Genomic DNA, 144179 nt, shown 5'->3' on the forward strand with positions numbered 1-144179 from the left:
GGATGAACACTCACCACATTTATGACATGAAGACTGGCATGTTTGAAGTGTACATATGAACAGATCCAGGAGAGATCCCAAGTGCTGACTGATGAACGATATAATGATTTGGATGAAACTTAAAAAGTGACAATTTATTACTGTCGGTTAAGACCCCCTGAATTCACCAACAAAGAAAATTCCAGAAACCATCCAGTGCCAAGAGCAACACCATAAAACTGCTGCAACATGAAGTTGTACTTTGGGACTCAGAAAATCCAAAGTCACTCCACAGCTTTTTCCCAGCTATAAACTATGCAGCAAATCATCAAATACAAAGTAGTTATGACAATTACCACACCAACATGTTGTCTCTTCTGAGTAGACAGAGCATCCGCATAATGTCATTTATGAAAATCAACATGAAAGTGTTAAGAATTATGAATTTTTTTAATAAATGAATATAAATAGGTCACTTGTAACTTTGTGACAATGGAATTAAAAGACAACAATATCAATAAACATAGATTTTTATATATAAAAGTGTTGTTTATTGTAAGGAAACTTTAAATATAACCAACAATATTGAAAATATCATGACTGGCATTTATGGCCTTGATTGTAGTTTACTGCCGTACAAGTAATTTCTAGCATTTTTCTTAGTCACATCAAGCCAGTGCAAAATATAGGTAGCTTTTAGAGATTAAGCATACAGAATGACAAGAGTGTAGATTTTGGTTACCTGACATTTCCTTCTAGTTTAACAGGCTTCTCTTTTTTTCCATAAATCAAAAGTACAAAGGCAAATTATCATATGTGCAATTATTCACACCAGGTTTCTAGGTAAAAAAAAAATTACATTGGTAAATTTTGCTCAGATTGTACTTTTTTACGAATCTGACTTATAATTTATACCATACTGCATGATATAAATGATATATTATTATATAATCATAATTTCATATATAGGTATGATTATACAAATTGTCAGAACATATCACTAACTGTAGGGTAATGATTGCATCAACATACACAAATGTATGGCATTAGAAAAGTCATTATCTAAGAAGGAAAGATGTTATAATTCAGGTGTCTGAAATGGGCATAAGCAGCCTTCCACCAACTCTTGCAGTGTTATTTTGGCAGAACTACTGCCCATTGCCAGCATGTGCACGAGTTTTCCATGTACATCAACAGACAGGTCAGTAAGCAGTATTAAAATTGGGCTGTCCCTGAAATTTCCAGTCACAGACCCTTGTAAGCAATGAGCCCTGTGCTCCTAATTAAGATGATATTCCCTCTCCTCAGTCTTAGAAGGTATCCCATGCTATTATGGATGAAGACATTACTTCATGATGACCTACACGTTTTTGAAAGCAAGACATGTTAGGTTTAACAGTAATAGATGTGTGCAAAGCTTTGGAAGTACTGATCTTTTAAATTAAGAATACTTTTACACTTCCTGATAAGGATTTTCAAGGACAAGCTTAGTTTAGCATGGCTTTCAATATCAATCACTTCAGTAATTGATTCTGATCTTTGATAGCTAAGATTAGACTGCAAGAAAAGAGATATATAGCGATCATTTCATTTGAAACAGGTAAAAGATTTAACATAAAAAAGGTGAGACCTAAAAAACAATTAACTAGAGAACAAGCATAGATAGAGAAGACAAAATGCATAAATATAAAACAAGGGAGAAGGAAAACAATATAGGTTATGTATGATTAGGTAGAACATGACAATGACCCATGCCTTTGCTTTGAAAGCATTAAGGATAATTTGTCAGCTGTCCTCACTCATGTACAGAATGCGTATAACTAATAAAAAATGCATTTTATTGCAAAGATACACAAGTCCTCTAAATTGCATAAGATATTACAATGTCGTGCTGAAACATGACATATTAAACAAAGAGGACTTTAAAACGAATTACAAAATGTTAAAAATCAGATTTGGGTCATGAGCGTTACACAAAACGCGTTGTCATGCTTTATCTTACGATTAATCTTGTGATTCATTACATCTGTGATAAATGCAACATAAAATCATGACAATTGTAATAGAAAGTAATATCTACTGTATATCTTCTGTATTAATACATATAAACACTTTGTGTGCACTAATACTTTCAACATATCACATTCAAACTAACAGTCTTTCCAGAAAAGTTGTAACGTTTTTGAAGAACAGAAGCTGGTTTAACGAATTCATCGCATGTGAGGTTTTTCTTTTTAAATCTATTCTTTATGGAAATGCTGTGTTAAAGGATTTGATTTCCAAAGGTGCTGTGCTAATACATGTCATCCTAGTAGTAGGTGGAACCATCAACTCTAAGCACTTTTAAAAATCAAGTCCACAATTTAATGAATTGCTATTTTGTTTACTAGTATTCCCACTGTAATAAGTAAAAAAACCAGAACAAAACAAAAACAAACAAACAAAAAAAACCCAACCAAAATCAAACCAAACCAAAGAACCCCAAACCCACTCTTAAAATCACAGAAAATGCTTGGCATCTATAGGAAGAGAGACAATTTCTCAGTGGACTAACCACTACTGTGCTATATTCTCATAACAGATCTTGTTGCTCCACTGTTTAGTTCATGCACTGGTATCGGCAATGTCCATGTTTGTTCCAAACAGAGCAACTAGCTGCTCTTCATAGTTTGCAATGTTTCTTTTCAGAATTTCCATACAAGGTCCCAAAAGCCTTTCAAATGCCTGCACGTCCATAACTAAGATAAAAAGGGAGAGAAAGAATATGATGTGCTCATCAGTTACAGACACTAACCCTGATATTTATGACATTCCAATGTAAAATTTTAAATGACAACAAAACAGATACTACTGTATTAATTAGAAAAAAATAATTAGGAGCTAAACATCAGACCCTGAAAAGCAATGTATGCAAAGGGTTGTCTAGGAGCACAACTCCTATAGTCTTCACTTTTCCTGTGCCTGAGACTACAGTGTGATGGAATGATTAAACTAACAGCTGGTGAAGACAAAGAGTTTGTTAAGAGCTTAAATCATGGTGATAAAATGGGACAGGACTTTTAAGAGTTATTTCTTAGATGAGTCAGTCTACTGAGAAAAGAAGTACTTTACCTTTCTGCAGACTATTAGACATTAATCTGATAGTTATAAATGGTTTGCAGCAATACTACGCACAATTTTTAATTCTGTGCAATAAGAGAAATGTTGGAGAATTTGTGTTTAATAGTATTTATCAATTGCAAATAATTTGTGCAACTAAATAACATAAATAGGAATGCACAGCAGTAGCTGATGTACTTAAACAGCCTTATTTAGGTAAATGTTATTAAATCTTATATTCTGGAGAAAGACAGATAAATACAAATAAAACCAACCACATAGATTATCTATCACTTCATATTATATATAAAATATTACTGAACAATACCTAAACATTTGACAGTGCCAAGAGCAAATGCAGACGCAGCTCGTGGTTTGTTAGTTACAAGAGCAAGTTCTCCAAAATATTGTCCTCTTGAGCATCTAGCTATTTCAACTGCTCCATTCTCTTCTAGATCTTGTTTACCCTGAAATATCACGTAAAAAAATAAAGAAAATTATGAGTATGAGGGAGAGACTTGCTGAACTCAGGATTGAATAAGTGAAGTTAGTGCCAATGGTAGCATCACCATCTAACACTTACAACAAATCAATATTAAAAAAAAAAAAAAAAAGTGCAGTGTTTTCGGGATGTTTACCTTCCTTGTCATTATAATCCTTACTTCTCCAGACTCTACAATGAAGAAAGAATCAGCCAAGTCACCCTGTGCACGACAAAAAATAAAGTGAGCAAAGGAAACATAGTTTCCCTTTTAGTTTCATTAACATTAAAATATTTGCAACCAGTGCCTTGAAGCTCATCTTTCTGATACCTGTTGCAAAAGAAATCACTTTTAATTTGAAAACCATACTCTAGGCACATAATCAAAACATCTACACGGAACTGCCAGCAAGGACTTTTCATGGAATGACATAGCTGACTGTGCCTTACACAAAAACCAGAAAACCAATGTTCTGGAAGATTTTTAGGATCCTTACTACTGTTTCTCCACTCTGTATTTTTTTGAAAATATTTCACTTACTGAGTTTCCAGTATAAAAAGCCTCCAAGGGCTATTTGATATCCAGTATTTATCTGGGGGAAGACAATCTCAGTTGCCCATTCTGAAGAGTTTATTTCTGCATTCTTTTTAAAAATACTATCCTATTTTAACAATAAAAACAAGTTAAGTCCTCAGAGCTCCTCACTGGAAACATGTTTATGTAATTTGAGTTTCTAAGTATACTAAAAGTGTTGTTGACTCCTTTATTATACCAACAAAGAGGGCTGTTTTTCAAAGTACTGTAAGTGAAAAGTTAGCTTTTGAAACAAAATAATCACCTCTCTTAGACACAAGATTCATTGGTTTTGTTTAGGTGAGAAAAAATATAGTTTAGAAGTATGCATTGTCTATAGATAACATGACTACTGTTACCTATTGGAAAAGAAAAACTAAAACTAGAAATAAACTGTACCTGAGCAATGATTTGTTCTCCATCTTTGTACACTTTGGTACCAATCACATCAACCACTTTTAAACGCTCAGACATCTTCATTTAAAAAGAGAAAATGCAGAAATATTTAGTTAACATTATTATACTATATATTTAGAAAACACTTTCATATTTCTTTTCATGAATCTTTGCACAGAATAGTGTATCTTGATTTTCCTGTTTTGCTAACCATTAAAAAAAGAACTGCTGAACAATGTTCCAGAGGGTATATTACAGTTTTAATAGCCAGGTATTTTGATAGAACTTCCATTTTTGTAAGAAGTCTATACATTCCAAGTCTTCAAAAATTATTTTTAAATACAATATTAACAATAATTCTTTATCTCAAATTTAAAAAAACCCAAAAATATGCAAACTTTTATAGTGGAGAAACTTTGAATTCCAAATTTAAACTCTTGAAAACCATAATCTTATCAGACATCTCTGATACAGCCATTAAAATAATTCGATAGAAATCTTACTTCTAAAGATTTAAGGAATGGCAATGACTCAATAAAACTTTCATACATTCTTCTCTTTTTGGCATTATTTTTTACAATGATTCTTCGGAATGTTACCCTGTCCTGAAAACACAAAGAGAAAAAGAGAGTTTATTAACAGAAAATATGTGTGTGCTAGAAAATACTTTCGAAATGGCTGAATATGTTCAAATTACCCCATTTTAGTCACTCAATATAGCTGTCAAACTAGCAGGCCAGGCTCTCCCTACAGTCAGTTGCGAAAGATTCCTCTAGAGGTCAATCAAGAGCTCCTAGAGTTAAGCTCCTGATCTATGTTACGAAAATCTCTGCCCTTTGACAGAGAGTACATGCTAAACTCTCACATACAGAGAGTTTACAATAAACTGCGAACACTGAGTGTGTAATTTAAGAAATCTTCAATATTTAAACGTTTCATTTACAAAGTTTATTCATTATCCTGAGGTCCCGCACATATTGATATGTACCCCATTAGGATTTTATATTATTATATAAACAAAACCAAAATACATGGGTCTGGGTCTTGGGTCACAGTCCACTTTCTGCTATTTCAGCAGAACAAGATTCACTGCTGTCCTAAACAGCCAACTGGACATTCCTTAGTATTTGGCCATGCAAGTGAACCAGACAGATGCAAAAACTACATGAATGCTGTTTTCTTCTCTTGACTTCATATGACTGTATCCTGGTGACAGAGGGGAAATGCACTGCAAGCCTTCACTGATACAGGTGGGACTTACTGGCCAATGCAACCCAATCCCATTCTCACAGTGTCCTTATAAAATCCCAAAAGTCACATGGATTAAGCTGGTGGAAAACCATGTTTCACTTCAATGGCAAAATGTAATCTTGGGATCAGTCATTAGATTGGTATGCATATCTTGAAGAAGATGGCCATTGCAGTTTTACTCTTTAGGTAAATTCTATTACTGTTGTCAAAGATCCAGGTAGTATAACCTCATATTGGGAATTTTACTCTGGAACCAAAGGTGTTTCCAATCAAGATGTGGGAGAAAAAGAAAATTATATGCAATTGCAAATTGGGTAATTATAATTAAAATAAAATTTATTTTTTTTTTTAAAAATCAGTGTTTTCTTAAGCCTCAGATTTGCATCTGCAGATTCTGAAAAAAAAACAGCATTGTGTTGGGAGTTCTCAGAATTTTTAGAATTAAACTTTCTGAAATTATAATTTTTTTTTAAATGCTGATAATAGCATGCCAGTGCAATTTATATAAAATAGTTTTTTTAAAATAGCTTAAAACAAGTATTCCACTTACCAAACCCCAGATGGCACCAGGAGAGGTAGCTATAATTGTAGCTGCTCTGGGTGTATTGTACATTAAGGCCAACTCACCAAAACATCCTCGGTTATCATAGGTTCCAACACACCTCCCAACACCATCGCATTTTACATAAATATCATATGTACCTCTGTTAATAAAATACATAAATACAGTGAGTAGAATCCAACCCTGGTCTTTGCTAAGCAGCCTCTCACTATATTTTTTATACCATGAATTCCAAAGATAAAGCATTTGAAATACACGTTTGTTTGTTTATATGGTGTTAAATACCTTGTAGAGACATCTCAATGACTTTCATAAATAATAAAAGTGGTCTCTTTTTAAAGGGAAGGATAGGGCTACTAGTTTTTACATTAACTCAGTTTAAAGACAGACGGGATGTACAGTGACCTACTGATCATCAGAACTTATTAAAAATTAAGATTTAACTTACTATCTGTTTCTTAATTTCACTTTAACCATACTAAACACAAATGTCACAAGTCCTTGTAAAAATTGTTATGACAGGATCACTGAAATAATAATTCAAGTTATTTATTATTTTAAATATTTTACAGTAGTAATTTATAATGAAATAAATAAAGGAGAAGCAGGAAATAGAAGGAATGTACCTGAAAAGCAACATAAGATTATGAAATAAAGATATACATGTGTCTAATATATTGTGCATTTCTTCTCCCCAGCATTAAATCAGTAACTTTTTTTTTGCTTTGGGAATGCAGTAAAATCTGGTATCTTGTAAAACATGATGTTACCACCCCCATTAGTGCTGAGCCATCATTTTGTTCAGTGCTGAATATTTGTACGCTATGTGTTGATAAATCATGTGAATGTAATGCAAAAATCTATGCAATTATTTCACTGATAAGGGACATAGAGGTGATTCACTGCACCTAAAAATTGCAAGGCTGACAGAATATTGTGAAGTCCCTGCAGCCTTTTGCATAAGAGATGACAAACTGTAATCTCACAAAAGCTGAAAAATACTGTCTTTCCACACAGAATCTTGACACACTTCCAAGATCTCCTTATTTAATATTTCAGGTAAAAGAGTCGTACAACAATCATCTAGTCCAACTACCTGACAGCTTCAGGGCTCCCAAAAGTTAAAGAACATTATTAAAAGAATTGTCCCAATACTTCTTACATACTGACAGGCTTGGAGCATACGACAGCCTCTCGAGGAAGCCTGTTCCAGTGTTTGACCACCCACGTGGTAAAGAAATGCTTCCTAATGTCGAGTCTGAACCTCTTCTGGCACAGCTTTGAACCATTCCCATGAGTCTTACCACTGAATACCAAGAGAAAAGCTCAGCATCTCCCTCTCCACTTCCCCTGCTCAGGAAGCTGCAGAGAGCAATGAGGTCACCCTTCAGCCTCCTTTTCTCCAAACTAGACAAACCCAGAGTTCTCAGCTGCTCCTCACAGGACATTCCTCCCAGCCTTTTCATCAGATTTGTTGCCCTCCTCTGGACACATTCAAGTAACTTCACATCCTTCTAAATTGTGTGGCCTCGAACTGCACATGGTGTTCAAGGTGAGGCTGCATCACCACTGAATATAGTGGGATAATCATGTTTTTTGACCGTCTGGTTGTGCTGATCTACACTGATCAACAGCCTCTGCATTTCTTTTAGAGTTCTAGCATAATCTTCCTATCAAACACTCCCAGAAATCACTGCATTAGCCTAAAACTACAGGTACAATTAAGAAAAGGTGGTTTGGGACAGCCTGGCTGGAACCTGTGCCAACAGACTAGTGAAGTATGCCAAAATAAATGCTCTTCCTAGCTCACTGATTTCAACAGTAATGATTATCTTGGTTACCTGCTTTGTCCGTACAGATCTCCAAATGAAAAGTAAAGACTTAGCTCCTCAAGGTCTAATAGTTTTCTTGCAAGCAAGAAAATCTACAGGTAGTACTGAAAAGCAGTAAGATTTCAAATATTGAGCTGTAAAACTTCTAGCATTGTGTTTTGTTTTAGATCTCTTTCCATGTTAAAAAACAAACCAAACCAACCAAACAAAAAACCAAACCAATCAAACAAACCAAAATAAACCCTCATCTTTGAAATCTAGCAATACATAACAGGAACATATTTCCATATAAAAAAGCTGCCACCTTTTAGAAACTGCCTTTTAGAAACCAGAGCCATACTGGTTCACGTGTGCTCTTTTTTTTTCTCCCATGCAAATATATGTAAGCGGTAAATACAAGTTCACAGAATATAAGTCTTTCTGAATGACTTTTGCATAATACTTTGTGCTATAATGAGACACAGCAATTCACCTATCAATGACGTAGAAGTTGTCACCATCATCTCCTTGATCAATAACATGTTCCCCTCCTTCAACCAGCTTTTCAAACATCGCATCCAACACCTGAGACATCTGTTCCTGTTTAAAAGAACACAAAGACAAGAAATTATCATCTGCTTTTAAACTTTACTCTTCAAATTAACTAATTGGCCAGCTTCCCAATATGCAGATAAAAAATGTTAATGGGTGGAAAATATTCATGCTACAGAAATGTGTGGATCAACAGAAAGACAGTTTCATTTAGTATTCAGTGTTATCTTTTTCCTCTTCCACTGTTCAGAGCGCAGCTTCCCTTCTTGTCCTTGCGAGTAATGAAATAGATCTTCCCTACTCATGACCATCCAGAGAGAATTCTCAACTGAGTAATGTTATACCATTGAAAGAAAAAAGTGTATCTCTTATTGAATATGATAAACTTACCTGATTTTGTCTTCACAATTATCTCACAAAATTTAAAGTTTAAAAATTATTCAAAAATCTAAATTATATAATGCCTGCAGAATGTGGGGCCAGATGTAATAATAAAGGTCAGCAGTGCTTTGGTTAAGTATGTAAATGCTGGACTCATTGGGAAGTAGAAATTTACACACAGTTATAAAACTACTTTGTTAATTTGAATGGAATACAAATGTTTAGAGAGAAATGTTAAAAGACAACAACATGTGATCATCTGAATTATACCTGTCTAATAACAAAACCAAATCACTAATTACATAATCTGTGTTGTTTGGTGTAAATTTGCTAAAACTTGACTATTCACATCTAAAAAAACCAAACACAGCTCATTGCAGATTAACAACGTGGCTTCTAAAAAGATAATTTAAAAATTTAAATTTTATTTTCAGTTTATCCCACAATATACCTAAAATTCTACCAATAACCACAAAATCATACTTTACTTGTTGAAACTTATTAAGTATGTACCATACTGGAAAGAGCAGTTTCTAGCGAAAACCATGGTAAAAGAAAAGCTTGTAGATTTGCAATGCTTCAATTCATAGCCTTTGCAGTCACTGAAAGATGGATGGCATTTCCCTTTCTGGAGACAACCAGCCTAAGCCAGTCCTGTAGAGTCTTTGTGCAGCCCATGGACAGAGATAACCATATAAGATAGTTCAGAATGAATTTCATTCTTGTGCTGTTGAATTTCTTCACTTACTGAAAGCTTTTAAAAATTTTAGCAGTACCATGTTATCCAAGTCTTTTTGAAAAATGGAAGCTAAATAAAATTTTACTTCACAGAGTTCACTGTGTGTGGGCACAAAGAACAATGGAATGGCAGCATCCATCCTTTGTACAGCTGATCATGGTAAAGTACAGTAAGACATCATGCAGCCCTCCTAGGCCAGCAAAGAATCATTTAACTATGTCTCTATTTAGCTGGTACCTTTGTTAGTATAGACAGGTATGTATTTGCAAAAAGAAGGATCATTGTAGGTATCAGTGAATGTGTTATAGTCCATTTCAGAGAAAGAGAAAAAAGTGTGTGTGGGTGCCATTGGGGGAGACTGAAAATTAGGGGCAGGACTTGCCTTTTAAAAACTTTCATGCTTAAATTAATAGGTAATATTACTTCATTTTTTACAGTCCTCCCTATGTGAACTAAAAGAAACTCCTACAGAATCTGCAAAACTGACCTAATCAGTTAGTTGCCTGAAGCATTTGAAGCAGCACCTTCCCTTTCTCTTGCTTTACATCTGAGTTTTCAAAGTGGCTCTCCAACCAACAGCCCTTGGCTGCCATTTGAAAACAAGTAAGAATATACAGAATGCTCCACACTTTATGGAGACTAGAGGTCATATGTAATCCTCTAAATGCAAGCAACGCAAGAAAAATGCATTATATGAGCCTCAATCCTTGGAAATTAAAATACTTTTAAAAAGATGGTTATTTGAGGTACTGGAGGAATAATACATACAGTTAAAATCTTTATGCAGTGTGCTTCATCTCAGATTTCTGATTAAAATATTTTGAATCTCATAATTATGAATAAAGTTCGCTAAACTACAACTTCTCCTGAATGTAGAATTCAGAGTACAGAGTAGAATTCAGCAATACAGCTGCCTTTTAAAAATGTTTTATACACTTGGAGGTATTTAATAAGTTTGAGAACAGTCCATTATCTGCTGAAGCACTGCACATGTATTTTAACTTTCTAAATAAATTCCAACTAACTTAAAGACAAGTGGTCCCTTTTCTAAAACTTTCTATTTAAAACTAAACCAGAGTAGACTGCAATAACCAAACCAGGAACACGGTCTTTGCTTTTACCATGAGAATTACACAACCTGCTTGCCCAGTTTGCTCAATGTGAATCCTCTTGAATCTCTGCCAGACTGAGGCTCAATTTACTGGCACCCTCTGTGATAAAGATGGGCAATTTTAGATTTAAAAAGCAGATTTGTTTCATAAACAGAATTAATTCTGGTATTTTGGAAAACGGTGCAATCTAAACTCTTTTCTTCCTTAAAGAAGTTCTATCTTCAAAAATATATATCAAATGAAAACAAGATGAAGTTTTTTATCAGTGTTTGTAAAGATACTATACGTAATGTTATGGTAATCTGTTAATTTATATTCTAAAGACTGATACTTTAAAAACAGGGTAATTTTTTAAAAAGAAATACAAGAATCTGAAGTATTAAATATGTATGTTGTGCAACCTTTGTGACCTCTGCTAAAATTTCACTATCTTAATACAGCATCAGCCAACATAATATATAACCTCTCACTCACCTAAAGTGGAGATGACATGGTTTTCTTCCCTCTCTTAGATGAAGATGGTACCTACCCTAGTTTTATGCCAACTTAACTATGCATTGAACTGTGCTAGTGAAGTTCTTTTGCATATTTACGTGCACTCCAACTGGTCATTGACAAAGAGATCAACACGGCCTCCTTGTCTCCTCTTCCTGTCCTTCCTCAAGAGCCTGTATCCTTCCATTCCAACACTCCAGTCACAGGAGTTGTCCCATCATGTTTCTGTGATGTCAGTAAGGTCACAGCCCTGCATAAATAAAGTGTGTGCAAGCCTACTGTATTGCCATTCCATAGCTGAAATGTACAGAATTGTGTGCATGTTTACAATCAGTTATAAAAGACATGATGAGATCCAGAAGAACAAAGCCCCAGACAGGAATGACAACTGCTTTACCAAGAACATCCCCCTGGAACAGTGTGTGATCCCATCCCTCCTGCCAGGTCAAGTGAAAAATTGTAACTAAATACTTGCTCTCCTGTCTTTGTATCACACAAAGCACTGTCCTCCAGATGCATGTTGTTTTATCTGAAATAGTACATTAACCTCAATTTCTCTCCAGTCAACAAAACAAACATAACACTCACATCTCAGGATAATTCCTTGAAAAAAATTAGTCAGTGAGATAACGGACATTAAGTATAGTTTAAACTACATTTTATTTAGTATAAAACTTTCACAGATTAAAAATCCAGTCACTTGTATGTCCTTGCAAGATAGATTTTGATTCATTCAGGAGAGCTGGTAGACCATGGCATGTCCTTCCCAAATGTCAAAGGCTCTTTTAACTGCCAAACTATCAAGTGCTTTCCTACTGCTGTGCCAGGTACATGTCTTCTTAATATCAATTTATAAATTTACTGTGAGCTGTTTTGTAAAGGAAAAAGGACAAAGTTCTCCGCACTAAACTCAAACACTGGGGCTTCCAAGAAGCACTGATGTTTAAACTGTTGATATAAACATTTGTTGTTTGACAAAGTGCTACCTGAATCAATGAAGACACTGTAGATAAAATGGAAAGTAGGATATAATCATCACTGGTAGTCATGACAATGACAAATATAGAAAGTAAGTTCTGAAAATTTTCCTTCCCCACTATTTAAGAAAAGGAATTTGAGATATAGAAGGCACAGCTACATTTCTACAATTAAAATGACATGGTGTCTAACAGCAAACCAACACAATCTTAATCTGGCATTTGACAGGAGTCAGTAAAATCCAGATATCAAGATGGGTGCAACAAATCTCTAAAGTAATGGATAGTATGCTGGAATTATATATGCTTGGAAATCCCCAAAAAGAAGGATGAGTGTGCTGCTGGAGTGCTCCTTGGTACACAGGAAATCTCAGTTAATTTCCCTTTTAGATCCAAGACATCCTGCACAATTAAGTGGGCATAAGATTGCCTTGCACTTTAGTAAAACAGTAGCAACAAGACTTGCCTATCTCATATGACTTGTAAAAATTATAATGTTGAGACACAATCATAAAACTACCATGAAAACAAAGTGAATCCACACTTCTATTGTCCCTGAGCTCATAAACCACTTCATGCTTTCCTCCTACAACCATTCTACTAAAATGAGCCCCAGTTAAAATGGCATCCTGCTAGCCACCACATCCTCATTATGTGCAATACAAAATATCAACGAATTAATATTCAACATGATATTAGGAAGTCAATGAAGCAGACAGAATACCAAAATAGGGAGCAAGAGATGGGGAGGGTGAGGGGAGTGGGGGGAAGAGAGAGAGAAAATGTTGGTAAAACAGGCAAGGAAATCATGGGAAGAAAAAGACTTCTTAATCAACAAGTCAGGACCTTGTAGAGGAAGAGTAGATCACAGAATTCATGTCTACAGCTCTCTGCATTTGTTTTTCACAACAAAACCATGTATATACACTCCTCAGAACTCTGATATAAATGTCAGCAGCAATATTGATCCAATTCAAAATATTTAGTTCCCTTGTGTAATATCCACTTGTAAACTAATTAAAAGGCATTTATTTATTCAATATCAAAGAATCTACTTTGTATTTCCATGTATAATCAATATTTTCAAGCGATAATATTTTTCTTGAGACTATACCTTGACTTTTCTCCACATGTGTTAAATTAGTATTCTGCCTCTCAAATATCATGCACATGCCCATCAGTCAGGCTCAGTAACACATTTCATACTTTGTGACTAGCCCTCTGAGCTAACTGACTGATTCTTTTTAGCAGTTGGTTAAAAAAAATTAAAAACAGCAGAAATAATTCAGAGTTGCAAATAGTTTCCAAAATTCTTAAGCCAAATATGAAGGTACCTTACATTGTGCCATTCTTTTGCAGAACATCTTCAACAGCTGATTAGAGAATCACAGAATAAGTTAGGTTGGAAAAGACCTCTAAGATGATTGAGTCTAACCATTACCCAGCACTACCAAGTCCACCACTAAACCATGTCCCCAAGGACTACATCTACATGTCTTTTAAATACCTCCAGGGATGGTGATTCCATCACTTTCCTGGACAGCCTCTTCAAACGCCTTGACAACCCTTTTGGTGAAGATCTTCTGTTAGTAGTTACAAGGAATGCTTTGGCCTTCAGTATAAGAATCCACTAGTCATAAAACAGTTACATTATGCTCTCTTTCATCTTCCTTCAAGTTAATCAATTCTAATTGATTAATCAATATTTGTGCTCTCTTATACTAATTCCCCAGGTATATGAGTGGCAATATGCCCAGAAATTGCTACTGTTTATTTGTGAACAATATGTATAATTTATTACCTTTTGTAAAAGGGTCAAGACCTATTTTAAATATTCTCTACAAGCATTAGCAGGGCAAAGCTCTCCAACATAAAATTTCCCTGAAAGAGAATAGATGATTTAACGTTGCTTCTGAATTTTTGCAAAAGACAGGATTCAAACTTTAAGTGCAAGGGCGTGGCACAGATTTGATGGTACCAGTCCACTGAGCCACGTTGTTACTCTGATAAAAGGCTCCTCGGGTTTTTTAACTGCTGCCCTAGTGGCCATAAAAGCCAAACCAAATAGCCTGTTGGTAATCATCCCAGCAAATTTTCCTCTTCAGAGACAAACCCAACAGAACAACAACTCTGAACTGCATTGTAAAAAGGAAGAGTAGAAGGTTGCCTTGGACACTAGATGAGCTGCTGCTCCTGGTGACAAAACAGTTGTTAGGCTGAACAGAGAGAAATTTCAGTAATAGCGACTTAGGGCTTGTCCTAGTGGCTCAAGACATTTGTTCACCATCTTGTTTTCTCCTTGCTGGCTTACACTAAGTGGAAGTGGAGGGGAAAGTGGGCATGCAGCTTTGCATTCCACTGCTAGTAATCTCCAGCATCTGGAGCACAAAGGAGGTTGTTGGGTAACATGCTCTGTGCATGCAGGCAGAATAAGCAGCCTGGCACACCATGGCAAACGTAGGAAAACAAAAGTAATATGGATTCTGGCAATGGGGTAGCAGGCAACTGAGAAGAACAATAAATAATATTATGGTCTAAGAGAAGGAGGTTTTTCTGGGAAGAAGAACAGGAAGAGATGCTTTAGAAGAGGAATGAGTTAATCTAATATAGGTTACATTAACAGCATGAGGAGAAGAATACAAACATCTGAATAGACCTTCCTCTTCTAATTCACTCATCCACATGGTTCTGCTCCTAGAATTTCTCAATTCTTTTCTGATATGGTCCTCTAAAACTAGCCAAACACCTCTGCACAACCTTTTTCCCCCATCTTGTTGCAAATGCATGTTTCAATCAATATTTTTCTCTTCAAGTAATTTTTTCAATACTGTTATACACTAGCTAAAACTGATACTGAGTAACAGCAACTAGATGGGAAGGCAAAAAGATTGCTAACATTGCTTTAGGGAATTTAAAAGAGCTGGCCTTTAAAATATAAGTGCGGCTCAAGGAAATGTACCAGAACTGCTGTTCCTTTACACTACTATATTTTCAACCAAAGCCAATATGTGAACTATTGATATTTATAAATATTTCTGTGTAAGTTTACCTGTCTGATATTCAAAAAGTGCTATAGGTAAATGCAGGCTCAAGACAGTGTTGTGTGTAGCTGTCTCAAAGTCTGAAGGTTATCTTTTTCTCCTCTCTCTCATTTAGCCTCATGTTCAAACGTTTCTGCTGTTCTTTAATTTTATGTGATGGCTCTTGTCTGTTCAGATAATACCCTTATCTTATCCTTCCATTCAAATTACAATACAGTCTGTGAGGGTGGGATGAAGTTTTAAGAAAATGTGGACTCCAGTGAGCATCATGTACTGAACACAATTCTGATCATGCTGTAGGACATTGTTATTCTGTATTTGAGAATGGTGTTTGACACCCTGCTAAAAGGCCATCAGGGAAAAGCCATTAAGTGCTTTACATTGTCTCTACCTCCATAACTGATCTCTGAAACAATGAATTTGATACACAGAACTATAGCAGAAAGAGGCTGAAGTTCAATGCAAGGAAAAAAAACCGCAACAGTGGGAGTGGGAGATGCTATCAATACAAAGCTTGACTTTTGTTCCAGAGACTTGAGCTTTAGCAGCTGAAGATGTTATCTCTCTCTGAGATGAAGGAGGTTTTTGCTAATACACCACTCTGCAAACTGCAGCAGCTCTCATGCTGCAGGGTGGAGAAGCAGAGGTGAGGAAGAGAGCTGGCATAAGAACATTTAAATTACTGCAACTACAGTGGCAGAGCCCTTGAGTCACTGCATAGAAGGAGAACAAGAAGGAGGAGTGGGAGAAGTCCCCCGAGGACTACAGATCCCGGCTCCACGCCAGACTTAAGAAGGCTATATTTTAATACCCTTGCTGTCTTCAGAGCTCAGTAGTTTTCCAATGTCTTTTATGAGTAAAATTATTATAATGAAAAACTCTTCTACAAAAATTATCTTATTCCACTTCCCAGAATGCTGTCTGTAAAGAATTTCAAGCAGGAGGAAGTGTTCTTAATCCGCTGGACAACCTGAGCCAAGGTGGGTGAACAAGACTTGGGAGATCCCAGGAGCAGATTTCAAGGCTTTGGATTGCAGAGATCCACAGGGGATCTAAGGAAGCTAAGAAGTCTTCTGCTAAACGCCTGGAACAGGCTATGGGAACTCTTAGCAATTACAAGTAACTGATTCAGAAGCAAAACCTAAAAAAAAAATGTTCATAACATCAGTGTTGAGACAGCAAGCACAGTCCCGAGAAGACCCTCCCAAACAGGAAGTAACCCCTCAATATTTCTTGGAAGAATCCATCCCTGGAAAAAGTCCGTCAAGTGCCCACAGTGGACATTGTGTCTACACAATGTTACAATATAGCTGATTTGATGCCAACAGATCCCTATCCTGCAGACCAAGTGGTTGATGACTATTTAGACAGAAGATCTCATTCTTGCTATAAGGGCAAGCAGATCCCATCCAGAGGATAGATACTGTAAGCACTATTAACATCACAGCAGGTTCTAGGAGTACATGATAATCCACTGGGTCACAGGGCTCGTAAGAGAGAGGTGCTCAGAGACTAAGCAAGAGGGGCCATTGGCAGACTAATGTATGATGGTCCAGCCAAGTGGAAGCCAGGACACAGAAACAATAAGGAAAATATATAACAAAGCAATTTCACATCCAGAGCAGACGTCCACAAACAACTTTGTATCCCTGAAGCTATTCAGAAAAATAATTCCGGAGTAGAAGGGGTATCATGCATGACTTCAGCATGAACAAGTATAGTGGAACAGCTGATTAACTACCTATTAAATAGATAGCATGATGGAATTAGGAAATCTTCTGTGTTAGGATCCCTAGTGTCCCAACAATGCACATGTATTATTAGCACCCGTGTTTAGACTTCTGATGCCCTCCTATAATGCTAACTCCAGGGTTCTGCAAAGCTGGGAGTCTGTGGCTCACTGCCCTCCTCAGGGCTTCTCTGGGAAGAGGTACCTAGGGTCAGGGCTCAGCCTTCATGCAGACAGAATCAGGAGCTGGAAACCTGCAGCACAGATTAATGTGATTCTCTGTAAGAGCACCTGATTTCCAAACAGAGTTGCAGATTGGCCTTTCCATTAGCTCCTTCTTGAATCAAATTTTAAACTTTCTGTTCTAATACTTAAAACTCTACATAATTATTTTCATTTCCCCCATGCTCCCTCCCCTGACAGCATCAAATCAATTCCTTTGAGAAAGCATTTGGTGTGCTGTGAGTCATCCCAACCTCAGTATGCATGTTTTGATTGATATAATCACCTTTTCCCTTAAACAATCCTGTGCCTTTTTTTTGGTAGCATTATCACCTTTGTCTGATCCAGATCACACATTCAGTTCATTTAAGCTTTCATAACAGCGCATAGTTATTCTTATAGGCAACAGAAGGAAATTATTTGCATAGAATAATGTTATCTGAAGCTTTTTTATGCTATCTGCATTAAGTGAAATAATAATGTAAACACTTCGCTGTTGCCTTTCTCTTTCCCCCTATTTTATAACTCGCTTGTTCAATTACATCCAGACTTAAACTGTAGGCTTTAGGTGTAATTTTCTGTTTTGAGGGAGCACTCAGCACCTTTTGGATACTAAAAAGTAACTAGCAGAGACAACTTAAACATTCCAGTTAACTGATGCATTTATACACATCAATGTACAGCAAGATTTAAAATAAGAAAATACAACATTTTACAATCATAATAATGCATAGATTCATATTAATGTACTTCAAGATTATCATCTATGGTGGTGAACAGAAGACTATATGATGTATCAATGATAAAAATGTAATTTCTGGAATTTATGAAACAGTCAAGAAAGCATATGTAAGAGCTTATAAAAGTAAAATCTGTAAATTTCTGTTCAAAAGCTCGAGAATTAATTCTTAGCAGCACTGCTAAATGCTGTTCATTACAAAGAATTTCTTACCGGGTCTAGGTTCTTAAAAAGAAGAATGTCCTTGCACGCCTCCTGCAGTCTGTTTCTTTGATCATCTGTTTTGGGGTGAATAATCTGAGGGATGTAAGACAAAAACTCTTAAGGTGGTTATCATATAGCAGCACTAGCTGAAGGATTGAGCTAATTCAGCTATGCATTTTACACAATATTTTGGCCATGCTTCATAACACTTTCATTTCAGAACCTTCAGGATTTGAATAAACACTCAATGATAACATGGTATCACCACACCATCAGCAAATGTGACACTGCTGTATTTAAGTTTACAAGATCTTTACACCTGTAGAATCCATTTCATTTCTGCAAGCCATTCTGGATACTTTTATCTACACTATAGTTACATAAACATTACTCTACTACTCTCCAATCGTATTTGGGACATGTATATTTTATAAAAAGCACCACTGTTATATCATTTGCCATGACTACTTCCTAAAGAGTGTTTTGTGAAATAGTATGTGTGTAAAACTCATATCAGAAATTTCACAGAGTAAACAACAGACTTGACACTATCTGAGCGAGCCAGAGATTTACTAAATTACCAATGAGCAGTTCATGTGAGTATCAATCAAGTTGCTCAACTCATATGCTTCAAAAGATATGCTAAGTATAGCTGTGATAGGGTGGGGTAACCTTTTTGACAGTGTTACAAACCAGAAATTAGGTAGAACATAAACAATTAAACTTCTCTTGAAAGTCATGCTATTTCATCTTAAAAGCTAAATAAATGTGTTTCAAAGGGTGACACAAATAAAAGAAATAAACACAGTTCATTAGTTATTGCATTGTACACCTAAAAATCTTAGCAATTTTATAGTTTACCTTTTTCTGCCTTATGAAAAATACTAGAATATTGAGGAAACTACTGCAAGATTGTGAGGACACCAAATAAGTTTTTTAAGGAGCAGGTGCTCTCTACATAAATATAATTGCACAAAAATGTTTCCTTAACCACATATCACATGTTTGGTAATTTAGAATAATACATCAGGTCCTATATGGGTAACTATAATCAGAATTTTTAAATGTTCCTTTAACACAAAAACCCAAGAGCTTACTAAAGTATACTATAATAAGGATGCTTTTGGAAAGGAATGATAATGCTAGTTGCATTTTTCTTCCTAAATTTGATGCCCAAGACTTGAAAAAGTAAGTATTTGTCTCTAAGCATTAAGTACCCTAGATTCTGCGTCGTCCTCTTCCTCATCAGGATTATAAGCTTCTGCACACACTGAAATAAAAAAAAAGTACAATCTTAATTCAAATTACAATACTGTTTCACAAGATTTACAGAACAGAAAATGCATTGTGTGGCACAGGAATAATATGCAGTAATGTAATACACTCAATAGAGAAGATACAGCCAAGAGGGTCCATAGCAGCTCAACTCCAAACTGCGCGTGAAACAAAGCTACATTTGTATAATTTCTGGACATGTTTTCCCTGGTTTGAAAGACCTCTAATATAAGTTTCTCACCTAACCTCTTCTAAATGATCTTACCTTACTATCAGAATTTTTTTCTGATGTCTAAGTTAATTATTTCATGTTAGAATTCAAGCTATCCATATAGGATGGAGAGATTACATAACTCCATCTGTGTAGGTTCAAGGTGGTTTGGGGTGTGTTTCTTTGATTGGTTGGCTGGCTCAAGTTATTTTACTGGGAGTTTTTTGCATACTTGAAAACTTTTCACTCCTTCCTACCTTTCACTTTTTAGGTTAAATAATTCTGGTTCTTGAGGTTTTTTCCTTACAAGGCACGTTTTTCACCTCTCTAACTCTCCTTATTGCCATTCCCCAAACTCCCTCCAGTTAGCCCTCTTCATTGAAATGTGATGCTCAAATCTAGACCCAGTATTTGAACAGAGCAGAGCACTGAGTATAACACATAAATTACTCTGCGTATTTTGCAGATTGTATGACTATTTCATCCATCACGCCTTCCTTACAACAGGTTGATTACATTTACTTATGTAATATTTATGACATATATAATTTTCAAAACTTAAGCACTGCTTAACCATCTGTCCTGTGCCTGTATAAGGCTGTTCTGTCCAAGTGCAGTACCATGCACTTAGGCTTGTTAAATATTACCTTATTTTCAAAGCCATTTCAAGATCATTTTCAATTCTAATCCTGTTACCTGGCATCCTTCCAATCCCTTCTCAACTTTGTGATAACTGCAACTTTAAAAAGCATATTCTCTAAAACATAATCCAGATTATTACTGAAAAAACAGAATAGTGTCTAAAAAAAACTCTTGCGGAGTATGGACGAGTGAAACAGCAGTAGCTGCTTGGGGTTTACCTTATCCAACCAGTTTTGCAGCTATATCCCATGCAACTTACACTGACACACTGCTTCACATTCCTTAGCTTGTTTATAAGGGCAGTCTTGTAAAACAGCATTCAGAAGTTTCTTAAAATGAAAATGTAGGACACTTGCTCCTTTTCTTTTATCCACAAGTTTTAATCTCTTGTTACAGGGTATTAGATAGTTCCAACAAATCCATGCTGATTGCTATCTGTTAACTTGCTCCAGGCATTTACAAAATGAATATTTGTCTGTAATTTTTCTAGGAACAAAATGATCTGTAAACCTATGATAGGCATATTCTCTCCATAGCTCCCCCATCCTTTTAAAAATGAGGTTTTCTATTTTTCTGGGAGGGTTTTCACATTTATTTTTCTTCTTCAGATTCTTAATGGCTATTGCTAACAGGGTTGAGACTAATTTAGACAATTCTTCCAGTTTCCACGTACAGTGTGTCTGAGGCACAGCTATTATTCCCCATACTTCCTATATTATTATACAAACAACTTATGAAGTAGTGACCTGGTAGATGCATTAACCTCCTCATTACCATACCCAATTAAGATGATTTCATGGTAAAGCATATCATCACATGTATTATACACAGTCCCACAGGAAGTCCTGGTCCTCACTGTATCATGCACTCAGCTAAAATGTCACCTTTATAAAACTTGACATCTTCAAAAACTTGGAGAAATTTGACAGAAGTCCCTCTGGAACTGACTGAAAGATTCTTATGCAGTTTACTAGGAACTGGATTTGGTCCCAAATAATTACAAATGCCCACAAAAGGAAGTCTGCAATCTCTTGAACAACAATAGTACTTCACTTCTACATAAACAAAATTCCTACCAACTATTTAATGGTACTATAGTTACTACAGTCTTGTCAGAAATAAACTTTCGGGGATTTTATTTAAATAGCAACAATAATAACATGCCAAGTAAGCCCCATATAAGCACCAAGTAAGCACCTTTGTTTCAGCTGGTATCAGGCTCTGTGCCCTAGTGCACATATGTGTACATGGGAGCCAACAAATCTGTGTCATAGTACAGTGTGCTGCTGGGTGTATGAATAGTCTGTCTCAACCTGATGTACAGGTACATCCTTACCTCTGATAAAACCTCTACATCAAAAAAGTTATACAAACCAGGAATTTAATTTAGTAGCTTTGATATTGTTATCCCAGAACTGACAGGTTTCAGAAGGCCTGGCTAAACACTTAACAGTCTTACAGACCACACAAAGGAAACCAAATTTAGCCTCATCCATGCCCATCCTGATTCATCTTATCAGGCCCTTTCACATAGCCTGAAGCAGGATCAGTCCAGAAACGGAGTGTGTTCCTGAGCTATTCTGTGGTAGTTTGTGTATCTGCTCTAAGGTCACTCTTCTCTGCTAGCAACTCATTTCAGTCAATCTCATTAGCTACTATCAGCAGGTGCCTTCATTAAATATTTCTTCTCTATCACTGGTTACAGACAATATATTTAAGAACTAATTGCAGTTTCTCATGCTAGTGCCCATATGCCTGAATTCTAAAAGGATTTCTTTTTATCATCTGTGATAAAAAACTTAACACTTCTGGTTACAAATCTGTTTTTAATTTTGCCCTGGCTTATCTTTTTGCAATAATCAGGGATGCATCTTTCATTAGAGTCATAACTTAAAAATTATACCAATGCTGTGGATCTGCTGTTTTACAGCATTTCCTTTCCTTCATTGCTTATTTCAGTAACATTAATTTCTAAGTGCATGCCACTAGATGTCTCATGGAAAAGCTTGATACATTTTATTTTGTTTCTTAAAATACAGCCTCTGACATTATTATGGTGCACTGAATTTCATGACATGAACACTGGGGTTTGGCACACAAGAATCCCACTGACATAAACCATCTAAAGCTAAGTGAGATGCCTCTTAGGTAAACATCCACATCTGCACAAGTCATCTGGATTCCAACTACAATGGAGTCAATGCAGAGAAACAGGCACGTTTACGAACAGATTTATATGATCTGTATTACATGTCTGGATTAGATGAGATTAATTAAAAATGTGACTAATTGGCTGAGATAAATACTATTCCTCTTGAGATGAGTCCTAGTAGTTACAACAAGCTGCAAGACTGGTTTTCCCCACTTCTCCGTTTAGCATATATTTCCTGTAAAACAAAGAATTTCATCATATGATGATGCTGAAAGGTTGTTCATGTGATAGCACACCTTCTGTATTTATTTTGTATATTCTGTGGTCCCCATCTCTTTTGTCTAAGCCTTGACTGGCACCACAGACATTAATGATTCTGAATCATTGCATTGCTGGTGGCTGCAATACTCACTGTGTTCAGTATTTTATTTTTCTACCTCTCTAGCTCATTCCACGCTCCCAACAGTACCTGGTGACTTTATCACACTCAAATGTCCTGCCACATTTTGCTACAAGTCACTGCTGAATGCAATACTCACATCATTGCTCAAAAAGCAGTCCTAATACTGTTCTTCGGAACCTATTTTATCCCATGCAGAATTATGGCATTAACAAATAGTGATACAAACACTGTACATATTTCTCCACTGGTTGCTAAGCTCAACTAAGTGAAATTATTTTTATTTGCTTTTTCCAGGTGAGGGTTACATTTCACATATATCCATCCAAGATGGATATAAACACAAACAAGCCCAAATACATCAACGCAAAGCATTTGTAGGAAAAAATCTGATCTGTCAAAAGGCAGTGCATTATGAAAATACACATGCACTGAAATCTGCACACAGCTCAAGATGGATTGCTTTGTCAGCAAGAAGAGGTAAGCTTTTAGAATTTCTAACTCATCACTCCAAGTGACGAGTGGTTTTCAGCTGGTAAATATGTGTTATATTCAAAATCAGCAACACAGTCACTTCAGACATGAATGAATTCTAAAATGAAAATTAACATGCAGTTAGTAATTGTGAGATCACAAAACATGTTAGTCATGCTCACTCAATTGCCTTGATGCATCAGGAAATAAGGTTATCAATATATAAATGAACGAAAATTCACATATAATTACTGAATATTTTATTATACTCAAAACATGGGAGGAAAAATAGTCAATATGTGTGTACCCTTTCCAAAGTACAGAACCTCTGAGTCGTAAAGCATATTAGAAAGAATTTCTCAAGAGAAGAAGAGCTGTGGAAATATTTTTTCCTCCCATTCAGGGCAAATCAAGACCACAGTTTTGCCAGCATGACTATCAGGGTGGAGCATGAAAATAGACCACCTCTACCTGCTGTAGCTACACCAGCATGTCTTACATCCCTACAAACATCCCTAACTATGACAGCTATGCCCATCCCCTCATACAGCAAAAACGCCACTTCTGTTTAACTCTATGAGAATTGCTAAGGTGACTTAATGGCAGTGTGAGATTTTTTTCTAGTTTGTCAGGATTTACTTCTCCTGTATGAGAAACACGGTGCACAGAGACTCCTTGCACGGCAGATAATAGTTTCAAACTAGACTAGACAAATACTACTGGATCTCCAAAGTTTCTGTGTCAGAAACCCATTTTTTTAACATCTCACCAGTTCCTACCACTACAGGAGGAACTAGGAAGAGAGCCCCAGCCCCCAAAATCCCAATTCCATAATTAGTTTTTAAACAAATTAGTATTTAAACAAAAGCAACCCTCTGGGGTGATGGCAATGAGAAATAACCAGTTGTAGTCTCTGATGATTGCAAGTACCATATTATTTCTATTTTCCTGGTTTTGACTGGACCATATGGAAGATGAAATTGAAGAGCTGTAAGTAAACATAAGGACTGAAGAACATCCCAGAGAAAGGAGATCAACTTTCTCCTCTATCTGAGCATACAATAAGATGAGGTATAATTTATCTGATTCCACATATGATATAATAAGGCAATACCAACTGACTCTGCTGCTGAGACCCACCATTTGTGCAAAACTCCGGACATATTTCAAGAAGTTTACTTTAAATACAAGCTCATTTGGAACAAATCAGGATCGGTGGGGCTATCATTTCCCATGATACTGTCAGAAAGAAGGAGCCTACTCCTGATGGGGTCACTATACTGAAACTTTATCCAGGCATAATTAGGTGAATACACAGAATGCCTAATATTTTGCAATTCTGTGTCATTATTCTTTTAGACATAGAACATTTACATCACAAACATTACCCATATTGGAATAAAAGTATTCATACTCAGAAAAAAAAGGTCTGGCAAACACAGAGACATGCATATTCTAGAGATTTCCTCACATGCAATAAACTAAAATTGAAGAAATTCCCCTCCAATCTACCAGACTTAGGGGGTAACAACTTTTGAGTGGTCGACTACCTAGCACAAATCACTAAGTGCTCAGAACACCAGCCTAAAAATCCAGAGCTGGATAAAATCCAGGCAGCTTGTTTCTTCTTAATTATCAGGAAGGTGGTCTTCAGTTCATTAGGCAGGAATTGATTGAATCAGAGTCTTGGGAGCACTGCCAAGGCAGTCTGTTCCAGGATCGGCTGCTCATGCAGGACAGTTCCACTCTTGCTTTCAGTGCACAGACTCAAATTCTCCAAAGACTGCCTCATAGTCATAGCCATGAACACCCACCAAGCACCAGGCTTGTGCTCAGCGCTATGCAGCTCTGTGGCAAAACCTTTGCCAGACCTGGAAGACCTTGCTCAGGCTGCACTACATGCTTGAAAGAAATCAAAAGACTCACACAACCAACTTTTCTACAGCATTTTCTCTTGGCCATCTGCTACCAATGCTATTTCTAATGAGCAGAACCACAAGCTATTTCCTTCAGCATTTCAAAATAACATGAAGTGTCTAATATAATACGTAGCATCTTGAATGAGGTCCATGCCAATAGTGAGTCACAAAGCCTCCCAAGGATTCTCTGTTCAAAAGTCCACATGGGTTTATTCATATTTCACCAATCCTCTCAACAAAGCAGGAATTCCATCAAGATGGTACTGATCACTATGAAAGCCCATTTGAAGAAACATGACAGCCCACACAAGACATTTTTTGATAACTATCCCTGTTAAGTTATTCTTGTGTGGGCAACCTTTGCACAAGTTCCCTAAAATTATCTGGTATGTAAAAGTGAAAATTCAGATGTATTAGACAACAGTACCTTTTTCTACTTCAGAGTCCAAAGCACTCTGCATCACAGGTAGCACGCTCACTGCTGGGTCAAAGATGCACACTCTGCCCTGAAATCATAGGGGTTTGAATCACTAAACAGGTTCCTTCACAGAAACCGTCTATTCAAACTTCAGCACAAGAAGCTAAAAGACTTTCCTATTTTTAAATAGGGCAGCAGAAAGGACCTTTAACAGAATTTCCCTAAGGACTTGCATAGTACTCAGTCCTCTTTCTAGTACTATTTCAGTTCTTTCCATAATCATGTAATTTGTCAAGATGGAGCTAAAAAAAACCAGCCAGGCTTCTGGCTGATGGTAGGAGACAGTTTCACTTGGCATCTCAGGACGTGCTTGATTTCATCTGTCTGGCTGGTGAAAACCAGCACAAACACACATTACAGTGTCCAGAACACTGCAGGTAGTTATTAAACAATAAAATAATTAGAAAAGTAAGATGTACTTCCACTAGAAAAGTTTGCCAGTATACACCATGGACTATAGTACTTTATAAGCTTTCCCAATATAGCATATGGAGTAGCAAAACATATAGCAACATATTGTACTCCGATGTTGACTCGTATAACCTTCTGTTCCCATTCTCATACAAGTCCCAGCAGTTCACAGTGCTACAGTGTGTTATTTGGGATGCAGCTAAAATATGCATAAATATTTGACAAACTCTGAGCAGACACAGAGCTCTTTGCATACATTTCAACTTTATATTTGCTAATACTACAGAATAGAAACAGAAATGCACCCAGCTCTTCCTGCCATATTTAGCACTTCATAGACATCAATTGCAGGTATTTTTTCTTATTGAACAGTCAGCATTAGAATGATATCAGTGTCTACATTATTTTCCCACCAGAAAAGTCATGCCTTACTTACAATGTGAGCAAATATAAAATGCAGCTATTAAGAAAACATATTCTGAACAATGAAACGTAATCTTTTTGCTATTTTGTAACCCATTTCAAGTGGGTTAAAAATGAAAACTGTGTGCAGAAAGAAACCAATTTACAAACCTAGCAAGGTAAAACATTAAGTTATCAATAGAGCAGAACAAAAGAATAGAAAATGGGGAAAAAAAGTACAAGTAGAGAGAAAAGTCAGAGAAGGAAGTACTCAAATTCTGGCGTTATGAGAAGACATTGATGGACAAATGCAAGAATAAGTAAGACATAGGACATTGTGGGTAGAAAGAACTAGGAATTATTGGGGGAAAAAAAAAATCTAAAATCATAGAAGTAATTTAAATTTATCTGGACAGGTTTTGGTAGTTGGGGGGGCCTGCAGAGGTGGCTTCTGTGAGAAGCTGCCAGAAGCTTTCCCATGTCTGGATGGAGCCAGTGCCAGCTGGCTACAAGATGGACCCACCACCAGCCAAGGCTGAGCCCATAGGCGACAGTGGTACCACCTCTGGGATAATGGATTTAAGAAGGGGAAAGAACCTACTGTGAAACAGCAGCCAGAAGAGAGGAGTGAAAATACATGAGAAAATCTGTGTTACAGATCTGCAAAGAGTTATGAAACAAAAAGGTGGTGGTTGTTTTAAGGAACCACATATTATGGTTTTTATACGGTGTTGTTCAAAGACTAACACAAGATCTTGATATGTGTGGTTGTTTGAAAAACCTTTTCTCTGAGGTAGTAATGAAGAATGGTTTGCCCCACTGATAATATTGGACCAATCAATAGTCCACGTGCGCTCTATGGAAATTACATGCCCACAGAAACGGAAGAGAAGGTGGTGAAGATAGTTTAGTAGGTAGGTAGCCATGATCTGAGGAGGTAGGGGGCCAGTGAGCCCCTCTGGGGGCCAAGGGCCCCCAGCCCTCAGCTGAGGCTACGGGAGACTCGGTATAGTGTCAAAGCTGGACCAGGTCCCGTAATCAGGAGCTGGAAGAGTTTCCTTACTGGCAGCAGCAGCAGAAGACACTGGAAGTTGCAGCGGAGCAGCCCTGAACAGAGACAACGGTGGCTAAAAGGCAAAAGATAGCCAGTAGCAATGACATAACGTGAGGCCGGCTGAAAGACACAGAGATGTTCCTGCAGGAGGGAGAGCTGGCAACAAAACAGAGGTAAACTCAACAGAGCTGGTTTGGGGTAAGACTGTATTATTTTCCCAAAACCAGAGACTTTCTGAAGAGGAGGGGTGGACTTCCAAACCCTTAGGGAGTCCTGAAATACAGCAGCAGCTAGAGAGAGGGAGAAAGGAGCTGAAAACCCGGAGTTTGTCCTGAGAGCTGAGCCAGGACGGAGTGCAAAGGAGGTGGCCGTGCCCTCTGCTGCTGCTGTTGCTGTTTCTATCAAGCTGTCGAGCTGGGACAGAGCAAAAGAGCGTTGGTAAGACTGAACTGAAAGCTGCCTTCAATGTTCTAACCCAAGAGGAGTGAAGATCTACAAGGAAATCCTTGTAGATCTGAAGGCTCGGGCTCGGGGTTGAAATTTCCACAAAGTAAGAACAAAATCCTGACTGCCATACGTAAATCTGCTGCCTCAGGAAAATGAAGGACACTAACCAGTGCCACAAAAACTGAAATGAAGGAACTGTGGCCTGAGAAGTGATAGAAAGACTTTTCTCTTTTCTTCTTGGACTTTTATTGAAGAAGAGGAGAAATTTAATTTAATGTAAATATATATGTGGGTGTAAATAAACCTTTGTAAATATTTTCCCCTTCCCCAATAACGAATGGTTGTATTTTGTCTGAAAACTCTCCACATGGGGTGAAAAAGATACCAAGTCCATACCATCACTAAACCCTCTCACAGGGGCTTGAACTTAAAAATTAGATCCTTGGGAGTTTCAAACTACCACAATATGCTATAGGAAGGATATAGTGAGGGAAAAAAAATTATTAGGAGTGACGCACAAGGAAAATAATTACTGGTGACTGGACATGTAAAGATATGAGAAGATTTATGAAAGTAGAAAAAAATTAGATTAAGGGCAGGCAACAGAAGGTGACTTCTAAGATAAAGACTCATGCAAAGAGGGACTGTAGGGAGAGTAGAGACAAGGTCAAAACTATTGACTCTGACAAGCTTGTCTCAGTGTCCTGCCAGCAGACTGAACTAATTTGACCAAGACAAGGTGAAAAACCTGCCAATAGCAGGTATCACAGTATGATAGTATGGTATATAGCACGATTGATATAGTCTGATCAATCATCCAGCAAAATGGGGAAGGTAGAGATAATACCAAATCTAGAATACTCCTATGAACCTCTGGGATGATATCTAAGGCATAAATGCAAGAGTTCCTCAGAGGCACATGCCAAAGCCTGTGATCCCACATACAGGGTAGACTTGGTTTAGGCAGCTAAGGGAGTGCAAAATTCAATCTCTAACAGGTTTCACAGAATACCCTGCATCTATATGGCATTCAGAACAGCAAGCTGAGAATAGGCATCCAAAAGAGAGGTCGAATTATCCTTTTAAAAGAATGGTTGCTTAGCAAAGTTACCTTTGGTTTTCACAGCTATGGGACCAAGGGAAGGAAGCTTGAATCTACATTTCCCATTTTCCAGAACTGCCCTACATTCTACATTACAAAGTACTCTGTAAGGAGATGCTCCTCAGTCCTCCTTGGCCCAGGCTGCTAGGCAAAATGAAACGAGGGAATAAGCTAATGGAACTTGTCTCCTGGAATTTTATTGTGTTGATTTTAGGTGGCTTTGGTCAAATGGGTAAGTCATGCTCACATAATCCTCTATAAGAAATATGATAAACCAAACTTACTAAACAGGTTCCAGATATAACAGGAAGACAGGTAGACAAAAACATTATGGAAAATATTTCTGCCAAGTTTTGAAATGGTTGATTTTGAACATCTGTTTTCTCAACAATTCCAGAAAATTAATTTAAGACTTTTTGCTGACAGGATTCTTTTCAGAGAGACAAAGGAAGTTCAGAAGACAAATCAAAACTATAAAATAATATATATGCTGGTTTACTTTTTTGTAGTCAAAATATAAACTGTTGTTATGAAGTAACACTAGTAACTACATACTGAGGTAAGAAAGCAAGCACCCACATAGCAATCAGTACATGCTCACCTGCATTTGTAATAATGCAGACAACTATAACAAGCCAAAAGATGGCCTACAAATATTATAATTTCAAGAACAGGGACTGTAATAATCCTGAGAACACAGATTACCACATTTATATTCCTTAATAATACAAGTTGTCCATGACTGTGTGACTACTTATCAATCAGAACAAGAAAGAAGGCATTGAGGTCTCACAGAAGTGATCTTTTCCTAAAAGGTAAGACACCTCAAGCCTCTACTCCTTCAGCTAACAACCTGTCACTACTTGAAACTATATTTCTCTGGAAGTCCTTAGTCAATGGTAAATACAGACAGTGCACTCTAATGACTAAAATGAACTAAATACTACTGTATTCAAAAGACTAAATGGATCTAAACACACACTGATCAATCTTTTTCCTGCATACTGTAAAGCCAGATTTATTTCTTTTTCTATCTATAGAGATTGCAGACATTCACAGTGCTGCTTCATTCCCTTGTTTTCTACTATTACAGGAAGACTCAAAAAGGCTGGCTGAGGTGTCACCAACACACATAGGATGCTCCAAGATATATTATGCTGGTCACCACCACTTAACTCCATTTTCTCAGTACCTATTTAAAACCACATTGCACTTGAAGAAAAGATGAACCCAGGAAAAACTAACATATGTATGTAGGAGTTCACTGACGAACACAATATGACCTCAAACAGCATCAGACTCGCAAGAGACAGTTGGTTTCAATTTCCCAGTCTACTCCATACCTAAATGACTGTGATGACAAAAGCATCCTTGTCCACCTGCAGCTGACCAAGAAAGATAGTGCTTTTTTCAATAGAAGAAGAAAGGACTAAACTGCATGAATGGCCTCCTCACTTCAGCAACAAATCTCTAATAATTACATCACATTATCTTGGAAAAAGCTGACCACATCTCCACAAATACTTTGCTGCTATATTCCCGTCCCTGTTCCAGTATTCTCCACTTTCTGCAGAGTTCCTCGTTTTACACAAACCTCAACCCCTAGTCTCTTGCCTTAATACACAGGATCTCCACTGGGACCAGCTCTTGCATTCCCCTGCACAACCACGGCCTTGCACCGTTTCAGCAGAAAAGGAAACTGTCAGATAACAGAAGAAAGCTCACGAATGCACATACAGGCAAAATTCTCAGCAATTGAATCCACATCAGAACAAAAGTGGACTTGCCATTTTGAAAATGAAACATAAAATTCTAAGCTAGTTTCCTTTGGTCAACCCTGCATGCAAAACAGATCCACACATGAATTATTCTTACTGAATGGAAGGAAGGAAAGATTTTTATTTCTATTTTTACTTCATGAGAGGAGAGATAATAACACATATCTCCTCTGTAAACTAAAATTAATTCCTTTAAATTTGGAGGGGGGGGGATAAAAACCCTAATGTGAGCCAGATACATCACATTTACTGAAACCAATATCCTAGGAAAACATGTATCCCAGGTAACCACTTTTCAGAACAGCTCCTAGAGTTACAGCACAAATTAAACAAAGAGTTAACATCTCACTTTGCCAGGTGCTAGAATTCAGGCTTACAGTGAAGTCTTTTTCTCCCAGAAAATGAAGTACCTACAGCTGCTTTTCAGCAACAACTCTGTTAAATATCAAAGAATAAATGAACCCTTAGGGTGAGACAAAGTGACATCTAGCTTCTTTAGCCAAAACAGTTATTTGTAACAGAATGTTCTTTTAGGGATCAAATTTAGAGGGAATGATCAAGGCCATAGAGAAAGATGAAGGAACCCCAAGGAAATTATATACCTTTATAAATGCCCTGTGTCTAAGTAGCAGTGCTAAAGAACCTCTTGATTTAATTTGTATACAGTCCCTTGAGACTTCTAGAAAGTTCAGGTTTAATGATCAAATAATCATTTCATATAAAAGTTACCAAGATAACAGCACAGCTAGGAGATGACAAAAATATCCTTGTTGAATGAACCAGACTGCTCAGTACGCACTGCTGGTATGCTAAATAAAGCTATTCTAATTCTAAAGAAAGAGAAAACAATAAAAAGCGATAAAAATTAAAAGTGCTGCAAGTAAACAGTTCCAGGTTTGGACTGCTGTAATAAATGAATTTGAAGGTACTACACCTGGTGTAACCATTTACATATCAACATGGGGTTTTTTGCACTCTCAGGGGCCTTTTAGTGCACAACCAGTAAAGCAAAGGTAACATTATTTACAACCAGTTGAAGCTCTCAAAGTTGCACAATACACACAAGCCAGTGTATAGATCACTCAAGTCTGGTGAACAATTTTCATCTTAGATTACACTCAGAAGAAGCACGTGCACCCAAACATCTCTCATTCTCCTCCTGAGCCCTGCAACAGCACAGCCTGGAAATCCCCTGCTCAGGGAGCTGCTCCCCTGGAATGGCCCTGGAGGTCCTGGTGGGCAGCTGCTGACCACGAGCCAGCAGTGCCCCAGCAGCAAGGAGGACCAGCTGCCTCCTGGGCTACAGGAACAGGACAAGTGATCATCCCTCTACTTACTAGACCACATCTGCAATACTGGATCCAATTTGGGGGCCTCCAATAAAGGAAAGACACTAAGAAATTGTAACGAGCTCAGCAGAGGGTCGCCAGGATGGTCAAGCACTTGCTATGCAACCAGAGTCTGAGGGAGATGGGTTTGCTCAGTCTGGAGAAGAGACAACTTTGCAGTGTCTGACAGTAGCCTGGTAGTACCTATGGGGAGGTCTCTAATTCTCTGCACACTGGTGCATAGTGGAAAGATGATTGGCAAAGGCATGAGTTGAAAAAAAGAGAGTTTCAGGCTGGATACATGTGAAATTTTCATCATGAGGCCAGTTTGGTGGTGGAGCTGGTTGCCCAGAGAGGTTGTGCAGTCTCTCTCAGTCCTTGGAAGTTTTCAAGAACCAGCCCTCTTTGACCTGGACTGATTTAAAAACTGGCCTGCTTTGATCTGGAGGTTGGACCAGAGACTTCCTAAGGTCCCTTCCAACCTGAATTATTCTAGCATCCAGAAGAATTTCCATCATTGGGAAATTATCTTTTTTGACTTTGAGTCCACAAGTATTATCTGTAGTTTCAAGTCATTTCCCTGATGCCATCAATTACCTGGCAAAAGCTACCTTAGCAGTTATCCAAACTAGCAACTACAGGAACCACTTTAGAGCATGTCACAGTGAAGCTCAAGGCTCTCTGGTCATCACTAACTGAAGGACACATTTGATGTCACTGTTCTTGAAGACAGGCAAAAAAACTGCACACATTTCCTGTCAGATTTTGGCCTCATCCTGTCACATGGAAAGTGTTGCAGAACCTAGAGAATAGTGACCTGCTTGCTGTGTAGATTTATCAGACTACAGTGAAACCAGAACTGGAAGTAAAATCTAGTGTGAAATATCAGAAAAATTCAGCACACCACTTGTCACAGGAGACATTGAAACTGTGTAGCTGACCAGAAGGTAAACCATAAGATTCCCAGTTACTATAAACAAGAATTTCATGTTCTAAAGTCAACAACTGATGATACAAGGCTTGATTTCCAAATGCTTGCCTTCAGAACCAGATGCACAAAGCAAAATCAATAATGTGAAGAAACTGAAAAGTCTGAATAATAATGGGATGTACAGAAGCATGATCATTAAAATATGGAAATAATATTTCCAAATGTTTAACATGAGCAGCATCTACCTTCAGCATGCTGGTGGAAACTGCAGGAACTGTAGAGAGCCAAATGCATAAAAGACAAAAATGGTATCGATTTTAGCTCAGAGCACATTACTGATGTTTATGTCCCAATGCTCCTAATATTAGAGGGACCAAAGTTCAATACTGTTTTAAGGTAAAGAAACTTCTTTTTCTGTGTAGGTCATTTGGAATTATTATTTTCACAGAATCACAGAATCAATAAGGTTGGAAAAGACTTCTGAGATCAAGTCCAACACTTCACTGATCACCACCACCTTGTCAACTAGACCATGGCACTATTGAACACCTCCAGGGATGGTGACTCCACCTCCCTAGGCAGTCTGTTCCAATGTTTAACAACTCTTTCTGGGAATAAATTCCTCCTGATGTCCAACCTCAACCTTCCCAGCACAGCTTAAGACTATGTCCTCTTGTCCTGTCACTGGCTGCCTGGGAGAAGAGACCCACCCCCACCTGGATACAACCTCCTGTCAGGCAGGTGTAGAAAGTGATAAGGTCACTCCTGAGCCTCCTTTTCTCCAGGCTAAACAACCCCAGCCCCCTCAGCCACTTCTCATAGGATTTACCCTCTAAAACCTTCACCAGCTTTGTTGCCCTTCCCTGGATATGCTCCAGTACCTCAATGTATTTCTTGTAGTGAGGGGCCCAGAACTGAACACAGGAGTCAAGGTGGGTCCTCACCAGTGCTGAGTACAGGGGAATGATCACCTCCCTGGTCCTGCTGGCCACACTATTCCTGATACAGGCCAGCGTGCCACTGGCCTTCTTGGCCACCTGGGCACACTGCTGGCTCATGTTCAGCTGGCTGTTGATCAGCATCCCATTTCCACTGGCCAATTTTCCATAAGCTGCCATCTTTCAGAACAAAGAGTCTGATAAATTGCAAGTTAGAATCACAATGATGAAAAGAAACACACACTTTTTGTTGTTTGTTTTTCAGATGGCCGGGCATTTAACATCAGCAGGAATGAACAAACTATGTCAGAGCACAGAAAGTCCACATTCAAAAAACTATGATTTTTCTTCAGCAATTCTACAGACAGTAAAATGGCAAAAGATGGCATTTCTCCCAAAAAAGTCAACAGATTTCAGAATGACCTTATTACTGGAGAGCAACACCAGACCTGCAGAAAACTGATATAAAATACCCATGGGGTCTCCATATGTTTCAATTACAGAAATCTTAAGCTAACCTTCCACTCACCTGAACATAATCTGACAAGAACATTGGCCAATGTAGTACATTAAACACTCTCCTTTCCAGCATGAGGTGGAGAACACCCAGTCAGAGCCACCGTCTCCAGAGAACACAGGGGGAAAAAAATGGCTGAGGTCACACTCTGAAGTGAGATAGAAATGTCTGCCTACTTAGCAATTCAGCAGTAGACCTGAGGCATCCAATACTAGTGCTGGTTGAATTAAAACCAGAAAAGACTGAGTCCTCAGTATTTGCACCAAGAATGCAAAAATCCAACAGTAAGTGACCATTATGTCCCTCAAAATACCCACAGCTGCTTTTCTCCCTTCTAAAATAAGATGCATTTCCAAATGACCACCACCACCAACCACAGAAATGCCCAAGAGAACATTAATTTACATATCCACATTCACATCCTGAGGACTATCACAGCTCTGAGGTTGTTAAGGTATCAATGTTGAGGCTCAGAGAACCATAGTACTACAACAAGTTAAACTCACTTTCCTGAACTTTATTGAACAAAGTGCTGTGTGTTCCTACTGAGAACAAAGTGTCACTTCCACAGAGGTACCCCCCAAGCAGTACCAAGGGATCTGACAGAGCTGTAAATCACACAGTTGCTGAACTGGAGAAAGATGATATATGCTTAAGGTATAATATTTGGTAAGCCAATATATATATAAATAAGCAAATAAGCCTTTTATATATATATCAGTGCTATGAAGTCAGTGGCAACATGCAAGCTTCATCCATGTCACAAGACTTAGTGGAAACTCCATGGGCCTCACTAGTCTCTTCTTAATCAAGACGAGTCTGGAGAAAGATACCTCCTTGAGGAGTCATCTTAGGAACTGCATCCCAACCAGTTTGGGCCCAGAGGTGCACAAAGCAGCGCTTGTCCCTTGGAGTGACCAAGAGGTTCACCAAAACCTCAGACACCTGAACCAGGTGAGGCCTTTGTGGCTTTCTCAGCTCCACTGCTGTGCAACACAGGTACCAGATCTCTTCCCTAGCTGAATTTAAAAGAACAGCAAATAGAGCACTTATCAGGAACACACCACTTTCTAAGCAATAAAAATACTTCTATGGATCAGAGATGGAATTCAAACCTCTCAAGTTCCACAGCAATAGACAAATTATAAAGACATTACTGCTTTAAACAAAGAGAACAGGATCTACCACGCAGAAGAAAATCTGTCTAAGCAGAAAGCGGTTCATCTCTGCTGTCACCACTGAAAATCTAATGACTTAGAAAAGGCACAGTGTAAGAAGGAAGATAAGATTCAGTGAGCTGTTAATGAAACAAAATTTTAAGATCTTCCTGATCATATAAACCCATTCATAACTTGTCAGTATACTACACTGACCTTTGAAAATTATAAATTTAAAAATATCAGTCAAGCCTTCATAGAAAAATGTATAAATATTACCACAGGTTTCAGTGGGCACAGGAGAAGACTCTCAGAATAATTTTAAGGCCCTCATGAAGTTAAATATCATTAACATAATACACCTGTAAGGATGAAGGTAATGACAGTAGGACTATTAAAGAATTAGAGACACCAAGTAAAAGCACTTTACAGACAGCATGGGTAGCCCATTGTACACAGAGAATGGCACATATACCATGGAGAGAGCCTCTGCTCCCTCATGCTGGTGTGTCTGTCCCCTGTAGTCCCCAGCCATTCCTTATATCTACAATAATATATAAAATGAATAGGCATAATGGGGTCCTTCAAGACCTGAAAGAAGATGGGAGCACATGGTTCTGGGTCTCCACTCCCTTACCCAGGTACCACCCAACAACTCCGTCACCTTAAGTTCTCCATTGTGAAGAACAATCTTCTGAAGTTTAAAGACCATAAAGATGTGGTACAAAATGCTTATGTTTAACAGAGTTTCAAGAAGGTAGGGGATCTTAGCTAAATGGATTACAACTACAGACTTTTGTTCCAATCTGTTTTGTAATGTTTATCACTGTAACAATATATTGCGATACGCACAAAAGAAATAGCGTGAATAAGATTGGATTTCTGAAAGAAGAAAATATCGGAAGACATGAAAGTAAAAAGAATCCTCAAAAGCCTAAAAGTTTTCTAGTGTCTAGTGTGGTTGTGTGCAAAAGGAAATTATAATTCTAACCTATATTTCCCAGTATGCACGTCAGAAGGTAAAGAGATACAGCAGACAGTTCCCAAAATATGTCTGTGTTGTACCAACTAAAGAATCAATGACTCAACTTGAAAACAAAATTGTAAGTCTTCACTGGACACAATCCTCCACAAAAATAAGAGGACAACATGGAGCAAACAGTAATGCCAATCCCATTTCAAAATAAAAACAGAACGCAAAATAAAAACATAGGTTTTTATTTTTAAAAACCCCCAAAGTTCTGATACTAAACATTTGTTTATTAGGGAAAGAAGCGTACATGCATATCCCTGATGGCTGGTAACAATTTGCATCTATTTATCCAGCCAGCCCAGTGTTACATTATTCCCTTCTCTTAAGCCACTTACCTATGCTCTACCCACTTGCCTCAGTGTGCAATTTCATAACCTAATCATTAAAGTGTGTTGATTTTATCTTAGGAAGGAAGGACCATGGTAGTTTTAACTTTGCAGTCAGTAAACCAACACAAGGAAGAAAAATGGAGAGGTTTCATTAAAAAGGAGTATTCATTAAAAATGGCAACATGGGGATGTAAATGCAGAGTTCCTGCTGGCACCACTTGTATGATAAATGCACTAAGAAATCCAGTCGCTGGGTGTGATTGCAACCAGCCTATAAATAGACACAATACTAATTGCTCATATAAATAATGTCTTTGCAAATGATCCCTCAGTCATATAGTGTTCTGATTAAAGAGCCCTGTATGAAAAGTGTGAACTGAATAGAAATGCCCCTGAAATTTGCTTCCTCTTTTGGACAATAAACCACTTGCAACCTCAGCCTCCAGGCAACCGAGTACCTTCATTTTCATTGAAATCAATGGGACATACTTAGCACTTTTTAAAAATAAGGTCTAGTCCTGAATACAAAGGTTTAGTAACTTTTCTGATAGAAAACGTAATTCACAATCAGTCAGTTTTAACTTTTGGTAAACAAGTTTATTTTCTACTGAATAATTCAAACTTAATGCAAAGCTTTTAACGACAGATTTTAAAGCTATTTTGTCACATATGCAGTCATTAAACTAAAAATCACCTAACACTGAAACTGATTTTGCTTCAGCCTTGAAAATGTTGCAAATATTGAAAGAATGACATTATGAGCAGAGGTGAACCACAAAATATTATATCCTAAAAATTATCTCCCAGAAATGTATAGGTATGTCAGATATATGGCTATCATTGGCATTTTTCAGTAACCAAAATTATGTAAGTCCAGTTGCTTAAAGAATCACAGAATTATTAAGGCTGGAAAAGACCTCCAAGATCATCAAGTCCAACCATTGACCGAATTCCACCATGCCCACTAAACACATCACAATGTGCCACGTCTACTCATTTTTTGAACACTTTCAGGGATAGTGACTCAACCACTTCCCTGAGCAGCCTGTTCCAATGCTTAACCACTCTTTCAGTGAAGAAATTTTTCCTAATATCCAATCTAAACCTTCCCACTGCAACCTGAGACCATTTTCTCTTGTCCTGTCACCTGTTACCTGGGAGAAGAGCCCAACCCCCACCGTGCCACAGCCTTCTTTTCTCCAGGCTAAACAACACTAGTTCCCTCAGGTGCTCCAATCCTTCCACCAGCTTTGCTGACTTTCTCTGGACATGCTTCAGCACCTCAATGTCCTTCTTGTAGTGAGGGGACCAAAACTGAACACTGGTGCAGCCTCGTCGATGCTGAGTACAGGAGGAAAGAGCTGTTTAATAGAATAAAAACATTCTGTAACTCGATGAACTTCTACTTTTTGGGAAATCTAAGGCTGGCACATTCACTCTACAAAAAATGCAAGTCAAACCAAGCATTTCAAACAAGCAAAGAAGTGTGCACACACAGCCACAAAAATGGCATGATTTACTATTAAACAGATAGAAGAGAAGCAAAAGCTGTGTGTGAGCCCATGGATTTGAGCATGCACACACGTATTAGTCCTCTCTCTTCTTCATACACTCTCTTCCATCCCCAGACACATTCTATAGTATTTAGAGACTGCCATGGGCTGACCATCAACCCAGACCAAGACCTCTCTGCTCCATGTATGCTCTGATGCTAGATGGGCAGAAGGTCACTATTCTGAAAATCTAAAACAAAGTAATTTTTTTTATTTTCTTTTCCCCTTGAGGCCAATATTTTAGTCCATTCCAGGCACATCATTCACAATTGTTTAGAGTAATTACACAGATTATTTAATTTCTAACTCTTTATTTATTCAAGACACCGAGATACCATTTATATGTTCCAAGATGTCATGACCAGCTGAATGTCCTTGTGAATTCAATTAAGTGCTTTACGTACAAATTTGTCAGCACAGCTTTTTGGGTTTTGTCAGGTGACAGTAACATGGGGTCAGAGCATTTACAGGAATGAACTCATTCCTGTTACTTTTAATCTACAGTTTCTTGACCATTATACAGTCAAGTTCTGTGCAGAAGGTTTTAAGCAACTGGCATCCAGAGTCAGGTGTGAGGACACCATGAGCTGAACGCATCAGCAAGCACAGAGTATTAGCGTAGCAATATACACGGTTAACACCTCTGTCAGATGGCAGCAAACCAGCCTCTAATAGCAGGCAGTCTTTGTCTCCTTTATGCAGCACAGCTTTTATGTCATCATGCATTTTAATCTTCTTTCCCTTTTAAGACCAGGTTCTCTGCAGAGATGGGAATGTGCACAGTGCAGGCAATGAGGATGTCTCACACCCAACAAGCACTGCTGCTGGGCACTTGGTGGTAGGCGTACCACAAAGAATTTGAAATCCCATTTAATGTGTTCTTTTTGACTGCATCAAACATAGGCTTCCTACTCCTCTCTTACAGGCCCTTATTAATCTGTTGTATCAGCTACTGTCACATTGTGTTACTCCTCCCTGTCTCTGCTTTGCTACTGTGACAGCTGCGTGACCACAGTTCTACAACAGTCCTTTAAGTATTTTTCCTCACCATGTTTTATACATGGATTGTGCTTCTTGAGATCCGTAAAAATTGTACCACTTTCCCACTTCCCTCATTCTTGCAGAAAACCAATTTCCTGGATGGCATATGAAAGAAACCAACTGGGTTGGTCTAATGAGCCCCATACATATTAGGATGAAGTATGGGGCACTCCATAGTTGTCCTTCCTACATGGTTTGTCTTGTACAGGTAAAAAATTCAATTAGCAGAATGTACAGTCTTCATCAATGTGCAATAACATATTGATGTTGTTGGGTACTACTGAACCACAACGACAATTTAGATTCTGCTCTGTAATGACTCATGGACAAACTGATCCCAGGAACACATCTTAGGAAGACCTTTTAGATCAGGATCTCATCTTTTTCAGTGCAATTATGCCACACAGTTGGCGTAAGTATTTCTTTTCTTCTTGTTTAGTAGTCTTGCATTTGAAGCATTCCTTTCCACTAACCATGAGAAAACGTGATTGATTCTGTGATGCACCTAAAAATCCTATAGAACAGTGGGTAAAGATTACATAGGGAGATATTTTTGCTGGTTTTTATAAATATATACACATTTTTGTCTGCTGATGGCTGATTCTTTGACTTCCTCTATTTGAGCCTAAATTCCAATTTGGTGATGGCTGACATTCCCCAGGAACTTATTCCCAAATGGATAGCACAAATTGGGTGGTTCATTTAAAATAAAGAATAAGATTAGTGTTTAACCTCTGAGTAAAGAAAATGTCTGAAAAAATGAAATTGTGCCCTGCATAATTTTTTGTATTAGTATATTAGTATGATATGAGTTTTTAGTATACATAGTATATTACTATGATGGGACAGACAAAAAATTGAACAAAAGAGTAGGGGTACTTGGCTCTGGATCTACCAGAATAGGTATGAAAGTAGTTCTCAAACCAATACTAACAGGAGAAAAAGAAACAAGGATGTCTCTTTCTCTTGCTCAGCGGCAAGAATATGAGGGAGTGGAAAGTAATTGTTTAGGACTCCTCCCTCTCAGTGTTTTAAGTCCCTAGCTCACAGAGCACAGTTCTGCTCCAATCTGAAGCTGTATTTCCAAAACACTGGATAAAGGCTGATAAGTAGGTGTTGAATTTGTGCCTTATAAGATACACTCATCACTTACTAGACTGCACGCACGGGAATTTTAAGGGTATAAACTCCCAATTTTGTTGCAGTGCATAGCTGATGTTCAGTGTGAAAGATGGTTTCAAAGGCTGCCTGAAGCTTTAAGATTAGGCTGATGTGGGGGTCCCTCTTCTGTGACTGGTTATTTGAAACTGAATCTCTACATTTTCATTACTTCCTTGCATACGAAAAGGGAAAAGAGTTAGTGTTACCATGCAATCTCACGTTTAACAAGAAAACTAAACAAGGCTTTAACATTTCCACTTAATATTTCCTGTGACAAGTTCATTTGTCTTGATTTTCTCATGAAGTTCTGTTACCTATTCTATGTAATAAATACATACAATTTTCTTCATGAGTGGGTTGTGGCATGTAGTAATTTTTCATTCTGGCATGCTCATAACAATTCTTCACAATAATTGTAAAGACACCAGAAATCAATCTTTCTCACTTTCACACAAAACAGTGACTTAGGACAAGAACAGGAATTATTCACCTTCTTGTTATAGCTTAAAAACAAAACCCTTAAAGATACATTGCATTAATACAGCAAAATTTTATTATTTTAAAATTTTGTTTTACTCTAAAGAAGAAAAGGGTTTTAATTTGGGTGAGAGAGTTATAAGGAAGAAAAATAATTATAGTATTTATTCAGAGAAATTTCTGAAACAAACTCAGGAGAGACTTTCAAGTTCATGCTCAGTTCTTCAACAATTTTCTTGCAAATTTTATACTAGAAAGCTACGTATTCTCTGCTTTACACACACATGAACACCACCGCCATACAATGGCCAGGTTCTTCTCCATTTGCCATGTAATCAAGCACCATGGGTGGGAGCAGGACTCTTCCTGACTCGGTCAATGTAAAAATTGAACCAGAAGAGAGATCCTGAGTCCAAAATCTATTAAGGAGATTCCTTAACAGAAAGCTAATAATCAAATGGGACAAGTGGCAGCACAAGTTGTGCATGCAGAATGTCTTTAGTCCCTTACTGCAATATGCTCTGCAATGCTCCGCTGTCATTTCATGCTGCTGCAACACAACTATGCACAGTACAAACACAGTTTTATTCATGCACTGCTCTGCCTCAGCTGTTTGTATGCAACGGTCACTCAACCATCTCCATTACTTTCTATCTATAACAGCAAACCAAATAAAACTAATGCACAAAGAGTGATGAGTTAGGATCCACAAGTGTTAAACACTGCATATAAAAATGGTATAATATAGCATTAGTGACTTGCCTAGCAGTTCTAAGGAACTCAATTTGGAAGAGCATACATACACACTAGATTTAAAAATTAGATCTCCAGTGAGTTTTCAAGAGCAAAGACTTTTCACACATTTATGTAGAAGAAAGAAAATCTGAAATGCCAAAGCAGGCATTGCTTACTGTTGAAGAAAGTAAATCTGGTTCTACGATAGCAACAAAACTATTACTGTGAAGTACCAATGCTTGGCTAGTAAAGATGTCCAACAGAGAAGCATAAATGGCTTTGGAGGCACTTACAGGACCTACTGAAGAAAGACTACAAATACTGATTACAGAAACCTTTATCCTATATTTCTTACCATGCTACAGACTTTCTGTATCCTCTAAACTAGACACTGAAGAAGAGGATCTCAGAGATATATGGTAAAGCCATGAAACAAAGACACTGTGGAACTGGATTACGTGGTAGCAGGAGGATGGGTGCGGGAAACAGTGAGCATTTGAAGGCAAGAAAGCCTTGGGCTTGCACTTTGACAAAGGACATTTTGTTTAAACAACTGAGAAGTACACTCTGCAGCTCAAGGCATCGCTTCCTATGAAACACCCAGAACTGACATGGAGCGTTTTAGTAAGCAAAACATTACACTGCTGTTAATTTTATACAAGGTGCATAAATGGCATCTAGTGTTTTAAACAACATAGTATTTAGCAAAGATAATTAAATATATAATTTCCTCCTTTCTTTCCACAGTATTTAAAAGAAGCAGTACTTGCCAAATACTAAGCCAAACTTGAAAGTCAAAGGCCAAACCACTTGTATTATGGTGTTCTACAAGAAAATTTGCTAAGCAAAATGTTCCACAAATACCGTTATTCCATTTTGAACAACTCACTATGTAAAACATGCCTCATCTTACTCATCTTTTATCCTTCAGAAGAAATCTTCTGTAACACAGAAGTCAAACTACATGAAATCACAGATGGAATGGAATTGTTTCGGAAAACTGGTAAGCAGATACTACGGCCTACAGATTCATGCTCTATCACTTTACAGTGGAGGGCGCATACCTCCTTCACTTAAACACAAATGCTGAAGAACAATATAGCACAGCAACCAAACTGGAGCTTATCACAGATGCAGATATGGAAATATTTCAGAGAAGAAACATCAGAACTATTAAATAATAACTATCAATACTCGCCAGCTCCAAAATAATGTTAAAATCCTTCATCTTTCTTTCAGTAATGAGCATCCGCACTCACTCAAAAAAATAACAATTATTTTGTTTCAAAATCATGAGTTATGAGCATCCTGATAAAAGTATTGGAAGACTATCAGCTTATGCGACCATGTTTAGATTCTGGGGTGTTATTGGGATCTCTGAGGTTATCAATAGTGAAGGTTAAAACAGAAGCAAGTTAAAACAGAAAATACAGTATGACCTACAGGTTGAACACAGGAAGAATTTGTTGTGCATCCAATGTTAGGTAGAGACCAGAGAGGAACTATTAATCTGAAAAACCTAGCTATAAAATCAAGAGAAATTCAAATACAGGGAACAATGTATTTTATATCAACTAGTTCATATCACTTACTGCAACCTGAGAGCATCCATGAAGAAATCTTAGTAGATTTATTCAACAGTCATTGACATGTGCAAACTACCACTTGCAGATAAATAACAGCCATATTTATTGTTATTAGTATGAACATTTGGCCTTATTTTTGATAAATTGATAAAAAGTCTGTTTTTCTGAAAAACATGTTTTTTCTGGAATTTATTCACTATTATTTAGTTACATAGCAAGATGACAATCTTTTCTTTGACTATAACACATTTGTTTGGTCATGAAACAAATATTAGATCCTGCATTAAAGCATTCTAAGTACAAGAATGTCAAATACTAGTCTGTCTGAACTAAGAGGGGAAAAAAAAAACTTGAGCTCCTTAGACAGACCTCCTCTCCTCACGCAGGAGACTGCTGACCTGAGTACCCAAGAAAGCAGAAGGAGCCAGGCCTCCAGCATGGTCCCTGGCACAGTCCCAAACAGGACTGTTCCCAAACAGTGGCATGGCTGAGGCCAACACTGCTGGCTGCAGGAAGGACTTAGCATATAAACACAAGCTCTACTGTGGCACTTTCCCATACTCATCTTATTTACAAGTTATTCACATAAAATGAGTTTAAAGGAATTGGTCCATCAGTCTAACTACTCGATACCTTGCTAGCTCTTCCTCAACTGTGTGGGCAACAGTCCATTAAGATGAATTTGATTCATATTTCAATACCAATCTCTGGTTTATGTTTCATATATCTGAAACAAGATAAGCCTAAGTAACTGAAAAAACTACAATGATTAATTTTATTGATACAAAAACACATGCAGAATACTTTCCAAAGATAATACTAAAACAGCAGGAAAATCCACAATTTCCCATAAAGGGGCATATACAGTAATTCATGAACTCAAAACACATTTATAACTCTCCTATTTTCTAAAGAGGTTGCAATCTCACTTTTCCAGCTTGTGCAATTTAAAAATAATTACTCTGTACATTTTAGTTTATAAAATGCAGTCAAGAAATTGCAAGGAGATTTAAACAAACACAGAAATGAAACACAGATGAAACCTCAATAGTCAGCTAACCCATCTATCTAAATCATCTATGCACTGCCGCAGTATGAACTACACCTCTATTCCTGCAAGAAAAGGTCTTACCTTTCCTTAAAACTTCTGAGATTACACAACATTCCTGAGCAGTTTAGTCTATTGCTTTACTAAGTGCTTAGTTAGAAAGTTTTCCCCAAAGCCTAGCCTAAATATTTGTGTGTGTGAAAATTAGGCCAATCACTATTGTTTATTTCCTTCATTCCCTGTCACCTCCTTGGGACAAATATTGAGAACCCTCTCTATAGCAACCTACTGCAGAGCACAAGGTTTAGCTACTTATTCCTACCATCACCTCTCTCTCCCTTCTCTTGCCTTCTTTCCTCCCTTCCTCCACCACTTCAAACTTTGCCTTACAGTATGCACCTACTAAATCTCTTCTTCTTTTATTAACCTTAGTGTTAAAGTGTTATGACAAAACAGCTTAAGCGTGGCCATATCTAAAACCTGGTATGACATTAATTTGCAACAGTTTGCCTATTTCTGTAGCTTAGCTCCATAAATGGGCTCTGAAAAATCCATATTCAACCTCTGGAAGAGTTATGGCACACATGCAATGCAACTGACAGAAGAAGAAGGTCCACAGGCACAATCTGTCACTGAAATAGGAAGGAGGCAGAAGTGTTTCTGAGCACACAAGCTCTTCTTCAGATCTGCATCAAAACCAACAAATCTCAAGGTAACAACAGGTCAGCAACAAGTACTCCAAGTATAACATCACGATGTTATTTTATCAGATATTCTGAACAAAATTGGTGGTGAGAAGTGGAAGTAAATATGCATGCTCTCTACGCATCCCTAAGCCTATATTAATGCATCATTTTCCTACAGGAACTTTTCTCAAATTGCCAGAAAATGTAAAAGGAGACTAGACAGAACAAATTAAACTTGTTTATGGGACTGTCCCATTTGCAACAGAACTTGTGAAGTGCACAGCAAATAAGCTATGCAAGAGAAACTAAAGGAAGCTGGATCACTCCATTATGGATTGGGTGGGAAACCGCTTTTATCACTAACTTTCCACAGACCCAAAAGTGTTGTGGGGCAAGTAAATGAGATCAGTTCTTCATACTCAAGAATTAAAGAGTCAGCAGAGCCCTGGCAGCCAGGAGGGCCGACCGTGTCCTGGGGGGCATCAGGCAAAGCATTGCCAGTCGGGCGAGGGAGGGGATTGTTCTGCTCTGCTCTGCACTGGGGCAGCCTCACCTTGAGAACTGTGGGCAGTTTTGAGCATCTCAGTACAAGAAAGATCTAAAGCTATTACAGACTGTCCAAAGAAGGGCTACAGAGATGGTGAAGGGTTTAGAAGGGGAAGCCATATGAGGAGAGGCTGAGGTCACTTGGTTTGTTCAGCCTGGAGGAGACTGAGGGGAGACCTCATTGCAGTTATAATTTCCATGAGAGAGGAAGAGGAGGAGCAGGCACTGATCTCTTCTCCACGGTGAACAGTGACAGAACCCAAGGGAATGGCCTGAAGTTCTGTCAGGGGAGGTTTAGGTTGGATATTAGAAAAAGGTTCTTCATCTAGAGGGTGGTTTGGTACTGGAACAGGCTGCCCAGGAAAGTGGTCACAGCACCAAGCCTGACAGAGTTCAAGAAGCGTTTGGATGATACTCTAGGACACATGGTGTGACTCTTGGGGATGGTCCTATGGCTAAGAGTTGGATCTGATGATCCTTGTGGGTCCCTTTGAACTCAGGACATTCTACAAAACACATGCTTTCAGCGGGACCAGACTGAAGCACAGCATTCTCCCTGATCCAGTGGCTATAAGGTGCTACAGCTCAGTCCACCATGACCATATTGTTATACAGCAAAGGATTTGAGCGTTACAATGATGGTAACTGTAAGAGGAAAGACAATATTTTCTATAAGGACTGGGGAGTACAGATGATACAATGCAACTGTGCAAGATCGAAAAATAAAGATGGGAGCTTGTTCTCAGCAATTAGCAATTGAGGCAGCTGCTATTACAGAACATGGCTGAAAAGGCACGGCTGCAGAGGAAAGCTTCGTGAAACAGAAGCGGTGACTGCCTTGCAAGGGGAGTATGAAGTAAACAAAGGGCATGTCCATTCACACAATAATGCACAATACATGTCTGCATCCGTGAATGGCTGCAGCCCTGTGGACGTCAGCACAGTCTTACGATCCCTCTCAGCAGGCTGAACTTAGGGAAGATATTCTGCTTCTCTGACCTCCAGTAAGCTACAACGTGCCACACTGATGTGCTGCCATAAGCTTTGGTGCCTCTTCTTCACTGTACTCTGTTCATGCAATGTAGATACACCCTCAAATTCTAACAGCACTTTTTCTTCTGGTTTTCCTCACTGTGACAATGACAGCCTTAGTGCTAACTGAATTTTAGTATTAGATACTAGTCAGCTATGTCCCTGTTTATTTAAAAAATGTGACATATTGGGCATTTTAAATTTTGGATTGACTACACGTGTGTGACGAAGAACAAAGATGAAGTCAGCATTATTTGAATTCAATTGGGGATTATTCATTACTCAGAACAAGCAGAACCAGTAACTCTGCTTGAAGAACTGGAATTACTGGTTCATCAAAAAAGTTCTTTATTATTCTTTCTTCTGTCACTATCATTTGATATGCTTCTACAACAACACTGCATCCTACCTGAGCATTTCCAAGGGGAGTTTACAGTTACTTCATTTCTCATCATTATTTTTAGTACAACCCCATCTTATGCCTTACTGCATAAAAGAGAATAGCACTTCATTTCAGTAAGCTGCCTTTCCCTGACAATTTTTAACATGCCACAGGAAGGTGGGTGCCAATCTTTTTAAGAAAAACTCAATATAATTGAGTTGATTGAAAAATCACAAGTGAAATATTGTTCCTAGGGACATCTTCTATTCTTGGCTAACAGTATTGATTTGCTCTTCCTAAATACTAGTTTATATTTAACCATTGTACTCAATATCACCTATGTTCTTCCATACTTGTAATTTCAGAAAGCAATTAGCTATTCCTTCACTAACAGGACTCCCATGGTCTAAATGCAGTAAAATTCACAGTGTTTCTTAAGTAGGTTGTCACCTTTTCTATGGAAATTATTAAATTGAAAGCTAGCAGTGATATATGTAAATGCTACTGTGGGCATGACTAATCCACAGTCCACACAATGGTTCAGAATAACGAAGACCGAAACTTCTATTTTGTCACTTTCTTCCTAATGGTACCTTACACAAAGATGAAGAATAAATTGTTCTGGCAAACTTGCTCCCAGATTTTCCCTTTTATGAGGGCTGTGGAGAACCTCCCTCCTCCTATCTGAAAGGATGCCACAATGCACCTGTATGGCAGGCAGAGGCATGAGCCCTGTGCATCAGACAGAGGGGAGAGCTGAGAACACCCATCTCCATAGCTGCATGACAAGGGTGCAGTCAACTAGGGCAGAAAGGGCCATGGGTCAGTCGCACCTTAGGGACAGCCCTGTAACCTGTAACCCTGTAACCTGACCTGTGTGTAATGAAGTGTGCAGGCGTGTGTCCGGCCTCTGACGCGGTGACACTGTCCTGCTCCCAGCAGTGCAGTCACAAGCCTTGGAGGCCTGAAGACAGCCCACCACTTATGTACTCACTATTCACAATGATGCTGTAAAGTACTCACTAACTTGTGTGTGAAGTGTTTCACTCTGTGTTTGAAGTATTTCAGTTTAGAAAAGACCTTTGCGATGACCAAGTCCACCACTACACCATGTCCCTAATGCCACATCTACATGTCTTTTAAATATCTCCAGAGACAGTGAATCAACCACTTCCCTGGGCAGCTTCTTTCAATGCTTTGACAAACATTTTGGTAAAGAAATATTTCCCAATATCCAGTCTAAACTTTCCCTGGCTCAATTTGAGGTTGTTTCCTCTTAACCTGTTGCTTGTTACTTGAGAGAAGAGACTGCCCCCCAGCTGGATACAACCTCCTGCCAGGCAGGTGTAGAGAGTGATAAGGTCTCCCCTAAGACTCCTTTTCTCCAAGTTAAACAGCCACAGCTCCCTCAGCCGCTCCTCATAAGACTTGTGCTCCAGACCCTTCACCAGCTCTGTCACCCTTCCCTGGACGCTCTCCAGATCCTGAATATCTTTCTTGTAGTGAGGGACCAAGAACTGAGCACAGGATTCAACGTGCAAAGTACAGGGGAACAATCACCTCCCTGGTCCTGCTGGCCACACTATTCTTGATAAAAGCCACGATGCCACTGGCCTGCTTGGCCACCTGGACACACTGCTGGCTCATGTTCAGCCAGCTGTCGACCAGCACTCCCAGGTTCTTTCCCATTCAGCAGCTTTCTACTCTGTCCCCATCCTGTAGCATTCCATGAGGTTGTTCTGACTGAAGAGTGGGACCCAGCATTTCACCTTGTTGAACCTCACACAATTGGCCTCGGCCCATCAATCCAGCCTGTCCAGATCCCTCTGCAGAGCCTTCCTGCCTTCCAGCAGATCAATAGTCCTGCGCAATTTGGTGCAAACCGACTGAGGGTGCACATGACCTCATTCAGATAATTGACAAATATATTAAACAGGACTAGCCCCAGTCATAAGCCCTGAAGAATACCACCAGTAACCAGCCACCAGCTGTATGTAGCACCATTCACCACCACTCTCTGGGTCAAGCCATCCAGCCACATTTTTTTTACCCCACGAACAGTACAACCATTCAAAGCATGAGCTTTCAGTTTCTCCAGGAAAACATTGTGGGAAACCATATCAAAGGCTTTACAGTGTACGTAGACAACACCATAGACTTTCCCTCATCCACTAGGTGGAAGAGGCTTAGAAATTCATCAGTGTGTTTCAATTAAAAGATTTACTTATTTCTAAAAATTCTAAAACAACTGAAAAACATCATAGGTTTCCCATTAAGTGTTTTCTCCTGACTGAGTTTAACAGAAAATATTTCTAACCTGTAGAAATTCTTGCTGGAAAATATTTAAATAATAGCAAGGCTTGAGTAGACATGAATTAAAATGACTTCTTTACCAATTCAAATTAACTACCATATGTCTTAAACAATTCTATTATCATGGCTTTTGGGCATCTCAAGCAATTGAGAAAAAAGAGAATGTTGCATCTTCTTTGTTTTCTTATAACTGTTTTGTAAGTCTAGCATTTGTTGAGTTAAGTAAAATGAGTTTTGGTTCTTTGACAAACTTTCATACTTCCATAAAAAGAGGTGGGAGAGACAAGCCACAAAATGTAGCTCTGTTCTTATAAGAAATTACCACAGTACATAAGTGTACATAGAAAAATAATTTTAATTTATGCACCTGCTAAATGAATTAAACACTTTGTTTTCACAGGGCATAAAAACCGGCCTCCTTCTTTCTCAGCCTTTCCTCTTCAGCTAATCAGCCATGTACCTCAAAGTGACAGCTCCTTGCAGCGTGTGGAAAGACAAAAAATATTTCCGAATTCAACAACTGCAAATTTAAAAAAAAAAAAAAGGTTCAAAGTAAAAAAAAAGAAAAAAGTTGCACTGAGATCTTCTCTAGTGTCACATGAGATTCTCTCTCTTTCTCACTTAGGTTGACAGCTGATGCAATAGAGCTTTGTGGAGAAGGTGGCAAATAAATAAAGCTACTTCTCTTTCCCATTTGGTTGAGAGAACAATATTTAAAACTTCATTTATTTCCTTTCCACAGGTTGAACGCGGTACTTTGAAGTTCGATATTGTCTGGGGAGAGGAATGAGGAAGTTATGTCTGTTGTTAATATGCCCTTGAGTCTATCTACCATGTCTTAGGTTAAGAAGGCTAACTCACTGCAAACCTAGTTAGGTCTTCTTCACTCTGTCAGAAGCTTAAACAGATACATAACTGAAGTAACTTTATAGACTTATCTATTTCTTAATTAAAAAATTATACATTTGTATATAATACTAGTAAATGGCTATAAAATAGCCTCTGTAAATATTGTCTATCAAGTATAAATTTAAGCTCATTATGCAGCAAACCCATGCTGGTTTTGTTGCATTAGTCTAAACTCCTGCCAGTATTTAATGAGATAATTTACTTGTTTATCTATCTGTCATGGTTTAAAGGAAATTAAAATTTACCTCATCCACAGCAAGAAAGTATCTGTCTATATTCAGAAAATGCTTCTCTTGGCCACCTCAGCTTGTTCAGGAATTTCTTCTAATTTTTCACCTCATGAACATATTCACAGCTTTCTTTTCCACTTCATGCTTCTTCTACCTCCATGTTCCGCTTTTTTCCCCCCATCCAAGTCTCTTGATTGCCTCAACAGTTGTTATCCCTTCTCTTCATCTCATTGCCTCCAGATTTTAAAGGAAAAATTGAGGATTAGCTACTTACAGCTGTGTCATTGTTCATTCTAGCTGTACTAAGTCTTTCTAATCTCCTCTTCTTGCTAAACTCTTCTATTTAAGACCATGATATTTATTTTCTCCGTGCACAGGTTAGAACAACGGAGTGAATTACTAACTAGTCCACGTGTAGCTACATCATCAGCACTACAGTATATGTGTATTTTATGTACAGAGCCTACATTGCATATACATACATAGACATGAATAAACACACATAAGACTATACTAGGCAGCTCAACAGATTTTAAGAATCAGAATTCAAGGACAATTAATTGATCCTAGCTTACTTATGCCTTTATTCTCTACATACCAAGGACAGTACATTAATATATTCACAGCATGTTACCAGGAACAGCTGTTAAATAATAAATGCCTTACTGTATTATTTTCAGTGGGTGCTTCAGCAATTAAACTCTGGCTGCCTAATTTCCAGCTCAGTTAGGAAAAATAACTATATCTTATGCAACCAAGTAAAATACTAGGAATTACCCAAAGAATAACAGAAACATCAAGATATCCACTGTAGAGAATTACTGTTCTCTGTGAGGAAATGTGTCATCTGGCTTCTCCCTGCTTATCATTGCAAGAGCTCAAAAAGCAGCTTTTAGCAGAATAGTCTAGGGGCCTTTGCTGCAGATATCATTGGATGTTTTGCCTCAGCTGGTGTCAGCAGTTCAGCTCTTTCTCTATCTCATCACTGGCGCAAGGCAGACACTACTTCCCCTCTTTCAGATATAGTTATTCGGGAGCCACAGTTGGAAACCCAATGCAAATCAACACAAAAACCCCTCTCGTATTTCTGTTTTATTAAAATCAATGCACCCTCAGGCAGCAGAACTAATAGGTCTATGCCAGGGAAGTAGAGACAACCAGTGGGCAGTGGCATGAGAAGGGCAGGGACCCTGAAGTGACAGACTCTCAGTCTGCAGGATCGCTAGATCAGATGCACATCAAACCACATGCTATAGCTAACTCTCCAAATATCCATCACCAACTTGGAGTAATGTTCAACAAAAGCAAGTCTTCAAAAACGCACAAAAATCAACAATCTTGCACGTTTCAAATTTTAAAATAACTCTTAGACAAACTGCCTAAAACTAAGAGGAATTCATATTTGAGAAAAAACCCCTACATTTCATTTGGTCTGCCTCTCATTTCCGAAACTTTGATTACAGAAGCTACCAAGCATAAAAAAAACCCCCAACAGCTACTATCCAGCTTTTCCACTTGCAAGGTATCCTGACTACCTTAATCTACCCAAACAATTGTGCAATTAGAAAAAAAACTATCTAAAAATATGGTTAGGACTGCAAACGTCCCTGTGAAATGTTTTTATTATAAGCATAATAAGTCTGATTTATATTTTTAATTTTATATTTTATCAATCACGTTTCTTAAATGCATTGTACCTCTCCAGTAGTCATTTACCATTTAAGAAGAAAAAAATTATCATCTTCCACAGACTTTCTTGTTTGAAAAATAGTTATTTTAACTATTAAAGCTACCAGCAACTTAATAAAATAGTACATATAGTAGACTGCAGTATTACCTTGTTCCGGCTTGAAATGTATTCACATGATTTACATCTGGACAATACCATACAACCTGACTCATTATTCTGAATAAGATAACTATTTTATCTCTCCACAACAAGACCAAAACACATGAAATAATAACTGCCCACAGAAATTATTTCCCCAATAATTGTGCAGAAATTTCAGCCTTATAACGTTTCTAGTTTAATTTCAAAAAGAAATGTTAATTTAACATTAAAGAAACATTAAAAGTAACTGGCTAGGGCTTTTTTGTGCATGTACTAGCTTTTCAAACAATCAGACTCTCCTACTGAAGTGCAAAAGCTTAGCACACATCTCTTAGGGCTGCATTCATTAAAGTCAGCTATCAATCAGTCACAGTAGAACTTTCCTTAAAAACATGAAACGTAATTTGCATAGAGCCCTGCTCACTGTTACTGAGCGATAGTTAACGAACCACTCCTTTTGTTTCAAGCTACAGTACCTCATGAAGTACTGTCATTACTTAAAGCCTGAGAATATTTGGAATTCATTACATTTTCGTACTTTGTGCTACATACGTGAAGGTGGTGAGGCACCGGAACACGTTGCCCAGAAAAGTTGTGGATTCTATGATATACCATGTCATGCACCAATCCTGCAAATGCAAACTTCCATTTTTCTACAGAGTTTCTTAGTAATCCTGAGCATTTCCACTAGTATTTTTATACTGACAAGGAACTATCTGACTGAGGTTGTAACCAGCAAAATTAGAAGTCTGGATTTACTTACTGTATTATCAAATATGAATTTTATTACATTTATTATTTAAAAATGACCTGAAGTTGAAAACGAACTCTTATGAGTCTATCATGAGTTTCATTACATTTAGTTGTGACTTTTGTGCCATATTTTCAGATTCATAGTACTTTAAACAAACAAGATTCAGGTTCTGGGCCTCATGCTCCAGGATAAAAAGGCCTAAATACTAAGCCTGCAAGATATGACACAGTAGAACAATAAGGAGAGGCCAAGAATATTAATTTTTAATTAATTAATTAATTAATTTTTAATTATATGTAATTTCGAGGGATCTGTTACATGTAATGGAATAAGGTAGAGTCCTCTGAGCCAGCAAGAACCAATTTAATTTGAAGAAAACACAAACCCCCCCAAGATGTGCAGGTGCACTCCTAAGACAACACACCACCACCACAGCAATGGCACTTCTAGACCCCATCTGCCAGCTCTGCCGAGCAATGCACCATGTACACAAACCAGCTCAGTTTGGAAGAACAGTGAGATTTTTTGCAGAGTTGTACATTTCTTCATGCATAGCGATCACCAAATTGCAGTTTCAGATTGTCTATAAAGTAAGGTAACCCTGCATCAGATTACATTCAGGTCTTGCTTTCAGTTCAGTTCTGTTAGGACTAAAATTATTTTCTCTAAAGGAAAAGAACACCTTAGGTTTTTAGTAAGTTTCACAGCAACAAGAAAGGTTCATGCAAGTTCTGTGACCTGAAACCTTGGCTACAGTTCTTAGTAAAGCAGATAATAAATTAGAGGTTAACTCAAGTCAGTCATCTTTAAAGAACTCTGACCAATGTCATATTACGTTTTACATGACAATCACTGTCAGCATTATTTCAACTATTATGTAGACAAATGAAATTTCATTCAACTTACCTGATGCGCGTCTGGTGAATCTGTTTATCGCTGGAGCTGAAAAAAAATACAACATTTTGTTTATTTTTGTAGTGGTGTAACACACTTTAAACTCAACAATGTTATACTTCATTCAACGTACCAGTACTTCATTCAAAAAACCCATTATTTTTGTATCTTTAGAGAAACCCAAGTTAAATTCACACAGAAACTTTGAAGCAGCTTTGCAAGAGATGGTACATAGTAACTAGTAAGCTTTCAAGACCATTTTCAGCTTTCTAAGAGTTACTGTTACTTATTGCTGTTCTTGACTGGATGTAAAACATTCAGATCTGCGTTTTTTATTATTTTGTTGAGTGTACAGTAACTGGCATCTTGCAAACAATAACGCAAGCAGGGATTAAAAAAAAATGTAGAAAAATCTACTTTATTTTACAAAATGAACCTATTGGAAATATGGCACTAATGATACTCCTATAGAGAAAAAGACTAATTTGCAATCCCATCTAGAAGACTGACTTTTGCTTTGGCTAACCTTTAGAACTCCTTGGGTAAGTCAACAACAATGCCAACCCCACCCAAACCCCAGTGCAAATGTTTCATAGTGCCATCCTGGCACATCTCCAACTGTATGCTGCAAACATTTGTAATCAGACTCCTGTCTTGTTTCCAACTGGGACACACTGCAAAATGCAACTTAAAGCACATGGCTTGGCATCTTTTTAATTTCTAGGTTTACCAACTTCTTCAAGAGCTACTGGAGATAAAATAGATAAAGTCTTATGTTTTGCCTTCCAAATACAACCTTCAGTCTTCTCCTAATTAGTATAAAACACTGGTCTAGAACTCTACTTTCATGTGATATATTAACTGCTGGAATAAACAGCAAGAAGAAATCCGAATGACCTAATTTCAAATGTGGGCAGCAGCTACATTAAAAATGTATGCCTTTACAGTGCTTATTAATATTCAGCCTTAAAAATTGCTCTTCATGTTTACACAGAAGTGAAACATGAATGATATCAAACTTTTTTATTTTATCCCACTTAATTTTACATGGTAGTTATGCATCATTTCTTGAACATCTAAGCCAAGATAAAGAGAAAAAAAATTGCTGAGAAAACAGGAGAGACAGTTACAGCCTGAGACACAAACTGATTTCTTATTCCTCTGGGGATGAAAAAAAACAAGGGAAAGCTACAATTTCTGAACCACAGTCACAGACGGTTTGTGCAAACAGATACAGTAGTGACAGGTCCAAGTGGTAAAAAATACACTGGGAAACCCAACTATAGAGGTTTGGAGTGCTAGTCATGAGCAAGGAAATCTCTGGTTAATAAGATATCACAAACCCCAAACATGCATACAGATGAACACGAGAGTAACGTAACCAGGAATGTTATTTTTAAACATGAATTCAATTCCCCCCAACAATTTTTTTTAAATAAAAAAGACAAAAAATATAGACACATTTTTATGAAAGCAATTAAAGCAGACACCATATTTTATGCAACTGTTGTTTTGTAATACAGGGGCTGTTTCATTCCTCAAAATTGTTTATTTTGTCACTAGTTACAGGCCAAATTTATTTTAGGGCATCAGTCATGACTGTCACCATCAGATCGCTGAGTTGTTTCCTCAAGCATGTAAATTTGCAGCAGGTCTTAGCAGATGTGCTCATATAAAAAACCCCAAAACTGGAACCTGACATATGTCTAACAAGAAAGAATAAAATAGTGTTCTGCTCCCATTCAAAAGCTTTCCTCAAACTCAGAGAGGGCTTTGGCTGTCAGTTCTGTACCTAATCTGTAGATATGAAGATTTAACTCCTCTAGACAGCTACCTCAGCACATTTTACAAAAAAATCCCAAAACAAACCAAAAATCAACCAACCAACCAACCAAAACCAAGAAAAAAAATAGACCATTAAAAATAAGAACATCTAGCACAAAAACTAACATAATTTGAAACAAGTTACTGGGAATGTCAAAGAAGAAAGTTCTTTTCAGTTCCATAATTCTAAATTCACTATTCTATTTGGCTGCAGAGAGCTTAATTTATTGTACAATAGATTTTACAAATTATTTACTGCTAGAAAAAAAAAAAAAGTAAGAATGTCAGAACCTTGATTAGCAACCATTTTTGAGCTCATGTGAATAATCAGTGTTTCAGCAGCAACCAGACAAAGCCTTCCTGCTCAGACTGGGATTTCATGGAGGTCATCCAAATGTGTTATTGGGAGATTTAAAAGCAGCACCCACAGTTACTTTTTATGGAGCACGTTGAATTACTCTCTATTTTTCTGGTAGCAGATCACAATACTCTTTTGTTGTAAAGATGAAAGAGTTGGCATACAAGAAGGTCTCAGAGAGTCATCAGCCCCACAGAAATTTAGCTGATGTTTGCACTACAAAGTAGATACATGGTCAACCAGGTCACTACAATGTCTGGCAGGATAAGCATAGTAAGGTGGGCAAAAAAAAGTCTAAGAAGCGTTTTACAGACCCCCTAAAACAAATACTAATTTATCTTTCAAACATGTCAGGAGGTTAAAGCCTTGGCTTAGAAACAAATGGATAAATCAATGGCAGAAATATTCAATGAGGGATATCAAATGCTCCTCCTGGAGCCACACAGCATCAAGAGTAGCAGAGAGATTCCAAGGGAAGAAACACTACTTATTCTACCTGTGATCATCATCTTCCCTGGACATTGCTTTTTTAGCCACAGTCCCTACTGAGTTCTGAGTTAGGTTGACTTAGTTTTGGACCACGATGACTATCTTGATTCACATGGCTCAAGTGAAAGTGGTACCCAGAGAGACAGGGATGCCAAGAGACAGTCTTGGCATCCAGGTTGAATTATCAGGCAGCTTTGAAACCCCACTCACAGGCCACAGAAATATTGCATTTATATCCTTGGGTTCAAGCCCCAAGCCATGTCCATGCAAAAGTGGTGCTGAGGCACTGTGCTTCCCACCCTGCTACTTCAGCCGCTCCCCGACACTCCCGCTCTCCTCTCTCCTCTCAGCCATGTCCACAAGCAGGTTCTTGGGACTTTCAGTGTCTGTCTGCAGGCACAGCAGAAAGCAACTGGCTTTGGGCTCTGGGGGCTGCCCAAGGACTGCTTCCTACAATGTGAAGCCCAAGCAGCCTTATCCCCAATAAAATACCACTAGCAACACTGTTGACACACACCAGTTCACATCTCCACAGTTTTTCAGCAGGGGGAAACTTGGAAAAGGAATGGGCTTGAGTTAAGGAATGGGCCAAGTTAACTCTACAGAAAAAATATCTTAAAGGTTATAGTGACATTGCGTTGAGGGTTGGTTGCTCAAAATGATTCAATAAACCAACTTGCTAGAAAAAAAAAACAGTAACTTACAGCTACACACGCCCCTCTACTAACTCATGCAAAATGTTAGAGGAACAAAATCCACGGATTGCAAAACCTCATGATTGCAAAAGTCAAGGATTTTTCCCAATAAAAGGTAAACTGGCACGTAGATAAATTCAGAACATGTCCAGTGACATTTAATATGTTTTATAGTAACAGAAAGAGCGCTGCACCACAACAAATAATGTACTGCTGTGCACAGAGGATCTTGTTTAGAGGCAATGTGTCACTCCAATATTAATTATGACTCTTCATGTTCTACTTAGTCTCAACCAAAATCTATTACAAACTTCACAGAAGAAAATTATCCGGGGGTGAGGTGGGTGTGTGTGCGAGAAATTACAGAGGTTTCTATCCTGATGAAGTCTTGATTTAATTACCACTTGAAACTGCACAAGCTATAGATCCTTACGTGACATGTTCCAGTTGTTTCACTGTTAGCACTACATAAGAGAGAATTCCGTCTGCTGGTAACTGAAATTCATGTTTGAAAATCCTTGCTCAGAGGACTGTACAAAGGTATAGCTTTTAAAATACTTTGGGCAATACAGATTAAATAAACAGAAGTCATCTGCAAATGATCAAGAGAGGCTGAAGTATTTTAATACATCTATTCACCAAAAACACAGGATTTAAAAACAACATCAAAGTACGTGAAACATACACTAGAATTTTTTCCATCACTCAACAAATGTCTAACCATTGCTCCTTTCCCCACTGTACTTTCTGAGCATTAGGTAGTCACCACAACAGTCCTGCAAAGTGAACCATAAAAGCAGCAACATTTTTTAAGTAGAGGAGGAAATGGGAGTCTATGGGATGGTTTGCAGAGCACCAAGACTAAGATAACACTAAGAAAGGATCCCTAGCTGGGCAGCCTCTAGATGGTTAACTTGTTCTGATAGCTTGAGCTGTCCCTTTTTGTAGACTCCCAATTTAAGTGTTTTTGCTTCAGAAACTGCCAGAGATTCTTGTGTCATTAATGTCACCTGGAATAAGAAGCCAAATACATTGCAGACATTAGACATGCAGCCTTCCTAAAAAGTCAGGGACTGTCAATCTGGAATTCCACAAGGGGCTGTTAAGGACATGCCTGAGCACTCTCTGACAACCAGACCTGCAAACTGGTGATCTCTGCAGGTCTGCAAACCACAGCAAATACACAGCCCCAGGCTGTTCAGTGGAGTGCACAGAACCCCACATGTGGCCAAGCAGTGGTGAGCACACCACATTCCCTGCAGTGCACGGAGGGCAACAGGAGACTGCTCAGTTTCCTGTCACATTCATGGCAACCCAAGGCAATGCTCTTTTAGAGCAAAACACACAAAGCCAAAATGCCTGCTCTGAGTGACAAGGGTTGGCAGGAGATTAGTGATTAAGCTTCAGTATCAGTAAAAAGTAGAACACCTTCCACAAGCCTCACTTTCAATTAGCCACTGTAATTGCTTCATATGGCAAAGGGCTAAACCCCCTAAAAAATAAAAAAAACCCAAAATAAATAAACAAACAAACAAAAAACCACACACACACATATTTCTGCTATTACATGTTTAAAACCCTCAAATTTGGCAGCCCATAGCCCCAAAAAGCCATCTCTATTTACACAACAGGAATATGTTAATATCTTAATGGAAAGACACAAACAGAAACATGCACACCACAATGTGCCATCTTTGTGTGGAAGATGCAAATGCTCCAAGTGAAGTTAGGAAACAAATGTCATAGCCAAATCATACATTTTTTTCTATCCTGTTGAGGGCAAAGCCATGTTAAAACTCTCAAGGACCTCACTGAGGCAAATGGGTCAAACCTAGTCCGAATTTGAAGAACATACTGAGAACGTACTCTCAGTAGACCATATGATTTTATACCATTTAACTCTTGTGTTTTCAGAAGAGCTATCCCTGATTTACCCATGTCTTTTAATCATATACCTCAAAATCCCAGGCCAAGTTTTAACCAATGAGAATCATGGGCACTACATGTTCCACCTTTTCAGTTCCAAGTATATCTGTTTTTAAGAGGCCTCCCAACTTTCAGAAAAACTTTGAATTATGCTTACTGCAATCATATTCCTATATTATGCAAATTAACATTTGCTTGTCTTCTTTCACAGATTATTAATCAGAATGACCTAATCAGAACAAGAACAAAATCAAATCTAAACGAATGCCACTCTAAAATATATGCTTTAGTCAGACTTATGTTTTTATGTCCCAAATGAAAGAAATACAGTTAACTCTCCATTAACCAGGACAATGATAGACTGGGACAACACAGTAATAATAATAATAATAGTAGTAATTTGGAGCCCCTCCAATTTCCCTCCATCACAGGAAACTTTCACCTTAGTTCAGGATTATTTCAGGTAGAATGATTTTTTCAGATTTTTTTATCTTATGAGACGGACACAAGATCATACAATTATGTTCATGTACCTTCACACTGATAAGACCTCATAAAATCTCAAGGAAGGCAGGACAAACATTCACTGACAATTTGAAGAAATGACTCTGACAAAAGAGGGAGTTGTCAGGTCTATGGAGAATGGTTCTTGTCTTCTCTCTGTGAAAGGCCATGACAGCTGTGAGGAGTGAGAAGAGGGGATGAGCCCAGTAAATGCACAGCTATTATTTGGAAGACAAACAAACAGCCCTGGCAACACAGTAGTTATATAGAGCATAGCTTTCAAAATAAATGCGTTTCAATTTCTGGAAATTTAACAGCAACAGCAACATTTTAATGATGAAATACATGAGATATATTTTACTATTTCTCTCACCAAGTCAGTCTCAAAAGATGATTTTATTACTAAAAACAAAATTGAAGAACAGCAGCACATAGGCCTTTTCACAAGGAAAAAGGGTAAATCATGGCCACAGAGCTGCAAGCTGTTAGTAACAGTCAGCCAAAGAACCTGAAAGGTTAGACAGCAACACTGCCGCCAAATTTCCTAAAAAACAAACCTTAACATATCAGGAAAATCTGAAGTCGACTCCCAAACTCTGATTTACACCTCGGGGAAGAATACCCACAGTTCCTCAAAGGGTAGGATCTGTACACAGATGGATCTGGCTCCATCCAAAAAAGGTGAATTGCTGGAAGGCGCTGCAAGTAGGTGCTTTCAGGAAGAGTGTGCTCCCTAAGGAGTCAGGACTGCTGCGTACCGGAGGAGGCAGAGTGCACACAGACACACATTCATATATACAGCAACATGCAGGCAGCGAGGCATGAAGGAAATGCAGGCTTTCAGCAAATCCCATAGACAGTCCAAGAAGTCAAAGATGAGGGAGAAACAATGCTATAGTGACAGTATTTATGTGCTACTGAGAGAAAAAGTGAAAGCAAATAATTGAGCTTTTGCAAGAAAAGTAGGTGTTGGCAACAGAAAAATAGCTACATCTGATGGGATGCCGTAAGATTGATTTATTTTTCAATTAAAAATTAAATCTACAGATTTTAAAAACATCTGTACCATAACAAATACATACATAACTATTGTTGTCTCTGAAGACATCAACACATCTGCAAAAGAATAAAAATATACAGAAACCAGAATATTCTGTTATTCCCATTTTTATAATATGCAACAAAACAAACTAAACTTACATGAGGTTGTAGTCCTAAAACACATTTTGTTAGTTAAAATGAAATTCTGAGATTTTTTTTCGCTCTATGGTTTACTTCTTTTAAGTTTTCAGTCTGAAAAATGAGTTCCATTTCACTGTAGAATACTTTCTCAAGAAAGCTGGGAAAGCCTTGTAGTCACAATAATTTGAAAACTAGACCAGATATTGTGCAAGGACCTTGTGCTCCTTGTGATTTAACTTTGGAGCTCAGATTTCCACAATTATGTGCTAGTTCACTAGGACTGCCCCTTTTCAAACCCAGCATCACACACTTTCAAGGGCTGTACTACCACACAGTAATACACAAATTATTTCTTCAAAACCCAAAAAGCTTGACTTGATAATTCACATCAAAAAAGCTCAGTAAAATTTTTAGCAAATTGATCCATTGATTATTAAGCTGTCACCACACAAGAACATGAATTAAATATGTGTATAAATACCTTGGCACTTGCTTTGCTGTGTATCCATTTAAACACATCACTATGGTATCAGGAAAACAGCAGTGCTATAAATGAAGTCTCTGAAAACATTTAATAAACAGAGAAACTAACACATTATTTCAGGATTTTTACATTATTTCCAGGTTATAATTAATGTTGATGTTAAATAAAGGGTTTTTTAAATGACACTACAAAGCAGCACATTTTTACTGTCATGTTTTGACATAAACATACAGGCAACATTAAAGAATAAAAATATTTTTGGATGAAAGGGACCTTCAAGATCATCTTGTTCCAACGCCTTTGCCATGGACAGGGACATCTTCCACTAGACCAGGTTGCTGAAAGCCCCATCCAACTTGGCCTTGAGCACTCCCAAGGATCGGGCAGCCACAGCTTCTCTGGGCAACCTCTTCCACTGCCTCTCCACCCTTACAGTAAAGAATTTCTTCCTTCTATGTAATCTAAAACTACCCTCTTTCAGTTTAAAGCCATTTCTCCCCATCCTATCATACTTGAAGGCTATTGTAAGGTCTCCCCAGAGCCTTCTCTTCTCCAGGCTGAACAACTCCAAATCATTTAACCTGTTCTAATAGGGAGGTGCTCCAGTCCTCTGATCATCTTTGTGGCCTCCTCTGGACTTGCTCCAATAGCTCCATGTCCTTCTTATGTTGGGGACCTCAGAGCTGACCACAGTATCCAGGTGGGGTAACCTGCTGGCCACACAGGTTTTGATGCAGCCCAGCACACAACTGGTTTTCTGGGCTGCCAGCACACACCGCTGGGGTCATGCTGAGCTTCTCATCCAGCAGCACTCCCAAGTCTTCCTTCTCAGTGTCACTCTCAAGCCATTCCCCACCCAACCTGTATTTGTGCTTGTGATTGCCCTGACCCACGTGCAGGATTTTGCACTTGGCCTTGTTGAACTCCATGAGCTTCACAGAGGCTGACGTCTCATTCCTGTCAAAGTCCCTCTGGATGCCATCCCTTCCCTCCAGCGCGTTGACCACACACACAGCTTGGTGTTATCTGCAAACCTGCTGAGGGTGCATTCAATCCACATTACCAACAAAGGTGTTACACAGCACCCAATATCGACCCCTGAGGAACACCAGTCCTCACTGGGCTCCACTTGGACATCAAGCCATTGACTGCAACTCTTTGAGTGAGACCATCCAGCCAATTCATTATCCACTGAGTAGTCAAATCCATGTTGCTCCAGTTTAGAGGCAAGGAGGTGGTGCAGGACAGTGTCAAATGGTTTGTACAAGTCAAGGTAGATGACATCGATTGCTCTTTCCTTATTCGCTAATGCTGTAACCCTATTGTAGAAGGTCATTGAGTTTGTCAGAAACAATTTGCCCTCAATGAAGTCATGTTGACTGCCACCAATCACCTCCTTATTTTCCATGGAAGGAAGGATATGCTCCATTATCCCACTAAGGTGGGACTGACTGGTCTGTAGTTCCCCACGTCATCCTTTATTTTTCGCTTTTTAAAAAAGGGGGTTATGTTTCCCCTTTTCCAGTCAGTTTAAACTTCACTGGACTGCCATGACTTCCCAAATATGATGGATAAGTGGCTTAGCTAATTCATCTGCAAGTTCCCTCAGAACCTATGGAAGCATCTCATCAGGTCCCATTAACTTGTGCACCTTCAGGTTCCTTGAACAGACTTGAACCTGACCTCCTACACCAGGTGGTTCTTCATTCCCCCAGTCCCTTCTCAGACTTGAAGCCTTCTGCAACTTGGGTGGCAGGGTCAGAGCACTTGCTGATGAAGACTGAGGAAAAAAAAAATCATTTTGTACCTCAGTTTTCTCCACATCCCAGGTAATCAGGTCTCCTGTTTCCTCCTGGAGAGTGCCCACATTTTCCCCAGTCTTTCTTCTATCACCAACATATCTGTATAAGCTTTTGTTGTTGCCCTTGACATCCTGGCCAGACTTAATTTTCTCAAGGCTTTAGCTTTCCTAACCTGATCCCTGGCTGCTCAGATAATCTCCCAGGCATTCCTCTCAGGCTACGTGTTCCTCCTTCCATCCTCTGTAGGCTTCCTTTTTGTGTTTGAGTTTGTCCAGAAGCTCCTTGTTTATCCATGCAGGCCTCCCAGCATTTTCACCTGACATCCTCTTCGTTAGGATGCATCACTCCTGAGCTCAGGGGAGGTAATTTTTGAATATTAACCATCCTGATGGCTCCTCTTCCCTCCATGGCTTTATTCCATAGAACTCTACCGAACAGATCCCTGAATACGCCAAAATCTGCTCTGCTGAAGTCCAGGGTATCGAGCTTGCTGTGCATCCTCTTCACTGCCCCAAGGATCTCAAACTCCTCTATTTCATGGTCACTACAGCCCAGACTGCCCTTGAGCTTCACATTCTCCACCAGCCCCTCTTTGTTGGCCAGAACAAGGTCCAGCACAGCACTCTCTTTGTTGGCTCCTCTATCACTTGAAGAAGTTACCATCAGTGCATTCCAAGAACCTCCTGGATTGCTTACGTGCTGCTGCTTTGTCTCTCCAATATCAGGGTGGTTGAAGTCCCCCATGAAGACCAGAGCTTCTGAATGTGAGAACACCCCTATCTGCCCATAGAGGACCTCATGTGCTCAGTCTTCTGGCCAGGCAGCTGTCACAGACTCCCACTACAATGTCACCTGTCCCTGCCCTTCCTTTAATTCTGACTCATGAGCTCTTGGTTGGCTCCTTTCACTGAGAGACAGAGCTTCATGAACTACAGATGGTCATTGACATAGATGGTAGCACCCTCCCCTCATCTCTCCTGCCTGTTCTTCCTAAGGAGCCTGTAATCCTTCCATTCCAACACTCCAGTCACTGGAGGCCCATCCCACCATGTCTCCATGATGCCAGTAAGATCACAGCCCTGCAGGCACATGCACATCTCGTTTATCCCTCTTGCTGTGTGCACTTGCACAGAGGCAGTAAAGATGGGCCCCTGATGAAGGCGCCTAACTGGCTGGAATACTGCCACAAGTTAGTTGGTTATTTAACCTGTCAGAACACAAACCTCAAAAGAGAGGTAAAGAAATCTCTCCCACTTTATCAGTTAGAGAGATTTAAGCTCTTATGAATAATTGATGCTGTATGTAATTACTGACACTGAAAATAAAAAGATGAAATGCCTGCCTGATATGTTAGACCAATGACCCAACACAGTGAAACGGGTTGTCACAGCCCATTAATGGGAATCAAACACTGCTCTTTTCCCATCCAAGCAACTTGTCCAAGATTTGGGGTGCTTTTTTAATTTTTAAATTTATTCTTTCAGAATTATGTCCCATGTTAGAACATAAAAGCGAAGACACCAATGTATTGAGGTTTTTTATCTTAAATGTGCATTCTGTTACTGAGCAGGTTTCCCCTTAGAAATTAATCCTTTTTTATTGTTTGTGACCAGTACACTTGGTCGTTATCTCATTAAAAGTAATTAGTGATCCATATAAGAAGGAAAAAAACCCACATATATATATATACACACATATAATTCACAGCAATATTTCTAATCTTCTGTTACACCACGGGGTAAAAAAGTTAATTTGTGTTAGAATTTGTCTAGGCACAAGCTGAAGATGTGAACCTGTGAAGAAATTCTGGCTTGGAGTACTTGCTGCCCTCAACCCCAGGTTACTCAGGATACATGATGAAAACTAGTAGTACGTATGAGAGAAGATTTCTACCCACCAGAGAAAATATATTTTGAAATCAAAAGAGAGATATAAAACTGACCGTAAAAATACTGATGGAATATACGTATGAGGGAGGTCAGCCTTCCTGGGACATGCCCTGGGCTATGAAGACCCAATCCTTCCCACAGAGCCAAAACCCAAGACCTGTCACCCTGCTTTAGCTTGGTCACGACTTATAGATTCTGTTTTGTAACAATTCACCAAACTGCCTATTTCTGCCTAGCAGAGTGGGTGGGGGTGGTTTAGTTTGGTTTTTTAACATGATCAATACACCCCAACACCATTTGCAGTAACATTCTTCCTCGCTAATGTATTACCATCTCCAAGGGATACTCTGCTATAGCTATAGCATAGTTTAAAATTGCTACTAAACAATCTGACACAACGTCAGTAACGCTTTTATCTTCTTACCATCTGTAAATGGCTTCTTTCCACTCGAAATTTCATAAGCTATTTTAAGAATATTGTGGTTATTTGCTTTCTAACAGTGCTGCGTAGGCATTTAGATCCATTTCATGTTCTCTCCTGCTTTCTAATTTTGCCGCCTGGAGCATATTTACTAATGTATGCATGTTCCCTATCAGAACAGGAGAAAAACTGGTCATTCTGCCAAAACTCCACCAGCAATGCCCAAATCAGTTGGGTGGTGCTGCTCATCTGTAAAAGTATCAAACTGACATTTTATATGACATTATGCCTTAGGTTCATCTCATAAGATGAAGAAAAATTTGTACCTGTCCTTGAACCAGTATTTCTGCCAAACTGGAAACTAACAAAGATTTTACAAGAGTGACCTGTTCTGATTTCCTGATAGGCAACAGCTTCCCTTAACCATTACACAACAGCACTCTAGATCCCTTTTTTTTTAAACAAAATTTTGGCCTACGTTTTTTGTCTCTTGACAGTACCTGCAAGATATATTTATTACAAAGGACTAATGTTGCAATCTCACTGATGGAAGTGGGTTGGAGAAGATGTCATGGCTGTCAGTACTCTTCTCTGAAGGAGTACACCTAGTTTATAACTATCTCATCTATTTTATATGGTTTAACAACGGTGAATATAACTGCTTTTTCCCATACACATTCATACTAACTGTGTTTAATCCAAAGCCTCAAACCTTTTAAGACTCAGGTTTTCCTACTATTTTTCATGTTTTTGTCACTTTGCTATTAGGTTATTACAACAAATCCTATATGGGCAAACATCATTAAAATGTTCTGAAGCAAAGATTTTATACAAAGACTCTGCCTGGTTCCTAGGACTACCTTGGCAGAAATGTGTGGTACAAAGTACCTCGATGGAGAAGTATATGAATATGTATGATCTGCAATCTGCATTGCCTGCTTATTCACTTCCTGGTGAAATTTAAGATTTTGGACTTGATGTGTATTTTAAAAGTTTGCATATTTTAAGAACATTACGTACTTAAAGGGAGTTTCTCTTGCATCCATGATAATTCATTCTCAGCTACTCAGATCTAAACCAGACAATTTTGTTAGCTTTCAGATTATGAGGCAATGCACATTTTCCGCACTTGTTTTTAGAGAAAGGCTGAGAGATGTACCTTATCAGAAAGCACAGTGACCCTAAAAGAAAAAAAAAATCCCAAACCCCAAGTGTTACCGCTTGAATAATAATAATGATATGAAATAATAGTACTGAGACTGTTTCAGAAAAAAGAAAAAAAAAAAAGGCACAAAAAAACAACCAAACAAAATAAATACAGGTACCTAACTAGAAAAGTCATGACCAAAAAGATAAGCTCTTAAGGAATATCCTGTCCTCGCTCCTAGCACATAACAGAAGCTTGCAGATGATACTGATGGCAGGGTAGCACTTCCTAGACTCTAATGAAACATCTAACAGTTCACAGGTAGAGCATATCAGCCATTTCCTAGTCCAACATCTCACTGGTTTAACTACAAATAACATACTTCCCACCATTATAGAAACTGTCCATTGTCAGCAGCCAACAAAACCAATTAGTGAAACAACACCAAAATGAACAACTCCCAGTGTCCTCCCACCAGCTAGGAACACACCCACTGCAGTCACTTCCCCAAGCTCAGACCCCTTAGGTCTGAGTATAGTTTCTGAGAACAAGTTTGGGATACTTTGGGGGTTTGTTTTTCTGTTTCTAGTTAATGCTTGTACTCTAAGGCTGCAGATCCTGGTAGCAAAAGCCTGGGCTACGAAAAACTAGTGTAGGGATCTAAGAATTTCAGTCAAAGATAGAAGAAAGAGGAGAGAAGAGAAAGAAGAGAAAATGAAAAATATTTTACTGCTCACTTCCAATATACGTGCAATGGAAGTGACAGCAAGCAGCTGTCAGGGATTATGGTGAAGCTGTCAGCCAAAGCACCCTGTGTGATTCGGCCTTTACAGTTCTCAGGGGCGAGTGAATGAAGCACAGCTGGTGCCGGCAGCTGCACTCACTTCAACACAGGCCCAAGGTACCACCACAATAACTGCTCTCATTTACTCCTGCAAACATGCAGGCCAACATGAGCCCAAGGAGAAAGTGGGATACAGATTCAACCTTAACAAATATAAGCATTTCAGACAGACAGTCGAAACCCCTACCCATATCCACAAGATTACTGATGATGCCCTAACTATAGAGATCCCAGGTGTGATCCAGGTTGACCTTCATGAATGGCTGTATGAGTCAAGAAAGGGCATAGAGAAAGCCACCAAAGAATCCCTGATGACAGTGATACCTAAGCAATTCCACAGGCATCATCCTGAGTTAGCTGCACACTGGCCTGTTGACATTGCACCAGCAATGCAGTTGCTACTGAAGAGATGTGAAATCTGCCAGAGCAACCGAAGGACTGCAGATAACAGCAAAAATCTACCAACAACATGACTTGCAATAAAACAAATTATTGTTCTCTCTATTGATAAAGAGCCATACAAAGGAGCACCACACAGACATATCATCCTGTGAACAAGAGGGCTGAAGAAACTTATGTAAGCAAAGTGCATTATCTACTGTCTTTCTGTTACTCAGAAGGGTATCAAATGAGGTGCCACAAATGGCACCGTTTGGTACAGCTGACTGTCATTTTCCCCCGAACTGGGCAAGTAAAGAATGGTGGCAGTTAGGGATAACCACTCTCCAAGTGACCAGGCACCACCTTCCCTTGGACCCATTGCCTTGTGATGGCTAGCTACTGAACAACAAAGAACATGGACCTCATCTCCATGATCATCACCATCCTGATCCCGAAATTCTCCCTTGAATGGCTAGCTCTCAGTTTTGGAACACGATACCCCATTGTCACTATCTCTCTTCTCATAAATGTAGGCACTTGGAGCATGTTGCAACTCATAGCACAGTATGTTGCACAGCCCAGTTTCTGTCTTGTAGTCAGTCATGATACAACTGTGCCAGTGTTTATATGACCATGATCCAACACAGACCCGAGCTGCTGCATGTTACTGTCCCAGTGCCAAGATGCAAACAGCAAATAGCATATAGACGGTATAATGCCTTTGTCTAGGATCTTTTTCCAGGCCTACCCTCATATCAAACTTTTTCTATTCCATGGTAACAACTCAGAACTTCCCCAGAATATTCCAGGATTATACCCCAGACTACACAGAATGTGTTTAGAGTATGAATAGAGATCTCAGTTGCCTAACTTGGTGTGGAGATTTCTGTGCCCCAAAGGTAAATTTGTCTATAATGATGTCAAATTTTGCCACTTGAGCCCCTTCATACATCTTGTTTTTATTCTCAAACTGCTTCCTACTGAGTCAGTACCTGTACCTCAGTTATGGAGGCCAAAAAATTATTTTCTCAAGAGAATGGAGAGGTCAGAGATCCCACCGTGTGAATAGACCTTATGGACAGGTTAACAGGATGTGTCTTTTCCATCCTCAACCCATCAACCCACACAAGTGAGGGGAGGAATGGCAAAGGAAGCTGCAGATGCTGATTTATTTCAGTACCTTCTGTTGTATTAGTGTGAAACAGAGATTACTAGTAGCACCTGAACAACAGCCCCTGAGAAAGGGGGTGGTCAAAGTACAAATGCTAAGATCTATCTTCTATCTTCTTTTTCTTATACTGCAGTAGCATTAAAAGCATTCTAAGAGATGATTTAAAGCTAAATGACATTATGTCTTATTGCTCCATTGCTTGTGGATGACATTCAGAAATGTCTAGTAATGGCAAGTAGTGGATTTTCCAGCACTATTCCATTTTGCTCAATAGCTTGGGCAGCATTTGAGAAGTTGCATCTGTTGTTAGTAAACTTCAGCATCACAGTCATTTTCACATTCATTTTGTTCTTCTCCTGGTAGGAAAGCTTGAGAACATTGTCCTGACTTTCTTCAGTAACTATCTGTGAGATTCCTACCAGGGGCCAACTTTCCACAACTCTTGATAAAAAAACTCTCCAACAGGCTGATTCGCCTTCAGGCAATGAAATAATTCTTGGCATAAAATAACGGTCTTCCAATAGACAGCTTTAAAAAAAAAAAAGCAACTTACTTTGCTCCCAGTTTGGATTCCCTACCAAAATTACATGTGATAATGACACCATTACCTGAAATACAGCTAAAACCAACCATAAAAAACGCATGTGGTCATGACCCAAAGATGAGTCTGCTTGACATGTCAGACTAGCAACCCACACCTCTGAAAAAAATATGTCCTATTTTTCAGGCCATGCCATATTCCAAAAGCAAGCACTAAAAGCTCTTCTCTTGAAGCAAAGTCAGTGAGCAAACAAGTATGCTAAAAAGCAGATAGGGTGCCTGACTCTAACCCAGTGATCTGGATATTCAAATACTCACAAGGACAGAATAGACTTTCTTCTTTAACTTACTGGAACACGCATGCTTTACATTATACTCTCAGCAGAAACAAAAATAAAATTCCATTTTTGTAAATTAAATTGCAAATTTCTAGCTTTTCTTCCTTGCTTTCTCAAAAAAAAAACAAACCAAAAACCAAACCAAACAAAAAAATAAAATCCCAAACCAAACATAGACTGCTTCAGAATGTTTCTGAAATTAAAGGACACTCAACTTCATAAATTTAGGATAAACATTTCCAGCATCCACATTAGGTTACTACAACTTAAGATGAGGAGTACTCCTGATGACTATTCTTTTAAAAATTATTTCAGACAGGAAAAAAAAAAAATTCTACGTTTTGTGCTAATAGTGGATTTAGAAAAACCCATACAAACAAAGACAACTTTATTTAAAAACAAACAGACAAACAAACATACAAAAAACCCACAGAACAAAAAATTTATTCATCCTTTATAGGCTGGGTCTATACATGCCCTTCACATTAAGTGTGCTTAGTGTGACCAGAAGAGCATGTAGGTAACACGGGATTCTGCAACAGTTATATGGCAAGAGTCCATATTAATAACTACAAGTTGCCTTTTGTATAAACAATTTGGTAAATGACAGTATGAGTTAGGAACATCAAGCAATGCAATCTCTGCAGTGTCCAGACAAGACAGTTCTGCAGTTCCTTCTTGTGAGGCTGAGCTTGTGGCAGCCTGCTCCAGTTGAGAAGGGCTGGCTGTTGGGGATGCAGCTACCCAAGGCCGTCTCCAGCATGTTCCACTCCCCACAAAGCCGATCCGCTTTGGGGCAGCTGCTGGCCAGGCAAACACCTTTGCCTTTTCTTGCTCCTTCAGGCTCACAGAGCTTCCATCCCCAGTGTGCCTTGTGCGTGGGGGATATGCCTCTGTTTCCATTAGAACACATTGCTACAGTTACCAACAATCTCCCCAGCACCCTTCTATGAGAAAACCTGGGAGAAGTCAAGCTGGCCCAGAGACAATCTATGGAGGACAAAGGTAAAATTCACTAAAGCTCTCTTCGGTTTGGTACACTTTTAAGGGTAATCTTCCTAGCCTAAACAAACCATATAGGTTTCCTCCATTTACAAGCAGTTTGCTGATTGCTCAGGTATTCCTGCACATTTCAGTCAAAGATAAATCCATTATTTTCTACAGTTGGCCAGAAAAAGATGATGCATCAGACAAAAATTTCTTAAATTCTAGCATCAGGTGGGCCCTGGACTCTAAATACTAGAGTATTGCACGCAAGCACTGCTATATGAGCCCCTTACAACCCCTTCACACACATACTGCTACAAGGCCCCTGAAAGTTGGGGGTGGCAAGTATTCCATGTTACTACGTTACAGGCACCAGTGCAAATGACTCAAAGGCACAGAGCAAGTCTGCAACACAAAAGGAGATTTAACCTAAGTTGTCTTAACTCTCAGAGCCCTATTTTTAATGCTGGATCATTCTTCTTCCTTAAAGGATGCTTATCAAGGGATGAGATTAGAACAGACCAAACCTTAGCCTTCAGTCCAAATTCCTTTGTCTTGTTAATTTCATGCAGATCCACAGAGTACTAAAATACAATTTTTTCCCCCCATAATTTTTAAGTATCTTTTATCACTGCTAGGATATGGGAAAAGTTACGCTCAGTTACTATACCGCACTACATACACTCATTTAAAAATGTTTTTATCAGTAATTTGACAGACTACAAGAGCTTCATCAGGCCAGTCTATAAAAAATAGACATATATGTATTTCCTAAAGCGTAAAGTTTCATAAGCCCCATAGGTGTTCCTGTATCATGACCTTAAAATTTCTAGAAGTATTGCAGATGAACACCATCCAGTTTTATAGACATGCCAATAACTCTGATTAACATGCCTCTTTCATTTGGTTCACAGCTCCAGTGCAAAATTCTCCTCTTTGCTTTTAAAACAAGAAGTTCTTAGAAATCAATCCACTTCCACAAAATATGTAGGATTTGACTGACAGAAAACAGCAGTCAAATAATAGTAATACATATTATCTTAGATATCAAAATTACTGATCACCAAAAATAATTTTTTTTAAACTGAGAACTATCATTAAACTTTCAATACAAACACAAAAAGGCAAGAGTTTTGTTTCATCTCACAGTCTCACCAGAATTTGTGTTAACTTTCCAGTTACAAACTACAAAACCTGAACCTTCTTCCCACTTCCTTAAGTACAGTCAGTTATATGAATTTGATCCTCACTCTAGTAACACAGAATACCACGTCAAACAATAACTGCAAGAAGTTATCCTTAGAAAACATTGCAATTGTTGAATCTCTAATATACAGTTTGTGCAGGAAAAGCTAGTTTTACAGAAAAAACAAACTTTACTACCTGAAACATACTCCATTAAAAACTCAAACACCAAGATGAAAGCTGAGTTCATCCCTTTGACTAAAAAAAGAGGGTAGTTCTACAGCTCTATAAACTCTTTTGTCCTGGAATGCTGAAAATAAGTCAAACAATGTCAGTTTTTAGCCAGAAGTAAATATAAAGTAGGGTTTCCGGAATTAATGTGTAAATCTTATTGGCTCTGCCTTTACATTTTTGAAACAGCACACATGTTTATATTCTGACTTTTGTACATTTTCCAGATGAAAACAAAAAAATCAAATTAATACTTTTCAGCAATAACCAGGCTCCTGTTACTTTCCGAGTGACATTCAGTCAGGTAACTGCCCCAAGTGGCACAGCAATTATGTTTCTGTTCTTAATACTTAGGAAGAAAGAGTGTGCTTCCACTGAATCTGGCCTGCGAAATTTAAATTGGTTTCAGTACAAACCATTCAAACACTGGAAATGAGAAAAGGTAATTTCATTTTGCAAGTGATATATCAATTTCTTTAAAAAAAAAAAACAAAACCAAACAAGCAAAAACCCACAAATAAACAAAAAACCACCACCATCAAAAAAACCCACAAACCAACTAAACTTGCTGAACAATTTTTATCTGAATGAGGAAAGCCCTCAAGGAAAGGACTTTTCCACTAATTTGTGAAAACTAGCAGCTGATAAACTAGTATCTACCATGAAGGAAAGGTCACCTAAATTCAGTCTTGGCCTGCCTCACATGTCCTGCCAGGTGATCAGTACCAGACACTCCCAACATCAGTTCCAGGTGGCTCTGACCAGGCTCAGGTGCTGCCCCTACCTAAATACTGTGGTGCACCTTTAGTAATCTGCTTCTTCCTGAAGACTAAACATTGCAAGAGTATTTTACATACTCCATGCCATACACCAACTGGCTCTTTCAGGCCACCAAACATGGATTAGCTTGTTTTTACCCCAGTTGAAGTGAACCTGTACCAGCCAACCAGAGAGTTATATTAACTTCAGATTATGATTTTGACACTATGATTTAAGGAAACCATAAAGGCAGGTGCCAGTTTGTATGTTCAGGGCTGTGTAGTCAGCTTTATTAGTTCTTCACAAGCAACTGTGTAATAGCTTCAGCAAATAAAACATCCAAACTTTAAAAATAAATAATCACTGAAGAGGACCTTGCAATAAATACTGAAGGTGAGACAGATTGCAACTTACAGACCACAGCTTCAAGAAACTTCTTCCTCAGAAGTTAAACACATCTTAGAAAGCACAGAAAACTTCAGTCTCATTAAAAAAAACAAAAATAGTTTTTGCTCAATGGTTGAATTTCCCCATGACAGTGAAATGATACTGTGGTTGTGACCTTGCAAGTAGGGGCCTCTAGCAGTGCCCACTGGGACAGTTACCTCCTGAGAGGTGGGACCACAGACCAGCTCCCAAAAAGGGAACCTTGGGTCTGTCACCTCTGAGCCAGAAAAGGTAACAAATGGACTGCTTTACTGGGGAGAAGTACTATTAGGGTCCTTAACCTGTAGGATTTAAAGACATTTCTCTTTGAAGCTCATTGGCATGCTTTGTTTCGATTCTGTCAAGGATTCAGATGCTATAATGGCAGAATTCTTCAAGAGTTAGACATTTTTCTAACATGAAAAAGCATATTTCAGAAAGCACCCAATGAGGTACAGGCTGATACCAAGATCACTACAATGACCTGGATCCAAGAGTACTTGTCTCCTCTTCTGAAAGGCCTACACATGCACTGTACATCAGCTCACTCCCAGATGGTCTTACGTTATTTGGTGTTACAACTATAAAGACAGTGAGTGTCATGCTAGAATTGTAAATATCAACCTGCCTCCTTTCAGTTGAGAAGCGTGATCACACACATTTCTGTGATTCATCTTCTATTACTGTCAAACAGAATTGCAAATAATACTTTATCTCAAAACAAGAGAAATGGATGTTAGTCCCTGCTTGAGCTTCTGGATAAAGAACCTCCTCAATTTCATATAGTGAAAAAAAAAAAGCAAAAGAAGGAAAACAAAACACCTGATACCCTCTTAACAGCAATAAAAGGTGAAAAACAGAAATGCTGCTACTGTCTTTTACTCTCTCTTACTACGTTTTTTTTCTTTTGTTGTTGGTTTGGTTTTCTTTTCATTCAGTGCATGAGAAAGATCCTCCATCAAAAAAAAAAAAAAAAAAAAGACGTTGAGATGGAAGAAGTTGCCACTCATTGCTGTACTTTGCTGCTCCATATAACTTCCCCAGGAAAACTCTCTTTGCTGGAAATGGATCAATGACATCCAACTTTGGCAGTAGCATCAAACTCAGGTCTTTCTAGCAGTATCTACAGAAGTTCTTGTTAAGAAACTCCCAAAACTCCCCAAAAACAAAGTCTGAGAAAAGGACAAACACCTACACATCTGCATGGAAAACACATCTTTCTCTCAAAAGCTCCAACTGCTCTTTGATTAGATTGCCCAAGATCCCAAGACTTCCCAGTCTCCTTATACCTGCTAAACCTGGCATCTGTGCTAATGCAGTAATTTGAAGGATGGACTTAAAGAATGAATTACATCGTTCCTCCTCTTTTTTCAATTTTTTTTGAGGCAATAACCTGAAATAATTACAGACAAGCCATGTTCATATGACAATATATTCCAGATAGACAGCAAACTAGGGCACACATAAATCAATTCCATTTTATTTTTGATTCTAAGAAGGCAAAACCAGAAGAGCAAATTACTTCTTTTTGCAAGGTGGATAATGGAAATGAATCTACCTCTACTCCCACGTCTATTGCCAGCAGCAGCTACATTCCAGTAGAAGGGCAAAACTGACAGATTAGCAAGGGAGATGTGCAGAAAAATACTGCAGATAAATTTTTAACAAGAAGTGAATTTAGTAGTATCTAAGAATAAATAACCATCTATCTTCTTTCAAACAATTTTTTATATGTGCATTAGTCATTAAATAATATTTCCTGTAGGCTGAAGCAACAGGAAGGAAGGCAGGCTGTTAACTTTATATTTAAACTACCACACAGATGCTTCAATATTGTAGTGGTGAAAGGTATACCGAAGTTTCTCATGTTTAGAGTACCTATTAAAAACCAACAGAGAGAGATAAATTATCAGCTAAAAGACGTCTTTTAGAGAAAGATGCCTGAACATTACTCAAAGGTATTGAACGAAATGGCTGGAAAGAAAAAACACCATGCATTCAAAACAGGAAAATAAAAGTCCCAAAACTAGAACTAAAGCCAAAATGATGACTGGGTCCAGTACTAAAGAGACTCATGAGGAAACAGATCGACAAAGCTACCGGATCCTAACTCCTCAGTTTCAGCAGAGATTAGGCATGACTGGGGGGAAAAAAATTAAACCTATCCCCCTAATGTTTAATAGCATCAGTTATTGAGAACATACATTTTTCAAAACTGATTCATGATGAGAAAAATGGTTTTATTACAATGGTAGAAAATCTTGTATTGGAAGCCTTAAGAAAATTTAAATATGTCTATAGCAAACATCTTAACTATTTCTGACTGCAAGTGTGATGAGTATGACAAATATTGTTTTGGAATAGAACAAGAAATCTGAGGACAATTCCAGCCCTCCATTAGACAAAGTTTTTGTCATATTGACCACTGTTAATATAGGACAAGTATTTAAACATACTTACCAGCTTTTAGACATTCATTTCCAAAACCTTAAATAGCAAAATTTCTTGATCAACACCTATTTCAAAGACTAATACTAGTCTGCATTTGTTAGCAAAGGCAATTTCTGGCTCAATGATGGAGTTAAGCATCAATGAAAAGTGTTACAGCTTCAGAGAGAGGATCTAAAAGGGAACAAGTTCAGCGGTAAAAGTAATGTGAAACAAATTAGGACCAGATCAGTGCAGTGACAGTACACGCTCATTTGTGAGGTCATCCAAAAAAAGGCCACAACAATGCTACTATCATGGACAACATGAGTTCAAGTTAATCCATACCCTGCAACACTTACAAATGCCTTCTAACTCATGGAAATGGATTTTGGTTTTATTTTTTACAAATTATCATTAAAATCAGAATGAGAAAACACACCAAGACTTTCAGTCTGTGCTCTCGGGCTAGCAAGTCTGGATGCTTACACTTGGTTCCAGCTTGTATTCATCCCAACACTGAGAATTCTGTACATCTTATTTATAGTCTACACTGAGGCTTTCCAAGGAATGTTTTCTTTCCAGTGTTGGGCAAGGATTTCTTTTCTTCTTGTCTGGTATGTTTTACAATAGACATGTCTGCTAAAAAGTTACAACATGAAAATACTACCCCTATTTATAAGAACACATCACAGGGATTCAGAAGGGGCTGATGCTGTTAAAAAAATCTTTAGACAAGCAGGACGGTATCTGGAATGACTGAGCAGGAAAGATCACGTTACTTCTCTTCCCTTCAAAATCTATTTTATACAGCAATTTTCTAGTCCCTCCATTATGAAAGTCTTCATAATATTTACTAACTGGTCCTTCTAGCCCAGCTTTACAAAAACCACTTTAGTCATGTAACTGGAACAGTCTGTGTAAGAAAGCTGTTCTCATCATGAGCCTCTACCTGCTCAAGCTCTCAGCTTCAAATTCTTACTCAGATGATTTTTCCTTAATATCATTAAGCAGAGCAATTTAAGAGTCAAAGAGACAAGTGAAAAACACTTTCTGTTGTTACATGTTTTTTACCACTCTACCTTCCATTTTTTTTATTGTTCCATTCCTTATAATTTTCTCATTCTATCTGTGGCCCACAAATTACTTTTCTAAGCAACAATGCTAAAAGGATGCCTTTTATGGAAAAGATGGCAAATTGCCATATGGTTGTTCAGTTCACTCTGTGGACGCCTTGTGCCTACAACCTGCATTTTACTCCTTGCCTGTCTCTATCCCCCTTCGTTTCACATCTCCCACGTTTTCGTGTGACAAGGTATCATTTAAAATGCTGAATAAGGCATTGGACATTTGATTAATATCATCTTTTTGATGTAACCCCAAAACTGTATGTCTCCTGGGTTACTTGCTACATCAATTTAAATCTGGATTCATGTATTACATTGCCTAGAGACTGCAAATAGAAATTCTGTGTGAGCACTTCTGCTATTTTTATAACCAAATGCACAAAAACTTGAAACAGAGCTCTTCAAATATTTAAATGAAAACCCAAATTGACAAACATGATGATTTTCTTCAAGGAAAAATATAATACCAGACAATTAGAAAAGTAAAAAACGAAGAAAAAACAAAGGGACAAAAAGCCAAATTTCACCCTTTTCAACAACTTTTGTTTAGTACTGTGAATGAAAACTGATCTACAGACCAAAAAACACATTCAATAAAGATTAAATAAATAAATAAATAAATAAATAAAACAGCCAAGTTTGTAATTACTTGTCAGGATCAAAATTCACAGTAAGAACATCCTGTTCAGTTCCATGCAGTAAACAGGTTATCTGTCACATGAAAGGGTTAGAAAGAGTTCCCTGAAAGGTTTTCAACACAAAAACTCTATATAAAGCTATCTAGAGTTATCTGTATCATCACCCAATGTCCCAAAGAAAAGGAGGAAAAAAGCATATATTTCCTTTAGAATTTTCATAAGATTGCTTTCAAACAATACCATACTTGATGGATGTTTATGTTAATACCTATTTACAGATGAATACATTTCTTTTAACAGGGTTATCTGGCATGTAGTAACTCCCACATATATATATGGACTTCATCTTTTATGCACCCACATCAACACACCAACACACAACATAAAAAAGACTATGTGATAAATGTATCAACCCTAGTAAGATCACCTCTTCTTCTTCTTCTAATTCATGTATGTCAAGACCTATTCCAGCAGCAGAGAACACTGAGCCATTTTAAATGGCTCCTTTTCTCAACCTCCTTTCTCTCCTTCATTCACTTTTAAAAATCACTTCCCTTTTTAAAGCACAGAACTTCTGTATAATTACACTCACATCTCATAATAGGAGCTCAAACCTGGAGTGGGAATAGTTTCTCTACAGCGTGACTTTAAAGCATTTCCATTAAAATAAAAGTTGATGAATAACCATTGTAATTTGTACTAAGCACTAAAGAAAGGGACATTTCACCATGTTTGTTATGCACTGTTCAATATTTAATTTTTCCATCAGCACTAAAACCATGTTAACTCTCTCTGACAACTGCAGCTGCACTGACGTGTCTGTCAACTTTCTTGATGATGACCACTACTGTTATCTTTTGAAACAGAAAATGGTTGAATACAGTCTGGATTCTCCATTAAAAACTTAAGTTGAAACTTTTGCTAGAATACAAGTGTTACAAGGCTCCAGACAAGGTAATAGCGCAGATAACCACATCAAAATATTTAAAATATCTCTCAGCATCAAATAACCAACTTCACATCTGTACAATTCACTGACCACTACTTTTAGTTCTAATTTTGCATTTATGTCCTTCTGCAATATATCTGTAAGCCAAACAGAATTTCAATAGAAAATTCAGGACATAAATTTGGGATCTCTTCTACATGAGGAAAGCAGGGTAGAGAAAACAAGAGCAGAGAATTTAATGTGTTCTCTCAGTCACATGTGTTGTCTATTCTTTTACCTTTCTCCTCTTACTTCACTTCTGCCTCTCCTTCCTCTTGTTCTTACCTTTGCACTTTCCTTACCACACACTGAGTCCTATTCTACTTCTATGTCCTCCTTCCACCTTGCCCTCTTGTTTCTTTCGTAACTATTCCAACAAATGAAATTTCCCAATCTAGAGGTCATCTTTGATATTGGAATGCCAGAAGCAGAGCAGCAGCCCGTACCTTGACTAATCTGTACCTTGTGACCTAAATGTGTGATTTCCAAACCATATGGTCCAGATTTACAGGAGCAGCTAAGGCCAGTTAGTCTGCAGAGATTTGACTATTTCAGGTAGATTTCCCTCAGATGAGGAATAGATGATGGATAGAACTAGCAAACATAATGAAATATTTTTGCATAACAGATTTCGAATAAACTCCAAGTTCTATACGCATTTAACCAAGCTTAACTTCCTGACAGATGCATAAAGTACCTCTGTTCAGGTTACAAACACTAGGTCATTATGTTGTAGGAGTACATTCTAAAAACAGGCACTTTCTTAATGTCCAGAGATGTATCTTTATTCTGTTCACTAAGCAGAGGAAAGAAATAATTGCTTTTCCATTCATGTAAACGCATAAACAGGAGTAAACGCAGGGAACAAAGAATGCAAGGCTTCTTTGGGAAGCTGAACCAAAGTCAGCAAGTGACACAATACTCCCAGAGCATTCCTGAGTAAGCCAGTTTTCCTTTAAAACAGACATGATACATGCAAGAAACCAAGTGTTGGTGTGCAAATGTTAGTACTGACACTGTTTATACCTTATAATTCATAATGCAATCATTACAAACCCATGCCAAAAAATTTTCTGTCTTCCTATGCTTACTGAATTAATGCTTTTTCCACACTGAACAGTCAGCCAAAATCAGTTTCGAGTTGTTTCTTTACAGAAAAAGAAGCTGGAGACAAATTCAAATATTTTTGGTATCGTTCTACTACTTTTCTGTCCTTAGGTCTTTGGAATTTTCTCCTGCTTCTCTTTGATACACAAACTTTAATGAAGTATTAGAGATCAGAGACACCTTCACTTATGCATGCTTTGTTTTGAGCAGGTATGCACAAACACTTTTGAGTGGAGGCTGCTATCATTTCAACTAAACTATTAATACAAATATACTTTTCTTAAAAAAGTTGTTAGCAAAATATGCTTTTCATCTACAATCACAAATATATGCATATCTGAGAGGGAAACATACTCCTTACTACAAAAACTACTAAATGTTACGTATTACAAGTTCACATTTCTAGTTGCTTATAGTTTTGTCAAACTAAATTTTTGGACTACAAATCTCTCAATCTGAATAAAACACCTGCATCAGATTAAGGGATTAAAAAAAAAACACAAACAACTGCCAACTTGCTCAGGTTTACTTTCTAAAATAACTGTTAGCAGAAAGAAAATATTTTAGTTTGCTCCTGTCAAAATTACTGGAAACCTTTCTTTAAAAAAGCTGCATTATTCCGAGAATTTACAACAAGCATTGAAAGCTTTGTGGTTTTGTGACTCTGTACATTACTGAAGAGCAGCAAGAAGCCAACCCCTGACCACCAGGGTCCACTGCACCAGCAAGATACCCACTCATGCAGCTGGAATTCTTCGCCCTTCCAGAAGCTATCTTCTTCCCAAACACTCATCCTGAATGGTCTCTTTACACACGTTATGCTCTGGCTGACAGCAGGCATAGCCTGGAAAAGTGCAAGGAGATAGAGCCCAAAGCCTTGCAAAGGAGTGCACCAACAGTGCCGTGCTCACACACTCGCAAGGGACTCGCCTGCGGTTCGAAACTTGCCTCTCCTAAATTGCATCCATAGTGAGGCTGCTCCAACCTGGGTCCGATTAGGTTTGTCATTATAACCATACAAATAATGCTTTATGTCTTTTTGTATATCAAAAGAGTGACTGTAGAAATTATTAGAACTTCATTTCTAGATTTGGCTAAGCGCATAATAAATAGTAATGCTTTCAGCCACCACTCATCATAACCCAGATTTTAATTTGAATATACACATTTTTAAGAAATTCACATTTTTCTATATGGTCCCAGATTTAATGATATCCTTCTACAACCTATAGATATATTTATATCTTCCCCTTGCTCTTATTTATCCCTTCCACTGCTCTAATCTACCCATTATCTACGCATTACAGACCTACAGGAAAGTTACAAACTAATCAGAGCTTTCTGATTTTCTTTAATTTCAGGAAGAAATCTGTAAATTAGCTTAACTGTACCGGTGAAGTACCATTTATCATCACAAAGCTGGCATGAATGTGGTTGTGTGCAGAGTCTTCTCTGATGCTCTGGTTGCTACAATTTACTTATTATTTCAAAATTTCTATGAACAGTACATAGGTAAAGCAATTCCAACTGAATAAAGGAACTAAAATAAAGATACACCTTTAAAATGGGTATTGTAAGCTAGAATATGTTTTACCTAAGCAGTGATTTCATATCATTTAGGTACAAACAGTGGGTTAAACCAAGATACATACTTGTATTTCCTAGCTCAAGTTTTCAAAGAAGCAATTCAAAGCAACCAACACACCAACAGAAGCACACGGGGGAGGAGAGGGACAGCTGTAGTATTTTCCTGTTAAAATACATCACTATCTCAGAAAAGACACCAAAACAAACCAAAGTAAAACAAAACAAAATAAAAATAAACATAAGCTACATGATGCTAAATGGTACATAAAGCACGGCAATTTTTGAGTTTAAAGAACAGCACTGTTACCTCTAAAAACTCCTCTACTAATTCATATTAAGGCAAGATGAAATACGAATTTTTAGCTATGGCAAATACTTTAAAACAGCTGCTACAAATGTCATGGGTTATTACTCATCAGAATAAGTCTCAAATCAACATATAAGTGCTAATGTCACAAGTATAGTCATTGTAAAAGAACAAATGTTTTACTGAGCATTTTCAAATTTTGCAGACACAAAATCTTAATACGCACTTCAAACCTGCAAAAAGTTAGATGAATTTTCTAAAAAGGGGCTCATTTTTATGTACATGTCTGTCCTATTCAATACAGTAATTGCTACTAGTATTAGTAGGAATTAGTTGTTGTCACTGATTAATGCTAATACATCCACATAGGACAATTAAATATATATTTTTAAAAAACCAACCAACAAATCAACTAGAGACCTAAAAACATTCCCAAATTAAACAGTGTGTTCCAAAGGGGATAATCTAAATGCTCTGAACCTAAAGAATGTAATTTCAGAGGTCACCTTAACTCCAGGTGCCAATTCAAAATTATGACATCAATACAACAAAGCTCTCCCTCCAGACAAGGTAACTGCTTCTACCTTTATGTGATTGGCTGTAACTGATATAAAGGATGCAGCAGAGACCTGAACAGAGTTTAATTCAAAGTTCACATATGACTCTTAATCCCAAGTACAGCTTTTTTTTCTTTTTCACACAGCTTATGCCTCAGCTCATCATTTCTGAAACAGGATAATGCTGATGTAACTTCCACAATACATTTCAAGGACAAAACTAATACTGACAAAGAGTTCAACTGCAGGGCTTTTAGGTATTTAGAAACATTTAGTGAGGAAAAAAAGGTTGGAGACAACACCATTTACAATAAGCTCTCAACAACGTTCTGTTTGAATTAATTAAGGAATACTCTCAGTCTGACATTTCAAGTGTACTGCTTTAGCAAAGAAAAGATACCACCACCAGGTCTGAGCTCCTTCCCAGAGGTTTTCATTTTACATTTGCTCATCAACTTTTCCAATTTGTTGTCCTCTCCTAAGAAAGTAGTATGCAAACAGGACAAATTGACTGTACAGAAGCAGTTTGATTATTCATAAAGGCAAAAGAAAAAAACATCCCCCAAACTTAAGTTCAAGAATTGTTACTTAGAGAAACAGAGAGCAAAAGCATAAAAGAAATATACTTTAAAATTGGTGTTTAAACACATTAAAAATTATTTGAGTACAAGCCTTTATGCCTTCAGTTATTAACAAAAGGCTTAGTGAATACATTGCTATGTTACCTTAGAAGAATATATTAGGGAAGACATAAAATCTGAATTTAAAATACACACTTCTGCACAATACAGACATACACAAACACATCATTAGTAATCATTTCCTATAATTTACTTATTATTAACCTTCCATATGGTTTCACAAATATTTTCATTTTTTGTTACTTTAATCAATAATTAATTAAATTGACAAATTACATGCCATAATACAATTTAACTTTCAAAATATATTAAAAATGTAACCTTTTAAAGGGTTTTTGTCAAATAACTAAACAAACTAGTTAAACTAAGAGATTCTAACATGTCCCTTAATAAGAATATTGACAATAATGGCCTTCCCTCTTCACAATCACAACAAAAAGACTATTAAGAGAATCGTGATTACAGGTATTCGTTAGCAAGTTTCTTAAAGCACCCTGCAAAGTTTTACATATGTAACACATACATGCTAATAAATCAAGCTACATTTATGCACTTCCCTTCATTCAACATTCCAGTTCTCCATTTACCAGTGAGTCTGTGTAATCATAATTAACGTTTGAAACCCAGGTCCTGTGTTAGTGAATTAAGATAATTTTGTTCTTCCCCATTATCACCATTTCAGTTTTCAAAGATAGCAAATTTTCAGATTTTTGCTAATCTCACGTAATCAGCATTAGAGTTTAAAATTACCACATAAATCTGCAGAACCTGATTGACAGATTCAAATTCTCATTAAATACATATGGCAGAGCTGCAAATAACAGATGAAAAGAATGGTGACTACCTTAAGGTGTAACATGAAGCATTTTGAAAACTTACCCAGTTCTTAAACATCTATTTGTTTATCTACATTTCCTGGTAAAACGCACAGAAGATATCTTTTTAAAAACTGCACTGATATGCAATTAGCAAACATCTCACTTCTGTACTCTGCTAAGTAAATCTACCTCCAGCACGACCCGGAGGGACGAATGCTTTGATCAGATACACTTCAATTTCAAGCTATTCTTAAAAAAAAAAGATAAAAGATACTTGGACGCCGCCTCCTCCCTCATTGACTGGCCTCTCAGCATCTAGCGGTACTGACTGACCCTTCAGTCAGCCTGCTCGTGACAAAAAGATGAAGCATTACACACCCTTCAGAGGCAGCTACCACCCGTCCCACAACCCACAGCAGCCGATGGATCGACATGGTCTCTAAATAAAGCCTGTCAGCCACACAAAGATAAGGTGCAGAGAGGTGTTACCCTCAAACACAAAGATACTGCACATGTTTTATGCTGTCACAACCACGCTTTCTCCACAGGCCCTTCTACATGCAGAATATTTCATCTTGGCTTTCAGGAAGAAATTGTGTTTTAAATTGTGCTCTACTTTTTAAAACACATATAAGTACGCCTACGTAAAATGCTTAATCAAGCACGTTAAAACAGTAACATGACCATGAGAGGTGTTTTCTAAGTCAGAGTTACCACTGCACTAATTACAGAACGGAGATTTGCTCTCTTCTGCTCTTATGAAAAGGAAATACAGAGATCTGTGTCAGGGCTATCACAGGCTCATGCACTTCAAGAGATACAGCTGGTGATACCCGTGTGCCCAGCATCCAGCACCGCCGAACAACAGGGGGAAGCCCGGGAGGTTAAAGTTTGCCGCGGGATACGGGAAATCTCCCGCGGGCTCCGCCGTTTGGCGTCAGCGCGGGCGGGAGGTGCCCGCGGTGCCGCCGCTGCCCGTGCCCGCTCACCGAGCCCACCCCCGCACGGCTGCCGGGGCTGGGGCTGCCCGGGGGCCGCTCCTGGCACAGCGAGCGGCCCATGGCCGGGACCCTCTTCCCCGCCCGGCCGCTCACCTGAGCCCGGGGGCTGCAGGAGCCCCCCGCCCTCCCACCCGCCCGGCGAGGCGGGGGAGCCTTACCCGGGAACTGCTGCGGCGGCGGCGGCGGCGGCGGCTGCTCGTCCTCGCCGCTCTCGGAGTCGGTCTGCATGGGCTCCTCGGCGAAGTTGACCCCGCGGGCGTCGGGGGGAGCCCGGCGCTGGCTGCCCCTGTCATGGCCGGTGCCCGCCTTGCGACCGCTCGGCTCCTTCTCCGCCGCCGCCTTGGCCGCCGCCGCCTCCTCCTTGAGGCGCCCGAAGTACTGGAGGGCGAACTCCAGCAGGTCCCCGGGCTGGCTCCGCAGCACCTCCACCGTGAAGCCCTGCAGCAGCTCCGTCAGCCCCGCCGGGATGGAGATGCTCATGCCGGGGCCGGCCGGGGGGGCGCAGCCCGGCCGGGAAGGGGGAGGGAGAGGGGAAGGGGAGAGGAGAAGGAGGAGGAAGAGGAGGAGGGAGGGAGAGCCGGGGGTCGGCGGCCCGGGGACGAGGCGCGCCCGGCGGATCGCCCGTGGGCAGCGGGAAGGGGCGGGTGGCGGCGGCGCAGGTGGGAGCGGGCGGGGGGCGGACCCGCGGGGGGCAGCGGCTCTCGCAGCCTCGGCGGCGGCGGCGCCTCCTCCCCCCGCGCCGGGGGAACCTCGCGCACATGTGACCCGGGAAACCATGACAACCTCCCGCCGGGGACTGCGGCCGCCGCGCCCCGCCCGCGCCGCCGCGGGGAGCCGGGCCCGCGGCCCCGACCGGCGGCAGGGAGGGCAGGGCAGGGCGGCCGCCGGCATCTCCGCACCCCCGGGATGACCTCCCCCCGCCCGCCCCGCCGGGCACCGCTGCCTCCCGGCACCCCGGGGCTCCCGCGCTTTGGGCGCCTTCTCCCTGCGGGGAGGTCCAGGCATCCAGGGATTCCTGGTGAGCGGACGTGTCCCCGCTCAGGGAAGGACCGCAGTGCATGTAGCGTTTCATAGCTGGTTCCTGCTCTGCTTTTTCGCAGCCATGCACCACCTTAAAGCTGTTCTCCACATAATGTAGGCGATATAAATAGACAGCACATCTATGCATATGAATGATGTGGAGGGTGAGAGGGGTGATGTGCTAGCAAATGCATCCTGTTTGTCAGCTGGTTGTCTAAGGTCCATGAAAAATTTAGCTGGAGAAAGAAACAATTGTTAGAAAAAGGGGGGGAAAGTCCAATTTAAACACTGCCGAGTGCCAATGCTAAGCATAAACACTCTTCCAAGCCACGCTGCAGAGAGAGACACTTAGCACAGCGGTAAGTGGGTGCTGCTTGTCATCACCAGGAAGCTTAAATGTTTTAAGTAGAGTAAGTAGCAATTATGGGTGCCATGTTTTCCAAGTCTTCACTAAATGCTTCTTGAAAGTGAGATCTGTGGCATGCATGAAAACTGCATCACCCCCTGGTTTGGAATCACCCCTAAATATTGACTAACGTTTTGGGGTTCTGGAAATATCTGTTGGAGTCTTCTGTTTAACATCATCATCATCATCATCATGGCTAGGCTTTGCAAACAAAGATTTGGGAAGGGCTCTACCCACGTTTGTTGCAAGCACGTTGGTGGCTAAAAAGGCCAATACGAGATAAAGATGTCCAGTTGCAAAAGGCACAGCAGAAAGACTACTTAGATGGTATATTCTGCAAGGCACGATTCTTTCTGCTTTCTTTCTGTTTAACACATCAAGGAAATTAACTGCTAAAATGTCTAAGGCTGGGACTACTTGGCTGTTTAAAAATCTATTTCAGTTAACATTAAGCATTGCTCAAATTGCCTTGAAATATACTTCATGAGGGCGTAGGGTAAGATAAGTAGTCAAAATGTGAGTTTGTAGTAGCAAGATACTGAAAGACTTGACCTCAAGAAAATGTGACAGCAAAACACAGTAATCCCTACAATGCTTTTCACGCAGATAGGTATCTCAAAGCCAGTTTTAAATTTAATTAGTTTCCAGGTAGAACCCAACACCCATAGTGTATGCCTTTTCAAATAGAGCTTTGTTCACAAGTTGGGTCTTCAAAGGAGATAGACCAGTTGAATTGGTGAAGTGAGTGAACCATGCCAGTATTGGTGATATTGCTGCCCTGCAGCAGGCAAGAAACACCTCTGCCAGTCGAGCTGTGGAATACCTTTGAGCAACATCTTGTGACTTCATTTCACCCTGCAGGAAAAGCCTACAGCTAGCCATTATAAAGTACTTATTTGAAGTTAAATTCACTGATGTTTAGCACTGTACAGCCTGAGGACCATCTTCAAGTTCAAGCTAAGTCATCTTGGGACAGATCACGAGTGCTCTCTGGGCTGCAGAAGGTTGCTCCATCAGCAGGCTCTAAGAATTGCTGCAGTGTCCAGGGGGCTCCCAGCACACCCCCACTTCTTGCCATGCCCTGCTGCTGGCACGCCCTGACCACAGCTGCCTGTACAAAGCTCTGCTGGTGCAGAAACTAGCCACACACATTACAGTGGCTGAGGTTGAAGTGCAGCAGGAGAGCTGACATCTGTACTTTACAGACAGGTGCATACTGTAGTCACTCTAGAGGGTGGTTTAGCTAGAAATGCCAGATTGGCTCATTCACAAATTTAGGAGCTTAAAAACCTTCTCACACCACCAAGAGGGCTAATCTGTTTGTGACCAGGTTCAGAGATACCTAAGCTTTGAGGAAACTCCCAAGAAGGGAAATGTCAGTAATTAGTGTCTTCTAGACACTAGGTGTTCTGTGAGCATATAATATTCCGTTTACTGGAGTCTTCTGGGACTAAAAACGTTGTCATCCCTGACATTTTTTCTTAGCCAGACAGGGCACTCTATTCTTCTAGGAATTACCAGCAGCATAGTGCCTTTTGCCGTCTAATCAAGGACTCCCCTAGCTTTGCCAGAGCCTCCCATCCTCCCAGACGTGAAAGGAGATTGTTTCTCTGAGGACTTCCTGAAGAGCTAGCCTTTGATGTTTTTATGCAAAGCTGGGATAATTTGAATAAGAGATTCCTAAGTGGCAGCACTCTAAAGAATGCTTCTCTTAAAAAAATTTTTCAAAACAGCCTAAAACATTTGTGTCTAGTGAAACTTGAGTTTTGTGTATCTCAAAGGATCGCAGTGAACTTTGTAGTTCAGGTTGGTGTCATCTGGTTTCCTCAGATACTTTCTGTTCCAAGGATCTTGCATTGATATTTAAATTGCTTTTAAATCCACATAAGGAGGACAGCTGTTGAAAAAATGTGTTATGTCTAGCAGAGTGAACAGTTAGATAATGAGAGTATCATATTGGTTCACACCTCTCAGATGAGTTTTATTAGTTGCCACTAATTTTTATATGTCATTCTAGTTCAGCTGTAAATATCTTCTTGAAATGAAAGAGAATATAAAACCTACAAAAATCCATCTGTACTGAAAAAAGATTGGACGGAACATTCCCCTCACACTTCCCAAGGAAACAACCTAAAGACTTTGTTGTCTTCTTTCCTCTTCATAACACACTGCTTACCAGCTTTGCATGTCACTCTGTCCCTTCACCTGGTTCAAGGCTGTGAAAAACTAGAAGACTAGAGCTAACAGGTGAGAAATAACAAGCACTGTGTCTCCCACAGGACAATTCCAGCATGCTTCAGAACAGTGGCTAACTGCTCTGTCAGAGATCAGAGAACGAGATCTTTTCTGATCACACAAAGGACAATGAACAGAGTGCAGAAGGAAGGAGTGTCAGACTTCCAGGCCTTGTCTTTACCAGGGTAAATGCAAACTTGCTAAATTCAGTAAACCTGAGCTAACAAAGTCCATCCTACAGCCAAATACAAGCCTTTTTTTCCTGCCAGAGCTCAATGTTTTGCCTTATAGGAACATTCTTTTCCAGTCCTTACAGACATGCTCCCAAACAACCACTTGCAGCCTGCAATGCAGTAGGTGCCATACAGAGGGGGCAGAAGTGTGCGCTTAACATCGTGAGTATAAGTCTGCATAAAGCTCTTTCTGTCTTATGGAAAGTAACTTTAGCAAGCACTCTATATAATCAAGTGGAGTACAGGCTTTTAAACCCTACTCTTAGTTACCTTGTTGCAGGCAAGAGGGACTAGTAACTCCCAACTGCAGTTCTCGATGGAAAGAGTTTATACTGTACTTGAGAAAATATAGGACAAAATTTGGCCCTATACCTATTACAGCATAGTAGGAAAAGACTGACATTTGCTTTTGGGAGATGTTACTCTATGTATTTCCTGTGTTTTAAAAATCATTTTGTGTTACCTTAAATCTTTTGTCCAGGCTTTTGAAATTTCAAATGCAGATGCACTTTGCATACTGCATGACTAAAAGGTGCTGCTGAGAACGGATCTGCAAATCCCTTTATGCTTTGTATTTACTTCAAAATCCATTTAGCTATATAGCAATATTTTTTCTTGCTGGCTCTTGATCAAGCAATAGCTGGTTTGTAAGTTTTGAACAACCACAGTTCATAAGAATAATTATGTACCAATTTCTGATCTTCCAAAATACCTTTAAAATGTTACATGTATTGACTTTCCTTCTTTAATTTTTTTTTCCCTCTCAGCTCTTGCTGGCTTACTAGGCAAATCTGGCTCACACAATTTTTTTACTAACTGTTTTCAATGGCAGTCATTCAGCCATGGATTTTCCAGCAATAACAAAACTTGCAGTTGTGCAGATTCATAGTTTCCCACTTTTCTACTTGTCTCATTGGAATGATGTGTCACTGTTATTATATTACAAAATCCATTGCCAACCCCAAATCTATATATCAGAAAAATGTTCAGTTCTACCAACAATATAAGAAACTAGTGCCTGTAATGCATTAATCAAATTTGAACACATTCCTCATAATTCTTCCTTCAACTGAATCTCCTGTTCTCCATATAATACCTTTATTCTGCCTGTGCCTGTTGTTCAACAGATTCAAAATACTTAACTCTTCCTCTGCCTAATGTAAATCTAGAATGGCAAGAACCAAGAAGCCACTTACATACTCAAGTAAAATTGTTATTTATGCCAATAAAGGTCTTTCCTGAGCAAAGAGAAAGGCCAAGTTCAAAACCTGGATGGAAGGAATTCAAATCAGGAAACAGAATAGTGGCAAAGCACTGTTAATGAAACAGCCTCTGCCGTTTTCAGTACCAATGCACAATGAGTTTAAGCAGATATATGGTTTGAGGAGTTTCCTCACACAAAATGTCACCTGCTAAACCTCGAACAAGTGTTACTTTCCTCTCCTTTGTGTCACCTTTTTAGCACTTGTATGGCTATGCAGTCAGTGAAATTAAATGCTTGATGGAGCTGAGATGAGTCATCATGCTGTCAGGGAGAAAAGAGCAGAAATCATGGCTCAGGAGGAGGAGTATCAGACTATCAGCAATTCAAATTCAGGTTGTCTTATGTTGGTCATGAAACCAAGTCTTCCAACAACCTCATCTACTGAGATAATACGTTCAGAAGAACTGCTGAGTATCACCTCTTCTGACATCAAGTCCCTTACTTTTCCACTCACCTCAGTTCTTTTTAACCCCAAACTGGATTTTCCGGAAGTATGAGCTTTGTGACTTATTGCAAACTCTGCTTACATCTGTTATTATTCAGTAAATGAACAGCTGTTGATTTCCACTGAAATCTGTTGTTTGTGGTCCTTGATATTCAGAAACTACTGGATACTGTCTCTTAGAAAATTGGTCCTTTTTATGTGGGCACTCCTTTTAGGCACTCATAATCACCTGTAATTTCAGAAAAATGTTACTAGAATTTTTAAAGACAATATAGTCAGTGCTGAATTTGGGATTAAAAGTAAACCTTCTCATTTTAAAAGCAACAAAATAAAATGACAATGTAGATATAGTAGACTTCAGCTATTTTGAGGATCTTATTTCATTGATGTCCTACTGCTTTTATAAAAATGGCATTATACACTGTGAAGACAACCTGTTAAATGGCTAACAGAGACATCTCTCCAAGTAGTTGACAACAGAAAATCATCATCAGATGGAGAAGTTCCCCAGGAACTGACAGTAGGCTGCTTCTGTTAACACCTCCTGTAATCACACAGGAGCAAGCAGAAATGTTGCTGATATAATTTCCAGATGACACAAAGCCCAGCCAAAACAGTCATGTCAGTGAGCTCAGGAAAGCATGGAGTGATCTGGGTGACTTGTCCGTTTAAATCTTTCTTTAGACAGCTACATATTAAGTCATTGACTTCAGAAGAAAGAGTGCAAGATGTTTTTACAGACTGAAAAGACTTTATCTTGGAAAGCAGTGCTTCTAAAAGGGTTTGGGGATCAAAACGGAGAAACAGCTCAACTTCAATTTCCGGAATAATTCTGTAGAGAAAGGGGCTAATGAGATTCTTGCTTATTTCAAGAGGGAGACCAAAAATAGGAATTGGGAGTCTTCCCTCTGTAAAGCACTCCTGAGACCAGTAAAAAAAAAGTACAGATTTGGTGTTCATATGTTCAAAAGGATATGGATAAATAGGAGAGGTGCAGAAAAGAGACACAGGAATTATTCATAAGCTGAAGGAAATGCCTTGAAGTGAAAAGACTGTGAGAGTTCACAGCCTTTATCTGAGCACTTGTTGCTATGTTCAGTAGAAGAGGCTTATACGATCTAAGTTATGAAGGACATCAGTCTCGATACTCTAGTAGCACCTTTAAGGAAAAGAATAGTATCAGTCTTGCCTATCAGAAATGGCTCAATGTCTTCTCTTGGAAAGTCAAACTCTTTCATGTCACTAGAGGAACAAATAAATATCCTAAAACACGCAGTAGTTCTTAGATCTTACAAAATATGACGCAATAGTTAGAAAATCATAGTACAAATATGCTTTTAAAAGCCTACAGTCACCCCCATGGATGCTTGGGTATTATTTAAATGAAAAAGTGAATGGATAGTTTTGTTTAATTTTCCCTTGATGGAGCTGGGGAATCCAATTATTTTTGAAAAATTAACTTTCTCCCTGCCTCTTCTCCTCCTATTAGTCCCGAGCTTAGATATGGTACCTTCAGATCATCTACTTTGTGGCAAAAACAGTGAACAAAGGACTAGAAATAGCTGTTGGACAAAGAACAATCCTACAATTCCATGCCTTGCATTTCTTATTAACTGTCAATGTTCCACAAAAACAAAAATCCGCAACTCATTATGAGAATTAACTTAAGTTTCTTGGTAGCTAATTTCCAAAAGGAGCTGTGGAGTCTCTCCTTCTAAATGATGTCTTCTAGGAAAGAGGCAACTTTTTCGGTGGACATTAACTGTTGGGCTTTTGGTTTGGATTGTTTTTTGGTTTTGTAGGTTTGGGTTTGATTGTCTGGGGTTGTTTTGGTTTGTCTGTTTTGTTGGGTTTTGGTGTGTTGGTTTTTTTTCCTGATAGATTTAATTGTTACTCATTATTTTCTTGAAGAAATAATTATTTATTCTTGGCAAGAGGAATAAAGCATATACATAAATATTGGTTAAAGAGGACAAATAAGCACCAGCTGAAATATTTTCTGTAGTTTAAACCTTAATGCAGCAGTAATGTTCCTACAGGCTTTTGTCCTGGTGAAAACTGAGAATAGCATCAGTGAGTAAAATCACCATTCTGACCCTAATGTGTTTCTCAATTTGAGTGTCTTTGCACACTTATAAACAGCTTGGGTTGGGTAAATATGCACATTGGACTGTATGACAGGCACTTCAGTGTGTTAAAGGCATCAGACAAGATGGGTTCAGGTCTTGCCTAGTCTGCGAGGAAAGATGTGTCCTTCTAGTTTGAAGAGCTACAACTGAGAGAAGAACCTTGTTTCAAACTAGCAGACCTCAAAGGACAAATGTGGATGTGTCAGAGCTGTGCACTGGAGTGCAAAGTCTCCAGTTTGTCTCAGAATGGTTTGTTTATATGAACTTGTAGATGTGCATTTGATTAAAAAATAATCTAAATGTAATGACCTTTACAGATCCTGGAACAGAAGCACTGTTTTTTTATCTCTCATGTATGTGTGTGCATGTATAAATAAATACACACACATTTGTCTGTATATGACACTACTGTTTCTATTTTGGCAGAACCTAAAGACTCCATCATATTAATCTCTCTATGAATGCAATGTAAGTATCTTAACTCAGCTGACTTGCAGTGAATTGAGACTCGCTATTTAATGTAGACTAATGAATCATCAAAGAAAGTGTGTGATTATTTTTATACTTTTATAAAAACCAGAAATATTTATATTTTTAAAGTAAAATTCATAATTGCACCACCCTTTCAATATTCCAACTTTAGCCCCAGGAGTGGAATATAAACAGTGCCAGACATTCACTCCCATGAGTTTTCATCTTTTTTTCGACACAATCTATTTTTATTCAGTTCTATGGGAAATGCACACACTTTGTGCAATTGCCAGAATGTAATTTCTCAATGCCCCTTATTTATTTCGAATTGGCTTTTTTCAGATTCAAGTACTTTTGCAACAGCACTTTTTCACGTTTTATCATGTAAGTGCTCCTTGCTTATACTAAACCCATTTGCTGAGGACAATGGTTACATATGTGGAGCTGAAAGGCCAGCCACATAAGTTAGCAGAAGCCTCCCACAATGGCTGTAAGAGTTGGTTCTTCTTCCTTTTTCAGGGTCTGCCATTATTCATGTCTACTCCACCTAAAGGCTTCAGGGCAGAATTTTTGCTTTGTTCAGATTCTGCTGCTTGTATCTGAGTCCAGCAGTTGTTGGGAAGATGGTGATGGTCTGCTGAAATCCCTCTCTCTGTCTACATTGCAGGGCAGTTTGGAGGCTGCTCAAATTCATACCAGAGTAGTCAGTGGGAATCATCTATGAGCTGGGGCTAGCCAGAACACAGCAAGCTTCAGTTTGATTTACAACATAACCATTGCATAAGGAGCTATGAAGAGGTTCAAACTGATGATGTACAAGAGAACAGATTTGGCTGTGGAATCTGCCCCAAAAGGACAACTTACCTACATGAGGACATGGTCCTTAGTCAACATATCCACTAAAATTTGTATGGTGCTTTCCAGGTCAGTATTATTTTCTGCACTGAGATCACTTTCACTTCATGGATTTTTTTCTCTCATTTACTTTAAGAGTTCATTTTTGTGTCAAAATCAATCTGACAATGTCCTTACATCCATACAAACCATCCTGGTTAGATCACTACCTTAAGGCCTAGTCAAGGACTATTGTATTCAGAGAGAGTTGTGGTTCCAGCATAGCCCTTTACAAAGTGCCCCAGACACTTCTGCATATAAACAGGGCACCACTGAAGAAGACCTTTCCCAAAGTCCCTTGCAGGGCTGTGTAAAGGACATTTTAATACTTGCCCCAACCCCAACTCGTCTGCACTATGGCACCACAGAACCTGCACCATAACATTCTGCATAAATGCCCTACCCTTATCTCCCAGCCTTCTCTAGCAAAGCCTTCGAACAAATAGGGAAAGGAAGAAATGTGGTCCTGAGGCCAGATATTTCCGTCAGTAGTCCTTCCTACTCCTGCTATCTGCCTCGATATCTGCCCGGTAGTTTAAATGTGAGCTTGTTCCTGGAGGTTTGGCCTGAATGCTTGCAGAGAGGGTTGGTAACCCCTCGTAACACACATAACAAGGATGCTTCCCTTGCCCTGTGGATTTCATCATCACCCTTTTGCCGTCTAGATGATGGCACAGCTTCTTTGTCTGCTGGGACTTGGACCAGAAGCAGATGGGTTTGGTAGCAGCCAGCAAGGCACACAGACTACCAAGGTGCAGGAAGGTGAGAAGGACCATTACTATATCCTGGGTCCATTGCTGTGGCAATGAGTCAGGAAAAAAGACTGCAAGGTTACAGTTGATACATATTTTCCTTAACAAGTCTCTTTAACTGATACCATTGCTAGGCCTTTTAACTCACAAAGGCACCAGTTTACTATCTTTTGCAAACTTGCTGAGGCTGTACTCTGTCCCACCACCCAGGTCATTAACAGAGTGCACCCTAGTATAGGGTGACCCCTGGGATAGATCACTGCTGACAGTACCCAAGTTGTTTTCAACTTGGAGAAAGTAAGGATTTTGTCCCTGGAAGGGTTTTAATTTCTGCTGCTCAAGAGATGGAGAGTTAAGAAGAGCTCTTTTAAATGTTTATGGAAGAACATATTTTGTTGGAGACAGGCTAATAAGTGCTAGGATTTATTTTGAAATGTCTACTATTTTAAAATATCTACTACTTAGTAAAGGATGAAACATTATTTAATTTTAAACATGTGCAGCATTTAAGATTTGGATTTTTAAAACATGTCGATATTTTAAAATTACTCCATTGTGTAAACAATTCCTTGCTTAATAATGCAATGTCTTGAAAAACATTCTAAATAATTTAATTGATGGCTTTTATTTTCTTTTTGTGTTTCAACCATTGGCTTTCCTCAGTTTAGATGTCAACATTTCTATGCCTGGAAGCTGGAGAATAAAAATAGTTGCACACGAAAAAGAGGCAGTGCTGAGGGTGAAAGGTCCTGATCTTGCAAGTTCTTGCTCATATGGAAACTCAATGGGATTACTTGGGTGAGGAGAAATTAGTCGCGCAGCAGAAATTACAAAATGAGGCTGAGCTTTGCTACTAAAATGGTAATAATTCAAACATGGAAAAGATTATTCACTCTCCAATGAAACAGGACGGGCCTGAGTGTACAAATCCATGACTTTTAAAGAACTGACCACAGCTGAAACTCACTGGAAATCTGTTTTGGAAACAGATGAGAACCTCCTGCTAAGCAGTTAGACTGCAGTGATGTTTTAACAATTGGGATTTTTTTAGGGATTTTGTATTGAACAGCTGAGCTACAGGGATTGCAGGCCTATTTGGAAGCCAACTATGTATTCATGTCAATATTAATAATGCCTTGGGCTAGACAGAAAGCTTGAAAGCTATGTGTTAAAATAAATAAAAAGCAGTGCGTTTTTGGAGTAACTTCATTCTGTGGCCTTAAAAAGAGTCTCCTTGGCACAATAAATGACCTTATCCTTAAGAAAATGGTATTAAATGTCAGAAATGTCTTTATTTCCTGACAGAGTAGGACAGAAAAGCCACTTTTATTCCAAGCAATTCAGCTTGTTCATATGAAACGTAAAAAGAATGAACACATCAGGACATCTTGAGATAAGGGTGAGTGCCTAATAGCTGTTTTCAAGACAAAGAGCACTCAGTTAAGAAACAGGGTACATGTCAAGGAAGTTTTAAAGTGGAACAGCTCAAGAGAGGTTAAAGAATATCAAACAGGCTACAGAACTCTCTCTCTTCTTTCACTACTCCAAGTGAAGGGGGAAAAAAATCCCCCAAAGCCATAAAACTTTTATTCTCTAGCCCTTTTCTACCTGGAGCACCACCTTCTCTGGTTCTGAGCACCTCTATGCTGATTTTCAACTGAAGTTTGCTAGAAAAGGCAGCTCCCCACTTTCAGGATTCAAGGACAGCTCAGTTGGTGTGACCAAACCCTGCATGAGGACTCTGCCACACCTGGCCATTTTCAAAGCCATTTGTAGCAAAAGGCATTTACCATAGCGGAGGGCCCATAATTCTCAATTCTTCAAAACATCAGAGCTAATGTAATTGCAGCTACTAGTTCTCAGCCAGCAAAAGGTACCTAAACTTCTAAATTGCTGGTCCCATTGCTCCTTGCTCCTTTTGAGACATTTCTAATTTTCCCTCTGAAAGATGATGATCCTATGAATAATTAGCTAACTTCTTAAATTGCTTCTTACCTGTTGTTTGTGGAAGATACTCCCTAGCTGTAGGTTGGAAATTAAAAAAATTCTCTAGCTCGAAGCTCTTTGTTTAGCACATATCGGTGGTTCTCTCATGAAGTTAATCAGCATTACAGAAATCCTTCCTGTTGTTCCAGTGCACTTGATTTTTCTTCTCCTCCACCTTTTCAACTGGAAAAATAATGGTTCTTTGACAATATCTAGTGTAGCTTCTTACATGGAAAGCTCTATAGAGAGTTTTCCCTTTATGTATGTGTAGACCTAATTTTAGTCAATGCTGATTTCCTCCCTTACTTCTGGTTCTCTCTGAGCATAGTTGTTTTACTTGGAATAAATCAGAGCAACTACCTTCTCCAGATCTCAGTGGTTTCCTCTGTTGTTCTCTGTCATGATCTTTTAAGTAGTTGTGTGCCTACAGACCTTTGTGCCTGGCCAGCTTTCACTGTTGGATGGAAGTCTGACATTTTATATCTCAGAAGCATTTTTGTAAATAATCCATTTCCAGTGTAAGACTGCAACTGATTAGTTTCCTTGGGAAAAAGATCAGAAGCCCTGAAGAAATGGAAATGTCATGTTCCTGTGTTTGTTTAAAGCCTGTTCTTGGACTTTTTTGATGACCAAGTTACTAAAAACTGAACCAGTCTGTCTGAGTTTACAAGGATATAATCCATCATAAGAGATTCACAAAGTTGGTTTTTTTTATTTTTTCCTGGATGTGCTCATTTTCTGAACAAAGTAAACCCATATATTACATTAAATAGGTCTCTCACCATTGTTTATTTGCAGGTGTGTTCTTTAAAAGATAAGCCAATTCCCTCTCAAATGCAGCTCATTTCTGTGACCCACTCTGACAGCTGTGACAATTTGTTTGTCACAGACCCATTGGTATATATAAATTTAGATATTAAAAGTAGCTGGAGGTGGAATAGTCTTATTTGTGGGTTTAAGACCTTAAAACATGGTGTGAAGATTCACACCTGATCGGGTTTTTTAAAAACAACGACATTACTTTTTAACTTTGCACTTCAGTGAGTTCTCTTACAAAAGTGACTCTTACCTGGGAAAAAATACTGCCCTGGAAAGTGCCATTATGATTCTATGGCAGTGTGGGAACACATCAGGCTGAGGCTGGTATTGGGCAGTTTGCCATTCTGGGGCGAATTGTTTCTGGCTCGGTATCATATGCCTGAGGGTGGCATGTGTCTTCTCAGGAAGGACAAATTGCTCTCCTTCATGTTTGGCAAGCTCCTTCTGGCATGCCAAAGAAGCCTATATTTAGTACTGATACTGTTTAGCCAACAATCTGGGAAAATTGTCATGATGATGTGACTAGAGATTTACCGAGGCTGTTTTCCAAGAGCTGAAGAAGACATGGTTTCCAAGAGCTGAAGAAGACATGGGCTTTGAATTTCCAGCTTTGAGTCTTTTGCTCCTATTTTGTCTGGGTACAGTACATCCTGCTCCCATCCTGCAAGCCTGCAGTGTTGCAGCTTGAACTAGAGCTCATTTACTCTGATTTGGCATTGGTGGGACTCCTACAAAGCTGGCTATTTTGATATACAGCTTGGTATCCAAAATTTTGCTCTCCATGTTCTGTTGAATCTTGGCTGCAGCTGCCTCCTTTCCTGCTGTCAGTGACATGTTCTGTCCTGGCTACCTAAAGCTCATTTGCTCCCAGGTGTGCTGAAAGCAGAGATCCAGAAAGCAGCAGCAACTGTTCTCATCAAACCCCTCTTTGCCTGTTATCTGCAATGGGCACGTGACTTATGTACAATTCAAAAAGCTCCTGAGATCAAAGGCAATGTGAGCCCTGACACTCCCTGTGGGAATTTCACCTCCTCTGTTCTTTCCCCTTGTGAAACAGCAACATCACAAACCTCCCAAAGAAGTGCAGAGATTATCTCGAATGGGGATATATTTCTTATTCATCTTATTTCCATCCTAAATTTGCCACAGGGACATTCACTGTTCAACAAGAGCATCTGAAGATCCTTCTCCTGGAAGGCCATGCCTATGGGAAACGTGGTCTTGGTTATCTACTATTTGTATTGAGCTGAAGTTACATTTTCAACTCTGTACTTAAGCTTTGCATACATAGCAGTGTTAGCAAGAGCATGAAAGAAATTACCTCTTGAGGAAAAAAAAGACAAATACCCAATGTAAACATGATTTTATTGCCTTTATTTAGGCTATGTGAAGGAGTGCAGATCCATATGGGATGAGCTAAACTAAACAGGATTTTTATTAACAAAACTTTTCAAACACATTCTCTGCTCACAACTCAGCTGAAGATACATGAAAAGAAAGATTAAGGAGGGCTCTAATTTCCTATTCCTTGCTTAAAAAAAATCCATGTAACTATTTGCTTGTGTCTTGCCACACATTCTCATAAGCAAAGGAGTTCTGGAGTTATCCTTAAAAACATTGTCAAAATGTACCATAATCCTTTGCTTGGGCATTTAAATATTCTCTTCCATCTGACGCAAGTGTTGCTTTTGGTTCTTGTAGCTATAGCCAAAACATGAACAATAATCTGTGCCTGGGTTGGCTGTATTGGAGTTTTCTCTTCTATATGCTAAGTAGGAAGTTTCCAGGGCTGGCTAATATGGCACACATTTTCTCTTCATTTGTGGTTTCAGTATTGCTGGCAGCACAACAAGGAGCAAGGTGTTTCCTTTTACCCTGTATGTCCCTTCTGTGAGCACAAAAATTAGATTGTTCTGCTGATTCAATTAGTGTGAGGACAGATCATCTTCTTAGACTTCTTGTCACAAAACTGACATTTCTTCTGGAAGTTTTAAGTGATTCGACACCTGTTAACATGCTACAATTTCTAGCTTGTCTTCTAGTGAACAAATGTTGATTAACAATTCTTGGCATTAGAAACAACTCACAGCTTTTGCTTATTTGCTTAGTTCAGGAAGGTCCTGGCAACCTTAATTTACTTTGATTAGCAGATGATTGACTATTTTTATATATTTCTCAGCTTTCTGTCCATTGGGCCAAGAATAATCTGGAGAGCAGGTTGTGCATGTCTGAGACATCCACCCTGTGCAGACCTGTTAAATCCCTCAGATGTTTGTTGTTGTCTATTGCTTTACTAAATTCACTGCAGGTCCCTTATCTAGCAAACACTGCCACATGGTAACTCATGGCTATGAACATTCTCAAGGTCATAGACTCTCTCTAGCCCATTTATCTGCCACGAAGGTATTTGCTTGCATCTTCCAATGGAGCCCTTTTCCCATGACTTAAGTAGCATTGAGACAAGTGCAAGACACAAACCAGTTGTTTGAGGACAAGCTAAAACACACTCCTTTTTTAGCCTGGTGTAAGGCTTTGCAAACCACAGATTTTAGGGAAAAGTATGTGGTAAATTAACAAGAAACATATTACATCTGACAATTTGTAGAGACTAAATGGGATACATAGATGTGAAAATGCACTGAAGATCAAAGTTTCTTGCACTGTACACCCTCCCCTCACAGATGGGAGCTTTGTGGGGCTCTGTCACAGCCTGATTTGCTGTATTGGTGGCTCTCATTTGTTTAATTGAATTTGAAAAATTACCATAGTAATCAACTATCAGAAGGTAATAGTTTTCTCTGAGTTAAGAAAGAATAGCTGCCAGCTCCTGCTGTGCTCTGTTGGGAGCACTGGGCATTGTCAAGCTCCTCAAGTTCTGGTTCTGGTGGTTTAAACAAGCAAAACAGTCTCTATTTTTGATCATTCTTGCCAGCGAAGTGCACAGCCCACCCCCCTGTTTGTACCATTTGAGAGATCCCCTGAGTATCTTACTGTGAGCCATTGAGGTGTGTTAGTTGTAATGACCAGGTAGTCTGTTTCTGAAGTCCATATTCTAGAGCTAAATTTTCCTCTTCCTTCCAAAATTCTTTGGTAGCCAAGGATACTTTGTTGTTCTGCAAGTTAACCAGCATTCCTAAATCATCTTCAATGATTGACTGTCTTAAAAGACTCCATGTTTCATTGGTCTCATTTTTCTTCATTTCTAGTAGGCACTGAGCAGTTTGGGAGGAATTATCTGTGTTTCTCCAAATGTTGGGGTTTTTTTCAGCTATCATGATATTTTTTTTCTTACAGACTTCTCTGTTTTCATGCTATACTTTTATGTCTTTAAAATCATTCCCTTTGTGGATTTGTGAAACATCTGACATCTGCAAATATTTCTTTTCCCTGTTTGAATGGAAATGTTGCTGTATGGGTACTTGTGCCCTAATTTATACTCACAGAGCTTATCCCTGTAACAGTGCTGCTCTCGTTGGTGCCAGCAAGTTGTCTACTTCTAGTAGTGCTTAAATTGTGTTTCAAGGCTTTTGGTGTCCTTTTAAGTATTTGGGAGGTCTTTCTGTGAACTATGTGTCATCTGCTGTATTACAACAAATCCTGTTACAAGGTGTACTGTGGTTTCTGTGTCTTTTTGACAAAATGGTGCATTTAATCATTTTCCTCTGATGCAGTTTCAGGTTATATTCTCTTGTAAATAAAAATATTTCTTGTGCTTTATCTTTGATGCTGCTGTAAATTAGGATATTGCAATTATGAAAAAGACTCTTCCATATATATTTGTTGGCCTATCTCTTGTGGGATGATATTCTAAAGGGCGCTCTTGGAAGTATTGCTTTACAGAGAGTAAAGCAAGTAACTTGCTTCTCAGAAGGTCCAGTTGCTGATGCCACTAGGTAGATTGATCAGTTTTGTATTGCATGCATACATGATACCAGCTGGGATAACTAGACTGTTGTGACCGCACATTATTGCTTTTTTTTTTGAGTCTTGATCATCCTGGAGAAGGGCTGTATTTCTGTTACTACGGCATTAAGATTTATCCGCTTTTCCAGCCAAACATGTACTCACTATAAAGTTCCTTTTCCACCTTCAGCCCATTAATAATAGGAATCAGGAGGGTAAATACAGAGCATTAAACTGGGGAAAGCTTGGTCTTCCAGTGTTTTGCACCTTGAAGCATATACACACAGCTTTTTCTCATTCCTTTTGATGTTTTTTTTTGTTTTTCAGAGTCAGGAGAATTTTTAGCAAGTTCCTCCCAGTGCAGGTACTGACAGCATCTCCAGCTACCTGTACTTTTGACACTTGGTTCTTTTGCTGACATTCAGTTGTGCATTTCCTGGCTATAAGAAGTGGACAGTCCATGCTGGGTTTAGACCAATCAACAGCAACAAGAGAACAGAAATGAAGAATTAGGGTGAAAATCCTGAGCAACAACAGCAGGGAATAATCATCCATATTATGGTTTTATCTACTGATAAAAAAAAAGGGAAAAGAAGCAGGTTTGTAAAAGAGAGATCCTGTCATGAACTTCATCAAAATGAAGGATAACTTTGGCTGGAGAGAGAGCATTTCCTGAGGAGACCTGTTTATTTCACCAAGATTCTTTTGTACAGACATCTGACAGCTGAGCAGAACATCTGCCATCCTGCATCAGAGACAGAGTCTGTCCAGGCCAGTATCCTGTTCCTGACAGGGGCCAGCTCCAAATGCTTCAGAGAAAAATGCATTTCCATCATGATGGGAAATAACTTCCTCATGTGATGAGTTTAATATCACTCCCAGACACTTGTTGGTTGATTTGGGGAAGAAGCACTAGACTAGCTGTTTCTTTGCCTTTTATTTTGTTTTGTTGTTTGTGGTTTTTTGTTTGTTTTTTTGCTTTTGTTGTTGTTGTTATGGTTAATCTCAGGTTATTTAACTGTAAATATACTGAACAAAATTCAGCTCTGGCCATATCTTGAATTGTTAATGAACTCTATCATGGAACTGCATTGTGGGAGCAGATTTCTTAGGTCATGAAACATTCGTAGGCCTCATAGCCTTTTGCAGGATAAGTTTTGATAAAGGAAGATACATTCAAAGGCAAAGGAGGATCTGGTACGAAGTCTGAGCAGTAATTTTAAAACTGTTTTGTACTACCGGTCATTAACATTTCTATTTTCTTTCTATTTCTCCTTTCAGGGCTCTTGCCTGGGTATTCTTCATTACATTAGATTTGACCTTTCTTTGTGTATCTACTTGATGCTTATCTTATAAAGAAATACTGCTATCTACAGGGTATTATTTTCCTTTTTTTTTTCATGCACCTAATAAATGGATCAGTGGTAAACTCTAGCCACAGACACTAGACCAAAGACAGCTCTGAGAGTGTGACCAGCACTTAAAAACAGTGACTCCTAATGTTGAACACCAGAGTGATTGCACCTGAATGTGGGATGTGCTCTCACTTCCTACATACAGCACTTCTGCCATACACAGGTCTCTTTTGTCAGCTAAAATTAACTGGCACATGTTCCTGGCAGTGCTGCTGCTGTTTCCAAAGTGACAGCCTCTTCTTTTGTGTCCCCAGGAGAACACCTGAGAAACGGCGCATCTTTCTCTAAATGCTGTCTCCCTGCCTTCCCCAGCCTGCGGAGGGCTCTTGCCCACACCGAGTGCTGCTGGGCACCCTCTGAAACAACAAACCCCCATTCCCAGGGTAGGAAGGAAGAAGTTTTTCCTGTCAAGTGTCCACTTGCTTATTATCAACAGGCAGGTCATCAGCCTCTCTCTTACTGGGTATGAGACTTACTGATTCTCAAAAAGCCAGGAAAAACCATGTCCTTCTGACTGTCTCCTTGTATCAGCAGACTAGAACGGGTCACCAATTCCCCTTTTCTCTAATGACATAAGTATATACAAATCTCACATGGGTATAACCATGTCATTTTTATTTTTGGTCAGTCCTTGTTATTAACCATGTAACTGCAGACAAATGGTTTCTCTTTCTCTCTGCTTTCTCTTCTCCAGCATGAATCTTATTTGGTATACCAGATTTTAATTTTAATAATTTCTTATTTTCAAGACTACTTTACACAAACTACATTATAAAGTCATCAGCACAGAGTCTGTAATCTACAAAATCCCTGGCACTCATGTGGATTTGCAGAATGCTGCTGGTAGACAGGAAACAGGTTTATAATGGAAAATATAAGAGTTGTAATTTCCACTGATATTTTTCTCAACCAATTGTTCATATCTGTATTTCTGTAGAATTGATCACATTTTAGAAAACAACCCCTGTTAAACATGTTAAATGAGGCTAAATACTCTGGTAATGATGATTAAATACCTCTAACAAGTGCAAACAGTGTTTTCAATGGAGATCTAAATATAATCATGCTGTACATCTTAGCTCCATTTCAACTTCTCTTCCTGTCCTGGAATATAATTAGGATGGAGCCTTGGGGACACACTCATCACTAACCAACATCTTGATGACCTTGCTGGAGCCAAAGCATATGTCAAGTCACAACCAAGTCTGAGGAACTGACTCCAAGAATAGATTCAAATTTCCACTGTTAGGTGCAGTAGTAATGTGAATTAGGCTACCAAGCAAATATAACACATCTTAAAGACAAAGTAGCGCTTAAAAGCAATTTTCAAAAAATAATCTTAAGACTCAGGAGACAATGATAATAATTGAAACCTCTCTGCATGCTGTGTTAGAGCCTCTGAAAAACATGGTTAGTGACTAATTTACATTTCCTGATTTATAGTCCCTAAAACCCAGCTATTCTGAAGGGTCAGTGTGTTTATGCACTGGAAGACTCAGAAAATTCTGGTTCAGCCTCCTGTTCTGGCAGTGGCATCTGTGCTAAAGCTCCAGCTCTCCAGGTCTTGGGTATGTAGCTGCCACTGCAGACAGGGACGGCCGCGTTCTGCACTGGGACATGCAGATGTGTACTCATGCCCACCTCCTCACCTGAAAAGCAGTTCCACTCCACGTGGAAGCTGCACTTCCTCAAACCACATCCCTGCACTGTTTCTCCCTTGTGTCAGGGCTTGCCAGAAACAAAGTCAGTTGTGGGTGGAGCTTTCCAGAGGGACATGAAATCCAACCAATAACCAGCCATAGAATGTGCAGCTGTGTACAAGCACAGGGCCGGTGCCCAGGGCTTGCTCTGTAGGTAAAAGGAGATTTGGCAGCTCCAGAAGTCAGGTTGGCAAACATCCAGCACTCAGAAGACACCAGGCAGCCTAGCACTGCCCAGGCAGCCCTACCATATGCTTCATGGGCAAGGAAAGTAATGAAGAGTCTGCAAATCAGCTCAGCATGGAGGTGCTCCAGATGTGTGTAACAAACATTGTATACAATTCAATATAGCACATTGTAAAGTGCTGATAAAAATCATCAGCCTAAGTTTAGTCCTGCACTAAACTGCTTTCCTCTGGGTACAGATCTCTCACAGACTTTTTCCTGCAAATGCAGGCTGCTTCAAGAGTGCCATTTCCCTTGAAGTTGTGATTAGCATTTATTTCCCCATGCTAGAGTTAAATTTAGCAGTAGATCTACTTACTTTTTGAAACCAGGAACTTACTAAAATCTTCTTTCTTTATAGAATAAACCAGAAATTAATAAAGTGCTCTTAGAAAGTGGCAACATTCTATTAAAATTTTACAATTACAATAACTGCAATTCCAATACTACACACTATTAAAATTTAAGATATCTGACATCTTACAGAGTTATTAATATGGAACTAAATCAATTCCTCTGAGTGGGACTTTGAATATGATTTCTAACTGAGATTAAGTAGTCTTTAAGAAACTGGATAAAAAAATATTTACATGTATTTTGGGCTAAGCTGCTTTTTCATAAATAATAATCAAATGAATAGAACATGTCCATTTATTTCAGATCTATAAAATACAAATCTAAAAATATCATTTTACAGACAATATTCACCATTTAGTTTACATTTCAGTATGGTCTTAAGCCTTGCACAGAATAATAATGTAGCAGAACAACAAAACAGTCTACATTTTAACTTTATAGATTTCCTTAACTAGAGTCTACCATATACATCAAAAATAGTTGTGCACAGTAACCAATTAAACATCTACATTTCAAAAATAGATTGGCTACATCTCATAACTGAGACACCAATTACAGTACATTTATTAAAAATCCTTCAAGAATGCACTCAGTAGTAACAGTAGTTAAAATCATAACTATTCTGAGAAATGATCAAAGCAAATGATAACAGAATTTAAAAAATTCAGTTAATCATTTATATGTAATGTAAAGCCCATGTAACACTACAATAAAGAAAGAAATTACATGGGCACAAGTGCAAAAAAGCAATATTGTAAGCCATCTTCTTTCTTTGGTAAAAATCAATTAGCAGGAAGTATACCATAATAATTCAAATTGAAGACTAATTCAGGCTATACTTTTTTCCTTTCCTACCATAGGCAGACTTGATGATTTGCAGGCATCCTACAGCAGAAAAGTTAAAATTCTACTTAACACTGCCCATTTTCTCCTCTTTTAAGTTTAAATATTGGAATTAAAGATAAGGATTTTTTTCTTTCATAAATAGCTTTTCAGTAGTATAGTCTCTTAAGGAATTTAAAAATAAATAACAAAATATACACAATTTCAAAGATTACATTTAATTCCTTCTAGGTATATCCTGAAAATATATCGCCAAAGAATAAATAACTTTGGGTTTCTCAAATATTTGGTCAAATGTCAATTACTCTTACATAAGGAGTTTTCTCTGAGGGATAAGGAATTACCACTGCTTTTCCTACAAAGCTTTTACTATACAGGTGAAATTTTAATAACTTCACAGTAAGAATAGAATCTGTAATATAATATGGATGTTCACCATTAAAAAGTACAATAAAAAAATCTTTCAAAATTAAACCTTCAGAATTTCATGTTCAAGCCTGAGGAGCTTCCAGGTAACTATGAAGTTGTCCTGGCAGTAAGGACAGTCAAGCTGAGTTGTCTGTGTCAGGAGGCTACAGTAACAGTAAGGCAATTTCCTCCAGTGGTAGAACCAAAGCTCTTTTCTATTGACAACATATTAAAAGTCCAGAAAGGACAAATGTTGAGGAAGGGACAAGAGAAGGATGTTGGTTAAGAACACTTGAGTGTAAGTCATCCTGAGACAGGCATGGGCTGCCTACAGGGATTTTACTATAACCATAGATTATAAATTCTTCTGGTTTTGAAGGACTTGAATGTCATGAACAATTAAGGTAATGTCACAGGGGATTTGTAGGCTACCATCTTACTCAAGCTCCTCATATTTATCTGAAATTATTACTAAAGAAAACATGAAAAATGCAGGCCACATCAGCAAAGCAACTGGTTAATAGAATTCATCCAGCAACCTGAAGTGTCATTAAAAATTAAAAAAAAAAATTAACTGCAGGAAGATCTTCTGGAGGGGCAGAGCAAAGTCCTTGCCTTTTTAGATGATCCATTTAAGCTGCCAGCAAAGTAAAGGCTATTTTGATTGCTCATTTATTCAGAATTCATAAATAACATGTAGATTCACTAACCTCTTATTCACACCCACAGCTAATTTACATAAAATATTAAGCAGAATGCTTTTCTACTCCTTGTTTGATTCCAAGCACAAGATGTAAAAACCAGTTAAATTGCACAGTCCAACCCTTATCTCTGCAAACCTCTATCTGATCAAGGAAATGCTTTTTGGCATCTTCTTCACTTTTCCCTACTGTCAGTGCATCCCTGATATATTCAATATCTTCTTTGCTGGTTAATTGGGGCATTCCAGTCATTAGCATCATGGAGAACAGGATGATCAGCAGGTTTGTGTGGTGTCGAAGAGCTAAGTAAGCCTTCACACATATGTCCTACGAGAGAGAAGAGTTTTTTGTTAATTAATGAGAAGAGCCGAGAGGGATGGGGCAGGAATCTCACAGGACTCCCATTAACCAATGTTGTTCAGTCACTCATGTCAGAGGGAGGAGACCCAACAGAGTCACTCACCTGAGCAGAGACACGACCTGCTCACCTCTGCATCTGGTGTTCAGTGTGACTTCATTCATCACCCCACGCTGGGGCAACGAGTGCTGTTTTGGTGTACAAAGCAACAGCTCTTCCTAACCATACATTAATCACTAAAAACCTCAGCTTCACCAAGATCTCAAATTAATTTCCTTGCCATATAATCTCCTGTGGCTGTTAAAAGAGACAGCAATAAGTCATTGCCTTCCTTTCCAATTGGGATGTTCCCATTTAAAGACCATGGCTGGAAAGTGATACTGGATAAAGCAGGGGACTGCTCTTCATTTTGTGTGGATGTCTATTAACTTCGCAGTGGTGACGGTTTATTTAACGAGGGAGATTTTTCAGGCCTGGTGTTCTAAGAAATATTTCCAGCTGACAGCTCTAGTCTTCAGGCACTCTGCCTTGCTGTAGGACTTCTATCTTTATGTACTGTCAAACTGGATTCCACAGACTTCTTTTATAGCATTTTCATTTCCATGTATAAATAATCTATGCTTAACAACATAACCTTTAGAAGAATGAAATATCTACAGCTTGTAAAAACATGCAATGCTTTTTTAAAATAATATTTAATGATAAGTGACTAACATATAAGCTGAAATTATTTCTTTTATTAAATTTATTACTCATTTACTATTAGAAATAAGAACAATGCAAAAAAGACATCAATCATCAATCAACTAGAAACTAGACCTGCAATGCAGTAATGTAAAAACATGAAAAATATCTCCATGAAGGTTGTTATTAATAAAACCAAACTGAAGCAATGCTAATTTTTACCCAATTAAACATTCAATTTAACGTTTCCACAACTGTATATTAATTTATAAAAGAATTCTTAGGAAATCTAAATATTTTAATGTAAACTTCCATCAAATCCCATCAGCTCTCTAGAATGCTTTTTTTTTTAATTTAACAAGATGTGTGGGTTTTTTCGTCCTCTGAAACAGGAAGATATGCACAAATAATCTTAACATCTATCACTGTTCACATGAGCAACACCAGGACACCCAACCAGACAGGTCAGGAAGATATTAAGGAAGGAAGATGATGTATTGAAGAACTGTCTGTACGATTTCTTTTCTTTCCTATTACCTGGAAACTTAAATTTTTCACTCTGTTTCCAAAAAAATTCTGTCCTGAAATAATATCATATTTATGAACTCCAATGCTAGTTTAATTCTAGCAAAGCAGAAGATAAATTGCAATGGTCAAAGTACAATTTACAACAGAAAACACCATCATCTTATCACAGGGAATAGTTTCTCTCCATGACACCAGGGGAAAAATAAGAAAAAAAAATAAAAAGAAATTTTACTTATGCATTATCAACTTCAAACAGGAAAATCCTGTCACAAGAGTTAGTCTGTGTTTTGTTCCCTTTGAAAGACATGAAAGCTCTTTATAGTTACATCAAAGAAGGTTTTACATCTCTGTATGGATGATGCATCTCGCTGCTCCGGGTGTCTGAGACAGAAAAACAATTATGCAGTCAAGAAGAACCTGGCATCACTGCATCTCAAAGGCAGTCCTTCTAGGAATTCAAAAGATTTGAAAAATCTGCATCTGCCTGTTACACTTATTTATTCAGACAAGAACTTAATGTAGTTTTGAATTAGGATCTTCCAAGAAAACGAGTTTTTACGCTTCTGGGAGAGGCAGAGAAAACCAAAAATAACACAGACAGTCTGTATGTGTCAAGGATATGTGCATGTTTACCCTGGGATTAAGAAGAAAGCTGCAAACTAATCTAAAGCCATTGGCAAGATGAGAGGAGCTGAGGAGAAATCAAAATCCCATTGTCCAATAAACGATAAAGAATAATTATTCTGAGAGCTTGAAACTGTCCTAAATACTACTATCCTAAAATTCAGGCATTTTTGTAATATAAAGTGTCCAAATTCTGTTACATCTCTTCCCTGTACAGTATATTCCAAGTAAGTATTTTTCAGTGATGAATTGTCTACCCTTCAGTTTTCTATCACCTTTGTTTGACAATCAAATACATGAGATTTTGCAATGAAATAGAAGAGTTTGTACTGAAAATACAGATCTCTGTATTACCAAGTCAGCAGAGTAATGAAAAAATTCAGTAAATTAAATATAATGAATAAAAATGCATTATTTAATGCAAAAAATTTAATACAAAACCTAGCAAAGATAATTTTAGGCAAATTATTAATAGGTAGGTGGACAAAGCAAAAAAGACTACGAAGATCTCAGATGAGGCTTTCTCAAGGGTTTCTAAAAGTAAGAAGTGAAAAAGTTATGTGTTCATTGGAATAAGAGAGCTGATGAGTTTCAGCCAAAGGTTGGAAAGGAAATGCCACCACATACGACACAGCAAGAGAAATCTGGGCAGTACTAAGGCAGCTGAAAAATTCATAGACAAAAGAGAAAAATACTTACCTTCTCAGATTAAGTTATGCTTAAATATATGTTTGCAATGAGGACAAAACCCCATCAAATAGTGCTTCCTACTAAGCATTTCTGTGATGTCATTAATAACCTCTGGCCTCTAATTTTCATTAAATCATCACAAACAATAACGAAAACAAAATTTAGATTAAGAACTTTCTACTGAAAGGAGCTTCATTGCTAGTTCCAGAAAGGTTGCCAGGCCATTGACAGCCTCAGAAGTTCACTAATAACAAACTATACTCTTCTGCAGTGAATTCCAGACAAAATTAATTATCATTTTAACCTCCTCTGGCGTCTGTAGTATGAGCTATGGCTCATCTATACTCATCTGTATGGACTGTGTCTAATCAGTAACAGAGAAATAAAATTTTTAAAAAGTAGATATTTTAAGTTATTAAAAATACCAAAGCCTTTAAAAACCAAAGGATTCTTCTGAAGTACAACCTCTTTTAATGTAGTTGAAGTACAAAGTAATGAGAGATGCTCTTAAAAATTAATGAAGGATAAATGCTGAGACTTTTCCATTAATACATGAATGAGTCAGCAGGCATGCTGAATGAATCCCTCAACATTAGGAAATATAATGAAACAAGTTAGTTGAAAAGTGAAACTATAATTTTGTTTATTTTTTTTACTCTGGCCATGTAATTAACACATACCTTTTTTATAGCAAAATACATGATGCAGACCTTGTTCTATGTTACTATTTTGCTTGTATGAAAGTATTTTAACTTCCTTTTTACTGGTCTTTGAGATGGAAAAGCCTTTTAATGTACTACCATAGTGGTTTATAAACAGTAGGTATTGCAGCATAACTATACATGAACTTATATTTTTTGGTGAGTTTATTATTGCCCGTGCCTAAATCATCTCACTTAAAATGCCCAGGTCACATATCATGGTCACAGTTCACAAAGGTAAGGCACATTAATCACCTTTTATCTGGTTAATGACACTAACGGAAATGACAGTGGCGATATCACAGCATTCCTAAAATGTCTGCATTAGTGGGATGAAATTAGAAATTAATTTTAGAATTAGTACCAGAGTAACAAAATGTGTATTTAGTCAAATCCAAGACGGGGTGATGGAGGCATGACATACTGAAGAGAAGCTGAGACCAAAATCACCTCCAATTGCTTTTGGCATTTGGGCTGCTGAAGTAAAGGTCAGATATTCCCTAAAGAGCCAGATGATCCACATATACAAACACAACTTTAATTCATTGAAGATATCAACAGGTCTTTCAACTCTGTTTGAAAGTCCACTTTCACACTTGAACTATTTTCTGCTTCCAGAAAAGAGGTCTTCTTTGAAATAACACACCCGAGAGTGGTGTTTCAGCCCCTCACTTGCACATGGCTACATCTGCAGCAACAGCACCATTCCCGTAGGCAGCACAGCTCACAGGCTTCTCTGAGAGCACGGGCTCAGCATCCCCTTCCCATCCTTAAATCTTTTGAGCTACAAGCCCCCTTCAAAACACTTGCACTATGATAAAGCTAGTCCTTGCAAAATGAAGCCTCAAATATTGCACTTGGTTCTTCAGTTGCTTTCAGAAGTGTGGGCAGTGACTTCGATGAAAAGATAGTTGGGTCTTCTTGTGGGTCCTTCCCCCCCACACACACACCCTCTCCCTCCCTTGTGACTGTCTCTGGTGGACAACGTGATTTGTCCTAAGATAAGAATACCAGGTGGGAATTGTCCTAAGATAAGAATACCAGGTGGGAATTGCAGGGGGAACTGTCTGGATGCTCACATAATGAATGCATTCCAGAGATGGGGGAGCAGCGATGACTGTGATCAACTTTGGTACACATCCTCTGATTTTGGTACACATCGTCCTGCAAAAGGGTATAAAAACTGGGCCAACTGGGCAAACTGGTCTCCTGAGGCTGCAGGCAGCTTCCACCCCTGGCAGGGACACCTGCAGTGTATGTCCAGCTGTTAAATGGGGAACACTCACTTTTGTATGAGTGAGTAAAAGTGCTGAGATTCAGTCACTTACGGAGATACAATGCTAAAGTAGTTACAGTGAGGACCCACCTGGTGTTCTTATCTTAGGACAGTTCACCCTGTTCATCATAGACAATTGCAAGGGAGAGGATGTGTGTGTGTGTAGGACCCAGATCTACTACATAGTCATGTATATGTTCAAAGGGACATAGTCACCATCCAACAGTGAGAATCTTAATTAGGTACTCAGGTTAGAAAACCAGACTCCTGACTGGGACTGATTCACCCACAGCAAATCCAGAACATAAAAGTCAGGCTTTTGCTTTGACTCACACTCTGCAGCAGACTTTTCTTTTGATACTGTAAGGAACCTGCTTTCTAAATCAGGCGCTTATTTGAAGCCTCTGAAGATGACCACAGGAATAACACCGCAGACATACTTCAGACTAGCCATGCTCTCAACCACTTCACTAAACACGCTGAACAGCATTTTGCTTTGCTCCCTCTTTGCCCAGGTCCTACAGTTGCTTGAATAATCACAACTGTTTTGGAAGTCCTCAATTTCAAATAGAAGCTGCAATTGAATAGATTTTTAACACCACTCTTTTCTTTCAGAGTTAAAATCTATCCATCCACTTCACGAAACCAGCATCTGACATAGCTTAGAGTCACTACAGATTTTTATTCAGATGCAGCAGTCTGACCACTAAAACTCGAGGGCAGAATCAGTAGGGAATCACTAGCAAAGCCAGCTGAGGAATGCCTCACACCTGCTTGCGCTACACAGAGGCTCTGCTTAGTGCCATGAGTTTCCTCTAATTTCACAAGCACTGAAGCCCTCTGCAAAGTATTTTCAATCGAGATAAGAAACAATGAAAGCACTGCTTATCCGGTCTGCTGCTAACAAGCTTTTCAATGTGGCTTTGTGGATGTTTGAATTCTATTTCCCATAATCCTACAAATAACTTTTGCTCTTAGTTGGGCTTAAAATATCCCAGAATTGTATTATGATTCATTACATTTTACTAACATAATGCCAAGGAGCCTAGACCTTTGAAAACCAAGGCACTATGTTCATTTCAGAGGATAAAAAAAACATTGCTTAATTGATTTGCAGCTAGATACTCATTCTTTTACCTGAAATTTATGGAAATGGAGACTTGTCTTCTTTCCGGAAGTCCCCATGACATACAGGAAATCTGGAGTCAGCACAAAAGGAACTCTCTCCTTATTAATTCCAAGGAAGCTTTTATAATTCCCAAGAATATGGCCAAAATCAATATGGAAAAGGTTACCTTCATAAAGAGAAGAAGTAGTCAGAGTCACACTCAAATACAATAAACTGCCAAGAACACTTACTTGTATTTACAGTAGTTCCAAACCCTCTTTTTTTGGTACATATGATCACTCTTTAGTTCAGCAGAAAAGAAAATTTTCTCTCTTTTTTTTTCTTGAAATAGATAATTCTGTCCTTTTGGCAAAATTACTTTTTATTTATCTTTGGCAGTTGTTAAAAACCCAGCAGAGCTGTTGTATTTTCTAAACGTACACTCACAGTTTTTCAAAAATCAACCAAGGAAAGCCTGTGCCTCAGATCCATAACAATCAGGGCATCACTACATGGAAGAGGCTTGAGGGTTGTGTTTCAAATACCCATCGGATTCTGGTACTACCCATCTCCTTGGCATATGTCATTGACTACAACATGCTTCTTCCTCACAGACCTGCATTAGCAATTTCTAAACCACTCTGTATGTGCAGAGGAACTCTGTATTGTCACCCTTTTGATAGCTTTGAGAGAGCAGCAGGGTATCAGGTCCCACAAAATCAATAAAAAACTTCCCTTTTAAGGATCTCTACACCTACAGGACTGGAATTTGCTGCTACTCTTCAGAATACTTCATTACTTTCCCTGGCAGCCAGGTTAAGGATAAAAGAATATGGTTACTTAAAAACACAGATTTGTAACAGTGACACATGTATAAAAAAAGATAAAACACTGAATTATGTAAGATGATACTCAGGAGTGATCTGTAGGTGGAATACCATTATTTTAAGCCAGCTTCCAAGTTCCCCCAACCTACCAAATCTGACTCCCTGCAGACCTCTCAGACTGACATCCTTCTGGCTTCTCAAGCTTAAGATAGCCCCCATAAAAGACTCAAAGGCAAACCTGCTCCTGACCACAGCAGAATAACACTTCTCTGCTTCCCTGTCTATTGACCTATGCCTCATGTTCTGCCTATAGGAACTAACACTGCATTTTATTATATATATGTTGAAATTAAAGTATTCCTTTGTTGTCTTTTCATCAAGGACTTCTGCTGAACTTTTTTACTGTAGTCTTCAATTAGCTAATTTCTGCCTTCAGGGTACTTCTCTCTAGCCTTCGACTGGTAAAATTTTAGCTATAATATGATGAATATTACATATCCGGCCTTCTAACTAAGCCCTAAAGTATTTTCCTAATTTTTCTGAAGACTAATTATGAAGTAAGAGGATCATGAAACTAAAAGTGAATTCCTTAGACCAAAAAAAACTTCTCCATATGTACTGCTTGTTCTGGTGTCCTTCCTGGGACTTCCATAGGTAAGTAAAATTAGTATGAAACAATGTACAGCTACAGAAGCAATTCCCAAAGTTTATAGTACAAAAAAATTGTGGGTTTCTTCAGAAGGATTGCAACTTTCCCCCAGACTTTAGTAGCAAAACCAACACACTCCATGTACACTTATTTCCTAGGCTTTTTTTACAATACATAAAGCAATTATGTTCCTCAGAAGTGAAAACATCTGAATTCTGACATACAGTTCCACTGAATTCTGTCAGAACCACATCCACACATCAGCAGGTGAATAGCTGTCTGCTTTGTGAAGTTTTTCTGGTGTTTAGATCTTAGATGTAGACACTAAAACCCATTGTTTTACATTCCTCATGACTTAGTTTGTATCAAACTGGTCCTTGAAAAATAATGGCATTATTAATGATAATATCTCTATAGCCTGTATGAAGGCCAACAGGGGTGACAATACATTTCAATGTCACAGGAGGACCTGAACATGTAAGCAACACTGACAGAACTGGATTGTGTCTCTTCATTCATTGTTAAATGCCTTATTTATTAAAATGAAAAATAAATCTAGTTAAGTATAGACAGTCTATACTTCTATGAAATTCTCACAAAATAACCCACCTGTTTCTGTAATCATGATGTTGTCATTGTGCCTGTCACCTATTCCAAGTACAAAGGTTGCCACACAATATCCAGCACAAGAGTAAACAAATCTTTCCACAGCTGCCTGAAACTAAAAATAAATCTTAGAGTTGACAAATGCTTCAATGCTAGACACTAAATGCAATAATTCTCAGAGTTACGTACCTTTCTGTTGACATGTATCTATCAGCAGTTAGACAAACTGTCTTATAAAACACACTGCTGCACAGCAGTGATCACGATCACAGCCCCACTCTGTGCTGTGTGAGCAGGCTCTATCTCTCAGCACAGAGAAAAGCAGCATACAGTTGCTCACACATTCTGAGGAAGAAAAGCTGGCAGAAAGCTCTAGCTGGTCAGTGGACCTGCCCAAGCAAAGGACTTGTGAATACCCAAAACTGTATCTAAATCCTCTAAAACTACACTGACTTTCAGTGTTCTTAGATGTCCTTTCAATCTTCTCCTCATGTATCACTTCTAACTTCCATTGACAAAGAAGTAATTTCAAAAGCATCTTGTCTCTCAGGAGTCTGGCTGCCAGCTGGATGCTAAGGCTCTTTCACAGACACCTGCAGCTGAGTGCAGGGAAAACAAATGGATTTTTCAAACTCCTGTAAGTAACAAACACAAACATATGGGCTCTATGCTCCTAAATCAGTAGGATACATCTGAAAATCCTACTTAAAAATTCAAAGAACTCACCTTCTCTTCAATCATGCATCTCTCCTTGAGCCACTGGTTTAGTATTTCATCCTTAAATGCACCAGTGTTCCCAACTGTGCTCTGTTGAATTTTGGCAATTGTTGTAGCATCTTTCACAATTTCAATCATTCCTAGAGAAAGTAAGGAAGAAGTTAGAAGTTATTGAATTTATATCAAAGCATATTAAAAATATGCAAAATTAAATTTTAAACTGGGTTTTAAAATTGACTACAGAACTTCATAGGTTGCGAGCAGAGATTCATTTTACAAGCAAGATTCTTTCTTGTTCATTTCCAGCTGAAACCAGCCAGAGCTCACATATAGCCCGGCATCCTAAAATCCTCCTCTTTTATAATGGTAAGTATTACATGATGAGTGGGGACCCTCTGCACAAGGCTTTTCCCCAGGAGAGGAACTACTCCTGTCCTGAGCCCCATTCACATTCTCTGCAGCTTCTCTCCAACTTCACAAATATGAGGAGCTGAAGAAAAGCTTCAGTGTTGCAGCAGTCTGGGGATGCAAGTGTTGCCAGGGCTGTGGCAGAGGAACAGAGCTGGCCATCCTGCAGTAAATCCAACTTAAGCTTCAGTGTTCATATACACAGAAAGGTTCAGAAATACCAGTACACAGTGAGGAATGGTAATGAGATTGCTGGTGGAAAGCTCTGGCTGTCAGGACTCACAGGTCTGTCCCAAAACTGAACAGACCCTCGCCAAGGCAAATTGGCACATCACAGCAACGTGGTGCAGAAACAAGGCCTCATACTGTCCATGACAACACAGCATGTGATGTAGGGGAAGCTAGAGGGAAATGTAGGAACAGAGGCTACAACACAACTCTACACTGTAGCCAAGACTAGCAAATGCAGTCTGCTCTTCGACTGGGCATACTTGCATGGGGGGGGGGGGGGAAGTAAGATTTTAGTTGAGGTTATTAGGTAATTGGAACTATTTTATTTTCCTCCTCTGGTTCAAGTTCAACAGTGTCTTCTAGTTTCAGGTCCAGCTTAGAGATGAGCAAGCAAAGAAAAATATCCCTTTCTCCTGAAAGCAATTCAAAGCAGTTTCTGACTTGGTTTCAGTTTGACTCTCTCTGAAACAGATCAATTTATTTCTATTCACAGACCTTTTTCCTTTTTGCAGTTACTGCATTATGTGCAAATTTTTCAGTCACAGAATAACAACGCAGTAATCTCTTCCTGCCTTCCACTCATGACTGAATTCATGGCTGAATACTCCCTGAAGGTATCTCTTCTGTCTTGACAGTGGCCTGGATTTGTTTGTAATAAAACTATTGTGGAAATATGACTTCTGAAACCCACCGTCAAGACCACCAAACTAAAAAGCTCTGCATTTTGGTCAGTGCTTGCCAAGTTGTTGTTTTCCTCCCGGGAGTGAGCTCCAGATCACATTCCAGCTGTTGAAAAGGTTTTCCCTGACTGTGCTCATAAATCTCCCTCTACCGGCCAACAGCTCCTTGATTCCGGGGGCGCAGAGCTGGCGCAGGAGGCATCTTCTCTAACTAGGACAGAGGTTCTCAGCTGGGAGGAAGTGCAGCAGTAAATGCACTATGTGATGGGTTTCTGGGGATCTGTGGTACTAAAGCAGATGACTTTTTAAGAGCCAACTTGAACTGCTCTGAAATTCGGCAGGGATGCAGCACAGTAAGTAGTGATAATTGTGTCGCAGAGCTAGGAACATACAGACATGTCAAAGGGTTGGAGAACAGGGTATGATCTTTTACTAGTGATACATAGAAGAGAAAATTCCTCCTATAGAGCAGAAGTCTACTTGGCAGCAGCAGTGGAGAGGACACGTTTCCAAAATTACAAACTGCACTGAATGCAGATGTCTTTAACAGACTGAGAAAGCCCTACAAGGAAGGGGATGCCAGCCCCAGGTGTAAGACACCTGTTTCACCCTGTGCTCAGTGTAGCATGGGACACTGTCCTTGTGTCAATACACAGAAACTGCCCAAGTTCCATGGAAATATTAGGAGGGAGGGAAGAAGAAGCTTGTAAGAAGACTGCGTGTGAATATTGTGAAAGAACATTTGCACGCCACTACTCTTTGGTTTTGTTCCAAACAAGCATAAGCTCTACATCAAAGTGTCCAATATTGGGTATTACTAATTCAGGCTGCAGGTATTCCCAGCAACCCGAGCAGGAGTGTTTACATGATTAACCATGCCCCTACTGTGGTGCTAAAAGGAGGCTAAATTCTTACATCTCTTCCATGCATATAGGAAAATAAAAAATTATTTCCTTAAAGAGACAAAGGAATGGGGAATCAATTAAGAATTCATGAAAGAATAATTAAATCTGTAGCTTGAATATGAGAATGCTGGGATCAATAGCAGAACTTCTCTTTCTTCCTCCATTTTTTCAATAAATTACACTGCCTTAAGATGATTTTAAACAAAATCATACAAAATCCTAAAAATCTCTCTAAAATATTAGGTTTATTTTACCACATCTAGAAGAGGAAAAAAACCCCAATCTTCCTTATATTTAATTAGTATTCTGATTTACAATGTTCCATTTCCTTTATTATTAAAATTCTATCAATATGTATTATTCAATTTTAAAACATTTATATTAGGAGAAAGGAAACCCTCTTATGTCACACTACCAGGTACTTTATCAGTGAGTTTGGGTTTCCTGTGTTACTGAGATATGCTGAAATTTTATTTGCCAATTGATTTTAGAGAGCAAGTGCATTACACGGGTATATTAAAAAGAGTTCTTCATTTTACTGGGATTTCTTACTTGATTTCTCTCACTATGAATTCTGAAAAATAGATCATCACGTTGTTGCTTCTATGTAGTATAGGGTATGAAGCTTTAGGTCAGGAAAAAAATGTAGGTGTTTTGCTCTTTTCTCTGTTTCATTCTTATCAACATATTAAAACACATCTTGAATAAGTCACTCACTTTCACCGCTGTTTCCTATTAAATATTGTTATTAAAGAAAAACTTGCAGCACCACCCAAGCAGTTGGACTTGCACAGGAATCACAGTTAAGCTGGTGCAGCAGCTCAAGGACATCCATCAGGAGGGCAGAAATCACTGCCAAGACGCAAACAAAGGCTGCTCACAGACAATGTAATAAAGTTCTATTTATCTTAGGACTACAGTACATATTACAATAGTTCTCCCATACACAACTTTGGTAAATATTATATTTTGAATTTCTAATTACAGTGTGATCACATACCTATTTTGTTCCCTGTAGAAATACAACCATATGGTAACAAACAGAGGTCCAAGGATTCTGCTTCCCAAATGGATTCCATAATTCGAAGAATCTAGTAAAAAAAAATATATGCTAAGTTATTTCAGATTATTTGAATGTTACGTATTACTCATACAAATAACACTACCCAGATTTCTGAGATGGGGCTAAATTTACATGGCTATTGGACAGATTAAGAGACAAATACAGAAAGTGTGCAGCCATTCAAGATTATCAGTTACAGAACCAGGGTTTGTACTTCCTCATCTGTCCTGTGACTGGGCAATCTCTACCCCTTTATAAAGTATTAATAAATATATTGTATAATTTCTACATATACTGTGAGGTTGAATACATTAGTAAGTACGTCCATTTTTCCCCATAAATATCCCCAAAAGTACTAACAAACCAGTTTTCATAACAATCACTGAAATATTACTACAGTAATCCTACCTACCAATTTCTTTTTCATTTAACTTCACCCATTGCATAAATAAATGATAAAAACGCTTCATCAGAAAAACAGGCCATCTTTCACAAAGTAAGATTCCATCTCTAGAACACCCAGATGTGATGTATGGCATATGGCAGGAAAAAACAGGGTTACAGTATGGACTGGGTCTAGCTGGGATGAAGCTCATTTTCTTCAGAGCAGCTTGTATGGTGCTGAGGTTTAGGCTGGTGACCAAAGCAATGCTGGGAACACACTGATGTCCCAGCTATTGCTGAAGAGTGTTTGCTGAGTGTCAGTGCTGCCTGTTCTTCACTCTGCCTCACTGTGACTAGATCAGGGAGGGTACCAGAGGTTGGGAGGGGACACAGCCAGGCAAATGACTCAAACCAACCAAAGTAATACTCCATGCTCAGCAATACAAGAGGGAGGAAGGGACTGGCTGGACACTGGTCTACCCATGGGATGTGGTGAGTGACTGCCTTAGCATCACTTGTTTTGTTTTCTTTCTCTTTTCTTCCACTTCTCCTTTGCTTACTAAACAGTTTTAGCTCAACCCACAAGTTTTCTTGTTTTCACTCTTCCTTTCCTCTTTCCCCATCCCATTGGCACTAATCCACAAAACAGTAACATAAGAAACTGCAGTACAAGAAAGATGATCCAATGTTGATAAGAACCTTGCCATACACAGTTTAAAAAACAGAAGACAACCTCATATTTCATATGGACAGTAAAGATAAGGTACACATACTTTTGAAAAGGAAAACTATGTTAAAATATTTTAAAATATTCACATTATTCACTTTATATGTTTTAGCTATCATACCTGTAAAATAAGCATGTCCTGACGGAGGTCATCTCCATGTTTGAAGATTATACCTATGGTTTCATTTGACAGAGCTGTTGGATCTGCACATTTAAACTCAAGCCAGAGCGGCTTCTTCTTAGATGCCATTACTTTACATTTTTCTATCTGTGAAAGACACATTTATTGCTTGCTAGCCATTGTACTCCAATGTCAACACAACTAACCTTTTTACACAGCAGCTACAGAATAGTTTATCAACTTCCAATCAATTATACCACAAAAAACACACAAAAAGTACATGTAAGGAACAATGTTCAATTGCCATATAAAGCCTTGCTGAACCTGCACAACTTTTAACCACTGCCCATGATAAAGGCAAAAGTCTATCTTGACTCTCCAAAACTGGATTTGGCATGTAAATCTGCTTTAGACAGATTTAAATCAGGAATAGAGATCCTGACAAAACTGGCAAATATGGACCCTCAAAACAGGACTTCAATAGGTGCTTTGCAAAAACAGAACATAATCATTGTCCAATGCAATTTACCACATTATCCACCCTTGTGACTCCTAGCAACTACATTCCATATTGCTTGACTCAATTCCCTTAGCAAATTGGTCAAATTCGTGGAGAAAATGGCATTTTTGAAACTAATGTAACATAATAATTCGTAAAACAAGAAAATTAATTCCCTAGTTTTATTACATTTTTAATCTTGATTAATCAGCATTGCAATGAGTGAAACTGCATTACTTCAAATGTTTTCTCCAGTAATTATGGCTAACACAACTGCAGTATGCAATACTTTCTGTTCTGGAATTCCTGATTCATGGTTAAACATTACTACGTACAATAAAGCCATCTAAAACAAAAAAATAAGCAACTGCACATTAGTGTTTGAGAGCTGGTAGAGAGAGATGACATAGGAGATGAGTATTTTAGAATATTCACATTTCATAAACTGAAGTTCTGAGCCCGCAGTTTAAAGCAAAACAGTTTTTACCATCCTTGGTTTGAAAAAGGAAAGAAGTTTTTAAATCTTTGAACTTTCTAGAAACACACTGATTTTGCTTCTAATACTTGGTTTAGACTAGTAACTCAGCTATGCACAACTGGGAAGTGTTTAATTCTCTCAGTTTGAAGACAGACGAGCCTATAGCCTGTTCACCAAGGCACAGGTTTATTTAACAGAAACATGGCCATATCTAGACCTGATGATACCTAATATCCAAATGAGTACCCGGCTATTCAGCAATTCCTTAAGTTGGATGGTCCTTGGCTAAGAGAAAAATCAAGGGATTCTTTTCTTGTGGGGTCCTTGCTGCACATCAAGTGACTCCAAGGATCTTCACTGTGCCTCTTTACCCACACCTCATTTTGCATAGCAAATGCATGATCCAATTTCCTTTCACTACATATCATGGATTAAACTAATGATTAGAATTTCATGGGTTGCATTTTTTGTAGCACATGGTGGAATATCATTACGCTTAGAAAAATTGTAATAGCTCTGGGAACAAAAACTTACCGAGTCCATGAAATGGCATCATGTTCACACTGAAATAAGACCTTCAGACATATTAGCAAGATTTTTTACCAAATGACACATACTTGCAAATACACTTTTTTTTAAAAAGGATTTTCAGAAACTCAGAATATACTCACCACCAGGGCTCCTGCTCTTAGCCCAGGATCATACGGAACTCTAAAACTTTCTGGAAGTTTGCTGCTCTGTAATTTTTCAAGCTTTTGTCTCAGCTGTGCAATAACTGCAATGACAAGTAAAAAACCACAATGAAATCAAAAGCTGGATGGCAAAAAGCTTACAGGTAATCAAACTTGTTAAGCTTCATGATTTGGTTAAAAAGCTCTGCTTGGCTACTTCTTAAATTGCTTTCCTCATGGATCTCCTGATTTGAAGAATGGAGGAAGACTCTTTAACTTGCACTATCAATGGTCAGGGTTGTTTCAGATACCTAAAGGTAAAGTTTTCGAGCACCACACAAGTCATGTACTTTCTCTGCAGTGTTAGAAGCACTGCATAGTGCTTGGTGTCCTTCTGAAAACTCAAGAGATCACATTAAAATGTCAGCTTTCATTTAAAAAACAAAACACAGTAGAACACACAAAAATACTTTGCCCTTATAACTGACAAGACATGCAGACAGACTTGTGGCTTTTGAACTCTTGGTAAAAGACAATACAGAGGTACTGAATTTCCTATCCTCCTAAAACTGGTTTCATATTGCAGCCCTGTTAATCCCACATTCCAGTAAGAAGAAAATTTGCTGCATGTTTATATGAATGAGAATTTTACTGTTCGTATCTGAACTCAATCTTTTAATTCATAAAACTTCAAGCTTCTGAATCTTCAGCTCAGAACAGTACAGATTACACAACATATGAAGTACTCTGTTCATCTCAGCTAGCGGGTGTTAGCAGCATAAGCAATACACTGGTTATTACCCTGCATTAGGACAAAGACCTAAACATTGTTCTAAAAGAAACTGTAGCTACACAGCATATACATGTTCGAGTAATTTTGGAGATAAAAATTAAAAAGCAAAAAACACTGTACTGAGAAAACTAGACATGGACCTGGATACTTGAAACAGGATCATAATCATAGAATCATGGATTAGTTTGGACAGGACCTTGAAAGGTCGTCTAGTCCAACCCTCTGCAACAAGCAGGGACATCTTCAACAAAACTTGCTCAGAGCTCTGTCCAACCTGATCTTGAGTATTTCCAGGCATGGGGCATCTCCACTTCCCTGGGCAACCTATTCCAGTGTTCCAACACTCTCATCATAAAAAATGTCTTCCCTATGCATAGTTAAATCTACCCTCCTTTAGTTTAAAGCCATTAACCCTTGTGCTGTGGCTGCAGCCTCTGCTAAAATGTTTGTCTCCACCTTTTTTTATAAACTCCCCGTAAGTACTGCAAGGTTGCTGTAAGGTCTTCCCAGAGCCTTCTCTTCTCCAGGCTGAACAACCTCAGCTCTCAGCCTTTCCTCATAGGAGAGGTGCTCCAGCCCTCTGATCATTTTTGTGACCCTCCTCTGGACTCATTCCAGCAGGTCCATGTCTGTTCTGTCCTGAGGGACCCGGATCTGGACACAGGTGGGGTGTCACAAGGGCAGAGAAGAGGGTAGAATCACCTTCCTCAACCTGCTTTTGATGCAGCCCATGATACTTTGGCTTTTTGGGCTGTGAATGCACATTGACAGAAAATGAAGACAGTTTAAGAGCTGCTATCAAACTAAGAAAGTCAAGCCAAAAGAATTAGCCAAGAACTCACAGAACACAAATGTTACACATAAACTACAAGGTTTTAGAAAAGAACTACCTAGCAGTGCCTGGTGACCATTTTCTTCTGGTAAAAAATAAATCTGACAGCAATACACAGGAGCTACTAAGTGGACTTTATTATTAGACATTTTTCAAAAAAAGCACCAAACCCCACAGTAACCAAAACCAAACCAATTACTCAAAAAAGTAAAACCCCTAACAAAATCCCCTCCCCCCCAAAAAAAACCCCACCTAGATTGTAGTAACTTGGGTCATGAAACAGCTATCTAAAACGTAACTATAGATTTCCTAGAAAAATGTAGCTTTACTTCAGTAAGTCTCCTCATTGTAATTAGTGTAATTTGAAAACTGCAGGCCAACCAATTGAAGCAAACAAAGATAAGGAATTAGCTGATTTTAAAACACAACTAAAGGCACTTGCTAAAACAATTTTCAAGTTGATCTAGCTTAAGAACAAGGTATTATGCATTTTAAGAGATGAAACAGCTGCACAGACACATTTCTGGGAAACAAATTATCTAGCACAGTGGTGATGAAAGTAGATAATCCCATGAAAGACGTAGTATTATTATCTTAAGAATTTATTTATTTATTATTACTTGTTATGTTCAAATATAAGCAAAGAGATTACATGAAAAGTTAAAGAAACAGTGTGACAGCATGATTGCTACTGGAATAGTATGGACTTAACAGGAAGGAATTCATCCTTTAAAAAAATCCACAAACACTGGAGGAAGAAACATATATACAAGAATTAGATTAGACTGCATGACAGAATGAAATGAAACAGAACAGAACATTCAGACTGAAAATATGAACAATGATGAACATAGAAATGACAGGGCAAAAAAGAAGCAATAACCGAAAGAATAAATTTTAGGATATATATTTTTAAAAACATAAGAAGTAGAGGGGGCCTGTAGGAAAAATTATGCCCCCCATAATCTGAGAATAAATTACATTACTTATAGAATTAGTAGGACACTCCACATTTTCAGGAAGCCTTATTCAGTGAAAATGTCAATTATATAAGTCATCTTTCAATGTTCTGCTGTACATTACATACAAAGATTTCTTTAACTTCAAAACCTCGTGGGTGTTAATGTGATTGCTTTCTCTTGAAACTTTTCTTCTTTGCCCACATATCCTTCAAAGATAATGTATTATGGAATCCACTGCTGTTACAGACACGTACATCTGCAAGGATGTAAAATTTCTTTCCAAAATATGGAATTCTGACTAAATACATTAAGGTTACGGAGTATTTTAAGATAAATTTAGGAAGTTGATTAGAAACAATGTTTTATGTGGGGCTTCAGTAAGCCACTTAACTCACACTATGTGGTAACATAACAGATATTACATAATATATTGAAGAATAAATGCATATTTCCTTCAATTTTCTTTTGAAACACCACCACACTCACTTCTGCATAGCCAGGGTGGAAAGGCTCTCCAATCCAAGGAATTCCTGGCCTGGAACATGCCATACTGAACACACAGGAAGAGGTGGTCTCTCCACAGCTTTAAGAGCTTTAATACTATCAAATGTCTTCTTGCACTTACCCCCAACACCAAGAAAGTAACAAGAATGATGATAGACAAGCTTTGAGGGAAGCTGGGGGGGGGGAAGGCGGGCAAACCCCAGAGGTAAGCAGGCACTGCATGATCCTACTGTGGCTTCCAAAGCAGTGCTTCCAAGAACTAGAAATAACACCACCACATCCACATCTGTGTCTCACAGGACAAATGCTCCTCAAAGACATGCTCAGTATATTCAGCCCTGATCCACCACCAGCTTCTTTCACGGCATAGCAGAAGCGGTACTGGACTCCTCCACCATCTTCTTGCCAAGAGTCTTTTAGTGAGAGCTTAGGGTAAGGCTGTGTTTCTTGGCAAGTGTCACTTTTTATTTCCAGTTGATATTTGTGTCCTGGATTGTTTCTTTCTTCAGTGCTGGCATTCAGCTAAGGGTTATGTACAAGAACTTAGCTGTTTGCCAGTTGCATGGTGTGAGGTTCAAGAAGATAAGCCAAAGCATGGGAAAGCACTGGGTGTCTAGAACATTGATATTCTTCCCCTTCTGGGGGAAAAAACTATTACTGGTTCAATCATTATTAGCTTACACACACATTTTAAAAGAAAATTATGCCCTTTGACAGTAATTTATTCACAAATTTTCTGAATAAACAGTGCTATCTAGTTTTTAAAACCCAAAGAGGAAAAAACCAGTAATATTACCAACAAAGAAATGCCTGTTAGCAAATACCTTGAGAAGTAACATCATACTTTTCTGCAGAAACTGATTTTATCTCCATTGTGACTTTGTGCAGCAATTCAATAACTTGAACCTGCTTCATGAAGTCATGCAGCATTGCCTTCCCACAGCCCCTGAGATAGGCCTCGAGGATGACTGCAAACCTCTGCTGGTAATGCATGGACTGGGCAATCTCGCTTCTCAAGAACCAAAACAAGAAGTGACCAATTCTTTTGTTCTGGTGATGAAGAAAAATACTGCAATCAGCACACATTTCTTGACAAAGGGTTTTAATAATGCCAGCAACTTCAGCGTAAGTTGGCTGTATTTTGAAGTACTTACCCTCAAACCACGTTTGAGCAGAAATCTGGCTAATGCGCTGTCATGATATGGCTCAAATTTCACAGCCTGAGTAATACAAATAGGAGGCATGTTATTAACACATTTAAGATCCCAATGCACTTACATGTATGCTGACATCTACAGAATACACTGCTGCAGGAGTAGAAAACGTGTAACCAAGCAGGTCTTTTCGAGGCTTCTCTGTATCTCATTCAAGAAGCACTTTTCCTTTGCAACAGGTTCTTTTCAGGCTTATTATTAATGTGGCAACCAAGGCATGGAGTATCTAACCAGTGAGGCCGACCTGAGCACATGAAGGAATGTGAACAAAACAACATCATTCCCAGGCTGTAGAAAAAGCTAGCAAGATCAGGAAACAGTCTGCAGTCTGACTGATGCTGAAAATGCTTGAAATTTTTACTGCCAGATGAAATAACATATTTGTAATCATTCTTCAATAAAAATATCAATAATAAAGTACTGGGTTTGGACAACATCTGCTACTTCGGGAGTAAGGCCCCAGGGTTCACTGCTGGGTTCTCCAGAAAGCATGGGATATAGGAGCAGCTTCTCAGAGCACCTATCTGGCCTTTAACCCCTAAACGAATCACAGAATCACAGAATCAACCAGGTTGGAAAAGACGTTGGAGATCATCAAGTTGAACTCTTGATAACAGAATAAAGGCTCTGATACACATCCTGTACTAATGGAGTACAATTAAGAGGAAGACTTCACCAGAGCTTCTTTTTTTAATGACTCTGTGAGAGCAGATGTATTTTTTCTCTTCCAAAAGCTGCTCCCCTCCACCCAAGCCCAAAGACATTTCCAAGCTGCTGCCAAAAACGCGTGTGGAAAAAAAGTCAACAATTCTTTTCAAGTGCGAGCATTGGAACTCTTTTGCTGTTATTCTGTTCTTCAACCCAATAACCATGTGAATTGGTCTTCCAGAAAACTATCGCATTTCCAGATACTGGGCTGTGCCAGGGAACTTCTCCACTTCAACTCATTTTTCCAGCAACTTCTTTTCTGTTGCTTCAGGAACTCAAGTTTATAGGAGGTTTGTATTAAGATTAATGGCAGAAAAAAAGTATGCATGTATATCCCATGGCAAGAAAAAATAAATAAGATGCATACAATCTCTGAAACAGAGTCAGAAAATCCTGCCATGGACTGAGGGGGTGGGTGAATGGCTTCAGGTTCTCGAAATAGAGTGCCAGGAAGCAGCCTGAAGGGAGATTAAGGGAAAACAAAGGGATGCGCAGAGAGCCGGGTGCATGTAGTACGCTCAGCTTTCAGAAGCAACTAAGTATGCAAACCTCTAGCAGTAGTTATTCAGCAGAATATAATGGCTCTTTCAAGATCGTTGCAGTCTGCAGCTTGCAAAAAAGCAACCAAGCCATCAGCAAAGGTCTGCTCAATTTATCAAACAAACCATAGTTTTATAAACTCTTAAAAGTGCTGTGGCACACAGTTGCTTTTTTATTAAAATATCAACATGATTTCTGAAATGTAAATCTTCCTGTGGGTTTATTCAACAGAAAAAAAATCAAGCTTTTTCAGTCAACCTTCTAGAATGAACCAACTTAGAAAAAGGTCATAAAGCCAAGCACCAGACTTGCCCTTCTCCTGTATCATAATTCTGCAGAACTGTCTTGACTGTCTCCACAATACTGTTCCATTTCCCCAAACAACTTCATCTTATTTAGGAAAGATGGTAAGAATTCACAAGCATAAACTGATTTTATGACATATAGATCCTTTTACTTTGTGTACGAGATTAGGAGGTATGAGGGTTTTTAATAAAAATTAATTTTCACTGCAGTAAGGTGCCCAACAGCAATAACTATGACATAAAGTCAAATGGATTTGCTTACAGTTCCAAGGAAGCCTATTAAAAACCTCATTCTGGTATATACTATGCTTAATGTTCTCAGTGCATATCCTTGAAAAACAATTTAAGACTGAAATACAGCCAAACAACCAACATTGCTCCAAAACAAAGCCTCCTCATTAAAGTTGCAAATACAGTTTCATAAAATAATATTAAAAATGTATTATGAGCATTCTTATCGAGCTGATGTTTTAGAAATAATTATTTTCAAAAGTCAAGCCCGTTCTTCTTTTTTCCTCACAAAGTCAAACATCAACTTTTGCACAGCAACAATAAAAGCTGGCCATTAAAAGATGTCTGCTGGCACTTCATCAGGTCCCTGCACATATCTTTGCCTTGTCAGTTCAGCACAAGAGCTTTAGTCACTGCCATATACATGCACTGTAGTCGTTGGTGTTCGTCTTACAAAGGATTCTGTTGCATTTTAACTATCCTATCCATGTTCTATCAACTGTACAGAGAATGACAGACCATTACAGGAAGCTAAATAGGTTTATTTATGGTGTGGTCGCTTCTATTTGGTATAAATCTGGGGGGAAATAAAATGCTTGCTTGATTTCTAAGGGAAGGTAAAATGGAGGTAAAAAGAGGGCAATAAGCCATACAGCTTTCATAAAGGCATGCATTTGAAAGGTGATGACCATTTGCGAAATAGACATTTCAGATGTGTCCACTGATGTAAAGGAATGGCTGACATCCATTCTCTGAAAAACGTAGATTTTTATATACATTGTGGTACCAAAGCGTTGCTGCAGGATGCTGACAGCCTACATTCCACTGTTAGCTGAGAAACAAAGACAAGGATAGCAGTAGAGAGGTGAAAGTTGGAATCTAGCATTTTTTTCCTTTTTAAGGATAGTAATCTTGTAATTTCTTACATCTCTTCCTAAAAATGACACAGCTAAGTTAAGCCACTATGATTTTATGCTGTGGTACTTTATTTAACTGTTAGAGAGATTTATTCTTTTTAAAACTCACCAGATTTGTACTTTCTGAAAACAAACAATTTCCAAAACAAATGGAAAAAAACCCAGCACTTCCTCCATTCTCTCAGGCATTTGGATAGCAACCAATCACCATCCCAAACTCCTAATTTGGATACCAAAAAAAGTGAATAAAATTGCTGAGCCACATGTAGATAGCAAAAGCTCACAAGCCAAGTAGATATATATAGTAGCAACTATGTGGGAGGCCCAATGAGGTAACCGTAGCGACTCGTTTGGTTAATGTAGAAGTGCAAAAATTCTGCCAAATCTTCAGACAAGCAAATACAAGGCTAGAAAGGTTTTGTTTAAAGCACTACTGATGTGCAGAAAAATCTGAGCTACTAACTTCCATTTTCCTCAGAACCCAGGTGCTCTCTGAACCCGCAGAAATTAAAAGCCCCATCCTGCAGCTTCCCCCACTGTAGCTGTTCCATTTCTATTTTCTTTTGAATTTTGAATGCCAACTTTGTCCTCTGATTTTCTGAAAAAAGTATTTCCTGCTCTGAGGGACGACAGCCTTTCCACGCAAACCAGAGCCCTGCCAGGTGCAGAAAGCCTGTGGAGTCGCGTGACTTCAGGGGCCAGGCTCACCAGGAAGAACACGGGGTTACAGCTTCCATCAGCCACCAGAGGAGAGGAGACTTTGCTGCTGCCCAGTGAGGGCACCGTGTTGAGAAAAAGCAACCAAACCAATTTTCACGTATAACTGATATAAACCTTCCCAACGTTTCATCTGGCAGATCCACATACAAAGCACTTCAAATCAATACAGCATTGCCATTAAACCCACAATTTTTCACCCAACTTCCCTGAATGACTTAATCTTATTATGTAGTCCTAGCAACTCTTTAATTACTTTCAAAAATTTTTTTGGAAGCTTCTAGATAAATCTGGTCCCCTTAACACAACAAGACTGAAGTCTGTAACATACTGTGTAACTACACTGGTGTTCTTGACCTAAAACTCAACCCCAGATTTTTCTTCAGGCCTTGCCCATGTCAACCTCTGCCTTTACTTTCTTTCTGTCAACACTCTTTTTTCTAAACTATTGGTAAAGTCGGTCAACAACTCTTCAGTGCTGTGTGATTCAGACCTGATATGAACAGGATTAAAGACAGCACGGTTAGGATTTATTCCCACCATAGCTTTGCTGGCATTAACAATTTTCAGAAAAACTCACTACTGTAAACACAAGATGCAAATTGTAAGACAAAAGGCAACTATAACACAGAAACAATGACACAAGCAAAACACAAGAAGTAGAAAAGTATGTTTTGTGTTAACCTGGTTACTACCACTGCTTTGACTAAACCCTGAAGACTTCAAACCTAGGGATTACTAATAAGACCTACAAAAATGAGAATCGTGATGGGGTATGCAAATATTCCTGCAAGGCAGAGTTCAAGAATGCAAATACACCTTACCTGCACAAGCTGCAAAAGATAATGAAGAACATCATCATCTTCTAAACTTTCCAGTTTTTGAACTGCCATTGCTCGGACATTTTCATCTGAAAAGTTACAGTCCAGAAGTTGCATTGTGAGTCCAACATCTAAAGTGCTCTGATCCCAAACCTCTTTTTTAGCTAGCAACTGGTATGTTTTGGCCACTATTTCTTGTTGTCCCCATTTCACAGAGCTAAGCAGCTTAGGATATGCCTTGGGGTGCTTTATGCTTTCATATCTGAAGTGCCACAACAGTTCTTTGTCCTCAGGAGAAAGTGGATTAAGTGGGTCAGTTGCTATGATCTCTTCAAGTTGCTTGCGAAGCTGGTTGGGCATTTCAGCTCGGGTCCTGTCCCCTTGGGGGTCTGATGCTATCCTGTGCTTGGGCAAGGCAATGGGGTGACAATATCTGTCCAGTACAATAGAGATAGCCATTGAGTTTTCTTTATCTGGGTTAGTTGCTGATGTGAGTTTGTCTGCATTGATACTTCCTTGTTCTTCCCCCTTGCCTGGAATTTTCCACATGTGGAGTACATACTCCCCACTTCGTAGCAAGAAACGGTGGTCTATCAACAAAAGATTTACATAATAAAGAAGCTGGGTTTTGCATTTTGTATCAGAGTTGGAGGATTCATGTGATTGAAGGTTCGTCTTTGTGGAAGGCCCCTGTGCTTTGCCACAGTATATCTGAAGATTCAGAAGTGCTCCTTTAGGCAAATCCTTAATTTTGATATCAAACTCCAGCCAAATATTCCATAGAACCTCCTCAGTAAAAGGCTTCGAAGAAGTTCTTCTCTGTGAAAGGAGCTGCTGCCCATGTTGAATGTTAGCTTCCACAAACACAGTAAGATCAGTATTTCTTGGTAAAACTGGGATATCAATGCCAATTATTTTCACCCTAAATTTCCTATTACAATCCCACAGTGAGATAGTAAAGACTCTCTCATGGTCTTTTCCGTCTATTGTCAATTGTTCATGATAACCCGTAACTCCTGTACAGTCATCCACCAAGGGCCATTCTTCCTTCTGAACCTCATCCTCATTTGGGTCAGGGGGATCGTCTAGGACAAGGTGGATTTCTTCCCCATTCTTAAGGCACTGTCTTATCCAGTGAAAGTCTTTGACTGGTGTCTCTCCAATAATGTACTCATCTCTGCCACAAACCCTGAGAACAAAATCCAGTTCGCTATGATCTTCAGGAATGTCCATCAAAGATTTTTTCTTTGCCATTTTGGTGAAAAAGCTGTGAAGAATCATATCTGGAGTGTCATCTATTGACACTTTAATTTTTTGACTAGTTGTTCCCCTATGTATGATTATGAAAATGTTATTATTAGTGATCTTTTTAAATAAATATTCTGGGAGTGGCTTAGATGTAGTCCATGGGCGCATTGCGTACAATTTAGGATCTCTGCAGGCTACCTCTATCATTCGTGGAGTGACTAACCTGCGACGGGTAAACTCTAGCTCATCATCATGCACATTGCTTACATCGGTGACATCATAACCAATTAAATCGTTAAGCTGCCGCTGAAATTCCTGAACTTCTTCTGATGGTTTTTGTTTCTGGACAACATAAATCTTGCCTACCTTTTTCTGTAACACTTTCCAGTACAATATGCAGTCCAGTGTCTGCAATACTTGGTGTTTATCATAAATTTCATACCATTGCCCTTTCTTCTGATACTGAAGGACAAACTGATCTGGGGTGAATGCATGGTAGAAGTCTGTGGTTTGACTCATCTCTATTGCACGCATCCAAATCTGAGCCTTCATTTGCTCAACCGTACAGTTGCCAGCTATTTCAAGTAACATCATTTCTGGTACTTTAGTATGTTTATTGCTTGTAGGTAAAATGAACTCAATGGATATCAGTTCCATTGATGAAAAACTACTCGATGTACAATGAGGTTTCATTCTTCTTCTCCTTCGTTTGTTTTCCTCTCTCATAACAACAGGCTGTTCATGATCCCCCAACTCCATGCCAGAAGAAATCTAGCAAAACATACAAATTCTTGATTACTTTTTCATTTACATTTATCTTTAATTTTTTTAAGTCTTGCTAATTAAAATCATAGGCGAGTCAGAATCCTGCCATGTATATACTTATCATATTTCTGCTTCCCCTTAATTTCTAGTCACAAATACTTGATTTACATGGATCGACTCAGATGTAGTCTATTCAATTCAATACCAAACATAAATTAAAAAAAAAAAAAAAATCAACGCTACAATGATTAAATAATTAAAATGGAGTTTTTAGACATCCTTCCCAGATTTTACTGAGGATAAGCAGTCTGAGTGCACAACCTCCGCATTGATTTGTTCTTGCTTCTATTTGATCAAGCACTGCTTCTTCTGCGGCCTCATCTGCTTTGATGGTGCTGATGTTAACACAAGTGGATTTACATAGAAATCAAAAGACATACTCCTGTGTATGAGCAGAACACGATCTCACTGAGCTCCAGGAATGGCAGAAAGTAACAAAAAATGCAATATTTGCAGACTGGACAGACATGAGCTTATTCCCAGTTTCCACTGCCTCTTTTAACTTATGAGGAATCAGCACTTCCACCTAAAAATAGCCCTTAGGATTCAAAAGTCAGGAACTATTTCTGAAGACAGGTATTTAACATGCATCTAAATTCAAGGTTAGTGTCCTTAGATGTGCTTCTTTTGAATAAATCAATTCACCAAACTGATAACATCTATCCATTTCCAAAGTACACACTTCCAATATGAACTAACAGTTTATTATAGAAGAAAAATCTCCAAGTTGATGCCAATTTATTACCCTATACATCAAATCACACCTAAAACAATATCAAACATAAGTAGCCTACCTTATCAGCATTCAGTAAACAAAATATATTGTTGCTCTCAGTCAATCTCCATTAAACAATATTAAAGTTGAAATTATTCATCGAGAGCTTGAAAGCGGAAAGCAGTGCTGATCGAGCACACTCGCACAAGCCAAGCTACCACAACATATCGAACTTCCTTTCCAAACAACACTTTCTACACAGAAAATCTTTCTCTAACTGCTGGAGAAAACTAAAATCGGTGTAATGATGCAGATAATAAAACAAGCAGATAAAAATGTAAAAGTTTAAACTGAAGCAACACAGCATGCTAACTAAAATTCTTTTTTCAAGTTCCGGAACGCAGTGACTGTGGTCACACCACCTCTGTAATTGACAAAGTAGAAGGAAATATTACCTGCTTATAAAACAAAGGCTGAATTGCCGAAGACGACTCATTTGTTTAATTTTTGAAGTTCCGATTTTTTTTAGTGGAAGATCATTCACACAAAAAGTTTCTTTGTTTAAGCTGTTCTGCTTTTCTTGCTTGCCCTCATATCCAGATGCAAAGGAAGTGCTGCACTTACCAGGAAGGAAGTTTTAACCAAGTTGCTTATACATATGATTGCTCATTTTAAAAGAAGACAGAATGCTTTTCCTGTTATAACAGTAAAAATACACCAACAGTAGACCAATTTAACATACACGCACAGAAGACATGCTTAAATCCTTTTAAAAATAGCAAAGAATAATCTGGGCAATAAATTTAATTAATTCAAATAAAACACTTAAAACCAATACATTTTTGAAAGATTACTTTATATAAATACCAACACTTTATAAATACCAATACTAGATAAAAGACAATTAAATCTGCAATGTTTCATTACTTTTATTTTCATGGTGACAGCTGTTTGAGGTTATCAACTTAAATTCACTAGATTTTTTTAAGCCAGTCTCTGTATAGGCATCACGTGGATGTTGTATCCGCCAAGGACTGTGCATGGTAACCTCAGCAGCAGAACTGCTGGGCAATCTTATCCCTAGTATTTTTAACTCATTCATTTATGATTACAAACACATAGTGAAATCCACTAGAAATGATGACTTAAGATTCAGGAAGAAAATAAACCACATACTTCCAACTCTATGTCTTGTGGTTAACTACAACCTGAAGAGCTGCTCCTTTACTAAAAAAAATGCCCACAGGAAAAAATATTTGGGAAAACATGCTCAAAACAGAAAGACAGAAAAAACTCTAATTGTGTCCTTTTTCCTTACAACCCTTCTAGTGAAATACTGACCATTTTGAAGAGCAATAAGTAGTACACATCCTACACTGGTACATATCCTACAAAAATTATGATTCTGGAGAAGGAAGAAAAAAATGTGAAATAACTGAAAGGTCTTTTAACAACAGTGAAGTGGTGTTTTTTTCTTTAACATATTCACACTTCCTATTTGTAAGACATTTTTTATTAAAAAGTGAAAAATAACCCTCCCTCTGCGTTGGCGAAAAAATCTGACAGCCTCTTACATGTCTCCAATGTGCCATTCTCAACCTCTGAAATTAACATTTTACAGGGGTTAAAAACCAGAAAAATGTCTTCCCCCATACACACAGCTCTTCTTTCTCAGACAATCATTCTGCTTGGCAATCAAGATTGATTTGTTTTTAGAGGATATTTTTCTCAGGAAGTGAGTTTGGGTGAAACACAGTTTGTCGCAGCTCCTTTTACCTTATAAAGCCAGTATTTGAATTTTCTCATGGCAGTGGTGAAGTTACCCTGAACATTTTGTCACTGACGTGGAACCTACTCATCTTGGCCAAGACACTTCCAGCACTCATCCTTTACCCATGTGCAGCCTGGCAGCATTCATCAGCCACAGTCTCTGTGGCATCTCAGCACAACACAGTGCGTTCCTCTCTCACATTGTGTAATTTCTAAAATGCAATGTAGTCACATATTTTTCTTCATCTAAACATAAGCAACTGGCATCAAGGGTTTTTTCATGCCAACAGGCTGCATAGATTTTTTGCAAACAGCCCTTGTTTTAAAGTCATTATTCTGCCCTTATATAAGTAAATCTGGACTCATTTCAGTTTCATTAGGTTCTGCAAATCTAAGAAAGCTTCCAGATTTAAAATGTCCTCAGCTTGCTGCTATGTGCTATGCACCCAAGGATTAATTTTTCAAACACATATACAATAGTCCATCTTCTGCTAAGCTCTTCTAGCACTACTTCATTGATCGAGACCATCAAGACAATCAAAGGCTATTGGGATCCAGTTTTTGAGAAAATGTGTTTTAGGATTTTTGTTATGTTATTATACTATGTTATTGTATTATTCCCTTTCATTGTACCCCTATTTTATGCCTTCACCAGTTGCTGCTGCATTGGAGTATAGATATACTCCTCCCCTTGTTCTCCCTATATGGTCCTAGTCTGCATACTCTGCCTTTGCTCCTCCCCCGTAACTCCCCTTGTTCCAGCAAGTTCTGCTCCTGCCCTATAAAAGGCAGGAGCCACGTTAATGAAGTGTTCCATTTTGCACGCTACGTCGAAGTGTCCAAGCCCTCATTCCTTTCGGGCTGTCGGGGATGCTGAGGGCCTGTTTCCCACAAAAGGCAGCATCTCTACCTTATGCAGCAGAGAGCTACGGTGCACAATGCACAACAAATGCAGCTGTTTCACACTCTCATCCACGTACAAAGGCAGGTAGTGCAACACAGTGAAAGGTTCAGATATTCCTCCCCAAATTGCATCAGGATACAACACAAAACGCGTGGCACTTCTATAGCTGCCCTGCCTATACAAGGCTGTCTTTTCTCCCAAATTCATTTGAGCTGTGACCTGTCATGTCTAGTCCAGCCCAATCCAATCTCCATCTCCAGTTGTGCTCTGGTCCCTTTTCATTAGCTTCAGAAGGCAGCTCTTGGAGAGACGATTGTCTCTTATCCATCTCTGCAGTGACAGACATAAAAGTGTCCCCATCCTTAAGCTGACACCAAACTATATCCATTTTCTGCTATTCTGTGTGTTGGCAAAACCATCTTGCCTCATGCATATGTGTCATAAAACTTTGACATTAAATCATTTAAAATAAGTTCCTAAAGCCTTTGTCATGCCAAAGCTTTACCTACAGTGTTGACATTTCTATATGTCTACTGCAACAACACCCCCAAAAAAGGGGGGAAAAAACCCCTTTTTTATTTCTAATTCTAATGAGCCGCATCAACCTTGAATATCCCTGTATTAAGAGAACTGTCCTATCACTGGTGCATAAATCCTGATGCAGTGCAATGGAGCAGGAGGAGGTGGGTCTGTAGAAGGTAACCAAGGCAAGTAAACAGTCTTGCCTTTGTCTCCAGTTTGTTCCTATCTCTTCACCCAGGTCAGCAATCTGACCATAACAAGAACAACAAAAAATTTGGTTAATTTTCAGCTGGATCAGTTCCTTTATCTGACTCATCACTTGCAGGAGTGGTAGGGCAGTGAGGGAAGAGAAGGGAAAGGAATGGAGACGGTACAGTTGAGATTGAAACATGATTTACAGCAGAATTAGGAGAAAAATTAATGAGTAAACTTGTTAAATGATTTGAAAACACTGGATGAAAGGCGCTTTGAAAAGACAATGTGGTATTATGATGAACGAATTCATATATTCAGCTAGAAAAAATTTAGGATAGCTGTCAGTCTTCACTGCTCTGTTAGGACTGCATTGAAGTTCTGCTGGTTACTATTATGCTTATTCTCCATTAGCTCCTGCTTCTGCTTTAATCCATCATGTGGAAACCTTATTTTAGAATTATTCTTTTCACTTTAGTGTGAACCCCTTCCCAGACAACTTAACCTGTAAGAATATAAGCACTCTCTACCAGAGTAAGAATTACCTCATGTGTACATTATGCCAATATAATAATCACAGGAACAACTAGGTTGGAAAAGACCTGTGAGATCATTGAGTCCAACCTTTGACCCAACACCACCTCATCTACTAGACCACGGCACTAAGTACCACATCCAGTTTCTTCTTAAACACCTCCATGGGTTTTATGTTCACAATTTTAGACACAGTTAACATAAAAAATAAGTTTAAAAAAAAAACCCAAAACTATCATGACATGACCCAAAGCTTTCCGAGCAGCATACTACATCTACTTGCCTGCACTGTCCTGTAGGAGATAACTTTGCATTTGCTGGACAGGAGGACATCTTTCCTACACCTACTGGTGATCCAGTGCTGAACTTTGCAGGTAAGATACACCACTAACATATTAAGGATGAACACAACAACAAAAACCCACTTTGCTCAGTTTGTCAGATCCTTTAGCAACTACTAGCTCTCATGGGAATTACATCAGCGCAGGTTCCCATTTGCAAGTAAACTTCACAGATAACGTGGTCACATTTCTCATCAAAAAGTATACAACTTAGCAGATACAGCCTGGTCCGGAGGTTGTTAGTCAACCAGACTGCTATTACAGCTGTAGCACTTTCAGGCTCCTCCTGCCTTCACTACAGACCCTTTGCATATTTTGGTTTCTACATGAGTTATCTATTTGGGGCTGATTCTGGAACAAACAGTAACTTCTGTCCGGCTCCGAAAATTTAGGTAAGGATTTCAGCCAAGTTCTAGTTAACTGGCATTACACAAGCCATGGATAATCTACCTTCAAAGCAACACTTCACAGAATTTGGAAACACGGAGATGGCAGCTATGGTTCCTGCTGGGACACGCTCGCCATTTGGACACTGCCTGTCCTGTCAGTTTGTGCCCAACGCTGATTCCCAACACCGTGATCTGATCGAGACCAACAACCAGCTCCCGAATGCCCTCAGCTATTATTTCAGATTTGTGGCGCGGTTTTATGGTCTGCATGTACCAGACAGACACAAGAGGCTACTATTTGCTGGATGAGGAAATACAGTTATTTACTGTTTAAAAGCGGAGCTGACTCACAGATCTTAAGACCCAAGGGAACTGCTGCCACTGTCTAGTGTGATCATTCGCTTCGCATTGTTTCAATGTTCCAACAGCTTCCTCGGCGGCTTTTCCATCAAACGCCGTAACTCCTGTTTGGGCCATGACGGGAGGCGGGACCGAGGCCGCGCGGGACTGGGCAGCTCGGGGGGCTCAGCGGCGCCAGGGGCAGCCGGGACCGCAGGGCAACCCCGACCAGATGCACATGCCCTGCAGGAAGAGGCCCTGAGCTCGGGAACGGCGGGATGGAGCCGGGGCTACCTCCCTTCTTCCCTCCCTCCCTCTACCGGCCCACTGCCCGAGCCCCGAGATGGCGGCCGGCGCCGCCCGCAGCTCCCGCGGGCGGGCGAACCTCGCCGCGCCCGGACCGCCGGGGCCGGGGGCGCCCTGCGGCGGGCGCGGGGCCGGGCAGGTCCGCCCGTGGCCGCCGCGGGGAGCGGAGCTGCACCGCCACCTGCGAGCCCGGGCCTCCGGCAGGGCCGGCCTGGGGCGGGGTCCGCCGCGACCCCCCGGCACGGAGCTACTCACCGCAGCGGCGGCCCCGGCCCCGGCTCCGGACAGGTGTTCGCCTCAGCAGGAAGCAGCGCGGGCCGGGGGCCGGCGGGGAGGCTCCATGGCCGGCAGGAGAGGCAGCTCCGGAGCCGCCGCCAATCACACGCCGGGCAAAGAGGGAACCGGCTGTGGGGCCTCCCCGCCCCGCCCGGCCCCGCCGCGGCCCCGGGGCACCCGGCCCTGGCCCCTGCCCCCGGCGCGGCCGCATCAGCCGGAGTGCGGACAGACCCGCCGGTGGCGTGGAAGCACCACAGCCGCGGTGCGGGTTTACTCGTCAGCACAAGTCATGCAGGATGTGCCCTGGTGTCAGTACAAGCAGCAAATCCCCCCTGGGAGGAGCTTCCTGGGTATTCCTTGCCCAGGGCCCCGCAGCCGGCGTGCCCAAGGCACTCCCGCAGTGACCCCCGGCTGCTTGGGCTGAGGGCAGCTCGTTCAGGGCAGGGACAAATCAATTTGTCTAAGCTTCCTTCTCCTTGGAATGATTTTCATACTGTCTGACTAAACGTCTTCTACAGGTTAAGCATCTTGCTCATTTTTTTTTAAACTACTTTTTTTGTTCGAAGTGGCTGTGTTATTGTTTTTCTACTATTTTCCCATCTCCAGCCTGGGCAGTCCTGGATCTCTCTATTTAGGTCATGTTCCTGAGACCTCCTGTGATTCCTGTAGCTCGCCTCCGGGTTCTTGCCAAATGGGCCACATTGTTTTTGGAAAGCACTGCACAAAACTGGACATAGTAGTATTCCAGCTAAGGCCTTGCCAAGGCTGCCCACAGCAGGAGGAATAATTCATCAGCCTTAGGGTGCCAGGGCTCCAAATGCAGCTCAGGAATAACCATTCACATCCAATTCAAACAAACAAACAACTCCCCCTCACCACTCCTTCCTCACCCCGGCTGCTGTCTGTTTGGCTCTGAATATGGAGCTGAGTGTTTCTGTCTCCGCAGCTCTTTTTGGAATGAACAGCAAAACTTTCCATGATTATGCTGAGATTTTTTTTGAGCCAGATCGTGCAGTGAGTGTCACAGATGAACCCTATATGGCACAGAGTGCACACACTCGCCCTGAAAGCCATGTTGACATAAGGTCACATCTTCAGGCAGCACTGTACAAGAACACAGGTTGCCGCAAAGACTATTATTAACTTCCACAGAAAGAAAATATCAGAAGAAAATAACTAATATGTTACATATACAGATGCTATTATAAAAAGTTGGATAATTGTTGTTATAGGATGGATGGATTCGGTCAGCTTAAAAAATCATTTGCATGACATTAAGAATCATAATACTAGCCTGAAGCAGCAAGTATTTGAGGAACTATTGTATAAACATGGAGTTTCTAAATGAATATACATTATACTGAACTGTGGCTATAAGGAATCATAACTCTGTGCTAGCCTCAAGTTCCTCAAGTTTTTACAAAGGTGAAAACAAAGCAAAAGCCTTTTACAGCTATCATGTGATGTGTGAGCAGCATAGGGGAAACACAGTGAAGACTCACTTCATGCCTGATTTTTCCTCATTCAGTAGGTAACAGCTGTCAAAGAAGTTCAGCTTTGCACAGCATGTGTATTACTGAATGCTTTAAAAGACATTTAAAAGCCTTATCAAAATAGGAAGTCTTTTTTTGTTGTTGTTGGCTGGATCCCCAGATGGATCACTCCGGGAACATAAGTGTAGCCAGTTTGGAGACTAATCCTGTTAAAATCCATGGACTTTATTTGGGGATGCACAAACATATGGAGATTTGAGCAGCTGAATAAAAAGACTGTCATTTGTCAAAAGACAATTATAGAGGGAATAATTTACAGCCAGAGCAAATGACATGTTTCATATTGATTTCAGCCAGAATTGTGTAACATATTTTTTAAATAGCTATAAGTCAACATAATGTTATCTGCAATGCAAGAATAAATTATTTTGCTAATTATATTTGAGAAAGATCAGTAAACTGAAAATCTTTGTCTTTTCTGGATTAAGTTAATAAAATACTAAATTTTTGCTGTTAATCTTCAGCTTGTCTATATATAACACAATTTTCTTTATTACCTTTTTTGGCAAATCAAGTAATACAAATTTTCCTGTAAGCAAGGATGCTCTCCTTGTAGGTTGTATATTATTTGGAAATACACATTTTAACATTATTTTATTCCTATTCATTTCCAAATGGGACTTAAAGCCTTTCTCATAAATTATGTTTTCATTTGTTGGTTTTGAGGGGGTTTTTTTTAAGTCAAAAACAGCCTGTACAATAGATTGAAATGCATATTTTACCATATCAAAAATGGAACTTTAAAACAGTCAGGAATACCATAGCTTAATGAAGGAAGGTGAAGAACATAATTTGATATTTAAATGAAGCTGATTTAATCAAAATTAGTTATGCAAAGAAGCAATCATTTTGCTAATATAATCTTGTGGTGTGCAGTCAAAATGCAATTATTTCCTTTATGTTCCAGCTGTAATAAAAATATGACAAGGAATCACTGTCATGATCTTAAATGGGAGTTTTGGAGGTTGGAAAAGTGTAAGATGGTATCTTTTGTGTCCTCTGCACAGTCAAACATCAGTTTTTATGTTCTTTCATGGAGAACTGCGATAAAGAATAACAGCCACATTAAATGCTCAGCAACAACTTTGTATACTGACATATGTTGGAACTGGATATGATTGTTCTGTTGTCATTGACAAACTGGGTTCATTACAATTTAGGAAATAGTATCTAGTAGTTTGGGTTGGATTTTATTTTCTATATTGCCAGCAGAGAAAAAAAATAAATGCAGAAACTTTGTAGGTCTTCTAACAACAAAATCAAAGCCTGCTTGCCTAATTCCAGCAATAGCTACATTCAGTTTTGTAATTGCTTCTTTATGTAAAGAAAATGGGAAAAACACGTTGTGGGATACATTGTGCATCCTCTTGGAATGGTAGGTAGCTTTCTCCTTTCTTGGAGAATTTATGAGCTGGAATTTTCTAATTGGGTGTGAATACTTTATGGTGCATTCAGTAGAGGATTTGAAATAAACAGACAGAATCTATCTTACAGCTCTGCTGTGAAAACTGATCTTGTAAATATGTGATCAGTTGTGTTGACATCATTGCTGTTGATTTGTCCATATGCACAATCATATGGTAATTTTGGTATCAAAAATAAGTTTTTCTTCTTGCTATAACTTGCCAACAAACAGAACAGGAGTGAGATGAATTTTAGTTTGGCTTTTGTGTCATGTTCTAGGTGAGGTAGCTGCTTGTGTGAGGGATATAACTGATAGTTAAGTGTTGCCTGCAGATCTGTCCTCCATTCATAGTTTTGTCATGGGAAAGGCAGCTCTTCTTATGCTGGTCCTGGGTCATGGCTTGGGTAAGTAGTAGAAGGCTCTGGGAGAGTAGAGGGGATCCAGAGAAGAGCAAATTAAGGGTGGGCTCTTGCTGCATCCCCTCTGTAGGGATGCCAGCAGGCAAGTAAGTCCTCTGTGAGATATCTCCATCGTGAACTTGGGTTCCAAGGGAGAGGCTGGGTCCAGGGGAATCTTTTAACATCTGCTGGGCGTGAAAGTAGCTTTGTGGCCTGATCCAGAAATGATCTCTATGAATCTCTGTAGGCAGAGCAACGTCGGGAAAACTCTAACAAGAAAAAGGGGAGTCTTGCGTATCGCTTTGCCTTCTCCTCCAAGAAATACCCACTCTTTCTTTTTCTCCTGATAGACTGTTGCTTATGTGATTGAGATTCTGCATGAAATCCCTCACTTCAAACATCTTAAGCTTCACAAACAGGAAACAGCAGGTGTTCATAAGCCTTCAGAGGTACATTTGCTGAAGACTTTGTCTTCTATTTTATTGATTTAGGCTGTTATACTTCAGAATAGGTATTTAAAGCACAGGGGTGGGAGTGCAAGCTGTTTCCTCTGTACCACATATGTACACACATCAGCTGAGATGTAAAACTCACGTAATACCTCTTACTGGCTTGAATGCCTATTTTTGTCTGTTCATATGTGTATGAGTTTGTCAGAGAGAGGTACTCCTTGTGGTACCAGTGTGTGTGTAAACAGATCTTTAAGATCACTGGTTATTCTAAAGGGATGGGGAAACTCAAAAGATTTTGTGGCTGCTGACAGAAGTCTCAATATTAGGGGACGTTGATGCAATATTGCATCATCTTGTGGTGTTGGGACTTGACAGAGGAAATGAAAGAGGTCAGAAATAGAAATGTAAAGAAAATGAGTTCACACTTCCAACATGGCCTCTTGTCTAATATCAGTATATTAAGTACTGTTAAATATAAGGTACAGACAGGAATTCCTCAGTCTCTGAAAGTTTCTGGCACTGAAAATAATTAGTCTAATTTGGCAATATGTTATGAGCTTTCTCTAGACAAGCTCTCTGAACCATGTTGCTATGTTATCTTCCTGTCCTGATATTTATTGCTCTTAATCTTTGAAAATTTGCTCAGCTGTGTACTCATTTGTTGGTGCATCCTCCTGTCTATGAGGAGGTAAATATATTTACATTGCACAGGACTTATGTAAGGCTAGACTTTTATCAGAGAATTTCTGTATTTTTGTTGTTGTAAATGAGTATTGTAAAACGGTTTCCCTTTAAACTACCTCATTGCCTTTCCCTGTATATTGAAGTAACATATCCTTCAGACACAAAACTGTTTCTTACCAGAGTTTCAGGCACCCCACAGGCTAATTGATCTGCTGTCATAATACTCAGGAATACTGAAAAGACATTCAAGGAGGAATCTATTTGTTCCACAGAGTTTAGTTGCATACAAATTCAGCTTCAGAAAAAGCTCTTTCCGGCCTGGTCTTTTCTGGAAACACATCCTTAATCTTCTCAAACAGC

At 38.9% G+C, this 144179-nt stretch overlaps 2 protein-coding genes and 1 long non-coding RNA gene across 6 annotated transcripts; 1 reads left to right on the forward strand and 2 right to left on the reverse strand.

The window, feature by feature from the left end:
- Positions 1 to 506: 506 nt before the first annotated feature.
- Positions 507 to 85932, reverse strand: PRKAR2B (protein kinase cAMP-dependent type II regulatory subunit beta). Its single transcript, XM_027639899.1, has 11 exons — positions 85440 to 85932; positions 54513 to 54548; positions 19562 to 19614; positions 18354 to 18437; positions 8647 to 8753; positions 6331 to 6484; positions 5033 to 5134; positions 4533 to 4607; positions 3717 to 3782; positions 3407 to 3545; positions 507 to 2717 (listed from the first exon to the last, which is right to left on the reverse strand). The coding sequence occupies exons 1-11, from the start codon at positions 85759 to 85761 to the stop codon at positions 2584 to 2586; spliced, it is 1272 nt and encodes a 423-aa protein (XP_027495700.1). The 5' UTR covers positions 85762 to 85932; the 3' UTR covers positions 507 to 2583.
- Positions 42838 to 50372, forward strand: LOC113945571. Its single transcript, XR_003527126.1, has 3 exons — positions 42838 to 42913; positions 43221 to 43292; positions 50283 to 50372. It is a non-coding gene; the product is annotated as an uncharacterized LOC113945571 (long non-coding RNA).
- A 19879-nt stretch (positions 85933 to 105811) lies between the features above and the next one.
- On the reverse strand, positions 105812 to 139694 carry PIK3CG (phosphatidylinositol-4,5-bisphosphate 3-kinase catalytic subunit gamma). 4 transcript variants are annotated; one of them, XM_027639672.1, is made up of 12 exons: positions 139307 to 139694; positions 134210 to 134449; positions 130970 to 132985; positions 126668 to 126733; positions 126338 to 126563; positions 122423 to 122526; positions 120775 to 120921; positions 119480 to 119570; positions 116265 to 116395; positions 115542 to 115653; positions 113486 to 113643; positions 105812 to 107814 (listed from the first exon to the last, which is right to left on the reverse strand). In XM_027639672.1, the coding sequence occupies exons 3-12, from the start codon at positions 132971 to 132973 to the stop codon at positions 107533 to 107535; spliced, it is 3321 nt and encodes a 1106-aa protein (XP_027495473.1). In that variant the 5' UTR covers positions 132974 to 132985; positions 134210 to 134449; positions 139307 to 139694; the 3' UTR covers positions 105812 to 107532. The 4 variants fall into 4 exon arrangements, with proteins under 4 accessions (XP_027495473.1, XP_027495472.1, XP_027495474.1 ...); XM_027639671.1 differs by lacking the exon at positions 139307 to 139694 and adding an exon at positions 138758 to 138857; XM_027639673.1 differs by lacking the exon at positions 134210 to 134449.
- Between the last annotated feature and the right edge of the window lie 4485 nt (positions 139695 to 144179).

The sequence above is a fragment of the Corapipo altera genome, unplaced genomic scaffold, assembly GCF_003945725.1.
Source record: "Corapipo altera isolate COAL_440 unplaced genomic scaffold, ASM394572v1 1b, whole genome shotgun sequence".
Lineage (NCBI taxonomy): Eukaryota > Metazoa > Chordata > Aves > Passeriformes > Pipridae > Corapipo > Corapipo altera.

Coding starts and splice junctions, on each gene's coding strand:
- PRKAR2B (XM_027639899.1), bottom strand. CDS start 85,761: ATGAGCATCTCCATCCCGGCGGGGCTGACGGAGCTGCTGCAGGGCTTC. Junction 54,549..85,439: donor GCCGCCGCAGCAGTTCCCGG/GTAAGGCTCCCC, acceptor ATTTTTTTTCAG/CTCCAGCGATAAACAGATTC. Junction 3,546..3,716: donor GGATTATAATGACAAGGAAG/GTAAACATCCCG, acceptor GTGATATTTCAG/GGTAAACAAGATCTAGAAGA.
- PIK3CG (XM_027639670.1), bottom strand. CDS start 138,883: ATGGCCCAAACAGGAGTTACGGCGTTTGATGGAAAAGCCGCCGAGGAA. Junction 119,571..120,774: donor AGGACATGCTTATTTTACAG/GTATGATAGCTA, acceptor TTTTTTTACTAG/ATTCTTCGAATTATGGAATC. Junction 116,396..119,479: donor TTCTACAGGGAACAAAATAG/GTATGTGATCAC, acceptor TACTTTCTCTAG/GAATGATTGAAATTGTGAAA.